This window comes from Narcine bancroftii, chromosome 3 (genome assembly GCF_036971445.1).
Source record: "Narcine bancroftii isolate sNarBan1 chromosome 3, sNarBan1.hap1, whole genome shotgun sequence".
In the NCBI taxonomy this organism is placed as follows: domain Eukaryota; kingdom Metazoa; phylum Chordata; class Chondrichthyes; order Torpediniformes; family Narcinidae; genus Narcine; species Narcine bancroftii.
In genome coordinates, this window is record NC_091471.1 from 270,709,465 (window position 1) to 270,853,643 (window position 144,179).

At 40.2% G+C, this 144,179-nt stretch overlaps 1 protein-coding gene and 1 long non-coding RNA gene across 8 annotated transcripts; one reads left to right on the forward strand and one right to left on the reverse strand.

Moving 5' to 3' along the window:
- Positions 1-1,394: 1,394 nt before the first annotated feature.
- On the forward strand, positions 1,395-29,969 carry LOC138758769 (uncharacterized). Of its 2 annotated transcripts, XR_011354422.1 has the most exons (3): positions 1,395-1,473; positions 20,617-20,653; positions 29,728-29,969. It is a non-coding gene; the product is annotated as an uncharacterized lncRNA (long non-coding RNA). The 2 variants fall into 2 exon arrangements; XR_011354423.1 differs by lacking the exon at positions 20,617-20,653 and having other exon boundaries at positions 1,413-1,473.
- On the reverse strand, positions 4,154-102,291 carry LOC138758768 (guanine nucleotide-binding protein G(q) subunit alpha-like). 6 transcript variants are annotated; one of them, XM_069928137.1, is made up of 8 exons: positions 58,434-58,675; positions 48,587-48,758; positions 45,305-45,489; positions 36,864-37,018; positions 28,753-28,881; positions 19,086-19,215; positions 18,284-18,437; positions 4,154-11,126 (listed from the first exon to the last, which is right to left on the reverse strand). In XM_069928137.1, exons 3-8 carry the CDS (start codon positions 45,449-45,451, stop codon positions 10,936-10,938), a joined length of 906 nt encoding a protein of 301 aa, XP_069784238.1. In that variant the 5' UTR covers positions 45,452-45,489; positions 48,587-48,758; positions 58,434-58,675; the 3' UTR covers positions 4,154-10,935. The 6 variants fall into 6 exon arrangements, with proteins under 6 accessions (XP_069784238.1, XP_069784235.1, XP_069784240.1 ...); XM_069928134.1 differs by lacking the exons at positions 48,587-48,758; positions 58,434-58,675 and adding an exon at positions 101,616-102,291; XM_069928139.1 differs by lacking the exons at positions 48,587-48,758; positions 58,434-58,675 and adding an exon at positions 95,885-95,908.
- Between the last annotated feature and the right edge of the window lie 41,888 nt (positions 102,292-144,179).

Sequence of the window (144,179 nt, forward strand, 5' to 3'; positions counted from 1 at the left end):
CTGACGTTGAGCACAAGGTTGTTGGTGTGTCACCATTCAAAGAGGTGATCTATCTCCTACCTGTACGCTTCCTCCTTGCCATTTGTGATTCTGACGACAACTGTGGTATCATCAACACACTTGTAGAATGCATTGGAATTGTTCCTGGCCACACAGTCATGGGTGTATAATGAGTAGAGCAGTGGGCTAAGCATGCATCCTTGGGGTGCACCTGTGTTGATGATCAGGATGATGTTTTTTCCAAATTCATACTGACTGCTGTCTTCTGATGAGAAACTCAAGGATCCAGTTGTAGAGGCCGAGTTTGTATCTTCTTGACCAGCACTGAGGGAATAATGGTGTTGAAGACCAAGGTATAGTCGATGAAGAGCAGCCGTAAATATGAATTGTTGTTTTTGAGGTGATCCAGAGCTAAGAGGAGAGCCAGCAATATTGCATCTGGGGGATATTCAATAATATGGACAGAGGGATGTTGGAATGTACATCCACAGATGTTTAAAGCTTGCAGGTTAGGTCAATATGGTTTAAAAAGCATATGGGATATTCATTTTATTAGCTGAGGCATGGTAGAATAAGGAGAATATTCTGTTCTTGACCATATGCTGGACTGCTGTGTTAAACCACCCCCCCCCCCACCCTTCTTCCCCACCACCTTCCCCACCCCTAGCTCTGTCTCTATCTCTATCTCTCTCTTCCCCCTTCCTCCTTTTGGAGCCAAAATCAATTTTTACCCCTGCTCTAATCAAATCCAATTAACACCTTTTGTTTTGGACTCCTTCCTCTCCCATTCTATCCAGACACCATCCTGGATTTTTTCTGCTTCTACCTTAAAGGAGGGTTCACACCCGAAACTTCAATAATACATCTACCTCTTTTGGAAGCTGCGAAGCTGGCTGAGTTCTTCCAGCATTTTCGTGTGTTGTTACTACAATAAAAATAGACCTTTTTATAGTAGGGAAGAGAAAGCAAATGTCAAGACATATATTCTCTGCCTTTATATCACATCACTTACCTTGTTGAAAGATCCGAGAGCGGATTCAGGAGGCGGACTGCAATCCACCTAAGGGGGTAGAGTCAGAGGTGAAGCAACTCTCTACACCACCTCCCTGAAGGCAATGCCAGTAAAAGTGGCTGAGAAGGGGTGGCCTGATGACATCATGCTGATGTCATTTGCCCGTGACCAGGAGCGGGACTTTTAAAATCCCATATGCCGTAATTTAGCTAATTAGGTTGGGCAGGAAATCTGCCCGATTCCCAAGACTCCTTGGGCAGATCTCCACCAGTGCCCTTACCTGCTCTTCGGTTGCCATTTTGGGTGTAGGCCGCTTTCTCTTCTTGGTGTATAGATGAGGTCACAGTGATGGGCGGAGCTACTGCCCCACTCACCGTGCCTCCCTCAGCTCCAGACTACTCCAGAGTCTGCTGAGTTGAAAACAATGCTAGATCCGCCTTGTAAACCTGCTCCATAAAAAGGTAAATTCAACTTTTAACTTTTCGTTGAGCCACCTTCCAGATGGCAAGTGTCTGCGGTCTTTCGTGCTTTTCTCTTTACAAGAATGCCGCCAGGGGTGGGAACTGTAGCAATGAGGAAGAATTGTATAAATTAGGGACTTTTCTTAGGAGCAGGGAAAGGAGATCAAATGGAAGAACATACAAATATGAGAGGCTGAGATAGAGTAAGGATCAAGGACATATTTTCCTTAACAGAGAGGTTTAAAAGTTTAAAGTGAGAGCATTGTTTTGTGGTGTTGGATTACAAAGAATCTTTATTCATGAAGTGTCATAGGGATCTGAGCAGTCAGGTGCATGTCCAAGAGGGAACCAACACACTGTATCTGAAGTAATACCATAGAATTTGGACCAATATTTCCAATTATTTTGTGTTCACCAATCCTTTTATAGTGTGATTGTAATCTTTTGACTTTAATGCAACATTTATCAATTCCACAAGGTCCTTCCTTCCATTCATAAACACAAGGCTATGCTATGTTGTTCAGCTTGAGCCAGTAAACTACTGAGTTAACAATTCAGAATACTTCACCACCCTGCCCCTTTCACACTGCTACCAGCAGGAAGGAGGTAAAGGAATCAGAGGACGAACACCCAGCGCCACAAGAACAGCTTCTTCTCCTCTGCCCTCAGATATCTGAATGGACAATGAGCCAGAGATGCCATCTCACTTGTTTTTACTTTATTTAATTTTAAATGTAAATTTATAGGAATATTTACACTGTGAAGCTGCTGCAAAACAACAAATTTCGTGACATGTTCATGACAATAAATTTTGATTTAATCAAATGTTTCCAAATGAAGAATGGCAAATTGTCAAACCATTGGTTTATGATGCTCAGGAAGAGTTTATCTCAATCAAAAAGGATTCCGCGAAAGTAGCACAAACTATGGTTTACAAAGGAGGTAAAGGATGATGTTAAAAACTGACTAAATGGCAAGAGCGAGCAGTAGACCAGAGAACTAGGAAGCTTTTAGCAAATGGCAGGAGCAGCGATAACTCATCACATATTCAAATGTGATGGGCAGGGTCAACTTGAAGTTTTGCTGTGTTGAATTTCTCAGCAACTTGCAAAGCGATATTTTCCATACATTGTGGAATTATGACTTTCATGGTGACAAGCAACCTTTGTGATATGCAGATCAACTGTTTTCTGTGATTGCACGTGAGAATATCATTTCTCATTTGGAGCACTTCTGGAAATTAATATATTTGTCATCTGGTCCGAAACTAATCTGTCATTTGATACCTCTTCTTTCCAATTAAGTTGTAACAGCCCAGCTTATTGCAACTACATGAGTTAATCAGGACATCTCTCAAGTGTTCCCAGCACAGGTCAATCACTAACTTACTTAGCTCTCAACCACTCCCAAATTCTGGACCAAGTTCACAACCATCACTGCACTCTCGCCACCTCACCGAACCAGATCCCTGATCATCCCCTTGCATGTCCAATCATAGGCCCATGAATCACTACCCTCCCCACAATAGCTGAAAACCATCAAATGCTTGTGTGTTAGTAGATTATTCTCTGTAATTTGCATTAAAATAAAGACAAAGTGCAAACCATAGAGGAACAAAATTTATTCCAATTTAAAACAGATTTTAGGATAAGGATATGAAAATCAAGTTTATGTTTCCATGAGGGTCAAGCTACAGAGGTCAAGTGAAACTTTTACAAAATTATGGCCGAAAAATACTGTATTAATAACCAGTAAGACCCCTTTTGGGTGAATTATACAAGATACTTCTTTATTTTTCAAAAACGATGTCCCTCCCCAAACATCAATACATGCATTAAAATGACAATTTAAAAACAGCAGTTATAGCTCTTAAATAGTTTAAAGTTTCCTTTTAACAGGACCTAATATACAAGTCCAACCTAAATTTCCACCACATTGGCACTTGGAGAGTCTGGCACTACAAAGAAGGGACTTGGCACACTTTAATTCATTATTCTACATAATTTACATTTGGTTTACTTTAAAAAATCTGTGAAAGATCAGTAATACATATTTTAGTTCAACACACCACTGCTGATGGCCGCCATGCTTTAATTTTTCTCAAAAAGTTACAAGCATAAAAATACACAACAAAATATGAAGTTTGTATATCCCACCAAATAATAAAATGTGAACATCCCAAAACCCATGACAGAAGTTACTTTGCATGAAGCCAGAACATCTACAAGAGGTATATAATATTCATTCTATACACAACCTTATTGAATCTAAAGATGGCTTTTCAGCTCAAACTGAATCCTCCCTCCCCCCCCCCCCCCCCCCTCCCCAACTGAACAAGCTTATTTTTCCACATGGAGTTTTAGTACCATAATTATTGCATGGACAAAGTTGTATGATTTACTGTGTTTAAGCAAAGGGAGACTGATATAGAATCTCCCTCTACTTTCAAACCTGTACAGCATTGGGTTTTATCTGGGAAGATACTAGCAATGGAAAGTTCAACTCTTCTCATCATCTTATTCTCCTGCTTGATGAATGAACATCTTATGTTATGGGTCTGAAACAACAAGGTTACCTTTGCCATTCAAGCTGCCAGAAAGAGTGGTTAACACTCTTTCAGCTGCCCACTTCACCAATATCTTGCCAAATTGACAAGCAATTTAACATTTCAAGTTAATGGTGTAGAGATATACAGGTACATAGAACATTTTGCTTGCTCTCAAACACCTTTTCTGAAATAGTATTCCTTAGAGCATAGAAGAATGAGGGGAGATTTGCTAGAGGTTGACAAAATTATGAGGGGAATAAAGTAAATCTGAGTGGGCTCTTTCCACTTAGATTGGGAGAGATAAATATGAGGGGACATGGCTTTAGGTTGAAAGGTTTGGGGGAGCATCTTCACTCAGAGAGTGTTGGGAGTTTGGAACGAGCTGCCAGCCACCATGGTAAATGCAAGCTCACTCTTAAGTTTTAAAAATATATTGGATAGATACATGGATGGGAGTAGTCGAGGGTTACGGAATGGGTGCAGGTCAATGGGACTAGAGAAATGATGCTTTGGCATTGATTAGAAGGGCCAAATGGGCTGTTATCTGTGCTGTAGTTTTCCATGGTTCTAGTAGAAGAATACAGCACTTCTGATTTGCATTCCTCAGTAGAGTACAACTGGCATACATGCTGGAATGCTTTTTATAATCCCATCTTGTTTATCCTTTGTAACAATGAGAAAATATACTTGGTTTAAGATGGTATCCACAGGACAAACAAAAGGCCTCAATGAAAGAATAATTAAACATGCAACTTTAATAGGACATTCTTAATCCTATCTTAAATGCCAAGGTTGCTCGATCCACATTTAATAATAATTGTTAATCAGAGACCTAAGCTCTTGTCAATGCTGGATTCCATCCAATGAGAAAGGTTGAAATATTTCATTAATACTGACATCAAATTGATAATAAAATACCAAGAAAGGCCCACAAATGAAAAATCTGATGGAAAGATATGAATGTGAGCAGAAGTAGTGAAATATCTCCATTGTTTCAGTTATGGTTTTCTATTTTTTCTCCAATACCTTATGCAAGCAAGTTTATGCTTTATTCTATCCCTCAAGGTACATTAAATGTATAGGCCAACCAAATTCAAAATTTCTTTTGATTCTGCTAGTAGAATTCCCAGACCTTCCCTTGTGAATTTCTCACATGGAAAATAGGAACACAAGCACCTCCCAGATACAGGCTACCACACTAATGTTCTGACTTAGTATCCTGAATCCCCATAATGTGGCATTTATCACTTGTACAAATATTACACTCTAGTAAAGCCACCAAGGTAACAGTAACACTTTAGTCTATTATTCAAATTTGTTATGGCATCATCATATACAATTGAATTAAACATGCAAATGAATTCATTCTCAGTGAATTTATCACTCTTGTTGGAATGGGAAAAGTGGAAATTCGGGGAACAGTATATTGGCTGGTTTTAGAAGATTTAAAAGCAAAAAAAACTGCAGAGGCTAGAATTCTGGAAAAAAGTGAGAAAATCCTCAGTCAGACAAGATGGAGAGAGAAACGGGTTTAATGTTTCAGGTCAACACATGAAAGATGTTGCTTGATCTGATGAATAGTTCTCGAATTTTCTATTCAAGAATTTCTGTTGGTTATCAAACAAATAAAATTTCTTAGCATTAATTGTTTAGAGCAGAAGAAGCAAAATTTTGTCTCTTGTGATTCAAAGATCATGCCAGTGATCTTTCATCACAGCACCAATACTAACCCAATATCCTTTCATTCCCATTCTATTGGCTTGCAGCATTTTTTTAAAAATTACATTTAAATTTAGAAATATAGCCCAGTAACAGGCCATTTCAGCCTACGAGTCCATGCCACCCAATTTACACCCCACTAATCCCCATTACATTCTGAACGGTGGGAGGAAACCTGATCCCCTGGAGAAAACCCACACACACACACGGGAAGAATGTAAACTTCTTACAGATGACGTGGGATTCGAACCCCGGTCCTGATCGCTGGTGCTATAAAGGCATTGTGCTAACTGCTAATGCCAACCATGCATTTTTGTGACAAACCTATTAATGTCCAACAAGATGGGTATAAAAACAACAAAGTAACTCAATGTGAAATTGGTGTTATAAATTGCTCCCTTTGTTTGGATCGACTTCCTTTATTATCACCCCCGCCCCTAAAAAAAGCCTACTTTGTTTTATAAATTACATCAATTAATCACCAAATTAAAACTTCCCAATTTATATTGCAGATTTTATTGTAATAATACATTTTTTGCAAATGTAATTGGCTCACAGGTGCAGTGATCTGGGTTCTTGTACTCTAATGCACATTCTCCCTGCAACAGTGAGATTTTCCTTCAGATGTTCCAGTCTCCTCCCACATCCCAAACACATGTAAGATGGTAGATTAACTGGCCATTGTAAATTCCCCTTTATGCGGAGGTGATTGGTTAAATCAGTGGAGAGTTGATAGAAATGCAAGAACATAACTACAGTGCAAATGAGTCATTAAAGATTGGTACTAACTAAATGGGCAAAGAATTGGATCCCGAAGCATTCGACTATTTTTAGAATTTATGTCTTGGTCATGAAACAGATCACAAATATGTCATTCTTTCGCAAATAGCATAAACTGTTTCCTTCACTGATTGATCCAGGGTTTGAAATTTGCAAACTTAATCACACCTGATAAATCAAGATTATGATGGCCACTCAACCCCCTATTTCTCGCTTGGATTCCAAAATATTTATGAAATGCCAAAAGAAACAGGGCAAGACAATAAAAACAATGTGGAAAAATAACCTTTACAGTTCAATACTGTGAAGCAGACAGTTAGAAAAATTAAACAGCAATTAGCTAATGCACTGTTGACAAGCAGCTTGTTTTCCTTAAGGAGTAAATTAAAATGAGATGTGACTGGAGCTTGGTCCCTTGGTTGAAATATGAGGCATTTCTCATTTTACTTTCCTATTGTATACAAGCAAATGCCAAGTACGTTGTTAAATTCTAGGTGTTAAAATTTTTTTAAAAAGCTATGACCCTCAACTTGGTAAATTGATTCACTTCCATTGAGACCAATTTTCACAAAAGTCTCTCAAAAGAATACTGTGGAATCAACATTCATCGTCCAACTTTTATGACTATGGGTTTAAATTATCAACATGAAATTATGCATTAAAAATACCTCAAAAATGCACAAGACCCAGGGCCATTAATAGATTGCTCAATATATTCAATGTAGTGTTTTTTTAATATAAACTCTTCTATTCAACGAGAAAGAACAGAGTCCTTGGAACATTTTGATGATAAACTGAATCAAAATCTTATTTACAGAGGCTGGTTGGCTTTAAAATCAAAACAAACTGTACACAAGTTGAATATTAGGAGTGGAAAAATTGAATACAGATATTTAGTTATAATTAAGTATTATAGAATTGAATTTTCACATTTGCAATCTTCATTTAGGTAATCTTGGCTTACTTGAGGAACATGTTCAAAAGTTACATGTTCTGCAAGTATCAAATCCAGCACTAATGTAAACAGACTATTAAGTCAGTTTTTTTTAAACCAAGGGATTTGAGAGAAATTAGTCTGACATCCTTATCTAAAAGATTACCAGCTATCCAAATAATAAAATTTAGTGTTACATAAAAATTACATCATTGCATAATGATGTCTCCCACTGAGCTTACAGTGTTGTATTTGACAATTGCATGCACACAAATTTCAATTCCAGAATTTTGCTGTTTTTCTCTTTTCAAGAAAATCATTCAAAATTACACCCATTCCTAAAAAGAAACAGCATGTGTTACAGACACTCAATACAAGCATTCTGGAGCTACATTCTACTGCAAATTCTAATTTTTCCAATACCGTTCAGGCTAAGGTAAATGCATACTATTGCATGACACAAAGATGTTGCCGATTTAGGAGAATTAAATAATTCCTTCTGAATGGGAAGTGGAAGCTATTACTGTACTTGGATATCATGGGGGAGGGGAAAGAGCATCCTTAATAAAGTTACAATTTTTTTTTGCAAAGTAGCAGTGAAGATGGGACAATGCAATGTGGGGACAAATCCTTGTGTGTCAATTTAGCTGAAACCAAACATGTTAAGTTTTATATTTTATTCTAAGTCAGGCTATCATCACAAGTTTTGAATCTTTATTCACCAAAACCAATTTTCCCCAAATCTCTGTGGTAACATTCCCACCATTCTACAAAGTTTGCGACATTCTGATTCCACTCCTGTATGACATACACCTTTATCATTCCATGGATTATTTTTTACAAGTTTAAATTTAAACATGAGAGGTTCTTTTTTGTCCTCGCCTTGTGCATTAAGACTGGAGTGTGCACATTTTTAGGCAAATAACTGATTTCAGGATTCATTAAGGCACTCTTTACTGCCTAAAGCAGATTCCTTCCTTTCTCTTCCACAATGTTAGAAAGTATAATTCCATGAGTATTTTATATCCAAAAGTATTCCCCAATTCACCGCTCCAGCCCACCTGATATTGTCTAGTACTGTCAACATTTCAAGGCATTTTATGTGAAAAAAAGAATTAAGGAAACCTCTTGCTGCATTAAAATGCCATTAAAATAAACAAGGAAACTTTGGCAGGGTTTTAAACAAAGTCTAATGTATACTTCTATTTATTCAATTTGCGTCTGCAAATTGAAGCCTGCTGTACTTAAAATCTTTAAATGTCCCCTAGGTGGAGATATTTGCATAAGGGGTTGTTAATCTGATGGTGTCCCTTTAATTGTCCTGACTGAACCATGGTTTACTTATTTTAAAAGTCCCTTTGGAAAGGGCATTATGTTTATACTATACTTAGCAAAAGTGCAGATTTTTTTAAAAAATCACCCAAAATAGCTCCAGTATAAATGCCAGATAATCAATTTTATTAGATCAAGCATTAGGTTTTAAAAATGGGAAAAAAATTAATGCTTGGGCTTGTAGAAATAGGACGTTGCTGCCACCAGTTTCAACACGTTACTGTCAATTAAAGATTTTAGCCTGTGCTGCTTTTACACAAAACTTAACATGGATAAACAATTGTGTATCACATTCCGCTTATATATATAAAGTTCAACGTTCACCAAATTACACTTTCGCCACATTTGAAATAATAAAACACTTATTTAACTTCGAATTATCAATCGGCACTCCATTAAAAAATACAAAAGCTATAACCTACGACTATACTTCTGAATAATCATCAATATTTGAAAAAGCATTTGATGGATAATAGTCAAACAATAAAATGAAAAGTGTTATTGCTTGTATGCCTTTGCTGCTCTAACTGATTCTAACCTAGTTGCTTTGAGTGTGAGATTTGTGTGTTCATCAATCACCTTAATGTTGAACGTAGAGTCCATTTATTGGCCAAAACTCAGAATAAATGAGAGGGCACTTCCTATGGTGACATCAAGAACAACAACTCAGAGGCTTACTTAATCTTACCGGCGATATTATCAATGACAAGGGAGCAGTGTAATGATTTGAATGCAGGAGAAATACATCCTTAACTGCATTACTAGGAATTGAAAAGCACACATACTTCTGAATATGCCACCTTCTGCCATACCAATTTAGCAATGAGATGTAGCATTTCTACCAGGACTACTGACAACCATTGATAAAGTAGTCTTGATACTGGTTTGGTGAGGTCAAAACTTTTAAATGTAAGGTACATTATAGTTATGGCACTGTGCAGCATTTCTAAAAGCCATCTTTTCACTTTTATAGAGAAATCACAAATTAAGAGCTGTGTAGTGCAACTTTCTTGGCATCTGCATTCCTACAAAACAGAAACTTTCTTTTCAAACAGACCTGATATACCCATTAAAAAAAAGATTCTGTAAAAAGTACCTGACTGCATAAAACTATACTTCTATCAAAATCTTTCAAGGTTAAAAAACCTCAACTGGCTAAACTTAGCAACTGTCAATTAGTTCAGCAAGTCATCTTAAACAAAAAACTCCATACCTGCCACTGTAGTGTACAGCAGTTTAAAAAAAAATCAAAGTTTGGCAACAGGTGAGTATCTGTAAACCAATTCATATGGAAACATTCTAATCTGAAATCAAGCATAAGTATACTGGTCCATAAATTAGATAAATACACTTATTTCTTTATTCTAGATTTGGCTTAATTTGTTTGCCAAGTAATTATTATTTCCACAACTCAGGTTTCTATGTAGTTGAGCAAATTCCCCTCCCCACCATCCCGTTTTCCCCATGATGCTTGCTCAAGCTGGTAATGCTTACTGAGCTCCCAACTTTGTAGTCCATGGCTGAAGTACAGCAAATAGCAATCTATATGTATAACATCAATAATTTATTTTAAAAAATCAAAAAAATAAATCACAGTATCAATACTTTCTCATTGATCAGGAAAAAAAACAACCCAGAAACAGTACATCAATTAAGCAAGTGATGACCTGGTTTCTGTTAGACAGAGTCTGAAACATCACCACTTCACACCACAGAGTAGATCTGTGGTCAGCCAGCAGAAGGCCAACATAACCAAAAGAGCATGAAGAGGGGGGGGTGGCATTACATTTTGATTTGGCAAGTGGAAGAACACTTACTTTTTTTGTTTGAGCAAGCATGAAAAAGGTTGTAGCTCAAGCCAACTATCTGTTATACAGCTAGTTATTAAGTGATATTTGGAAAAAAAATGGAATTGTTGCTTGGCACCAAAAAAATGCACATTAAAAATGTTGTGTTCCCCTGTCCCTCCCCATCCTGCATTGTTGAATAAAACCATTTTGTATTTTTTATTTTAAGAAGCTACAACTCTGTGGACGCACAAAGACAAGTATCCAGGATGACAATTAGCAGTTTGCAAACTTCACAGATCATAACAATTGTGATCAGTATGGTTTAAATTTTCTTTCCTTTCTTTGCTGCTTTGGTCAGGTCAGACCAAGTTGTATTCTTTCAGATTCAGTTGTAGGATTGTATCTTTGACGGCAGCAAAGACAAAACGTATGTTCTCCGTGTCTGTGGCACATGTGAAGTGAGAATAGATGATTTTATCACTCTCTGGATTCAGGTCAACAAACATCTTCAGAATGAATTCTCTAGCCGCTTGTGCATCTCTCTGTGGACCTATAAGAATAAAAACCAGTCTTTGATGTAACGTCTACAAGTTTAAGAAAAATGGTTCATATTGAAAATTATTGAACAAGCATCTGATAAATTTTATAGGTTCAGTGAATCTCAAAATGAACAAGTTTATATTAAAAACTTGAGAACTTCAATTATTCTGTTCTTATTTAAGTTTCTTCTGGGCAGATAGTTCTCCTACAAACCAGCTGCACGGCTGGAAAATGCCTCAACATCATTACGATGGTCGCAAATTACATTTTGGCACATGCAGAAGAAGATCAGAAGGAAAGTCTGAGTATTTAACATAATTCATACAGAAAGAAGTTGACCTGATCCCAACCCACCGACAGTATCAGGAAGAATCAATGAGATGCAAGCAAATTTAATTGAAGTGACTAACATTTGCATGATTAGAGAGGGGGAAAATGATCACAATATAAATAGGATATTCAACACAATATCTCACTGTTAATTTCTTCTATACTTTCTTCAGGCACCTGCCTGCATTTTGCTCATATGTTGATGAAGGGCTCAAGCCTGAAATGTTGGTTCTGCATTTTTATCTTTGCTATATAAAGTACCCTCAGTTTCTCCAGCTTTGTGATTCTACTTCTACACGTTGCGTTTTCAAGATTGTACTGAAAAGTATTATACTGAAGCATGGGGGAGATACCTCTGACCAAGGCAGCAGACCAGTGATGGGATCAGTGGCTGAAGGACACATTACGGATGTGGATGGTTGGTGACTTGTGGTCGAAGGACCCACACAGGCTGCAGACTGCTCGAGGTTGGATTTGAGAAGGTGCTGAGGGCAAGGAAGGCTCTCAAAGGGCCTCAGGCACTGAAAGGCTTCCTGATCACATTGGAGGTTTGGACCTGGAGCTCAGGCATAGGAGTCTGTGCGGCTGCAGGTGAATCCACAGGCACTCAGGGACTCTTTTTGCTTCGCTTTCTCCTACTGTTAAGGGTGCTGGGTGGAATTGCTCATGGCAATTCTTTGTTTGCCTTAATTTCGACAAAAGTTGAAGCATGGCCTATTACATTTTTAATGTATTATTATGTGACAATAAAAGGAACCTCTGACCTTTCAAAAGTAATCTCAGAAAAAAAAAGTATCTGTCATCTCTCTGACCTTTCTTCCCTACTCCATCTAATCTGCTGTAATAAACTGATTACATTTCACTCTTAGAATCATAGGGTTATACTGCACAGAAACAGACTCATCCATGCCAACCTGATTGTCTATCTGAGCTGGACCCATCTACCTGCATTTGGCCCATATGTCTCCAAACCTTTGCTAACCAAATACCTGTTTTAATGTCTTCTAAACTTCATAATTCTTCCTGCTTCTTCAATTTCTTCAGAAAACTCATTCCATTTACCCACCACCCTTCACATGAAAATGGTGTGGCTCATGTCTGTCTCTTTTATACCTTTACCCTCTTACTTTAAATGCATGCTTTTTAGTTTTGGACACCTTTACCTTCAGAGAAGGACCATTCACTTTATCAATGCTCCTCAATTTTATATTACCTCTTTAAAGTCACCCTTAGCCTCTTGCTCTGATTGGAGAATGGTCCTAGTTTACCTAGCATCCTTTGTATCTTAAGTCCTTCAGTTCCAGTAATGTCCCCGCAGTACCCTCTCCAGCTCAATAAATTCCCTCCCATAGATGGGCAACCAGAACTGCACATAGAACGTCAAATGTAGTTCTGCCAACATTCTGAACAACTGCAACTTGATGCCCAAGTATTGACGACTAAGGCAAGCAAGCCAAATGCCTTCCTCATCAAGACATCTACTCATGCTGCCGCCTTCAGGGAACTACAGTACAACTCCGATTATCTGAAATTGGATTCTACAAAATCCTCAATTATCCAAATTTTTTTTTAAAAATTTTGGATAAATGAAAATATCTGAAACAAATCAGAAATCCTCATTTATATGACATATTTTTGGAGCCGAACTTAGTTGGGACGTCAGGTTCCTGGTGCTGGCAGCAGCAGTCCTTGGGCTCCCAGCATGAATGGGGCCTCGGTAGGGAAGTGTCGGTGATTGGCCAGCATTTTCTTGGAGAATTAAACATTATTTTAATGCTTAAAAAGGCTTCACTTGAGTTTGTTGTTCTTTAAACACTGTTTCAAATGTTGCTGTTGCTACTGGGCTGTTTTTTTTTTAATGACCTGTTCTCCGAACAAACAGTTTATCCAAAATAGGTCCGGTCCCGACCATTTTGGATAATTGGGAGTTGTACTGTATGTGCATATATCCCTTGTCTCTGTTCCACAACACTCGCCAGGGCTATGCCAAGTTCTGCAGAAATTTGCCCCGATTTCAGGTTCAAGTCTATTTATCATTCGGTTGCACAAATACAACCGATCGAAAGTGTTCTCAGGTCCTCGGTGCAAAACATACAAACACACAAGCCGGCATAATGCACATACGGACAAGCAATATATATTTGGGACAAATATATATATATATTGTTTAATAAATAGTAGAGTTTCAGATAATTAATGTGAGCAGATCCTTTGATCATTTAGCACTCTCACTGCCTGAGGGAAGAAGCTGTTTCTCAGCCTGGTGATACTTGCTCTGATCCTCCTTTGTCTCTTTCCTGAAAGATGCTGTGTGAGGGTCTTCAATGATTTTACACGCTCTCTTCAAACAAGTCCCGGTAGATCATGTTGATGGGTCAGGGTTGGGTGGAGTGGGGGGGGGGGGGGGTGGGGAGGGAGACCCCAGTGATTCTCTGCCACTCTTATAGTTCTTGGATTGACCTCCAATCCATTTCTCTACAGCAACCGTACCACACTGCAATGCAGCCGGCCAGGATGCTTTCGATAGAGCTCCGTAGAAGGTTGACATGATGGTAGCCAGTAGGTGTGCCTGGTCAGTCTTCTCAGAAAGTGAAGTTGCTCCCTGGCAAATGAGAAGATGTTGTGTGTTCAGGATAGGTTATTTATTAAGTGGACTCTGAGGAACTTGGTGCCCTCCAGTCATTCCACTATCAGGTTATATGCAGTGGAGGGTGGTAATTCTTGGTCCTTCTGAAGTCCACAATCACCTCCTTCATCTTGTTCACGTTGAGACTCAGGTTGTTATTCTTGTACCATATCATGAGATTTTCCACCTTGTCTCTGCAGTGCAACTCATCGTGGTTGCTCATGAGGCTAACGGCTGTCGTGTCATCTGCAAACTTGATGACTCTGTTAGAGCTGGATCTGGTGTTGCAGTCATGCATCAGAAGCATGAATTGGAGCAGGCTGAGCTCACAGCCCTGAGATACACCAGTGCTCAGCGTGACGGTCGACATTCTGCTACATTCTTTCCATTAGGAAGTCCAGAGTCCAGTTGCAAAGAGAGGTGTTAAGTCCCAACCAAGACAGCTTCTCCACCAGCCTCTGCGGAATGATCGAATTCAAAGCTGAGCTGAAGTTGATGAACAACAGCTTGGCTCAGCTGGGTCAGGATGGAGTGGAGAGACAATGCTATAGCATCATCAGTGGAACAGATGCTTCTAAAGGGAAATTGAAATGGATCCAGTGTCTCTGGAGGTATGCTTTAATGTGTTCCATCACCAGACACTTATCGCATTTCATAATGATAGAGGTCAGTGCCATGGCGTGGTAGTCATTGAGGCTTGTTACTATTGCCCTCTTTACTACCAGGATGATGGCAGCTGTCATGAAACCTGCAGGGACGATGAACTGCTGCAGTGAGGTGATGAAGATGTTCGTAAAGACCTTCATCAGTTAATCTTCTCAGTCCTTCAATACCCATCCAGGTACGTTCTTCTCACCTTGACCATGGGTTTGCAGGGAGCATGTTTACCTGCGGGGACACAGAGTTTTCGTTGATATCAGCCTGTTCTTCTCATCAAGCCTTACAGAGAAGATATTCAGTCTGTCTGGAGAGAAAGAGTACTTGTCTTTAACTTGCAAGATTGCCCTGTGATCTGTTATGGTCTTAATCCCTTGCCACATGTCACACAGCTGTCTGTGGATCTTCTGTGTACCCATACTTTGGCATTCAAATTGCACGGGAGAATTCAGCCCTGGCTGACCTTAGTGCCATCTTGTTTCCTGTTCTGATGGCTGCATCTTAAGCTCTCAGAAATGCCCAGATCTTGACATCCAACCATGGTTTCTGTTTAGTCCTGGTTGTGATATATTTGATCTTGGTGATTTCGTCAATATACTTGCTAATGTAGCCAGATACGGAGTTCGGATACTCCTCAATGGTTACATGAGCCGTTGTAGGTGGCTTCCTCCAGTCAGTGGTTTCAAAGTAGTCCTCCAGCAATGCTGCACCCCTACCCACCCTAGAGGCACGTACTGGTCACAGTGCAAACTGGCTCAGTTCGATTTGCTAACAAACTGTCTGCCAGGGTTAACAGGATGAATGTGTGATTTGAGTAACCAGGGTGGGGGAGAGGGGCAGCCTTGTAAGCAACCAGTGACATTGGTTTACACCCAGTTCAGAGTTTTCTCTCCTCTGGTGACAAAGATGACATGCTGTTAAAACCATGGTAAGACTGTTTTGAAGCTGGCATGGTTAAGTCGCCAGCTACAATCACGCCACTGTCAAGGTGGGAATGTTTGGGCTTCGCAGATGGCACCGTAAAGCTCCTTCAACCTCATTTTCAGAAGGCAGAACGTAGACTGCGGCGATCAGCGTGGCCGAGAATCCCCTAGGCAGGTAGAATAGTCTGCAATTCCCCATCAGGAACTCTATCTCTGCCGAGCAAATGCTCTTTACAACAGAGACATTGATGCACCAGTTCATGCTGATGTAGATGCATAGTCCCCCTCTTCAAGGCTTACCAGGAGCAGCAGCATTTGTCTGCCTTGAAAGAGAGAAGGGCATCCAGCTGGATCACTGCCTGGAAAGGTGTCCTGGAGCCACATTTCTGTAATCACCAGAGCACAGCAGCCCTCCAGTTCTTTCTGGTTCAGATACTGTCTCAGGTGATCCATTTTCTTCTCCAACGATCTTACAGTTTGAAAGTCTGGTTTGATTTACTTAATTTCACGAGTGTTTCCCGATCATAGACAGTACGTAATGGGTTGTGGATTTCACCATTTAAGAAGCCGAAATAGCCACTGCAAACTCGTGCTCTGCCTTTTTTTAAATGACCCAACTCAATGAACACATCACACAGAGTCAAATTCCATTTGTCATTCCTTGGCCCATTTCCTCAGTTGATCTGGATCCTGTTGTAATCCTAGACATCTATTCGCTGTCCATCCTACCATTAATTTTAGTATTATCTGCAAAGCCATCATCCATGCTAACCGAACTGTTGTCTACATTAATGGTCATGGGTCTCTAGTCAGAAAGACATAGCTCCATTTCCACCCTCTGACACCTTCTAGCAAGCCAATTTTGAATCCAATTGGCTATCTCATTCTGGATCCTACAATCTAACCCTTTGAATTAGCTCACCACGTAGGATCTTGTCCATTGTCTTGTGAAACTATATGGACAACGTCCACCATCCTGCTCTCATCCATTCTCTTTATCAACTCTTCAAAAATCTATCAAATCACCGAGTCACAATTTCCCCACACAAAATGATATGCTGACTATCCAGAATCAGTCTTTGCCTATCCAGGTAAATCTTATCCCTCAGAATCCCCTCCAATAACATTGCTCACCAGTTTGTGGTTCCCCGGCTCGTCCTTGCAGACTTTCTTAAACAAAAAGCACATTAACCACACTAATCTTCTGCTATCTCACCTATGCATTATACTTAGTCAAATATCTCTCCCAGGGTCCCAGAAACTTCTTCCCCAGCTTCCCACTATGTCCTCAGATATTCTTGGCCAGGCCCTGAGGATGTATTCATCTTAATATGTGTTAAGACCTTTAGCTTCTCCTCTTTCATTATGTGAAAAAAACATTCTTGCAAAATATTTTAACAGAATGCCTTTTACAAAAGAACAATTATTCCATACATCAAACGTCTATCGGTAATCTCGCAGCTGAAGCCTTTGGTCTCTGCTTATTTTAAGCTTCTCTTTATTAACGTAGTTTCACAAACTAGTTAAGTATTGTTTAGCTATTTCAAAAATATTTTGAAAGGTAACATATTGTGCCAATTTCCATCCTGTAAGCTGACAAAGAAAACCAATTATAACTTGGAATTTACTTGTATCAACATAAACTTCAATGCAAACCAAGTATAGGTCAGTCACTTGAACTTAAGGAAAGGTGGTAACTGGGATATAAAAGAACGAATTTGCATCTAACCTAGAACAAAGAGATCCTATGTCATGGCAAAGCAAGTAGGAAACCAACCATCATCTGAATCTGAAGCAGGTATGGATCTGGCATCTTTTATTATTAAAGCGAATAAGCTCAGCCATTTGGACTATTGTCAAAGTGCTGCTCATTTTATTCAAGCATTAAGATGCATTGCGTCTGATTAATTCATACAACTCTGGAAACTAAATTAAGAAAATGAGCAAATCAAAAGATTATTTAATTGGGAAGTTTAAATGACAATCTGTTTCAATAGTTCTGAAATGTCTTCCAATAGCTGAATGGTCAATAATTAGAAAGCACAGGTTTTAGCAACCGGCTTTATAGAGCCAGATGTGACACAGTAAAACCATTTGCAATGAATATAGTCAAAATTTGCCAAATTCAATGAAGAGTTGGAAACAAACCAACTTTTCCTTGAAAGGGTCAGCACAAATGCGATGGGGTCAATGATGACCTTCTGTGTGCAAAAATACCCAAATGTCTTAAATAGATGTGGAGACAATTACCTGCATACTGTGCAACTAAATTGTGTCATTCTAGGTTAACTGTGTTTATTCAATTACTTCTGTTCTACAATACTGCTGTTTTCCCACAGCTACCTGTATTCATATCGTTAGGAGCTAAATGAATTCCAAATACTCCACTTCTCATGAAGGGCTTCTTCCCAATCTTTCCAAGTCCACAAGAGAAAACTCGCATCCAACAATGGACAGAGTGAGAGAACTCCACAGATCAGGCAGCATCCATGGGTAGAAATGGTCACTCAAAATTTAGGGTTGGGACCCTTTATGTAAACCACTTCAATCCTGTCAAGTTGCTCCAGCATCCTATTGTTTACTTAAGATTCCAACATCTACAGTTTTGTGTTTTACTAATACATTTCTCACCATCAAACTCTGGAAAGTAGTCAACCAAATGAGAGTACAATATTTTTTCTTCCAGAAGATCCTTTTTATTTAGGAAGAGAATGACTGAAGAGTTCTGAAACCAGGGATACGTGATTATCGTCCTAAATAGAGCTTTGCTCTCCTCCATTCGATTCTGGAAAGAAATGCAAATTCAGAAAGCTATACCAAATATTACTGACACTTTCACTACACTCTAATCAGCGTCATGTTTTATATTGTAAACTGATACTAAAATTCTTTGCAAAATATTTCAAATATTTTAAAAACAATTTTAGTAAACTGTGTTTAAAAGGCATTATGGCCATTTGGGTTATGGAATTTCACTTACAGAATTCATTGACCAAAATTTTGAGCACGAATAAAATTCACTCTTGTGGAAGTTGTGCGGGAAAATATCATAAATAAAATCAATTAAAAAAATTAATCTCAAATCGTTTTTCTTGATACATGCTCAATTGACACAGCTTCACATGACAGAAAATTGTGACAGCCCATTTTCTAGGAACACAACCCTCTTCTCCATCCACCCTCAACGGGACATTTGGGGGTTGGGAGGAGTCGCTTTTAGTATTTTTGCATCAGATCTTTTGTCTTTTATTTAAATAGGAGTTAGGAAAAGTTCCTAGAAATGAATCAACATCACCATGCATATTTTCGTACCTTATTTTACATTTTGAAAACGCTAAAGTAATTTGCAACCTATTGAAGTTTTGCTTTTCAATATTTAAGTTTGATCCTCCAACTCAACTTGCTTGAACATGGACTGTTTAAAAGTACATACCTCATTATCAGATTCTACTAGAACCTGATCATATTCACTAAGTGCCACTAAAAACATGATTGATGTCACATTTTCAAAGCAATGTATCCATTTCCTTCTTTCTGACCTCTGTCCGCCAACGTCCACCATTCTAAAAAAGAAAATACAGTGCATGAAGAAATAGGAGCAGGAGTCGGTAATTCAGCACTTGTATTTACTCTGCCATTCAACAAGATCATGACCATCTTCTACCTCCAAATAATTTTCTTTCCCTATTCTCTCATCCCTACATTTCTTTAACACCAAGTATTTATTGATAGCTGTTCTGTCTGCCCCTTATTTTGAAACTGTGACTCTTAGACCCAGTAATAGGTAAAATATCCTCCCTGTAACTAATCCCACTAAAAATGTAGCACATTTCAATGATTATCACCCCTGATTCTTCTAATCTTGAGAAGCAAAACCTACCCAATCCAAACTCTCTCAAATGACAAGCTCACTACCACTGTGATAAATCTTTTGAAAATTAATTGTTTTTCGCTTTAAAGCAAGTTTATCCTGCTTTTATGGAAAGGGAAACTAAAATCACACAAAGTATTCCAACTGTTGCAAGACAATTATTCTTATAATCAAGTCAATAGACAATAGGAGCTGGAGTAGGCCCTTCGGCCCGTCGAGCCAGCACCGCCATTTTACAGATCATGGCTGATCACTACCATCAGTATCCCCTTTCCAGCCTTATCCCCATAACCCTTAACTCCTTTGCCCACTAGAGTCTTATCCTCCAGCAATGGACACCAATATACAATTTTCCTCCTATCTGGTTGCTGTGCCCAAACTTTTGGGGGTGACTCAAATGCAAAAATACTCATGTCCATTCCCCAATCTCTCATCGTTTACCCAATGCTTGGTGTTTTTCCTTTCTTTTGCTGAAGGGAAGAACTTCAATTTTATTTGCTTTACTTAATCTGCGATGTTCGATTCCACTTGTCATCATTACCCACGTACACACGTAGTTGTAAAGTCGTATTTGATGCAATTGGAAACCCCAATGATATGGTTAAGGCCCAGGAAATAACTAATGGATGACCAGTTACAGATTCCCATTCTGAGGAGGATCAATTTATTCATTTTTTAAAATTTGTTGACCAGTTCTCAATGTGCACTTCTGGAAATTCCCTTTATTTCTCCCACTTCCCTCCCCAAGAACACTCTGTTGCTTAAAGTAACTTGTTCCTCTTTTACATCTCTAATGGAAGATTTCAGATCTACAGCATGAAGTGTTTGTCTTTCCATGTATGCTGACCGACCAGCTGTGTTTCTAATATTTTCTTTTTTATTTCAATTTACACCAGTTCCATGAGTTCGCAAGTTCACCAACTTCCTGTATGGGACCATACTTAAAATCACTTGAAAATACAAAAGCCTGGCATTCACCTGTTCCTCAAAACCTTCCCCACTAAACCCATCCTTCAAAAGATCAAACACCAAATAAATCTATGTTGACTGTTAAAAACATTTGAATCTTGAAATTACATTCTTTTATTTACAGATTAAGCATTCTTCCCATTACTGAGCTAGTTTAACAGGTTAGTAATTCTTTGTTTTCTCTTTCCTTTTCTTAAATAGCGAAGTTACATTTTTAACGTTCCAATCTGCAAGAATCATTCCAGGATCTATAAAATTATAAAAAATGAAAAACAAAGAAAAGGGCATCTTGAGAGCCATTTATTAGTTTTCAGATTCATTAACTTATCTCTTAGTATTTCTTTAGCAATAGATTTTATTTCCAGAAAAATAATTTTTAAAACCTGTATTTCAAAAGAATTTTAGTGCTTAATCATTATTGAGGCAACATTATTTGGTTCCTATGGATGACAGAAATTTGTGAAATGAACTTTCTTCACATTTCATTCATGAAATTGTCACGAATATGACAATAAAATTTAATATAGTTATAAATTTCTATGTGCAACACTGGATCCTGTAAGGTAAGAAGGATATTGCAGACAGAAATGGTACAATGCAGAGTATAAAGAAATAATAAACTTTCAAAAAAGTTGTCTTATAACAATGCAGATCAAAGGTATGAAGTCAGAAAATCAAAATTATAAAAGAATAGGCCACTGTTATTATAAAAAAACAAATTGTTTTATTGGTTCAGGATCACAGATACGAAACAAAATTATTGAAATGGAGTACCTGAGAAACTTATTTAAACTCAAAGTGGTATTGTGTTCAGAAATGTATCAAAACTATATCTACATTCAAGATGAATAATAAGAAACAAATGAAATAGGAGCAGAGTGCAGCCATTCAGTCCTTTGTGCCTGCTTCACTATTCAATGTGATCATACAATTTCAGTATCCTATTTCCTGTTTTCTCTCTGTACCCCGTGATCCTTTTACTCACAAGGGTCACATCCAACTCTCTTCTCAATAAATCCAATGAACCAGCCCAACAACTTTGGTAGAGAGCTCTTTAATTTCCCAACTCCTTATCTCAGTCCTGACAGCTTGCCCCTTATTGGAAAAGTCCAGAACAGTTTAAACATTCTTCGTGCATCTAACCTGCTAGAATTTTGTGTTCCAATGATATCCCTTCACATTTTCCTAAATTCCAGTAAGTATAAAGCTAATTGAATATAGGTAGAGCAAAAGGTAATGTTACGAGCCCAGAGGACCCCAAAACCCAGCAGCAATAGAAATTCACCAAGTTAAAAAGTTACTTAAACAAAAGTTGCTTTTAATTATCTTTAAACATGAAAATAGAATCACACTTTAACTTAACTAACCTAACTTAACACCCTTCTAATTCTAAGCGCACCTGTATGTAATGTGTGTGTAAGTTCAGAAAAGTTCTTTAATTCACAGTCCAATTTCACTTCTCACTCCTCCAAGTTCACTGGTTGCAGGCAATTCTTATACTGTGCAAAGAATTTAACATTTATGAATTTCACCAGGCTGTGGTGCATGAAAGGTAAATGGTTACCGCTCAGGAAGGTTCTTGTTGGTTTTCGGAGAGAGATTTGTTGCTCGTTGGACACCCACACTGATTCCTTCTGATTAGCCACTTCGGTGTCTTGCCAAAGAAACTTGCCCCATCAGGGTTTTCCAGATTGTGAAGTACAACGTGTTCACAAGCACTACTCAGGAGACAAAGTCTTGGAGAACAAGCTTGATTTTATTTCGGGTCTGCGGAGCTGGGTGTCTCTTAGTCCCAAGACACACCGGAGGTCCAGAATCATCACTCTTTTGTATAGTCCCGCACTCAACATCACCACACCTCCCTTTAGTCTTTTCCAATCGGAATTTCAATACCTTACAACCTTCCCCTTTTCCCTCTCATCCCTGCAGATACCACACAGTCCCACCCTCATCATACATCGCATGTTATGTTAATCAGGCAGTCTCATCATTAGGGGCGTCTAAGTTGATATTCATATCTTCATTAAGCAAGCACAATGGTTACTGTGGGGTACCCCAGGTTACCGTGCCAGTCCAAACCAGACTCCTTTCTCCTTGAGGCTTCTGATAAGAAAGTGGCCCACTCGTTCATACTGTCTATTCTCAAACTCTAATCTACATATTTCACATTCCATCACTTTTCATAGAATGGTGCTAGTTTGATCATCTCCAGCCATTTTTCACATGATAACCTCTTTCTTTCAGGTCACCAGAGTTACTTTTTGTTTCCCTTATTTGAAATGAAACATTATGCAGCCAGCAATCTCCTCTTGTATGGACCACAAGGGCTTTGACCAGGCTGAACTAAGAACTCACAACCCACCTTCAAAATGGGGCTTCTCCATAAGCTTGCCAGCTTGTCCTATTCCAGTCCCAGCTGCTGCTGCTGAACTGTAGAAATGAATTCTCTCTCTCTCTCTCCCAGAGAAAACCACATGACCCTCTTAGAACAGCCTATTGCAATCAGACAGACTGTGGCTCTGGACCTAATCTTCAAAGTTCGTTCATCTGTAGCTTTCCAAAACAATAATCCAGTATGTCCAATTAACACCTACTTGTGAAGTCCTTATAGACATTCTTCAAAGTTTTTGCAAAGGCACCCAGAGCCTGGACTGTCTGGCTTGAGCAGAGCTCTGGCATTTCAAATGAGATCTGTTTTGAAGTGTTTGTATGTGACCTGCACTAAAAATCCTGCCCCAATTTATCTCCTTTAAAACATATGTATATACAATTAAAAAAATAACAATCTGTCGCAGTACAGGCAAATGTTATATTTTTTGTTTGCAAGGTTGAAACAACCAAGACAGCTGGGATAGAACCATAGAACATTACAGCACAGCCCCTTCGGCCCTTCTAGTCTGCGCTGAACCTTTTTTGCCTCGTCCCACTGACCTGCACCCAGCCCATAGCCCTCCATACCTCTCCCATTCATGTACCTGTTCAAATTCCTCTTAAATGTTAAAATTGAGCCTGGTTTCATCACTTCAGCTGGCAGCTCATTCCACACTCCCACCACTCAGTGTGAATAAGTTCCCCCTCATGGTCCCCCTAAGCTTTTCCCCTTTCACCCTTAACCCATATCCTCTGGTTGTGTCTCACTACCCTTAGTAGAAAAAGCTTACCTATATTTACTCTGTCTAGCCCCCCTCATAATTTTAAATACCTCTATTAAATCTCCTCTCATTCTTCTATGTTCCAGGGAATAAAGTCCTAACCTGCTTAATCTTTCCCTCTAACTCAGTTCCTAAAGTCCAGACAGCATCCAAGTAAATAGTTTCTGCACTCTTTCTAACTTAATGACATTTTTTCTGTAGTTAGGTGACCAACTATGCATACTATACTCCAAATTTGGCCTCACCAATGTCTTATACAGCTTTACCATAAGATCTCAACTCCTAAACTCAATACTTTGATTTATGAAGGGCAATATGCCAAAAGCTCTCTTTACAACCCCATCCACCTGTGATGCCATTTTCAGGAAATTGTGTGTCTATATTTCAGATCCCTCAGTTCGACCGCATTCCTCAGTACCCTACCATTTGCCGTTTGTGTCCTTTATTGGTTGGTTCTCCCAAAATCCAACGCTCACACTTGTCTGCATTAAAATCCATCTGCCATTTTTCATCTGGTCCAGATCCTTCTGCAAGCTTTGAAACCCTTTTTTACTGTCCACAACACTTTGAATCTTAGTGTCATCTGCATACTTGCTGAACCAATTTATGCCATTATCAGCCAGATCATTGATATAGATGACAAACAACAATGGTCTCAGCAATGATCCCTTAGGCAACACCACTAGTCACAGGACTCCAGTATGAGAAGCAGTCATCATTACTCTCTGGCTTCTCCTGTTCACTGTTTCACCATGAATATCTAGCGTCTGAACCTTCCTGACTAACTTCCCCTGTGGGATCTTGTCAAAGGCCTTATTAAATTCCATGTATATAACATCCACAGCTTTTCCTTCATCAACTTTCCTGGAAACCTCATCAAAAAAAACCCTGTAAGATTGGTTAAACACAACCGACCACTGCAAAGCCATGTTGACTATCTCTAATGAGTCCTTGGCCATCTAAATAATTGTATACCCTATCTCTTAAAACACTTTCCAATAATTTACTTACTACAGATGAGTACCACTTATTCAAAATGCTTGGTAACAGACATTTTTTGTTCTGGATTTTGGAACAAAAAACTAAGCAGAACAGTAGCATCTGCAGAATACCTGTATCAGTGATAAAAGAATATCAACAAACAACGGCAGGCTTTTTGAGTGCCAACATGATGCCGCAAGTGGAAAATTCACATGAAATAATGTTCAGTACTTGCCAAAAAAACAATCTCTACTTACAAATGAAGACGATCACCTCCCCAAAACCTCCCCACCACTGCTGGTCCCCGACACCTCCCCACTGCAGCCGCCAGTCCCCAACACCTTTCCACTGCCGCCACCAGTCTCCACTTCTGCCCAGGAGCCAGAAGCGACGTTGATTCAGATGGCACTGCACGCGATGTTGAGAATGGAGTTGCCGTCGCCGACTCCAGCCGATGCTGAAGACTTGGACCCAGCTCCACTTGGGATCTTCCTGGCCAGAAGCAAAGATTTTGTTTACGGATGTTGAATTTTTTTTCAACTTGTGACGTCATGTTGGCACTAAAAAAAAATTGGATCTTCGAATGTCAGGTTCACTGGCCTATAATTTCCAGGGTTACTTTTGGAGCCTTTTTTAAATAATGGAACAAAGTGAGCTACCCTCCAATCCTCCGGCACCACATCTGAGCTAATTTAAATATTTCTGCCAGAGACCCTGCAATTTCTACAAGAGCTTCCCTCAAGGTTCAAAGGAATATCTCATCAGGCCCTGGGGATTTATCCAACTTTATTTGCTTTAAGACAGCAAGCCCTCTTTAATCTGTACAGGTTCCATGACCTCTATGCTGGTTTTCCTCATCTCTGTGTCCATTTCCAGAGTGAACACTGATGACAAAAAAATTAAGATCTTCCCAATCTCTTTTGGATCTGTACAAAGCCAACTACTCTGATTTCAAGGGGACCAATTTTGTCCCTTATTATCTGTTTGCTATTAATATATATGCAGATACCCTTAGGAGTTTCCTTCACATGGTCTGCTAAAGCTGTACGTCATTATGCAAATTGTATTAACTAGAATCTTTTTTTTTTGTTATTAAAATAATTAAATACCTGTTATTTTCATTGATTCATTTTGCATAAGAAATATATGCAAAAAATCAATACAAATTTAATAAATGAGTGATATGTGTAAATTACATGCCTAGAAGATGACAGCTGAAAACAATATATACTGGGTTTTTTTATTTATCACATTATACCCAGTACAATAAGAAGGGTTCTTCTTTGATCAACCTACCACTCATACATCTGATTAAAGTACAAGAACACCGCTTACAGAGCATGAGGGTTACTATGAAATAAAAGAGCAACTAGTTACAAGCAAACATTACGTGATAGCAAAGTTGTGGGGTTCATTCAGAAGCTTGATGGATGCAGAAGCAAGTCTTTAAGTCATTTGGTGCATGCTTTCACACTCAAGCCTTCTCCCTAAGGTGAGAAGAGAGTGAGACCCATCATTACCCTTGTCTCACTCTCTTCTCACCTTAGGGAGATGGGTCCTTCAGTATGCTGGCTGCCTTTCCCAAGCAGAAAATAAAGGTGGCGCTGATGGAGTGGAGGGAAGTTTGCATGGTTCTTCTCCAGCTTCTTCTGATTGTGAACAAAACAGCCCCACATGCTGTGAAGCATCGAGCAAATATGCTTTCAATAGTTGCTAAGAGACAAGGAAAACATGCTGAACTTCCCTCGTCTTCCAAGAAAGCAGAGGCGTTTGTGTACTTTCTTGGCCATCATATCAACATGCTTAGCCAATTTCAGGTATTGAAATGTTTACTTGGTGGTTTCTAGAAGGATTGGTGCCATTGTTTTCTTTTGTCCTTCAGAATTAAGGATGACTTACTTCAACTCCAGTTCGATAGATTATGAGGCAAGTGAGTGGATCCACTCTTGAGGCCATTTCAAATAACCCATCTCATTTTGACCATTCATGTGTCAGGGATTCCAATAAGATAAGTGACTGCTTGAAACGGAGTGTCCATTTTGGAAGTCTACTCTTGAGGATACAAATGACATGACTGCCCAACAGAAATGAATGAATAGAAAGAGGGTACAATAGTTGAGGTTGGCTTGAGAAAGAAAGTTGGCATTTACCTGCTTATCCTGTCTCTGGATTTGAAGAATTTTAGGGGTCAGATTTGGTGGTGGCTGTCTAATACTTTCAGTTGCCTGCTGTTGACAGACCATGCCTCAAAAGCATATAGGAGAGAAAAGATCACTATTGGAGAGTGTAGAGTTTTGCTCAGGATTTTCACTACTGATCAAGAGTTTTCTTAAAATCAGAAATAAATAGATAGCTATCAAAGTGGCAGGCTGTGAAAGTGGGTACCATAGCATTTGGTACACAAGTTCCAGTTTTTCAAAATTTATGGGGACCAAATAGCATATTTCCAAGTTTACTGACAATATTATGAAGGAGAATCTAAAAAACGTTTCAAGGGGAACATCAACAACCTCACAGCACAGCATTATGGAATGAATAAAAAAGGCAACTTATTTCTGGGCACAAAACAGTAAAATGGAATATGTTGAGAGAAATGGGTAGTTCATGTTCAAAGGAACCTAGTTTTGCTTCTGTACAGATCACCAAAGGCCGAAATCAAATGGAGCAGGAGGTCAAATGGCATTTTAGCGATTTTTATAAGTTAGCTGAAATAAAGGAACAAGGAAGTCCTACTGCAATTATAAAAATCCATGATGAGCCAGGACCTGGGATATTGCGTTTTAGTTTCAATCTCTTGACTTCTTATTATGGATCGAGTTCAGTCAAGATCAACCACACTAATTTCAGGACAGATTTGCCACACGAGGAGAGATCAATAGGACTTGGACCATTCCTTAAAGTTTTGAAGAATAATAAATTTCATTGAAACAAGTAAAATTCCACACAAAGCAGTATGATAGGTGAGATACACAAATATTTACCACAAAAAAAAATAGTATTAATATTAGCTAAGAAAAGACATGAGAGTTTGATTTACCTGTCTAATTTTCAGTTTCAAAGGAAATATCAACTAGAGAACTCAGCATTTGCCAATGGTAAGATGAAAACATATCAGCTAAGATATAGCTGGTTGAGAAACCTGCTATAACTTGGTTGATCCACGTTTTAATCCTAATGACCATTCATGTGGAGATAATTATGGGTTGCTCCATTAAAAAGAAACTTCAACAGGGAAAGACAAAAAAAAAAGATGGCCCTTGTGTGTCACATGAAGACTAAGTGGAGAATGAGTTAAGAGACTGACAAATCTTGATAGAGGGAGAGAGAGAAAATGGTGGAGATGTGAGAGTGTAGGAAATAGTGATCAAAATTTTTGGGAGGACAGAGACTGTGATGGTTGGATGGTGTGAAAATGTTAAATTTTGTAACAGTACAGAAAATTTGCAGCATATAAAATGAATATAATGGTATTTAATCGATTATGCCTTGATACTTGCGTTTCATTTTGTAAATATTTTGCATTTTTATGTTACACAAAATAAGTTAGTTAATTCTTAAATTTTGGGTTTGAACAGAAAGACAACACAAAAAAAAACCTGGTCCTTCAATTTCTTCATGTGTTATTTAAATAGTGGTTAATGGTCCTCGTATTTTGACATTAAAATAGTTTGCATATTTTCATTGCAAGGGGAGCCAAAAAAGAATGATGATTTAAGTACAATATTTTCCTGACAAGAAGCTAAATTTCAAAACCAAAACTAAAAGTCAATGAGAATTTCAAGTATTAACTGTCCTTTTAAAGAAAAATATTCTGTGCAAGTTCATTTCATCCCTTATGTTTTTTACCTGTCAGCCTACCAGTTAGACAAATGATGTCTTGGAGAGATAGACCAAAAATATCACTGAAATTCAAATGACCCATTTTTAAAAAGAAATGATTTGCCCTACTTACCCACATGACAGACATTTTCCAGCAATATTTTCAACAACTACAAATATAACCTTTACTATGAAAATTGATTTAAATTAAATTGCTGTTTATTTTTTTTATTTATATGAATTTGAACCAGCTTTACCCAAAAGTAATCCTACAATATTGAAACTACCAATATTTAGAACTCTCCTACCTGAAGATGATGCTTTGCAAATCAAAGGGATATTCAATGATCCCTGTTGTTGGGATTCGAACTCTGAGAACATCTTGTTGGGTTGGGAGATAGGAAGGATCTGATATACGATCTAAATCACTAAGGTAACTGCAAAAAGAGAGAAAAACATGAATATAAAATGCAAAAGGTTCCTCCAAAAGATGAATTCGTGAACATGCTTCCATTCAGGGCAACTTTTTTTTGCTAAGAAATATGGTGTTGATATTTACTTCCTTGTGATCTCCCCTTGATTCAGAATTTTACAAATAATATCCAGAATATTACTATTGTCACAGTACAGAAAATTTCCAGCATATAAAATGAATATAATGGTATTTAATCGATTATGCCTTGATACTTGCGTTTCATTTTGTAAATATTTTGCATTTTTATGTTACACAAAACAAGTTAGTTAATTCTTAAATTTTGGGTTTGAACAGAAAGACAACACAAAAAAAAACCTGGTCCTTCAATTTCTTCATGTGTTATTTAAATAGTGGTTAATGGTCCTCGTATTTTGACATTAAAATAGTTTGCATATTTTCATTGCAAGGGGAGCCAAAAAAAATGATGATTTAAGTACAATATTTTCCTGACAAGAAGCTAAATTTCAAAACCAAAACTAAAAGTCAATGAGAATTTCAAGTATTAACTGTCCTTTTAAAGAAAAATATTCTGTGCAAGTTCATTTCATCCCTTATGTTTTTTACCTGTCAGCCTACCAGTAAGACAAATTATGTCTTGGAGAGATAGACCGAAAATATCACTGAAATTCAAATATTGTTAATATTAATAGTCTGGATATTAATACTAACATTGTTGCTTGACTTGCATTGTTAAACAGTAGTCATATTTGTCAACTCCATCACAACTGGAAGTTGACTTGTCAGATAAATGGAGAAACCAGAAATGGAATTTTATCTAATTTTTCACCCTTTCAAATTTAAATTTCAGAAAATCCATCTCTTCCTCAGGATGTAATTCGGGGTCAAGGACAAGTTTCTTCCACTCCATTTCTGAGAAGTGTGAATTCTTTTAACATTCAATGACCATTGCAAAACAGTTGATGCAAGATTTTGAGCATGTGACATCTCAGCAAAGACAATAGGGAGCCAAGCAGGACAATTTCAAAATATTGCCTAAATCAGTTTGAATGAAAAAGGTAAAGTTCTGCATTAATAAAACTTCAGAATGGATTGGGTGCAATGGAATTCTCTAATCACACATCAAAACATTAACAAAATTTAAAAAAACTAAATTACATTGTTTCTGTAAAATGATGGTAGAATATACTGAATACCCATTCCCACACAATTTCCCATCTACATCAAGAGTTGCTTTAAATAGCCAATAATTGCGATAAATACAAATTGAGGTTTAGAAATGAAAATATGCAGGAAACAAGGCCAGTCACATCGAAGGGAATAAGGGAACTAGGGACATAATGAGTGGGAGTGTGGGGCACAGATGAGCCGAAACATCACCTATGAGTTAAATGCCGAATCATCAGAATTTCTGCATGGTCAGAACATATTACCACAAAATCCACAGATAAACTTTTAAGCACCATTTCCCAAGATTATAATTATTATCAGGATTACTCCCCACATCATGTGTTAATGAGAATAGAAACAGGAGGATAAAGACATAGTGCAGGAGGGATGGCTTCAGGTTTCTGGATCATTGGGCTCTCTTCTAGGGAAGGTGGGACGTGTTCCAACAACGATTGCATCTGAGCTGGAGGGGAACTTATATCTTTGTGGGAAGGTTTGCTCATACTGCTCTGGTTGGTTTAAAGTAGATTTGCAGGAGGAGGAAAACCAGAGTGGCATAGAAGATAGAGTGGAAGAGGGCAGAGATGATGTGAAAATTGAATGCACTTTTAGAAGTCAATGAGTTGTACATGGTGGAAATGTTCTCAGGTGCATCTATCTCAACGCAAGGAGTATTGTTGGAAAGGCAGACGAGCTGAGAGCGTGGATTGGCACATGGATTTATGACATTGTGGCCATTCGTAGGGCAGGATGAGCTGCTCAATATTCCAGGCTTCCATTCCTTTACAGGTGGTTAGGGGAGGAGTGGCATTTCTCATCAAGGAAAATTTCACAGCTGTGCTCAAACAGGACAGACCAGAGGGCTCATCCACTGCGGCTATATGGGTGGAGCTGAGGAATGAGAAAACTCATGGGGTTGTATTATAAACTGCTCGTCAGTCAATGAGAATTGGAAGAGCAAATCTGTAGAGAGATAGCAGATGGCTGCAGGAAACCCAAGGTTATGTTAGTAGGAGATTTTAACTTTCCACATATTGACTGGGATTCCCATACTGTAAAAGGGCTGGATGGCTTGGAGTTTGTCAAATGCATTCAAGAATGTTTTCTAAATCAATATAAAGAGGTACCAACTAGAGAGTGTGCAATACTGGATTTCCTATTAGGGAATGAGACAGGATGGGTGACTGAAGTATGTGCAGGTGAATATTTTGGGTTCAGTGATCATAATGTCATTAGTTTCATGTTAATTATGGAGAAAGATAGGTCTGGGCCTCAAGTTCATATTCTAAATTGGAAAGCCAATTTTGAGGAAATGAAAAAGGATTTCAAATGCATGGATTGGGAAAAGTTGTTTCCAGGCAAAGATGTGTGATGTAAGTGGAGGATCTTCAAAGGTGAAATTTTGAGAGTATAGAGCTTGTATGTCCTTGTCAGGATTAAAGGCAAAGTTAGCAAGCATAGGGAACCTTGTTTTTTGAGGGATATTGGGGATCGTTTTGAAAGAAGGTATAGGCAGTGGAGCAAATGAGGTACCTGAGGAGTATGAAAAATGCAAGGAAAACCTCAAGGAAAAAAAACAGGAAGGCTATTAGAATACATGAGGTTGCTTTGGCAGACAATGGGATGTAAAATCATAAGGGCTTCTACAGGTATATTATGAGCAAAAACATAGTTTGGTACAAAGTTGGTCCCCTTGAAGATCAGAGTAAGTTGACTTTATATAGAGCCAAGAGATGGGGGAGATCTTAAATGATTTTTTTTCCCATCAGTATTCACTCAGGAAATGGCCACAGAGCCATGGAAAGTAAGGAAAACAAGCAGTGATGTCATGGAACCTGTGCAAATTAAAAAGGAGTAACTGCTTGTTGTCTTGAAGCAAATAAGGGTGGATAAATCCCAAAGGCCTGACAAGATATTCCCTCAGAGTTTGAGAGAGGCTAATGTAGAAATTACAGGGGCTCTGGCAGAAATATTTAAAATGTCTTTAACCCCAGGTGTGGTGCTGGAGGACTGGAGGGTAGCTCAAGTTGTTCCACTGTTTAAAAAAGGCTCCAATAGTAACATGGGAAATTATAGGCCGGTGAGCCTGCATCAGCACAGATTTACCACAGCTTACAAAGAATACACTCACTTATTTCTTTCAGCATACCATGAAGTTGACTTTCTTTTATTGTTTACTCTACACAACATTGCATTGTTCAACTACCCAAACACCACAAAGCTAAACTCCTCTGATCTTCTCAATGACTGACTGCCATAAGGGTGATCCTGACACTCTCACCGTCTTCCTCCCGATGAAGGTAAGTATGCATCCACAATAGCTCCCCTCACCACCCCCCACCCCCCCACAAGCCTCTGATCCATGTAAGGAGGCAACTGATTGGAATTGTACTGCTACGTAATGGTCCAGAGGCCTATCAACCTCGTATGATAGTGCAAGAGAAGCAATGCAGAGTCCGACTGGCAAGGGTACAAATGGTCCTCCGACTCTGGTTCTGATGCAGAACATGGACCACCGATATATGTAAACCTCAACTTGTTGATGGAAACTGTGTCAGCTTTTCCATTCCTGTCGATCACAGAAATCTTCAGATGGCGTCCTAAGACCTGAAAAGGACTACCACAAACGGGCTGAAGTAGTTTGTGAACAGCATCCTGCTGACGGAAAACATGAGTAAATCATTTGGCACACATACAGCAGGTGGCGCCTACCACACAGGAGTACGTGAGAGCAATCTCTTGCTTTCCCAAAGACTATCAACATAACTAGCTGGATCACAGAGCGTTGTGCTTGGACTCAGATTCACAAACTCGCCTGGCAAGGTTAACGTAGTGCCATATACTAGCTCTGCCGCTGAACATCCAAGAGATCTACTTTAACAGCAATACAAGGAGAACCATGGGCAGACATTTGGTCCATGTAGATGCATCACCACCTGCTGTTAATGCTCCCTTCAATTGTCGATGGAAACGCTCAATGAGGCTGTTGGTTTGTGGATGGTAAGCATAATACTAGTAGTTCCCAGAAGATCATTGAGAGCTCAGAACAATGCCGACTCGAACGGAGACCCTCGATTTGTTGTAATAGTGACTGGAACACCCAAGACAGAATCCCACAATCCATGAAAGCCCTACTAGCAAGTGTCTCTGCAGAGATGTCAGTGATAGGAATGGCCTCCTGCCACCTGGTAGTCCTGTCTTCACACATGAGCAGATAGGTACATCCACAAGATGGCAGAAGTGGGCTTACCAAGTCTAGGTACACATGCTGGAAACGGGAATTTGGAACAACAAAATCCCCCAGCTTGGATTTTGTGTCTGGAGACAGAGCGCTGACACGGCAAGCAGACCCTTGCCCATAATCCAACATCCCATTTAACATGAGGCCAGGTAAAATGTTCTGTAACTAGTGTGACTGTTGCTTTTCTACCAGGATGCAATAGATTGTGAAGAGACTCAAAGATCTCCCACATCATAGCCGAGGCCTTCTTTTGGAAAAATCACAGATCAACTTTTCACCCGATTCATCCAGGATCACATCTTGAAGATAGAGACCAGAGTTGATCTGGCGATACGGGATGAGATCGGGATCAATATGAAATCAATAGCAGTAGTCTTATGTAAGGCGTCAATGTCGTGCCTGGATTGGGTGTCAGTCACTGCGTTCGCTCTTCCTCAGATGTTCATATGTCTGATTAAAATTGGATGATGAAATCCAAGTGACAAATCTCTCAGGGTGAGTAGAGATGTGTGCTTGTACTCACAGTATGCGCAAGAGTCTGTATAAATGGTGAATGGACAATCCTCCAATAAAAAGCATAAATGTCTCACTGAGACAGAAGGCCAAGAGTTCTCAACTAAACGTACTATACTTTGCCTGAGCCGATGACAGCTTGACTGAATAAAAAAGCCAGAGGTTCCAATTGCCCACGGATTCATTGTTCTAACACTGCTCCCACATCCCTGACAGATGCATCTGTGATGAGAGAGAGCAAGGCGTTGGGCTTTTGATGTTCAAAGCATCGTGGCATTCACAAGTGGAGTCTTCACATCATTGAAAGTACGCGCAGCATTGTCACTACCCATTTTAAATTGGAAGGTACTGTGAATTCACGGGGTCACCACTTGTCAAGGCACAGATTTACCACAACTTACAAACAAATAAAGAATAAACATACTTGTTTCTTTCAGCACACCATGATGTTGACTTTCTTTTATTATTCACTAGACACAACATTGCATTCTTCAACTCCCCAAACTTCACCCAGCTAAATTCCTCATTGGCTCATTGCCACACAGGTGATCCAGACACACTCACTCTCCTCCTCCCGATGAAGGTAAATACATGACCATGACAAGCCTAACATCAGTAGAAGGTGGTCTAAGAGATCAGATATATAATGATTTGAATAGCCAGAAACTGATTTGGAATAGTCAACATGACTTTGTGCGTGGCAGGTCGTGTTTAACTAATCTTGTAGAGTTTTTCAAGGATGATACCAGGAAATTTGACAAAGGAAGGAATGTGGATGCTGTCTACGTGGACTTTAGAAAAGCCTTTGATAAGGTCCCACATGAGAGGTTAGTTATAGATTCAGATGCTTGGTATTCATGGTGAAGTAGTGAATTGGATTCGATAATGGTTGGATGGGAGAAGTCAGAGAGTAGTGGTGGATGATTGCTTCTCATACTGGAGGGCTGTGACTAGATGAGTGCCTCAGGGATCAGTGCTGAGACCACTGTTTGTCATTTGTATCAATGATCTGGATGATAATGTGGTAAATTGGATCAGCAAGTTTGCAGAGAACACTTCGATTGGAGGTGTTGTGGACAGCAAAGGTGGTTTTCAGAATTTGCAGAGGGATCTGGACCAACTGGAAAAGTCAGCTGAAAAAGATGGAATTTAATGCAGACAAGTATTGCATTTTGGAAAGGCAAACCAAAAAAGGGCATAAACAGCAAATGGTAGGGCACTGAGGAGTGCAGTAAAACAAAGGGATCTGAGAATACAGATAACAATTTCCTGAAAGTGGCATCACTGGTGGATAGGGTTGTAAATTGGCCTTCATAAATCGAAGTATTGAGTATAGGAATTGTGGTATCATGCTAAAGCTGTCCAAGACATTGGTGAGGCCAAATATTGTGTGATGTTTTGGTCACCCAACTACAGGAATAAGATAGAAAGGGTGCAGAGAAGATTTACAAGGATGTTGGCCAGACTTCAGGAACTGAATCACAATGAAAGGTTAAACAGGTTAGGACTTTATTCCTTGGATCATGGAAGCATGAGGGGAGATTTGATAGAGGTATTTAAAATTATGAGGAGGGGGGGGATATACAGAGTAAATATAGATAGGCTTTTTCCAGTGAGGATAGGTGAAAGTACGTGGGTTAAGAGTGAAAGGGGGAAAGTTTAAATTTAGACATACAGCACAGTAACAGGCCATTTTGGAGCACGAGCCTGTGTTACCCAATTACACCCAATTGACCTATACTCCAGGTACGTTTCGAATTATGGAAGGAAAGTGGAACCCTTGGAGAAACCCCACACAGACACAGGGAAACTCTTTATGGACAGAACGGGATTCCATCACCGGACCCTATCATTGGTGCTAACCACTGCATCAACTGTACTGCCCCTGGGGGGCAACTTCTTCACACAGAGACTGGTGGGAGTGCAGAACCAGCTGCCAGCTGAGGTCGTGAATGCAGGCTCAATTTTTACATTTAAGATGAATTTGTATAGGTACATGGATGGGAGAGGTATGGAGGGGTATGGACTGGGTGCAAGCAAAAAATGGTTTGGCACAGACAAGAATGGCCAAATGGGCCTGCTTCTGTGCTCCAGTGTTCTATGGCTCTAAATGACAACATGTAAGTTTCAGGAGTGAAAATTAAAATGTGTTTTTTTAATGACATGATGCAGGGGACTACACACAGTTCAACTGTAATAATTACATAGTTGAATAATTACTAAAATTCATTCTCAATGTACATGCATGCATAGCTACTATTTAAATTAATCTAGCATGAAAGAAATTCCACCTGATGCCCTTTGGAAAATGAGGCAACTTCCTATACAAAACCTGAGAAAATGAATTTGAGGGCTGTGCAATTAGTGTAGTGGATAGTGCAATGCTGTTACAACGCCAGCAATCGGGTTCGGGGCTCTAATCTCGTGCTGTCTGTTGAGAGTGTGTATGCTATTTCTGTGTCCGTGTGTGTTTTTCCTTGGGGCTCCAGTTTCTTCCCACCATTCAATACCTACTGGGGATGTTGGTCAATCGAGTATAATTGGGCAGGCACAGGATCATAGACCAAAAGGGCCTATTACTGTGATGTATGTCTCAATATAATTTATTTAAAATTTAATAAATTATCTAAATTAAGTTTGGATTTTCTTGTTCTTCAACAATTAGTAACAAGTAAAAATGTAGAATGCCAATAATAGTTAACAGTTGCATTTGTCATTCTTAAGTGTTTTCTAAGATAAAATCAGATTGTATTATTTAGTTTACTTGGAATATAATGGAGTCATGTAGCATTATCCAATTATTGTTAAGTAAAAGCAAGTTTGAATTGGTGCAGATTTATAAATTTTTGATCAGTTTGGATTTCATTGTGTCAATTTCATGATGCAAATAAAACAAATTTGTTTTAAAATTTTGAGACCTAACCAAAATATTCACAAGCATATAAATTTACAATATTATACATACAGATCTCTTATCTTCAAAAACATTCACAAATTATATTATTTGACAGGCTAAATTAGGAAAACCACATACACACAAGACACACAAGCCACATACTTACTATTTAGCAGAATCTGACAATTGATATTCTCGTCTTCGGTCATAGCATTCTTGTATTCCTGGATCATTCCACAGAGTCTTTATTGCACTTACATATGGGCTACTGAATGATGCAACTTTTTCTACATCAACCTCCCGAATCAATTGTGCATTTGCCTGGAAATAAAACAAAAATATAATTTCTATTCTTGTTTTTTTTTAAAAAAAGTTCACAAAATTTTCATTTACTAAAAATACAAGCTGTTAAAGAGATTTGAAGCAACAAATTCCATGAAACATGGTAATGACAATAAACCATATTCTGATTCTGACCTTCCCAACCCTTCCCTGACTGTAAATATTACTTTTTAATTTCTTTAACTGGCAAAAGTATGTTTTGGTTGCATCAATTTAACATCAAAGGAAGGAGCGGATAAAAAGCAGAAAGAAAACCGAGTGGCAGAGGTGTAGATATTGAGAAGATAAAAATTTCTGTTTATAAGTTGCCATATGTGGATGTTGCTGGTACTCTAGTATTTATTGTGCAATGGATCTGTGTTAATGTTGAGGTTAATGTTGAGCTATATTTCATATACAAATATCTTAGTATAGAGCTAAAATATTGTATATGTAATTCTTAGTAAGTTGTGGGCTGGCCACAGGGCTACACACACCCATACAATATATTCAGAAGTGAGGTCATCTTTCAGAGTCATGATGTCTACAAGTCAGAGTATATGAAGGTCATATGGTTTCCAAGAATTGAAAATGTCTCGTTGATAATGTAATATCACATGATTTTGAGAAATATATTGGCAAAGTCAGAAATTTTGAACCAGTTGGAACCTTGTGAAAGACAGGGTTGAATTAAAGTAACCAGAATAGGTCCTGTTGTGATACTGCTAAATCAAAGAGGAATACAGAAAAAAAAGTGGATTTCGAAAGGGAGACCACTTTATGACAGCTCTTTTGAAAATAAAGAGTGCAGCCTCATTGTGGAAGAAAACTTCATAACTCTTGAGAAAATAAGTGGGAGTTGAAGATCACTAGAATGAGAGATTAAGAATCTCTTCCTGGAAAAAAGCTCAACAAAATTTGTGAGTTTGAATAGACTAAGGGCTGACTTGAATGTTAACAAATACTTCATTGTTGCTTTTAAGCAACAATTTAAAAGAACTTGATGCTTCTCATTTGCTTTGTAATTACTTTTGAACTATAATTTTAAATAAATGATATTAATCCACCTTGAAAAAAAGTTGTAAGTTTAAAAGAAACAAATTAAGAATATTGGTGTCCAAAATTCAAAATCAGAAAGCTTAGATTGAACAAAATGTCTAATTTGTAAATATCTAAAAAATACATACATTGGAAAGATTAAGTTTTGCAGATAATTGTTCAAAAGAAGCAAAGATATCTCGAATAGAATGATCCTTATAATTCTGAATGCCTAATCTAAACCATTCTTTAAAACACATGTCCATCATCGACGATTCAAAAAAATTAATTATCTACAATAGGACTCACCAGAGAAAAACTATTAAGACCCAAAAAATTTCTAAATTGGGCCATATTCTTAATCTATGTCTCATTAATGGGTTAGGGGTCAATTTAGAAAAGGAACCCAAGATTGCTGAGATTTTTTTTGGGGGGGGGGAAAGCTCATAATGCCTGAGATGAGCTGTTAACCAGAGAATACATCGACCCCCCCCCCCCCCCCACCATAGATCACGCGGATTTATCTGCTGGGCTTTGGCTGGAGGTCATTGCTATTATGGAAGGTCCATCGACAAACACAGCACGTAACAAAAATATAAAGGGAGCTTTAAGTTAAACGTGATAGAAATGGCCAAGAAAACCAACAACTGGGCTGCTGCAAGAAAATTTGATGTTCATAGAAGTTGGTAAGACATTGGAAGAAGTAAGAAGCGACTTTAAGAAATATACCAAAAAGGAAATGTTCTTTGAGAAAAGGAATCACTCATTGGTCAGAGTTGGAAATCACGTTGCAGAATGGGTACAGGAACAGAGACAAGATTGCTTCATGGCCACAAAATAAGAACATTTGCACTGCAGTGAGCCAAGTTGCACCCAGACCTCAGTGATTATTTTGAGGCAACAGTAGGCTGGTGCAATCATTTCATGAACAGTAAAAAATTTGGTATTATGTCAAAAAAAATTGCACAGAAACTACCAAAAAAATCTTGATCATAAAGTTCTAAGTTTTCATCAGTTTATTATATGGATCCAGCAGAAATACCAATTTATATTGGCAAATATAGGAAGCATGAATTTTAACATGAGAGGCAATAGGACAGTGGAATGGAAAGGTGTTAAAACTGTCAAACCAGAAATACAGGTAATCTTCAAACACAAAATTAAATTGAAAATGAAATTCCCTGCAGGTATTTTGCATATTTTCAAATAAAGGATGGATGGATGCAAATGGTGTAAAACAATGGATAGACAACGTGTGGAACAGACGGCCAGGCAAAGAACAGAATTTGCTGGTCTGGAATATGTTTCGTAGCCACTTAACTGAGAACAATAATAGTAGATTAGCACTACATAATAATTACATGATGGTTATCCCAGGTTATCCTTTTGATGTCTGCTTGAACAAGCCTTTCAAAGACCATGTGTGTGAGGAATGGAAGACATGGATGTCGAGTGCAGGCAATGTGTGCTGCATCACTTGATGTGCTGTGGAACTTCGTGCTCAAGGTATGGGACAAAGTTAATAAGGAGACTGTGCTAAAATCATTTTAAAAATGTGGTAGCTTTTGTGCCATTGATGGCGAGGAAGATGATTTATTGTGGGACACTGATGTCGAAGCTGAAACAACTTCAAATACAGACTGGGTCCCATATGATGACTGCTTAAACAGTGAGAGTATGGATGAGCTCGCTGCCATCTTTGCTTCAGATGATGATAATGAGAGGGATTTTGAAAGGTTCTAAATATGTTGTTTTCAGACAATGATAGCGATTTTGAAGCGTGTTAATTGCATTGTTGCTTTCAATAAAAATCTCAATGAAAATCTGTTGCAGTTGGATTTTTTTTAGTTTATCAACGGTCAACTTATACACCGGATCAGCGCGGATTGGATTTTGAGCTGAATTGAAGGTCTCAAAAGTAAATCTGGCGTATAAGTCACCCCTCATTTTTAACAGATTTTGTTTGGGGTTTCATGACTTGACTTATACACTAAAATATATGGTAGTTCACTTTTAGGCAAAATTATTTTAAAGCCTGAGAATGGACTAAATTGGGCAAATAAAGTTAATATATCAGGTATGGAATTCTCAAGATTTGAAATTAAAATGTAATGGTTTGAAATTTGACCACACATGCTCACACAAGTACATTTGCACATAGTGGGGTTAAGCTTAGAGTTAAGTAAGAAATGTTAGTTTTCATTAAACTATTAATGACCTATTATTTCACATTTATCATTGTCTGGTGAATTTTCCATTGCTGTTCCTTTGTAAGTACTAATAAGGTTTGTTAGTTTGTAATAATTGTCACTCCATAACTGGCCCTACACTGAGTTTTTTGCTCTGCCTTACCAGAAGGTAATAAAAAGATAAGTGTATTGTTGGTGATCCATGGTTTCTTCCCTAAATTGAACCAAATTTGTTTTAGTTTCAATACAGTAGCGACAAAGTGAGTGACTGAGGCCCTTATTTTTAATCCTGGTTTACTTAATTAGTTGAATTTAAATCGCCTGTATGTTGTGGTGAGATTTATTCTCAAGCACTTAACTAATCAGGTCTTTAGATACAAATCTGATAACCTAACTATTTTGCCATTGTTCTCTGTAGAAAGGCAAAACGGCATAGTAGTCAAATTGGTATCTCTTCAGCTAGTCTCGATACCAACCCCAGTACAGTGTGAAATTTGCATATTTATTTCCTACAAAATCAGGGTTTTCCTTCCCTTTCCCTCCCTTCAACCACCCCCTCCCCATACTCCAGTTTCTTCCCATTGCCAAAGATGTGGCAGTTGGCAGGTTCATTGGTAACTCTAAATTACCCCATGAAGGAGGAATTAAAAATCATGGGATAGTATATTAAAAATAAATGATACATTTTACCAATAGTTAAGTGACATTAGGACTTTAAACATTAAATGTGCCATCATTCCCTAATTCCCAAATGCACTGCTTTCCATAATGACCAAAACCATAAATGACATGAGACTTGAAGGAATATGCTAAACTTGGAGAGGAATTTACAGATACCTTAAAATTTAATAAAAATAAAAAGAATGATGGAAAATCATTGTTTACTTTGGAATTCTGGATTATCCTTTAACCATTCTATTGGCTTAAAGCAAATGTGTCTGGTTAGATTTTGCCAGCATATACCATCATGTAACCATCATGTAACCATATAACAATTTATGGCGTGGAAACAGGGCCATCTCGGATTTCTGCACAAACATACAAGTCCTATATTTGCTGACAGTTAGGTTTGATTTTCCAGTTCCTCCCTGATAAATTTCACTTTGAGTCCAGCAAAAAGGCTCATTTTTGAAGGAATTTCTTATCATTTACAACTGAGAATCTACATGCACATCCACACCACCCAGCACATGCTCTATCCTTGCTGCTGCCAACAGGAAAGAGGTATCAGTGCCACAAGACTCACACCACCAGTTTCAGGAACCTCCACCACCCCTCCACCATCAGACTCAACAACAAACTCAATCAGGGACTCATTTAAGGACTTTTTACTCGTGCACTTGACTGATTTTTTAAAAAAATTCTCTCCATATTGCACAGTTTACATTCATTATCTGCTTACATGTATCCTCTGTGTTCAGTTTATTTTCTCTTGCACTACTACTTAGTGGTAATTTTGCCTCGCCAAAGAAAAAGGAATCTCAGGGTTATATGTGATGCCATGTACTGTATGTACTCTAACAATAAATCTGAAATCATTGATATATTTGGCAAAAATCTCTGAACCCATTCATCTTTATGATTACAAGGAAAACTAACAGTGAGGCTAGAGATATTTTTTATGTTTTAATTTATTTTAAAATTGTTTAAACTATGTGCAAATTTTTGTTAATAATTTTTAAAATGGAATGGGTTTTGACAAGCAGATGCATTCATAATGAGATGCAAACTCACCTTTACAGATGAGGATAATGCAAGTGCTGAACAATGACATACTTTCGTGGCAAGCCCATCTCAGCATGTTTCAGGCTTATGAAATGTTTTCTTTTAAACAGAGCATGAATCTGCCTTTAACAATAGGGCAGCTAAGCACCCTAAATATTTTTATTGAAAAATATTCAGCAGTTTTTAAGCAATCAGCATGGTAATTACAGGACAATTATCTCAGCCATAGCACATGGCTGCAGAGTTCTTCAGGTGCAACCATCTTGAGCTGCTTCATCAATCAACTTCCTTTTATTAAATGGCAGGAGGTTATTGATTGCTGATCACTGTGATTAACTTCATTTTTCAACCTCTGAATAAAGCAGTCTATGCCCATATACAGCGGTTATCATCTAATTTACTCTGATTGTGAAAAGTTGCATCTAGGCTACACAAACGGCTGACAAAGAACAAAAATATAACCTATTCCTACACATTGAACAGCATTACTATTCTCAAATCCCCATTCAATATCCTGGGTTAAATCCAAGTACTGCGACTGTAAGAGTTGGGTATTGTTGGCAAGTGACTCACTGTCTTGTTGGTATTTGCAAGGCTTGTTGATAATGAAACATATCCACACACTCCAATTATGTGGATTACTGTTGCTCCAATGCACCAAGCTCTTACTTGACTGGTATTTCACACCACTTGAATGTTTGCTCTTTGTCCTTTTTTTCTGTGGCTTATTACTGATCTTTCTGGCATCACGCTTTTCCTTCTAATAAATGGACTGAGAAGGATTGGACACCAAGTGTCATCTGATAATCCTATTGTTTCAGATCCAAAACTAAAATGTTTTAAAAGTAGGAAGTAAGAGTGGGAAATAAATTCATTCATATGATTAATTTGTAACAATACAAAATTATTTTCCTTGTGTAAGAAATCTGTGGAATTCACTGCCCAAAGAAACAATAGAGGCTGCTTCAATAAATACATTGATAGATTTTTGCTCAGGAGGGGAATTAATGGTTATAGTGAAAAGACAGGTAGGTGGAACCAAGTCCTCTGCCCAATCAGCCATGATCCACATATCCTTGCCTTATTCTGAAATAATCAGAAATTATTATAGAGGACTATAAATAAACTGAAAAAAAACTAAAATAATCTACCAGAAGGCTCTTCAAACTTAAAGAGTAATTCTGACAAGAGTACACTGATATGGCAATAATAACATTTGTATTAGAGGTTGAGCAGAAAACAATGCCAGATGTATATAGTTACCATACAAGACATGCAGGAAGTATTGCAATTTAGCAAAAGTGGAATTTGAGCTTGTTCTTAACAGTAAAGTTCATGTCAAAGTGATGACAGAAAATCACTCAAAAATTGGAGCGGGAGGGGGGTCGACATATGTCTGATATACTTTCACATGTCACATCCATGTCATCATATGGGTCCCAGTCTGCATCTGAAGAGTCAGCTTCACACAATAGTCAGTGTCCCACAATAAATCATCTTCCATACCATCAACTGCACAAGAGATACTGCATTTTTTAAATGATTTTATTACAGACTCTACTTTAACTTTGTCCCATGCTTTGAGCACAAAGTCACACAGGACATCAAGTGATGCAGCACGTATCGCCCCCACCCTTTGTGAACAATTTTTCTGCATTTGACATCCACGTATTTCATTCTTCAAGCACATATGGTCTTTGAATGGCTTGATATCGTGAGGTTGCAATAGAGACGCCAAACCACCTGGGATAACCGCCATGTAAGTATTATTTAGTACTAATCTACTTTTAGTCTTAGTTAAGTGGCTATGAAACATATCCCAGACCAGCAAACTCCATTCCTCACTTAAGCCACCTGTTCCACACATTGTCTATCCATAGATTTACACTATTTTCATCCATTCTTTTTTATGAAAATGTACAAAAATACGGCTGGGAATTTTACTTTGGGTTTATGTTTGCGCTTGAAGATTACCACGAGTCTTAATTTCATCCCATTGGCCATGCACAACAACACCAACGTAAACCTACTCCTTTCATGGCCTGTAGTTCTGGCTTGTACAGTTTTCACACCTTTCCATTCCACTATTCTAAGGCCTCTCATGTCAAAATTCATGGGGGTTTCGTCCGTGTTTCCAATATTTGCCAATACAAATAGGTGTTTCTGCCAGTTCCATATAATACACTGGTGAAACTTACAACTTTATGATCAAGATCTTTTAATAGCTTTTGAGCAATATTTGTTTTGGGTCGTAATACCAGATTTTTCCTGTAAATGAAACGGTTGCACCAGCCGACTGTAGCTTCAAAATCTTTACTGCATTCTGGGTGCAACTTTGCCCACTTCAGTGCAAATTCTCTTACTTTATTTCTCATGACTATGCCTCTGTTCACGTACCCAAGCTCCAGCTCTGGCCAACAAATGATTCCTCTCAGCAATGAACATGGTCTTTTTGGTATTTTTCTTTCTCTAATCTCTTACCCACCTCTCACACATCAAATTTTCTTCCAGAGGCTCAGTGGCTGAATTTCTTAGCCATTTCCATTACTTTAAACTTAAAACTCGCTTTAAACTTTCATCATTTTGCTGAAGCCTCCTTGATAACAACCACCCTCAGCTAATGCACAACTCAGTCATCACGATTTTTGGGGGATTGACTCATATGCCTGATATATGATAAAACCATTAAAATTAGGCTGAAAATGGGGACATGACATCTGCTGGTCGACTTGTACATTGAAATATACAGAATATACAGTATTAGCTCAGTAGGATAGTCTAATGTGTGATTCACCAAAGGCTTATCATACAGTTTGTAATTAAAAACACTAAAATTGTATCATGTCTTTCTAAAAGAATACAATATAATATTATGTTTTAGTTATATCAGGCAATGGTGAGAGCATATTTCCTCTCATGGAAGAATCTAAAATAAAGGATCATAATTTGAAAATTTGGGGCTGTTAATTTCAGATAGGGATAAGAATTCCCCCCCGCCCCCATAGGATCTTTGGAACTTTTTTTCCTAAAGGGTGGTGGAAGCAGAGTCAGAAGTTTTTAAGTTAATATTAGAGGTTCTTGATAAGGATGGACAGGAATTCAAAGCTACAGTTACATTCAGGTCAGTGATGGTCTTATTAAACAGTAGAGCCAACTTAAGGGTTCAACTGGTCTCTGACACAAACAAAAGAGGCATTTTTTAAATAAAATTGGATTATTGGATAAAAACAAGTCCAAAGTTCTGATTTTTCTTTAAATGGCAAAGAATGGAACTTAGTTTTACCTGTGTGCATTATTGTAACAATAAAAGTTATTACACTCAGTTTAAAGTTACCTTGTTTTGCTCATACTTGTACTGGATTTTAAGCGTTTCCATGGCTCTGATCATCGACTGCATGGCAGTGAATATATTTTGGTAGACTAACTTTGTAAAGCCTCGTTTGTCTTCATCAGAATACCCACTTCCATGAATGATCCGCATTTGTTTGATAAATGTGCTCTTGCCACTTTCCCCAGTACCTATAAAAGAACAATTCCACAAGGTCAATGCAAGCAGGTGAAAGTTTAAATATTTAATTACGTATTTGTTATCACTTTATGAAAGTGTCACAAAGGTAACGATAATGAGTTTATTGTCATGTACATTGTACGATGTACATGTATCAAAATTCTTACATGATGCAACCGAATAGGTACTTCAAAAAAAGTATACATTAAATTAAAAGATAATAAATAGAAAATATGGATAAATGATAAATACTCAGTTACCAGAGTGCAAGAAAAAGTGGAGAAAATATGAGCATTGCATATTATAAAGCATCCAACATACGTCACCTACCGTCATGCTCTTGTAAATTGACTGCAGCTGGGCATGAAATACCATCACACCAGAAAAACACTTGACCAAATTAACTCTGTTCATCCCTCTGCAATTTGATCTTCGAATTCCTCATCAGCAGACTCCAATCAGTATGATTCAGTAACATCACACTGACCATCCACAGGGCACCCCAATGCTGCATACTTCATCCTCTACTCTACTCCCTGTGTAGCCAAGTTTGGCTCCAACTCAATCTACAAATTCACTGATGAATTGCAGATGGCTGAATTGCTGGAAATGAAGAATCAGAACGCAGGATGGAGATCGAAAATATGGTTGAATGGTGCCAGAACAATCTTGCTCTCAACTTTACCAAGAACAAAAAGCTCAGTTAATTTTAGGAAAGTGGGGCAGAGGGATCATATACCTATCCATTTTGATGGGATGGGGATTTGGGGGGGGTCAAAATCTTTAAATCACCACTCAACTGCAGTAATAAAACTTATAATTGTTTTAAAAGATTTCTTTTAATGGTTAGTTAGGCTAAAAGCACATTAAAGACAACTGAATATGTTCACTTTTAAGTAGATTTGTCAAATGTGTAAGCATGCTATCTGTTTTTGTTAGTTGTATCAAATGGTATGGTCTGGACCAACCTCCTCCCATTAGTCAGGAAGATGCAGCAACACCTGCACTTCCTAAGGAGGCTGAGGAGGGCAAGGCAAGCAGCTTCCATCTTGACAACCTTTGACAGGAGCACAATCGAGTGTGCCCTATCTGGTTACATCATTGCAAGAGGATCATCAAAATGGACGACAAGATTACTTAAGGTCCCCCTTTACACTAGATCACACATGTCAAACTCTGGCCCGCGGGCCGATATAATTATATTTGGCCCACAAGATCATTTCAAAAATGTATTAGAGGTGGCCCGCTGGCCGCCGCGCCAGTATAGCGCATGCACAGTAATACAACAAATCCCAGAATGCATTGGCGTCAGCCCGCTAATCCCCCCCACCTCCTCTGTTTACGTTGTAGGGTCTCACCGTGAACTCTGGTTTTAGGGCCTGGCTGGTGTCAGGGGAAGCCAAGGCCGCTTCCCAGTGCCCGGAACCGGAGGCCTTGGGTCTGACCTCGCCAGGAACGTTGCCCACTCCCCCTCCCTGCCGCAGGCCGACCCGCGACTCACGGTGACGGGGCTGTTGATCCGCTGAGATGCCGCCCTGCAGCGAGAGCCGATGCCCCCGCACTGGCATTGTCCAACCCGATCGCCCGCAAACCCCCGCCCTCCCGCACACAGGCCTGAGTAAGTATTATGAACTTTAATCTCAGGATAAAACGATCTTCCAATAGTTTCATGTCACAGTGATAAATATATTCCTGGTTAAAAATGGTCCTGCACCTGGATACAAGCTCATTAGGCATAAAACTTGAAAAGTGTGTAAATCAAAGGATATCTGTACCAATGGAAAAAGGGCATGGCAAATAACCCTGCTAGAGTTCATGCCCATTTGATTCTTTCAGGAATCATGTTATTCTCCCACATTCTCAATAGCCCTCAGATTTTACTATTCAACAGCACACTAGCAACATCTGACAAATCCTCTATAGAGAAATATTATTTATTGAATATTTTATTTCTCATTTGTTAATGCTTCTGGAAAGACTTTATCCAAAACTATTATTAAACATTTATTTTAATAAGAAAAAGTTTAACATTACATATGTTGAAAGAAGAGAAAACATGCAGATGTTGTTGAAAATTTTCAATAAATATTTAGTTCGGCCCTCGACTTAGTCCAAGTTTTTAATTTTGGCCCTCCGTGAATTTGAGTTTGACACCCCTGCACTAGATCATTCATCTGGAGCATTGCTTAAGTAGGGCTCAAAGAATTATTGAGAATCCTTTTGATCTAGCACACATATCTTTGACATAAGCCCCTTTTACACTTACGTCCCACTAAATAGGCCATTCAGTGTCCTGGGATAGGAATGGAGTTTTTGCTGTTCAAACTTGACCACTTTTAACTGGGACACTGCACATGTTCTCACTTCGCCTGGGGTTAGGACTGCTCTACCTTCTACCGGTGATGTCATGACGCATCAAGCAATGGTGGATCTGCCCTAAATCCTGATCAATGTATTATGATCTTGTATTTGAACAAAATTAATGATAACATAATTTTTATAATCTTTATGTACAGCACAGTATGAGGCCTTCATCTCCAGTTGTTGTGTCGATCTAAATAACCTTCATAAGGAATCGTGAAAAAATGCAAGCAATAAATAGCAATAGCGGACAATTTTTAAACAGCATGGGAAATTGGGAGTGCTATCGTGCACAAATTATACAGCGTGAGAAAGTTGGTAGTGCTACCGCATACAATTTGTACAGAGTGGGAAAGTTGGTAGCGCTATTGCACACGATTTATAAATGCTGAAGGGGGAAAAGTGATGGCGGACCTGCCCTCACAGAATGCCATGAGGCAGAGAAAGGCTTTATGCTCGGCTGCATGCATGGAGCACTCTTGGAGGGGTTTCTTTGCCAGATGGCATACTGGGAGGTCAGGTCCGCCATCGCTCCCCCCCCCTAGTCTTTATAAATTGTGCGCCATAGCGCTACCAACTTTCACACGCTTTAAAAAAATTGTCCGCTATTACTATTTATTTCCGCGCTCTCTCGCCCACTGCGACTTTGTCACAGCAAAGTTTATACCTTAATTTTAATCTTTTCTTCCTTCACATTCCTCCACTCGTGCAAAAACTTGGGTCATTTCTATCCCAGAATATACTTGCCTGATTGCAATGCCAGTGTCTGCAGACGCTGGGCATTGTCCTAGGGGTTGAGGCAGTCAATATAGACGACACTTTCCATTTTCTAGTATTTCCCAATTTCAAAACATGACATCTTCAAAGAAACGCAAGGACGATATTCCGAATTACTATCATCAATTCAACAAACCAAACTCTGTAGATGCAGATTTATGGAGCTTTAATTCATTGACAGAAATGGATAAATATTTTGCATAACTGCATCAAGATTTTCACAACAATGAATAAACAAAGCATTTGGCTATATTTAAAGACATAACGATACAAAATGATAAGACGATTAAGACGAATTCAAAGAAAAGTATTTCAAGCTTTCATGGTTCTTCGAAGAATGAAAAAACAAGCTCCAAATCTACAGATATTACATCATAGAACTATGGTAACACCACAAACAATACTTATTATTAAAGGGACAGGCACAAAATTACTTAGAAGCAAGACTGCAAGGTTTTAAACTTCACAGTCAATCCCCGGCAGGAGATGATGTCATCTGACGCCAGCATTCAGAAGATTTTCATTTCACACAAGACCCTTTTTCGGCCGAGTGGCCATTAATTCCTGGGGCCACTTGCAAGTGTGAAAGAGGATATACTGTTCTACCATCAGGAGGTGGTATAGGAGCATCAAAATCAGGACTGCCAGGCTGGGAAATAGTTTCTTCCTACAGGCTGTGAGATTGATGAATAGTATCATGTAACTGAATAAATCATTGCAAAATATTTATATATTATATATTTATGTTCACATGCTCCATACTGTTTGTGTGCACACTATGGTCTAACCTAGAAATTACCGTTTCATCTGGTTGTATATGTATAGTCAGATAATAATAAACTTGAATTGGGTCAACAGATGTTTAAATCCCATTACCAGGTTATATTTTTCTCATCAACATGCATCAGAATTTTTGACAGAAAAGATGCATTTATTTGCGGCACGGTTGGCGTAGTGGTTAGTGCAACGCCTTTACAGCACCAGCGTGGTTAGTGCAATGCCTTTACAACACCAGCGATTGGGACCGAACCTGGGTTCAAATCCCATGCTGTTTGTAAGTAGTTTGTACGTTTTCCCCATGTCTGCATGGGTTTTCTCTGAGGGCTCTGGTTTCATCCCACCCTTCAAAAATCTACTGGAGGGTAGGTTAATGGGGAATAAATTGTGAGGCATGGACTCGTAGGGCCGAATTGGCCTGTTACAGTGCTGTAGGTCCAAAACTATTTTTAATTGAAATAAATTTAAAATTCAAAACATTTTAAATATTTTAAAAGTAATTCTCATGAGTCAAATCTTTAACAAGTCTCCTTACTTTCAATAGCTAACTTTTAGTCCCAGTGAGGTTGGCTGGTAATAATTAACTTATCACATTGGTAAAAGAATACTTGGATTTGAAATCACTATTTAACTTTGTGTCAAATTTGCTTTGTAACACAGCAAATACAAGTTTGCACTATGCAATGACTTGAACAGCAAGTCATACTAGAGGAATCCATTTTTGCACCTCCAACAAAATACAACTATTTAAGTTCCAAATGTAATTTGGATGCAATTGTACATCGGCCCTTATGAAGCTGCAGGCTCTTTCATAATTATTTGGATTCTCTTTGACCCATTGTTCCAATTAATAATTTTTCTGTTTACCACATCTTAAAGATTACTTAATAAAATGTTAACAAGCTGTGAAGCAAATTGTGATCTTGATACCCTACGGAATAAATTAATAAGGTAAAATCCCCATTATCTGCTATCTAATGAGATTGCAGATGCCGGAAATGCAAATTTTCTGGTTGACTGAGGCTCACTCAACCAATGCCAACTAAAACACCTGCATGAAGAATACACTGTTTAAAAGATAAAAGACAGTGCAAAATATAAAGTGATTTTTAAAAAATTGTTGTCTTTAATTATGTAAAATTCACTTTAATCAAGAAATTTCCATGACTTACAAAATTTAAATTTAAATTCTAACTCCGGTCGCTGACCCTACTTGGACCCGGGTAAAATTCCCAGGAAGCCGGGACCTCCCAGTCCAAATTCCCTGGAATTTTCCCTCCCCAGCAATCATAGGGGTTCATGCCCCTAGCAATGACATTTACACACTGAGGCTACTCTAACCAGAATTCTCAGGATCTTGGAATTGGACTTTTATGTCATTCCCCATTGTTCATTCAAACCAACCTTCATTGATATGTGAACTGGATATGGGGTGTTTATTTCATCCTCATGCTAAAAGTGTCTTTAAAGCATTTCTTTACCCCGTTCTCAAATTGGCGTTGAATGAGATTCAGATATAGTGATCTGGTCCAAACGTTTAATGAGATGTCCCTTGGCCCCCCCCCCCCCCCCACCTTCCCTGTTCATCTTGGTGTCCTGGTCAGGCCCTCAGTGCAATCCAACACACCTCCACGCCAGTGTCCCGGTCAGGTCCTTAGTGCTATCAACTCACCTCCACCAAAATGGCAACAGCGAAATGCATACACATTGAGGGGCATTGCCTGTTCAGTGGGGTAAACCTGCGTATATCCAAAGCAGTTTCAGTGCCCCACCCACCCGCCCCCCCCCCACCCCCCATGGGGTCAATTTGCCTAGCCTTACTTATTTGAAAATTAATTTTTTTCCTCAATTGTATCAGCTGGTTGTTTGAATTTCAGTTGATTGAATTCCAGGTAATAAGGATTTTACCATACAATTTCGTCAAGATAATTTCCAAATGATCTGACTGGGCTCATTTGGTATATTGGGGTCAATGTACACATTTTGTCTGGAAAGTTAGTTTCGTTTCTGCAAAGTACTATTTTTGATTGTCTCAAGTCACTTGACTTCCAACCATCAATAGCAATTACAGGTCATTACTTATACTTTGCCTGAAATAATGTGACTGCAGTACTCCAAATTTAAGGTCAAAATATACTTCCAAATATGATTCCACATTTCAACATGGCAATGATTTGAAATCCTCATTGAACCCTCACTGAGATAGCCAAGATACTGTAATTTTACAATTTACATGCCAGGCCCATTGAAGGAGCCAACAGTGTTTTAGTTAAAATCCTGCGATCGCGGGTCTTCCCCAGGATGGCGCCATGAGAGGCTGCAGACTCCAGGGAACTGGAGGACTTGAGCAAGGCACCAGAGGACGAGAAGATCACGCACCATCTGAGAGGGAGAAGAAGAAGAGACGACCCGCGAGGACGGTACCATGGTGGCGAACCAGTAAGGGAGGCTCTGCATCTGAGGGACCAATGCATGTGGCAGGCTTCTAGCGACTCAAGGCGAGGAACCTATGGAAACTGTGGGCTGCTAGAGACTGCTGGTTGGAGACTCATGCTGGGCTCTGGACTGCTGGAGACTGGCTCAAACTGGCTGGAGGGATACCAGGTATTGGAACCGGGATGCGAAGAGGTGCCAAGGGTGAAGGAGGGTCCTTGACTGTGTTGGAAGTTCGGACCTGGAACTCAGTTTACCATTGATGTGGACTGGACTGTGTGGCTGCAGGGGCTGCTGAAGTGCTGGAAGACAATCTACAGGCACTCAGTGATTCTGGGGGGACTCTCTTTTGCTTCTCTCTCTCTCTCTCTCTCTCTAAGTCTGTAAGAGGCGATTAGGCAATTCCTACTAGTGGAAAATCTGTCTGCCTTACAGCAGGCAAAAAGAAATTTCATGTGGTATGACACATTATTATGACAATAAATTGAATCTTGAAGCTAAAGCATAATCAGTCCTGTTGTATATATTGCACATATTTCTACATTCAATATTAATTGCAATAGAAAAAAACTTTCTATCTTGAAATTTTACTGAAATTTCAGGTAATATTGTTTTCTATCAAAGCAAAATAAACTTCTTGAATATAAGCATACCCCATTCTAAGAGGCTGACACTACTCCATTTGGTGATCTAATATTAGATGCGTCAAGTGTTAATTTCAAGTCCGACACATCAGGTTTCCTTGCAATTTTATAATTATGTTGTATTTTCCATTCCAAGTAATAACCTGTCTAAGCTGGTTAATGCCTCAGTAATTGTCAACCAATGTGCTTCTAAAGGTTAGTTTTAACAGAATAGTCAAATGCTTTTGACTGATAAAAAGCAATGCAGGGATATACAAGTATAAAAACATACACAGAAAGCCTCTTAATCGATCTACCAATTAAATATACACATCTGCACAGATGGAAATAAGAATTACAATTTTAAATTAATGTTCTAGACTTATTATCTAAATCAGAACTTTTAATCTCCTTCACAGGCCCACTTCCTAAAGATACTATGTGACCCACTGAGTTTCTCCAGTACTTTTGTGCATTGCACTACAATCAGTGTTTGCACTTTCCTATTTAATGTCATGTTTTGCATCACCTTTGGTCAGAGGAAACATCAAGATCAAAAACAACAAAGCATCACAGACTGAATTACAGGGATTTGGAGGCAACCGTATAGGAAAACAGAGAAATGTTTGCAAAAGACAGTTTGGAACCTGAAGTGCCAGTTGATGAAGTAGACAAGGAGATGTGGTCAAACAATAATCATGGCTTTTATTAGCAGAAACTCATGGCTCAATAATGAAAGACTTTACCCAAGGGGAGTGTCCTTAACAGTAGAGATAATGCAAAGCCAATGTTAGTACAGCAAGGCTTGCCAAAGGGGAGACAGGCAGCTTGGCAGAACCACAGAACCAAAATAATTTTAACCTTAATTAGCTGAACAACTGAAAAGCCAATTGAGAGTAGAATGTGTGACTATGCTGTAGAGATCAACAACATTGAGCATGGATACAGTGATGCATTATCACCAGAGGTCACCACAGTTTTTCTAGTACAGGTGTCAGACACCTGAGCCCGCCCCAGTTGCTCTGCCATCTATCCCCCATCGCTTGGCCAAGTCGCGCTGCTGTTTCTCCCCATTGCCCGCCCAAGTCGTGCTGCTGTCTCTCCCCTTTGCCCGCCAGTCGTACTGTCATCTTGCCCCCCCCTTGCCTACCCAAAATCGCACTGCCATCTCTCCCTCACCTTGCCCACTCGAGTCACAATGCAGTAGTCCCCTCATCCACCAGAATTGCAATGCCGTCTCTCCCCCTTGCCTGTCTGAGTTGTGTTGCTGTCTCTCTCTCTCCCCCCCACTATACAAGCACCAGGAGAATGACCCCTTTCTCAGTTCCCCTGCGCTGGTACAGCAGTTTCAGCTGTGTGGGGGATTATGGGTAGTGACGACGGCCATTGAGCTGCCGTCGGGCCCACTAAAAGCGCCAAAAGGCGACAGGATACACAAGAGTTGAGCTAGGGCTGTGTTGGGTCACGTTTGGTGCCAAACTCCATCTTCGATGAGCAGATGTCATCTACTGAAAAAATGTACCAATTTTTGGAGGTTGCTAGTTTTCGGAATTCCGTATAAAAGGTTAGGCACCTGTCCTACCAGAGATGTTCCTAGAAATTGCAAGAAAGCTGGATGGTGAATTTGCAGGCAGCAGAATACAGGTAACAACACCTCATCGCCAATGCCCAGCTGGGAAACCCTCCAACCAACCATCCGATTGAAGCACCCCACTGGTGAAGCAGTACTCTGTTTCTATCATCAATGGTGAAGTAATGAGGCCCGTCAATGCCACTCCCCCTGTGCGTTCCAGGGAAACGCCAAGGCCGGCCATTGTTAATGGCTGAGATGACTGGCCAACTGCATAGCCTCCTCCACATCCAAGACTCCCTATCGGGCCGACATTTCTTGGTGGACAACGGAGCACAGTACAGCGTCCTCCCCCCATTTAGCCTAGAGCTTTGAAGCAGTAAGGTGGGCTGAGCTTCGAGCAGCAAACAGCTCCAACTTTCAGACGTTTGCACCCATACAATTCCCCTCGCTTTGGGAACAGACAATTCACTTGGACCGTACAACAACCATTACTGGGTGATTTCCTGAAAGCCAACTCGCTACTGGTGGACATTATGGGGTTTTCGCTGGTACATGCCCGGACATTTCAGACACTCTTGCTCAAGGACACCAAACTTACTAATCTCCATCCGCATTCGGTGAGTACTGCTGACAACAAATTCGCTCAAGACTTAGTGGAATTCCCCTCCATTACTATGCCCAATTTCAACTTGGCGGAACCAAAACACAGGGTGAGACATCAATTATTACGGAGGGTCCTCCTCTCCACACCAGAGCGTGGTGTCTCTCCCCTCACCTGAGAAACTCAACCTGGCTCGAGAAGGGTTTCAAAAGATGAAGGAACTCGGCAATGTGCAGCACTCAGGTAGCCAATGGGCCTCCCCCCTCCATATGGTACCTAAGGCAGCGGGAGGTTGGAGGCAATGCAGAGACCACTGCTACTTAAATGAGGCCACCATGCCTGACAGGTATCCCATGGCCCATTATCCAGGACTTCACCTCAAATCTGCAAGGGGCACGAATATTCTCTCGGGTGGACCTCATCAGGGGTTATCAGATCCCAGTCCATCCTGATGATAACCAAAACTGCCATCAAAACTCCCTTTGGATTGTTTGAATTCTTCCTCATGCCATTCGGGCTGAAAAATGTGGCTCAGACTTTCCAGAGGTTGATGGATGCAGTGGGCCTGGATCTGTACTGCCTTTGTCTACCTCGATTACATTTTAATAGCCAGCCACACCCGCACCGAGCACACTGCTCACTTAAGACTGTTGTTCTCCAGGCTAAGTGAATTTGGTTTAGCCATCAATCCAGCCAAGTGCCAGTTTGGCCACGAGACAATTGATTTCCTGGGCCATCGCACTGACCAACATGGGGCCATTACCCATCAAAGTGGATGCTATTCATTCTTTCCCCAAACCATCGACCACAAAGGGATTACAGGAATGGTCAATTTTTATCATCGCTTCATACCTGCAGCAGCCTGAATCATGAGCCCTCTACTTCCCCTCATGGCAGGGCCCAGTAAAGACTTTCAATAGACCACAGGAGGCAATGGAGGCTTTCCAAGCCACCAAAGACTCCCTAGCCAAAGCCACACGCCTTGTCCATCCAAGGACAGATGCTTCGACCGCCCTCACAGTAGACACCTCCAGCACAGCGGTCGGGGGTGTGCTGGAGCAACTGGTTAATGGGACAGTGGCAGCCGCTAGCCTTTTTCAATAAACATCTTAGGCCACCAGAGCTCAAGTACAATGCCTTTAATAGGTAACTGTTAGCATTATATCTGGCAATTCAGCATTTCTGTTACTTCCTGCAGGGAAGGAAGTTCAAAATTTACCCAAACCACAAACAACTTACCTTTACTTTCAGCAAGGTGTCAGACCCGTGGTCAGCCAGGCAACAGCAGCACCTGTCCTACCTATCTGAATTTTCAACAGATATTGAACATATCTCTGCCATTGCCCTATCCTGTCTGGGTATCCTAGCAGTACATGATCCCCACCTTGGGCATCGACTATTGCTCCTGGTAGATGCGTAGCAGGCAAACTCTAACGGCGTATTGGACAACACTTACCAGCCTGCAAATAGAGGACATTCAGATAGCTCCTTGTAATCGCATGCTGCTCTGCGACACCTCAACTCGTAAATCGCGCCCCGTCATTCCTGTCGCATGGAGGAGGTGATTTTTCAATTCGGTCCACAATTTGGCTCACCCTGCTATCAGGACTAAGTTAAGAATGGTGGCCAACAGGTACGTCTAGGACGGCCTCCATAAAGAGGTCACTTGGTGGGCCAAAACATGTACTCAGTGGCAGGCATCCAAGATCCAGAGCACATTAAAGCCCCTCCACAGCCCTTCGAGCAGCCATCATTTCAACCACATGCACATATGGAGACATTGTGGAGCCTCTACCTATATCCAGAAATGCACGTTATCTGTTGACCATGATCGACTGGATGACTAGATGGCTAGAGATGGTGCCGCCTACTGAAATCGCTATGGAGACATGTGCACGAGCATTACTGAACAGTTGGCTCACACATTTCAGGGTCCCCAAACAACATCTGACAGGAGACCCCAATTTACTTCTAGCCTATGGAAAGTCTTAGCAAATGCCCTGGGCACTCAACTCCACCACACGACAGCACACCACCTGCAGGCCAACGGGCTGGTGGAGAGGTTCTACCGGCACCTGAAGACAATTCTGATAGCCCAACTCACAGGACCAAACTGGGCTGACAAATTCCTGCTAGGCATCCGCACTGCCCCCAAAGAGGATCTCGAGGCATCCTCTGCCAGGTCAGTCTATGGCGTGCCCCTAATCATCCTGGGCGAATTAGTGGCGGCTTCCGAGGACTTGGGAAGCTCCTGGCGGCCACATTGTCTCGACTGCTCGAGTGCCTGGGCTCACTAGCCTCAATTAAGTCCAGAGCTCATGGGCAAGCCAACATCTTTATCCCAAAAAACTTTGCAGACTGTCACTGCATATTCACCTGACACCTCTTCAATGGCCTCATGAAGGGCCATATTGCATCGTCAAGCACAAAGGCTCCACCTGCGTATTTGGACATTGGCAGCAAGGAGACCTTCACACTTGACCGGCTGAAACCAGCCCACTTGGACATTTACCAGCCAGTTACTCCCCCAACCCCATTGTGCAAGGGGTTGGCCGCCAAAAGACAATGTCCCGATCACTGGCTCTGGGGGTTGGTTCGTGTAGCAGCCTGCTCCGCAAGCCGACACAGCAAACAGCTGTCAAATACTACAATTGGGTAGACAGCACGTCCACTGCCATAGGCTGGAGGAATAGCAGTCAAATCAACCAATCACCGCCAGCGAATCTCAGGGGGTCCAATCTGGGCAGCCAATCAGCAGCTGGCCTTGCTCAAGCCACACCCAGTGATTACATTGCCAGCTGCCTTTTAAAGGCAGAGCTGCAGCCCAACAAAGCCAAGTGTCAATCACACTCCCTTGGTATGTGAATCTTCTTTCAACCTCAAGCTATAATCCATTATACCTCAAGCTATAACCAGGATAAAAAGAATATCCACAAGATCTTCAAATGGACTTAAAGAATAACATTTCAATTTTCAAAATTAGTTTATATTCACTTAATTTACTCAGTCTACTAACCAAGACATCATGAATTAATTCAATTGGGTGGTTTCAGGTCGAAAAAAAGTTACAAAAGATGGCTTAATTTTAAATTACGAGCTAGCCCATTTAGAAGTAAAATCGGGAAGCATATAGCTTGAAGGGATTCTGGTGCAAATAAACCACAATTTAACAGAATAGTGAAATAGGCTCTCGGATCCGTTTATGTATTCCCATCAAAGCATTTCTATAATTCATAAAAGTTTTTTTTCCAAAAGTGGCAGAAATGCCTATACATGCAACTAACTCCAAGCACAGAATGAACTTAATCTGTTAAAATGATTGATTGAACCGACCTGAACTCGAAAAGCATAGGAACTCTGAGCAAAAGCACAAGATATCTAGGTTACCATTTAGGTAAAAATAAATTCAAGGTCACGTCCAATGCAGTTGAGACACTGGGAAGGACTAGAGAAAAAAATTCTTTCATCATTCAGGTTCAATCATTTAATGTAAATGAAAAGTATATTTGAGCTATTCATCTGCAATTAAGCAATTATCATCTCATCTTTAAACCATATTATTCCCTATCCTCAAATTATTTTAGAATGGTACCTTTTGCATTCAAAGGCTACTTCTTAAACACACGTTAATTAGAGAAACACAATATAGAAACAAAAATAATAACAGCCTTCCAAAAACCACATTAAGACCAGTCCCAGTTCAAGAACAGTAGTTTCCTTCCAATGGCTATCAGGCTTTTGAACACTTTTACCTCTTTTACACAGAGGATTCAAGCTGGATATTATCCACCTCTTAAGCACTTCGCCTACCTGTGTGAATGTGTCAAAGGCGGATTGGGAGGTCTGAATTTATCCAGCTTTTATCTGCCAAGGCAGGTTGTGACAGAGGCAAAGCAGGGCTGTACTACATAATCACACCTGTTTTGCTTCAGAACAGAATCTCTCTCTCTCCAGGGACTACTGTTTCACCCGCATCTTTCACAGGATGGTCAATTTCTTCAGTATGGTTTCAAAATGTCTTTCTCTCTCTCGCTATCTTCAGTTATGTTTCTCTGAAATCATATGATATGACGTCTTCAGTTTCATTTCTCCAAACCACAAATCAAGGTAAATGACCTTTTACCTTTTTTCAAATTATCACTTCTCATCCATAAAAAATCTGACCTCATCTCTGTCCAAGAGGTTAAAGTGGTTATGACTCCGTAAAGTCTGAGCAGGTGTAATTCAAGGAAAACCTCATTTAATTGCACAGCTGCCAGCATAATGCTGTATACACATCCATTGTCCTGGAATCAATTAAGGCCATCTTCAGTTCCACTGTGATCTGGTACTTCCAGACTCTGTGACTCCGAAATGAATTCTCTCTCTGAGTGCAATGGTGTCTCTGCATGTGTGACCCTGTCCACCATAACTAATTTACTGAGACATATGTGTTTGAAATACAGTTTAACATCAAATGAAAGATTAACACAAATTCGTTACAATATGTACATCGCACAAAGTATCTGATAAACTCACTATTGTTATCAATTTAGCTATGCTTCATCTTGGATTATGCTCACAAGAACGATTTGGGCTAATGAATGTTAGTAATTTTCAAATTGTAACAGTCTTGTTTGTTACTGTAATGACATGCACAGTTGTCCAACTAAGCATTCCAGAGTAACTTTGGATATGGGTAATGATGTAAGTGAATGAGATATGGCTGCCGTACTCAGATTAACCCAGATTTTGTGCTTTGTTCTTCAAACAAATGCAATGACGAAACTAAAAAAAGTAGCGTGCAAGACATGGATTACCCCACCAGAGATTCATAAAACTCAGAGACAGCATGGAAACAGGCCTTTCAGCCCATTTTGTCCATGCCATGCCAAGTGCCTACCAAAGCCAATCTAATGTGCAAGTGTTTGGCTCATTTGCCTCCATACCTTTCCGATCTGTGTACATGTTCAAATGTCTTTTAACATTGTAAAAGTTCCCTTTGTCTACCTAGTTTCTACAATTCCATTTAATAATTATCGTCTTTTTTGTTTTAAAAGAGCCACTTCCACAAACAAAAAATATCAAATAGCCATTCCCCTCCTTGGATGTTGCATGATTCATTGAGTTCCTCCAGCACTGTATTTTTTGCTCGAGATTTCAGCATTTGCAGTCTTTGGTCTCTCACTCTGACCTATCCATCTGTGACCTCCTGTACAATGATGAGGCCCACCGTAAGCCTGAAGGATAACATCTCATCTTTTATCTGGAGATGTTGCAACTATTCAGACTGGATATTAAAACCTACAACTTCAGATACCTCATGCTTTCATATCATCCATCTCATCTGATATTAGCTCAAGTCTTTCTAACATTAGCACTGTCGGAATGGCTTACTCCTGCAGTTTGCATCTATTCATGTTCTTTTTTCTGGAATTCTTGCTCTAACTGCCATTATTTCACAATTTTCTCGACTGACCAGATGACTCTTACAATTATTCCCATGGAAAAGCTGTGCTTTCTCTGTCTGGTCTACCCTCACTCATATCCATTCCTCCCCCACCATCTCTGCCATTCAAAACCAACTGGTTTTCCCCTTTGATATTCCGTCAAAGGGTTCACCAGGCAAAACATTGGATTTGTTTCCCACTTCCCCACCCACTCTCCACCCCACCGACAGACGATGCCTGAGCTGCAACATTTTCTGCCTTTCGCAAAAAAAAATAACGCTGGAGGAACTCAGCAGGTTGAACAGTGTCTGTGGTGGGGGAAGAAGAGGAGGAGGAGCTATAGGAGATTCAGGTCAAGCAGTGGTGTAAACACCCCAGTGGACCACTTCGGAACCTCTGTAATCACAAGGGTTTCTGTCTTTCAGCAGAGAGGGAGACATTGAAAACATTTAGTCAATGGAGTAGAGAGGAAATGTTGACCTGAATGTGTTTGCCAAGAATTTTGCTAGCAGGGTGCTAGAACCGGGAGACGGGGTGGAATAAGGCAAGGGAGTTCCTTGTCAAGCATGGATGCGATAGGTTGAGCAGCTGCAAACCACTCCCCCCCCCCCCCCCACCTCATCTATGTCTCATTTAGGGTAAGCATTTAGCAAGTCAGGGTGCAGGGCGAGGGGGTCTCTGTCAAAACGGGGAGCAGCCCAACCCACAGAGAGCGCTGGGTGGAAGAGGAGAAGTAGCAGCCTGCAGGAAGGCAGACAGGGGAAGCCGGGGCTGGGCCAGCTCTGTCGCCGCCAGCACATTGCCATGGGGATGAATTTTGCCGCTGTGTGTGGGTGTGGAGCGGGATTCTCAGCCCTCTCTAATGATGAACCACGACGTGCAGCCCTGCCGTCCTCATCAAGTCAACCCCGGTAGGGAGGGCCGAGCATCAGCCCCAGGGAGGGAAGGAATTGACCTGGTTTACGCTGAGCTCCTTGACTCATCCTGTACATGTGGAGTTCCAAGCATCAGTATGTGGTGTCAGCGCTGAAGGGACCACTGGTTCTGGTTAAAACTGGGGAGGGGCATGCAGATGATGAAGGGTACACTGGCCAGGTCCACAGCTGCACCGGGCCAGGGAGGAACAGGAGATGTTGAAGGCAGTCAAAGGAGAGAGCGGTGGTTCTCAAGAGCAAAAAAAAAATCATCTGGTGGGTTGAGATTTAGATCACTCCCAAAGTAGCTTGAAGCAGATGCTACAGGAAGGTGGTTAAATGAGTGAAGTAGAAAATATTCAGGGGAGTGAGTAGAGAGCAGGGAATGGGGAGGCAGGGGGAGGGGAGAGCAAGAGAGTTCAATTTTTCATTTTGCAGAGAGAGAGTTCAGAATGACAGATCATACTTTGATCACTTACTGGAACTTCAAAACAAAAATGGTATTGACATTGGAATTGGACTGCATTCCCACACTAGCGCTACAGAGATAATTAATCACATAGCCATTAACATGAAAAAGAACATTTGTCAGCACATCAACCAAAATTTCTGTTCTCATTGATGAATCGACAAGCTTGAGGATTAAGCTTGATAATTTATTTGAAATGTAAAAGTGATAAGGAAGATGACCCCATTTTCTGCTTTTAGATATAATTGAATTATCTGATCAGAAAGATGCAACTATTGCTAAGCATCGATTGAACTGATGCAACCATGGGTTAGACGACTTACTTGAAACAGAACCTTGTAGCATTTGCTAGTGATGGGGTGAGCGTCTACAACCAGTCTTGGCAGTCTTAATCACAGATTAAAACTCGCAGTACCAGAGAGAAATTCATGGAATTAATCATTTTCAATCATTTATGGACAAACTGTACTCTGTTTACAGTAAATCACCTCTAAATCAAAAGGGACTGTCTGAAGGTGCCTCTCAACTAGAACAACAAATTTGCAAAATGGGCAGTGTTCTGGGCATCAGGTGGGAAGCTAGCTCACTTCGGAGAGTTTGTCATATTATTAAATTAGGGATTATATGTTTTATTGTACCAGTTACACACTGAAATGTAGTGATAGACTATAATCTTGTTAATGTCTTAACTATCACTATTTCTGTGGAGCTCTAGAATCGATATATTTCTTATATATATATATTTATCCATCTATCTATTTATTTATTTATTATATATCAGTTACATCCAATTTGTGTACTTGCTCATTTCATGTATACGAGAGAGAGAGAGAGAGAGAGAGAGAGAGAGAGAGGCATTTTGTCAGCTCCAGCACCTAAATAAAATTAGCACTGCACCCGTGTCCTTGCATTTAGTTGCTCTGATCTGCACTTCAATTTTCACTTTCTATTTCTGATGTTCAGCATCAGGTTTGTTTGGAATTTCATGACTTATTTTGGGATCATTTATAATGTTGCAACCAATTTTAATTGTACATCTACTATTTTCATTATGTACCCGACAACCACTTTTTTGGGAGGAGTGGTTGGCCGGGGTCAAGAAGAGAAAAATTAAGACAACAAAGCAGAAAAGGTCAGGATGAGGATGAAATTACACGATGCTCATTGCACGTGTAATCAACAACACTAGACCTGGAAATAAAATGACCATTAACACCATTAACTGCACTTTTTTCTTACACTGGGAAACCACAAACGTCAGAAATGAAATTGTTGCTTACACATGTATACATTTACTTCCTATTCTTTGTACCAGTGACAAAATTACCCATTTACAAGTGCAGTGATAACAGTACCCCTTAAAACTAATTGCTTTAAACATTGTGCCTGATAGGTTATGGCAAAAGTTATGGAGGATTATCTACTGACACTGGAGGGAGTGGTGTTGAGGACTCCTGAGGAAATGAAGATCAGTGTGGATTGGTATATAGCCTAATATTCAATGACCATATGTGAAGGTGCCCAAGAGCTGATAGTCAACTTTTGCAACTTGGGGGTCAGTTCATCAAACCATCCTTCTTAGTAGGTTTGAGAACAATGTCAGTGTTACAAGTTTAAAAGGGAATAAATTTAAAAAGGGAAGGGGAAATAATAAGACAGTAACTATGAGCACAGCATTAACTACAAAAGTATCAGAGTCCAGTTGGATTCTGGAAATGGCAGAAAGTTTCCACAATCTATGATAAGGACTCGTGGCCAGAGAAACTGGCAAACATAATAGCAGTAGAAGAAGAAATCAACATCATGTTGGGCTTGGAACTCATTTAAGATCAGACATTGAAGAAATAGGGTATTCAATAACCCAGTGAGTCTGCTCTGCCATTCAGTCATGAGCTGATCCATTTTCCAACTCAACACCATTGCCTGGCCTTTTCCTAATAACGTTTGATGCCCTGACGAACCAGGAACCCATCAATCTCTGCCTTAAATACACAATGAATTGTCCTCCATGCCAGTGGAAACAAATTTTTATAGATTTACCACCTTCTAGCTAAAGAAATTCCATATCTCTATTCTAAGTAGACCATCTTCAATCCTGAAGTTGTGTCTTATTATCTTAGACTCTCCAACCATGAGAAACAACCTTTCTCATTTGCTCTATCCATGCCTTTCAACATTCCAAATGTTTCAATTAGATTCTTCCACCCCCCCCACCCCCCCACATTCTCCTGAATTCCAACAAGTTCAGGCCAAAGTCCGTCAAATATTCTTCATAAAATAACCCTTTCAATCATGGAATCATCCTTGTGAACTTCCTCTGAACCCTCTCTAACATTAACACATCCTTTCTTAAATGAGGAGCCCAAAACTGCTTACAATATGCCGTGAAGTCTCACCAGTGCTTTATAAAGCCTGAACATTATATCCCTGCTTGTATTCTATTCCTCTTGAAATTAATGCTAGAATTGCATTTTCTTTCTTCACCTCCAACTCAACCTTCAAGGGCATTCTGCATGAGGAGTCCCAGGTCCCTTTCCATTCAGGAATTGTCAATTTTCTCCCCATTGAGGAAGTCGTCTTCCCATTTATTTCTTCTGTCGAAGTGCATGACCCTACGTTTTCTGGCATTGTATTTCATTTGTCACTTCTCTGCCATTCTCCTAATCTGTCAAAATCATTCTGCATCCACCCTATTTCCTCAACACTACCTGCTACCTTAATATCATCCGCAAACGGCTACAAATCCATTAACTTCACAATCTAAATCACTGATTATACAGTCCCCTCCATATGTTTGGGACAAAGACGTTTTTTTCCTGCATTTCCCCTGTTCTCCACAGTTTTAAATGTGTAATCAAACAATTTACACATAATTCAACTGCACTTTCCAGAGTTTGTTCAAGGTTATTTGTATACATTTTGGTTTGACAATGTACAAATTACAGCTCTTTTTTTTAAACTATATAGTCCCCTCATTTCAGGGGACCACAATGTTTAGAACAGTGGTTTTCAAACTGCCCCTTAAACTCACATTCCACCTTAAGCAATCCCTATGCCTTAAGTACTCTGTGATTAGTAAGGGATTGCTTAAGGTGGTATGTGAGTGTGAAAAAAGGTTGAGAACCACTGCTCTAGACCCAAATGTTACTGAAATATTTTGCTTGAGTAAATTTGTCTTTGGTCCATTTCCTTTGGAGTGATAAAACCGTGCATATAATGAGTCAATTAGGCATGATTAAAACAGTGGTTTTCAGACTTTTTCTTTCCACCCAGATACCATCTTAAATAATCCTTTACTAATCACAGAGCACCTATGGCATAGGGATTGTTTAAAGTGGAACGTGAGATTGTGACCATTAGCAAAACTTGGTTACAGGTAGAGCAGGACTGGTAGCTCAATGTTCTGGGCGTCTGTTGTTTCAGAAGTGATGGAGGGGATTTGCTCATCAGGGAAAATATCAAAGCTGTACTCAGGCCCCTCCAGCTTCTCATCGCTTGCTCCATATTCCAAAGTCTGCAATTTTTGTGTCATCAAAACCCTAGTTTATTGCCATTCTAAATTCTTGCCTCAAATTGTTTACCTCAATGTTTGCTCCAGAATCCAGCATCTGCAAATTTTTCTTTCAATTTTATATTATAAATCACTTGAAAGAGAAAAATAACCTATTTTTCCACTGTTTAAAAGAGATAGTGTTATTTGGTTATTGCACCTTGTTTTGAGGGCAGAGGGGCTAAAAAAAAAGCTCCCGAGTGTGTATAAAAAACTGAACGAAATCAGCATTAGATTTTAAAAAAAAAACAGTATTAGAGAAATAATAGGATTAAAATGATAATATATTCCCTGTTGATGATCTGGATCCCAAGGATTTGAAACAGGTGGACATGGAGATAATGGATGTATTTTCAATTTCTATAAAAGTTCCCACAGATTGGAAAGTAGCCATAGATACCTCCCACTATTTAAGAAGAGTGAAAACTTGGATTTATAGAGCATCAAATATTAGTAGTAAGAGAAATTTGTCAAGGATAGAATGCAAGAACGTTGCACTGTATTTACTACAAACTATTCACTTACAACTCTTATAAATATGTTGTAAACTTCATTACAAATCAATGACTATTTTAAATAAGAGTTCAAAACAATTATTTTTTTTTAAATTACTTTCTCTACTTGTGATTAGCTTTGAGAAGTGATGGTAAATAAGCCACCATCTTGAATCACTACCTTCAGCTGAAGTTATTGACAATGTGGTTGGATTGGGAGTTCCTTAATTTAGACTAACAATGAAGGGCTGGCAACATTATAAAATCAGACTGATGTTCAGCTTGGACAGGAATCTACAGGTGGTTACACTCCCAAGTCTGCTGCTCCGTCTTTGTTGCCAATGACGTGGGGTTGGAAGTTGCGGTCATGCTAGGTACTAGCCTGAGTGAGTAATGCACTACTCTCTCTGCAAACACTGCATTGATGGAGAAGGAAATGAATATTCTAAATGGCTGACTGAGTGACTTTCATCTGGATAGTTGTAACAGTTGCTTGAGCAGCACTAATCTACGTGGAATATTTTATCATGCTCGCAGCTTTTTTGCTTTAGAGATAGCTTTGGGGTAAATGAGCATGCACTGCAGGATATCCAGCCTCATTCAGGCGAATTCCTGGTCAATGGCGATGAGGACATTGATGTTAGAAGACTCAGTGATAACACGACCATTGTATAAGAGAGGCAATTTTGTTGGAAATTACTACCTGACATTTTTGTGATGTGAATGTTACCTTTTCATTTATCATACTAAATCTGAACATTATCTGGGTCTTGCTACATACAGGCATACATTGTTTCAGTTGCTAAGTTACAAAACGTAATTGAACACCATGAAATCAGACCTTATGATGGAACAAAGATTATTGTTGAAATACTTATAAGTTGTCTGGTTTTGGGACAGCTACTAACTGTCCTAGGGTTGAAATAATTGACCTTCTACAATCATAACCATTTTCCTTTGTCCAAATTCATTTATCCTTCATGTTGATTTGTCTACCACCTGCCATAGGCGGAGTCTGGCACTATATTCTTCATGATTTAGTCTTTGTGGAGTTATAATTGTACAAATAAAGTCCACTACACACAGCAGCACGTGGGCACAAGTATCAGTGCTCGTGTTATACAGATCCATTTAATGAATCAGAAATAACAAAACAAATCACTGAGCAGCTGAATAATTTGACTACTGAAACTATCACACACTAATACCACTGGGCAACAAATATTTTGCTTCCTGAACACATGGGTGTACTTTATGGATTTTGGGCTGCTGATCACGAAAATTAGCTTAAAACCTTCCTATCTCGTACTTTTAAAAAAAAAAGATATAGCCTATTTTGTGATTTCTTGTCATATTTTAAGTTTACTAGAATATTGTCCACATAGCAAGCTGTTTTGATCAGCCCAAACATGCCTGGGCATGTACTCAAATGGGATGGATGTCATTTACTGTGCTGTGAATTACATTGATGTAGATTGAACACATACTGATGCACATATTCTTCAGGTAATAGTATAGTGAGGCTACTTAATAGCAATTATTGTCTTCAGGAAGATTCCATGCACCAGAAATCTCTCATCAACATCAACAGCTTCAATACATTCGGTTACATTGGTGACGAGCATATGCTTAATGAAAATTCAATAAAAATTAAGGTTTCTCCAACTTCCTGAGATGCAGAAAATCTGAAATTACCTTGTGTTCATCTTGAAGCAAAACTTTTGAAAAATCATTCCTGTCCAGTTGGTTACATGTTAAAATTGGGATGATCATACTCAGTTTCACTCTTTATTGTAAACTCCACCACAATGATTCCTGAGCACAGCCTGTTCAGACAGACTCTGTAAAGGATAGGCCAGTGAAAAATATTCAAGAGGGAAAGGCATACAATGTAAAAAGTGAACAATTCAGAGAGCCTTAGAACCAGTCTTGAGACACCTTGAGATGTCAGTTCATCAGCCCAACGCTGCCAATGGAAGCTCCCAGAGTCCCAATAACTGCCCTCATTCTGCTGGTGAATCAGTGCTTCTCACACTTTGAAAAAAATAATGAAAACAGTATGAATACATAGAACCCATGACCAAGCATTGCTCGACAGCATAATTGCTAACTAAATTGGCTGAGACCTGAGGAGCAGATGAAGCCAGTGACACACAAATTTACCTCCATAAATAAATAAACTTAGTTCACCTATCCTCACCAATCCATGTTATAAACAGATTTTACCACAGAAAAAGCAAGTCAGGTTGATCAGAGCACAGAGACCAAGTGCAATCTTGACATTGTGCACCTCTGCCAAATTGCTAAATTGCAATACCATACAAAATGAATGAGATAGAATAACCTGAGTGCCTCAGAACTGAGTATCCATGAGAATTCAGCAACCAAACTGTTTTTTAACACCACAATCTACAACCTCCTACAGCAAAAGCATGGAGCCTGACAATATCCAGTCAGTGTAGAAGTCATATGTCCAGCCAGGTTGCTCCTGCAGCTGCCACACCAACACCTAATTAATAACATTGAGATATATCTGATGAATTTTAAAAGGCACAGCTAGAAGATCCACTACCACACAAATCCAGTAACCTTGGTTCAATCAAGAACCCAGAAGCCGTCTACATGGAACACAAAATAGGAATGGGAACAGAACACTTGGTGCCACAAGCCTGCGTCATCATTCACTATGATCGTGACTGATCTGTCACAGGGTTGCAACTTCTCATCTGTGGCTGTTCCCCGTTGCCAGTTCCCCAGTCTTTCAACAATCTATCTACCCCCCTCAAAATAACTTAATCAATGTAACATTTACAAGCCACTTAAGTGTAGATGCTCTCTATCACTACATGGGTTTGCCATCACCCCATTGATCCTCAGGTCATTAGTGTACAAGCATGTGGTGAAATTTTTGGGAATGGGACAGTGGCATTTGATAGAAATGAGGGAAGAATAGAAATAGTACAAATGGGTGTTTAATGGTCAGATAGAGCAATGAGCTCTCTGAACCCTTCTCCATTAACAATGGCGTGAAGCAAGGCTGTGTTCTCGCACCAACCCTCTTTTCAATCTTCTTCAGCATGATGCTGAACCAAGCCATGAAAGACCCCAACAATGAAGACGCTGTTTACATCCGGTACCGCACGGATGGCAGTCTCTTCAATCTGAGGCGCCTGCAAGCTCACACCAAGACACAAGAGAAACTTGTCCGTGAACTACTCTTTGCAGACGATGCCGCTTTAGTTGCCCATTCAGAGCCAGCTCTTCAGCGCTTGACGTCCTGCTTTGCGGAAACTGCCAAAATGTTTGGCCTGGAAATCAGCCTGAAGAAAACTGAGGTTCTCCATCAGCCAGCTCCCCACCATGACTACCAGCCCCCCCACATCTCCATCGGGCACACAAAACTCAAAACGGTCAACCAGTTTACCTATCTCGGCTGCACCATTTCATCAGATGCAAGGATCGACAATGAGATAGACAACAGACTCGCCAAGGCAAATAGCGCCTTTGAAAGACTACACAAAAGAGTCTGGAAAAACAACCAACTGAAAAACCTCACAAAGATAAGCGTTTACAGAGCCGTTGTCATACCCACACTCCTGTTCGGCTCCGAATCATGGGTCCTCTACCGGCATCACCTACGGCTCCTAGAACGCTTCCAACAGCGTTGTCTCCGCTCCATCCTCAACATCCATTGGAGCGCTTTCATCCCTAACGTCGAAGTACTCGAGATGGCAGAGGTCGACAGCATCGAGTCCACGCTGCTGAAGATCCAGCTGCGCTGGATGGGTCACGTCTCCAGAATGGAGGACCATCGCCTTCCCAAGATCGTGTTATATGGCGAGCTCTCCACTGGCCACCGTGACAGAGGTGCACCAAAGAAAAGGTACAAGGACTGCCTAAAGAAATCTCTTGGTGCCTGCCACATTGACCACTGCCAGTGGGCTGATATCGCCTCAAACCGTGCATCTTGCGCCTCACAGTTTGGCGGGCAGCAACCTCCTTTGAAGAAGAGCGCAGAGCCCACCTCACTGACAAAAGGCAAAGGAGGAAAAACCCAACACCCAACCCCAACCAACCAATTTTCCCCTGCAACCGTGTCTGCCTGTCCCGCATCGGACTTGTCAGCCACAAACGAGCCTGCAGCTGACGTGGACTTTTACCCCCTCCATAAATCTTCGTCCACGAAGCCAAGCCAAAGAAAGAAGATTCAGCATGGATCCTTCAGCCCAACCCATCCAGACAGACCAATATGGCATTCAAGGCTATCCCATTTTCGTGCATTGGCTTCATATCCCTTTAAGCCCATTCCATCCATAAATCTGTCCATATGTTGTGCCTGCTTTGAGAGTTTCCTCTGGCAGCTCATGTCAGATATGGATGACTCTCATAGAAAAGATTCCCCATCAGATCCCTCCTATATCTTTTCCCTCACATCTTAAACCTCTGCCTCTTAGATCTACTCTTGGAAAAAGACTATGAGCAGTCACTTTATTCATTTGTGATTTTGCAAATTTCTCTAAGGACACCCTGAAGCCTCCTTAACTCCAAGGAATAAAGGCCTAGCCTTTCCAACCACTCCCTACAACTCAACCCCTCCAGTCACAGTAGCATCCTAGTGAATCTGCTCTGCAGCCCTTCCAATTTATTGATGTCTTTCCTATAACTAGATGACCAGATCTGCACACGGCACTAAGTTTGGGCTCAATATCTTGTACATCTGAATCATGAGGTCCCATCTTTCATAAGCCCCTTTTCCACTGGCACATTGTCCCAGAAATTAATGGGACAGGGTCCAGTAGAAAAAAGAAAATAGTCAGCACGCCGGCATCAAATGACATCACTTCATGCCAGCGATTGACAGCCTCTACCCCTACTCATATCCCAGTGTCACTGATGCTGGAGTGCTGATTAAACCAGTGGAAAAAGGACAGCAGAAAGACACCTGTTTCAAGTTGAAGGTAGAGCACTCCCATCCCCAGGGATGAATGTATTCAGTCGAAAATCAGTCAATGTTCCAGTTAAAAGTGGCCCAGTAGAAACGGCACAAATGACTTCCTATCCTGGGACATGCATGTCCAATTAACTGGGATGCCAGTAGAAAAGGGGCTTTAGTCTATACCTCGCCCAATGAAGGCCAGCAAACCAAACTCTTTTTACACAAACCTATCCACTCAAGTAGCATCTGTATCCCTCGATCTCTGTTTTATATTGCACTCCAAGGCCCTGCTGTTCACTGTGCAAGTCTTCTTCTGGTTTGACTTAAGTGTGAGCTGTTGCACTTTAGAATTAAATTCCATTTTCCAGTCATTGGCCCATCTACCCAACTGATCTAGATATCTTGGATATCTTTCCTACTGTCAACTACACCATTAAATTTTGAAACACTGACGAATGTACTTATTATTGTCAACTGCATTGCCATCCAAATAATTAATATAGATGAAAAACAACAGTGGACCCAGTACCAACCCCTATAGCAATACACTGGACACAGGCTCCAATCAGAAAAAAAACCCATTTCATTAGTACTCCTTCAAATCTCAGTTCTGAATCCAACTGGTCACTCACACGAAATCCCATGAGATTTGTCCTTCAAGACCAGTAAGGCAGCACAGTTAGTGCAATGCTACTGCAGCACCAGCAACCTGGGTTCAAATTCAGTGCTGTCTGTAAGGAGTTTGCATGTCCTCCCAGTCCCTGTGTGGGTTTCCTCAGGGTGATGCGGTTTCCTTTTACTCTTTAAAAAATACGGGATTGTTGGTGAATTGGGGTTGGGGGTGGGGGGGGGGTGGGGGAAAGGAGAGGTTACGGTTTCATGGGCTGTATGGATCAATTATAGGCTGAATGTCTAAATTTTTTAAATTAACACATCAAAAATCTTGCCAAGATTCACTGCCCTGCCCACATCAATCCTCCAGCATGCCTTCAATAAACTTTCAAACTGGTGAAACACATCATGCACAAATCCTTGTTGATACCTCCAATCAGTCCCTGACTATCCAAATACCAATATACCTTGTCCTTCAGAATTTCCTCTAGCAATTTTCCATCTACTGATTTCAAGCTCACTGTCCTGTAGTGGCCTGGCTTATCCTCGTTGCCCCTTTTAAATAAGGGTACAAAACTCGCCACCCACCAGCACTTTACCCAAGGCAACAGACGGTATAACTATATTAGCAAGGGCTCCACAGCATCTTCCTTTGCTTCTTGCAAGGTGCGAACACCTTGACATTAATTTCCTTCAATTGCTTGGCTTCCATCAGCTCATCCACAGTAAAAATTGATGGGAACAATTCTCTCCCTTATCATCATTTTACTCCTAAAATGCCTGTAAAATTTCTTGGGATTCCCCTTTATCCTGCATGATAGCTCCATCTCATGACCTCTTTTTGTCCACTTAATTTTCCACTTGAAAACACTCCTGCACAATATGTTCTTGAGGGATTCATTTGATCTCGTCTTGAATCTGACATAAGCCTCCTCATGCCTGATCAGAGCCTCAATGCCTTTCATATATCAGGGTTCCTTAAATTTGCCAGCATTGAACATTACCCTGAAAGGAACACACAGTGCCTGAATTCTTGCCACTTCAATTGGTTTGCATGTAGAAAGCAGAGAGTCGTAGTGGACAGAAAGTATTCTATCTGGAGGTTGATGATTAGTGTAGTTCTGCAGGGATTGGTTCTGAGGCCCCTACTCTGTAATTTTTATAAATGACCTAGATGAAAAGGTGGAAAGATGGGTCAAAAGGTTTGTGGGTTATTTGAAGATTGGATAAATTGTGGATAGTGTAGAAAGTTGTTGTAGATGACAAAAGATTACAAAAGAATATAAACAAGGTCCATAGGTGAAGGGTTGGGCGAAAAGTGGCAGATGGAGCTCAATCCAGATCAGTGTGAGGTGATGCATTTTGCAAAATTGAGTAACAGGGTTAATGGTAGATTACTTAAGAGTGTGGATGAACAGAGGGGCCTTGGGGTCCAAATCCATACAGATTGATAGTATAATTAAGGTGGCCTATAGGATGTTAGAATTCATTAATATGAGGATTGAGTTCAAGAGTTAAGAAGTCATATTGCAACTCCACAAATCTCTGATGAGATCCCTCATTTGCAAACATCTCCCAATCAACATCTGCAGGATCCTGCAAAATTGCTCCAAAATCAGCTATCACCCTATTAAGGACACTATTTGCAGACCAGGCTTATCTTTCTCTGCAACATTTTTTCAAACTAACGACAATATGAACACAGAGGAGATAAAGTGATCCCTTACTGACCAGAGGAGCCAAACATATTCTGTTTATAGCCATTTATTTGGCTGCAGGTGTCGGCTGCATCCTGGGGTCTGGAGGCTGCACGCATCCTGTTTCTTCCGGTGTGCACACCCGATTCACTTGGATGTTGGCGCATGCATGGGGGTTTTTGTGGGGTTTAAGAGTCGTTAGCCTGCGTGTCCTGGTATGGCGGGATAGAGATGAGAAAGGTGAGTAGGGCTCCGATATTTACTGTTGAATGTTATCACACAAGACAGGCGTTACCACACAAGAGAGACATTACCACAGGCCTTACTACATACGATAGTCGTTACCATATACGATAGACGTTATCACATCTCATGGATGTTACCACAGTTGCTATCACATTTTGAACAATGTCACATTAAGAGTCCTTTTGTATTCATTAATAAACAATTAAAAAGCATCAGGACTTCATGATGAATTTGCTCTAATGACATGTTTAAAGCCTACTTAGCCTCCGAATGGCTTTTTTATGGATAGTAGCTACACTGTCAGTTCAATCATTTACCCCATCTCATTCCCTAAGCGTAGCTCCAGTACTGTACCCTGAATATAACTGAGAACCTCTCTTGGACACAAGTAAATTCCTTGCCCTTTGCACTAACTATGAATGTTCCAGTCAATATTCAAGAACAGTCTCTCAGTAATACAAACTTTTTTTTTAAACAACTTTCTGCAATTTTCCTGCATATCTGCTCTTCTTCTTCCTACTGAATATTTGGGGCCTATAATACCACCCCCAAAGTGATCATTGCCTTCTTATTTCTACCCATGTAGCTTCACCAGACCATCTCCCTTATTAAAGACACAAACCTTCCCCTCCTCAACCCTCTATTGCACCCGTGTCCTAGAACAATGAGTTGTCAGTCTTGCTTTCCTCTCAGCCATATTCCTGTTATGGCTGAAATGCCCTGCAAGCCAATCCATGCTCAGAGCTAACCTGCCTTACCTCTTGCATTGAAGTAAATACAATTTAAACCACATGCCTTTCCTCTCATCTTGCCATACTGCTGCCAGTCCTGTCCAAATGCTTTCTTGAAGTAATAGGTCCCAACTCTTCATCTGCCTCATCTATGCCCAGAGACCCAGCCCCCTGTCAATTGAGTTTAAACCTACCCGAGAAGCACCAGCAAATCTCCTTGCAGAATATTGGCACCCCTTCAGTTTAGATGTAGCCCAACCCTCTTGTACAGGCCACCTCTTCTGCTAAGTGTAGACTTAATTGTATTGAAATTTCTTTTTTTTAAATGACTGCCCCTTCAGTCAACAGCAGTTGCTTTTAAGGCCAACTTTCAAATGTTGTCTATCAGTTACAGGCAGTCCCCAAAGGACAACTGGATGAATGAAGTTTCTTCAACATCCTGAAGTTGCAAAAATCAATGACAAGAACAATGCAAAACATGTAGCATCTATTCTTTGTAATGGAAGAACTCAGCAAGACCTCATCAACTGCACCTCCCAAATATTTAACACTTCAAAAGAACAAAAAAACATGGGAAAACACAATTTTCCAGTTCCATTTGTTCTGCTCAAATGTCATGTCAACTGTCCATCATCAAGAAGTACTTAGCGAATGGAAATTGGGAATATTTTCAAGGACTCACAGTAGTAGTCAAATGACAAAAAAAAATTTTAGAATTAAGGTATTAAATCACTGACAAAACAGTTCGTTGACAAAACTAGTAGGATGTGACTTGCAGTCACATAGTTCAAAGGTTCTGTCAAAACTCAAGTCTCTGGGACATACGTATAAATTGATTCGAACTCCAAATGCAATATTTTGTGAATGTAATTACTGCTTTTCTACTTAGATCTAAGTGGAAGAATCTGATTTCCTAAAATAAGAGCAGGATAAGATTGAACAGAGATGAAGAAAACATCTGAATGTATTCATCCTTTTATCTAATAGTGCACATTTTAGTTGCTCCTGGATAAATTGTTGTTGAATTAGTAGATGAAGATCAGCATTTAATCTCTCAGATTTATGAAAAATTCTGATTTGCTGTTTGTCGGTGCACAAAAATCCAAAGACAATCATGAAAATAATTTGATCCAATTCAATTTCAAATTTTTGCTCATAATAAAAATAATCTTCAACGGATGATGGAAGTCAAATACTGATGTAATCTGGGGATTATGCCAAACAAAGTTTGGAACAAAACAAAATTATTCTATCATAAATTACATTGGGAAAATCCAATCCAGGGCTCAGAAGCCAACAATGCCTAATCTTAAAACCAAAATATATCATCTTAACTTTACAGGGCTACAAAACTATTTTTTTTTAAACTTTTCTTCTTAATTGTCCCATTCCAGGACTATGCCTCAAAAAATATTTAACATCAAAAGGAATCAATAATTGCTGAAGATTAGTTTGGCTTCTTTTATTATCTCAGGCTGTTGGTCAGATCTTGGATGGCCAACAAACAAGTAAAATGACTGTTAATTGGCAACTCCCACCTCTCACCCCAATGTATTCATCTTAGGAAGGCGGCTGGAGCCCAAATTCATCTCGTCCACTTTGGTAGCAAACTTTGTGAGGTGAGCTTTGCAACTGTAATATGCTATGCAAGCAACTCCACTGTATTTTGAAGATGTAGTGTTGGTGACTGATAAAGTGAATATATAAGGTGAGAGACAAGCTAACAATGAAGCAGGCTGTTTGACCTCCCCAGAGTACTGTCAAACACCAGTTGTTGAACTAACTTAATCCTGACAGCAGAAAGTGTTCCAACATATTCCAGATATTTATCAATACTATCAAGGTTTTAAAGCATAATTGAAGGAATGACACAACATTAATAACCTGATTTGTTGTGACAGTTATCTTATTTACATGGCTGGTCCAGTTAAACATCTGGTCAACAGCACTCAGAATGTCAATAAAGGGAGACTGCAATTTTAAGACTGTTAAATGTGAAGTCATTGTCTGGTACTTCCACGATGTCAATGTTACCCTCTGCGATCCATACCAGAGCATTGTCCAAGACTTGCTGCTAGTCGGCATGGACTGTTTAGCTTGTTGCTGTTTCATTCTGTTAGGAAATCAGTAACAACATCCCAACTTTTTTGCATTATGATAAATGTATCCTCACCGACGTACTAGCTGAATATGGTTAGCTCTAGAATACTGCCATGATGAATTCTTGAAGAGATGCTATGGAGATGAATAATTGACTTCCCAAGAATCAAAAATTTTTTGTGCAATATGATTACAACCATGGGAGCATTTTTCAGATTTCAGGTTTATTGTCAGAATACATACATCACATGCAACCCTGAGATTCTTATTCCTGCGGGCAAAGCAGAATTACCCTTTATTGGCAGTGCAAAAATATCCACAAACAATGTACTCATGTAAACAAAAAAAATAAATAACTGACTATGCAATACAGAGAGAAAAAAAATCAATTAAGTGCACAAGAGCCCTGAAATGAGTCCCAGATTGAGTTTATCGTTGAGGAGTCAGATGGAGGGGTAGCAGCTGTTCCTGAATCTGATAGTGTGAATCGTATGGCACCTACATCTCTTTCCTAATAGCAGATTCTCAATTGTAAAGATAAGAAATTCCTTAGCCCTGGCACTAACTGTCAATCTACTGGTTAACGTGCCAGTGTAAATGCTTACAAATCGGCATGCAGGTGTCAGATCATCCAGGGAATGCCCCTAGGGAGGGTGTATTATCACCGATTAGTTTTGAATCAGTGCACTGGTTAACTCATCGTGAAAGGGACGGGGGTATGCAGGACATCACCGCTGGAGAATAAGTGCCCCTTTGCTCTGGGATGCCAGGCGGTGAGTGTGAAAAGGCGCTGAGAGTCAGTTAACATTGGTTCATTTTGAACCAGTTCGTTGGCTAACTGGTAAATTGGCGGTTCAATGTGAACAGGGCTAGATTGCTGCTGTTCTCCAATGCAGCATTCCCTGTACATGTTCTCAATGGTGGAGAGGGTTTTGCCTGTGATGTCCTGGGCTGTGTCCATTAGCTTTTGCAGGACTTTACACTTCGGAACTGTTGATGTCCCAATAACAGGCCATGATGCATACTTTCTACAACACATCTGTAGAAATTTTCCAGGGTTTCCGATGTCATACCAAAACTCTGCAAACTCCTGAGGAAGTCGAGGAGCTGAAGTGCTTTCTTCACGATGTCATTAATGTGTTGAGTTCAGGAAAGATCTGCCAAGACAATGATTCTCAAGAACTTAAATTTCTTCACCCTCTCCTCTTCTGATCCCCCAATGGACTGGATTGTATAAGGATCCAATTACACAGTGGGATGTTGAGGCAATATCAGTTTTGAAGGCTTGATGAAGTTAAATGCTGAACTGTAGTCAATAAAAAGCATTCTGATATATGCATCTTTGCTATCCAGGTGTTCTAGACCTTTGGGTAGAGCCAGTGAAATGCATCCGCCATAGACCTGTTGATAAAATAGGCGAATTGGATAGGATCCATGTCGCCGCTCAGACAGGAGCTGATATGCTTCAACACCAGTCTTTCAAAACAGTTCATCACTGTTAATGTGAGTGTCACTGATCAATAGTCATTTAGGTTCACTACCACACTCTTCTTGGGCATCAGTACAATTGACACCCGTTCAAAACAGGTAGTATCACATTCCTCTGGAGGAAGATGCTGAAGATATCTGAATACATTGGTAAGATGGTCAGCACAGAAGTTTAATACTCAGTCAGTCGGACTGGATGATTTCTTTGGATGTTTGGTGTTGCAGATATAGTGGTACAAGTAGCTGAATGGTTCTAGCAAGGCAACAACAAAGGTACTGAATTAAATAGTAAAATGCCAGGGTACGCTCTGTTAACAAAAAGCAAGAGGTCAAATCTAGACAATTACAACCCTGTCAAACTACTCTCAAATCTCAGTCAATTGATCAAGCCTTTGGCACCTCCATAACATAGCATTTACCAACAAGCTGTTCACCATTACTCAAATGGGCTTCTGCCAGGACCTCTTGGCTTCTAAATTAATTACTCAAAAGTCTAAATATTGTTGGAAGTGTAAATTCACATGGAACTGAAGCCAAGAACACTGTAGAATGACCTCCACCATACCTGCAGCATTTCATACATGAGGGAAATTAAAGGATAAGCACCAAATATTGCAATTCCCAGCTTGTCATTGCCAGTTAATAATTTGTTTAAAATGCAAGTTTTTTCAATCATTTGTGGTCTTCAGCATGCCCACATTAGATACATAAATTGACTGAATAATATTTGTGCAAAACAAAATAGGTCAATTTGTGAAGCTGTCCAATGCACATTGATCAGATTGGTCCAGATGTATCTGGGAATACAGATACATAATTCCCTTGAAGTGGAGTCACAGGTAGACATAATTGTAAAGAGAGTTTCTGGCATATTGGCCTTCATAAATCAAAACACTGGGTATAGGATTTGGAATCTTGTGGTAAAGTTGTGCAAGACATTGGTGAGGCCAAATTTGGAGTATTATGTGTAGTTTTGGTCACCTAACTGCAGGAAAGATATCAATAAAATTAAAAGAGTACAGAGAATATTTACCAGGATGTTGCCAGGACTTTAGGAGTTGAGTTAAAGGAAAAGAACAGATTAGAAATTTATTCCCTGGAGCATAGAAGAAGGAGGGGGAGATATGACAGAGGTATACAAAATATCAATAGAGTAGATGCAAATAAGCTTTTTTCCACTACAAACCACAGGACATTGGCTCAGAGTGAAAAGGAAGTTTAGGGGGAACTTCTTCACACAAAGAGAGTGGTGGGAATGTGGAACGAACTGCTAGCTGAAGTGGTGAATGGAAGCTCAATTTTCACATTTAATAAAAATCCAGACAGGTACATGGATGGGAGGGGAAAGGAGGGATATTAATTGGTGCAGATCAGTGGAACTAGGCAGAACTAAAGGGCTTGCTTTCTGTTCCGTAATGTTCTGTGATTCTATGTCCACGTTAAATTGTCTGAATAACATTTGTGCAAAACAAAATACAGGTACACAATCCTTCATCCGGAACTCTTGGAGGACAGAGTATTTCAAATTTCGGATTTTTCCAGATTTCGAAAAGCCCACCCGAATTGTGCTGCCATATCCACCCCCACCCCCTTCCAGTCGCCCGACCATCTCCCCCAACCGCGGTCCCTCAGCTATCACCCCCAGCCGCCTCCCCCAACCGCCGGTCCCCACTTGCCGGATTTTGGAGCTTTCTGGATTTTAGATGTCCGGATAAAGGATCGTGCACCTGTAGTGTAATTAAATTTACCTGTGAAGCTGCACATTTTTCAGACACAACTCAGGTGCACCAAGGACGTGATCAATTATCACAGACTTTCCCAAGATGTGGAGATTAACAATTCATTGATAGGCTGGTTGATTCTTAGCAATGAACATTATCACTACAGTACAGTGAAAACTTGAAAAATGTACCAATTTAATAAGCTCAAGAAATCTCTGTCATCCTCTGGATCTGAACAACTATCTCTTTCATAATTTAAAATCTTCATATCTCAAATCATATTTAAATCAAGAAAGAATGCAAAATAATGATGCTATTATTCAGCACATTGATCAGATTGGTTCTTGAGGTAAATTGTCCTCCAAAATAAGAGTAGAACAATTGTCCTCCATTTACTGGCAATTAGATGAGAGGTTCACATTGGCACTTTATCCCAGTAATTAACTGCCAATCTACCAGTTAAAGTGCCAGCGTGAATACTCGCTAATCAACACACAGGTCAGATCACCCAGAGGATGGGCCACCTCGGTAGGGTGTATCATCCCAGGGGCTATCTGATACCTGTGTGCCGATTAGCCCAGTGTGAAAGGGACATAGGCTATCCTGGGACAAATTGACGCATTGATGATGTACTTGCATTCGTGCAGGAATGGAAGGAAACAAAAGATCAAAAAAGGTATAAACATTGTATTCAATTTACTAAATCCAGTTCAATGTACTATGATCATGTATTTAAACTAAATTAATCATGCCTAATTAAAACATAATTAAGCATTATGTCGAGCAGAGTATGAGCCCTTCAGCCCATGTTGTGGTGCTGACTGAAATAAATCTACTCCAGTATCATAAAATCGAAGTAGGAATAATATACACACAATAAAACATACATGCACTATTTATAAAGGCAAGTGTGTTCCGAATTTTGGATATTTCTGGATTTCGGAAAGCCCACCTGAATTATGCTGCTGTACCCACCCCCACCCAGTCGCCCACAACCGCCGGTCCCTCGGCCGCCTTCCCCGGCCACCGGTCCCCACTTTCCAGATTTTGGAGCTTTCCGGATTTTAGCTGACCGGATAAAGGATCGTGTACCTGTAGCTGCAATAAAATACATACACGGAGAATTTATAGTGAGCACGGGGAAGTCACAATGGGGATGAAATACACGAGGATGCACACAGACACGGGTACATGCAACAATCGAGGATAGATGCATCTTTGAGAGACAGAGGGAAGGGAGAGAAAGAGTCACAGAGGACAAAGGGCGAAGCAGTGCCGGTGCGAGAGAGAGCGCGCGAGAGAGACCTAGGAGCCACTCCCCTTGGGGGATGCCTAGTGGAGAGTGTGAAAGGATACAGAAAACCAGTTAACAGTGATCAAGTGTGAACAGCAAAAACAGGTTCTTTAACCCGTTTGTTGAACAACCAATTTATCGGTTAGCCAGTGTGAAAAGGGCAAACAGACCCCAAAAGACAATAATCTTTGTTTGAAAAGTCAAGAGATATATTCAAAGGACAAGAGTCCAGTAAATTGAGCAGAAATTTCATATTAATCTCTGAAATGCTCAGGACAGAGAGTATTCAAGCCTGAGATAATACATCGGTGAATCCTTCTTTGAGATCAATTGCCATTACCTCAAACAGTAGAACAAAGTATGAGCTACTCCGATCACTTCATGTGCATTTAGTGTGAAATTTACTTAGCAATAATCTTAAACTTGGATTTAGTGAAATCCAAAAATCTTCAGACACTGTGATTGTGGTAAAAGCACGAAAACGCTGTAGGAACTCAGCAAATAACACAGCATCCATAGGAGACAAAGGTAAAAACCAATGTTTCTGGCACTAGCCCTTCAAGATATTGTACCTCATACTATACACTTTATTACAAATTCCAACTTAACTATGTTTTCTGCCATAAGAGATTAAATAGATATGCTATTTCATATTACTCAGCAAACCCCAATGATGGAACAAAAAATAACATTTCTGCCAATATTCATTTCTTCTATCCAACGTCTCTGAATAAAGGTTAAATCACGCATATTATTTTTCTTTACACACAGCATGGAAGGAGTTTGTAAATCCAACACTTATGAAATGAGATAGCACTTAACAATTAGCCTCATTCTGCCCTTTCTGCTGAAAATAGTTCCAGCTACTGGAGAGAAAATGGAAAGGAAATCTAAAGTCATTTTTCATACACAATTCAGGTGTACCAAGGACCTGATCAATTATCAAACTTTCCCAAGCTGTGGAGATCTCCTGTTGATTTTTAGCAACAAACTTATTTTCATTGCCAATACCATCACGACAGTACAGTGCAAACTTGAAAAATGTAGCAATTTAGTAAACACAAGAAGTCTTTGTCAACTGAATATGAACAACTATCTCCGACAATTTAAAAGGGTCAACGCATTAAATTATACTTAAATCAAGAAAGAATGCAAATTAATCAAATAATGGTTAAAAGTGTAAACTATAATTGCTGGTTTACCGTATTTTTACTCATATAACGCACATATTATGTGCATTTTACAAACCAGGCACCCCCTGTGTGTTATATGCGTGTGCATGCTATGTGAGAATATTTTTACATGTTGAAAGAATCCGTACAATTAATAGTGGGCGTGGGAAAACTGATCTGGCAATTTATAGCAGATGTGGGAATATAATAGTGGCATTGAAAGAACGTGCACAATTTAGAGCGGCATTGAAAAAACGTGCACAATTTAGAGCGGCATTGAAAGAACGTGCACAATTTAGAGCGGCATTGAAAGAACGTGCACAATTTAGAGCGGCATTGAAAGAACGTGCACAATTTAGAGCGGCATTGAAAGAACGTGCACAATTTAGAGCGGCATTGAAAGAACGTGCACAATTTAGAGCGGCATTGAAAGAACGTGCACAATTTATAGCGACATTGAAAGAACGTGCACAATTTAGAGCGGCATTGAAAGAACATGCACAATTTAGAGCGGCATTGAAAGAACGTGCACAATTTAGAGCGGCATTGAAAGAATGTGCACAATTTATAGCGACATTGAAAGAACGTGCACAATTTAGAGCGGCATTGAAAGAACGTGCACAATTTATAGTGGCCATGGGAAAGACACGCTGTCATTTTATAGAAAGCATGGGAAGTTACAGCAAGCATGGGTAAGTAATAGCGACATTGAAAGAGCACACACAATTTATAGTGGGTGTGGGAAATTTTGATCTTGGGAATATCTGTACTGAATGCCATGGAATTCTTAAACAGATACTGCAATGATAATTGTCCAGTCCCAACCCTGAGGGAGGAAATTAATATATTCAAGTGCTTCTGATTTTAAACAGCATTAGAATTAAAATCCTGCTTAACTCTGAAGCCTGTCTTTGAACTATTAAATTGAATCCTCCACAAAGTTTGTTAATGTTTTGCAGCAGGATATCATCTACATAACAGGCGATTGACACGTCTGGGGGAAGTTGATTGGGTGTTAATTGCAGGAGATTAACTGTGCAGATACTGGGTATGTGCTTTGTCTCATGTCCCACTTAAATACAAATTGATTTTGTCAGTCGGAAGTTAAAAATACTACATCTGCATGGTATATGCGTGTGCATGTTATACAAAAATATTTTACACAGTATGATTTTTCTGCGCATTATACATATGTTATACGAGTGAAAATATGGTAAATATTTTTAATTACAAGATGTAGACAAATGCATTTGGGCAGCACTGTGTCACTGCCTCACAATGCGAGAGACCAAGTTCAACCCTATCTTAGGTGCCATGTGACTGTGAAGATGTCCTCTAATGTCACAATCTAAAGATATGAAAGTTGGAATGGTAATTGCCCTCTGTAAACTGCGTAGGTTAGTTGCAGAATCTGAGAGTGGATTAAAATATGGGGATAATAAAAATGGGATTAATGTAGAATTAGTAAAAAGAGGATTAGAGTAAAATTCCTGGAACTCCTACAAACCAGTATTGTCGGAGCATTTTGACCAGAACGTGGTAAAAATTTAACTGGTGGCTCTCCATGGCCTTGTGAATTAGCAATAAATATTTTAATAGATGATTAATGCTCAGTGTGAAGTCATTGGATTGAAGGGCTTGACTTGATATTTATTGCTAATTCACAAGGCCATGGAGAACCACCAGTTAAACTTTTACCACTTTCTGGTGAAAATGCTCTGACAATACTGGTTTGTAGGAGTTCCAGGAATTTCCTCACAGGTAAAATGATAAAACTTTATTTGTGGAGTCATACAGCACAGAAACAGAAATTTCAATGTCTCATATCAACACCCACCAACAATTACCCATTTAACATCTATTTTTTTTATTTTTCACACTATGAACCATATTGACCAAAATACACAAACATTTCCCTCTTGAATATACACAGTGTCATTTTCTCCCCTTTTTCCCACATCCCTTCCCTCGTTCACACCCCCCCCCCCCTCATTTAACATCTAATTATCTGCACTTGCTCCAGGCCTTGGCAATTCAAGCATTCAACTGGATACTACTTAAATGCCATTAAGAGGCCCGTTTCCACCTTCCATCAGACAGTATAATTTAGATTGCAAGCACCTGGAAGAACTTTTCATCTTCTCCCCTTTACCCTTCCTTATCCTATGCATCGGAGTTTAGACAATTCCCCTACAAAGAAGTTTCCAACAAATATATTCCCCTCGAATTTTATACCCCTCCATCAATTCCACCCATCCCCCCTTTCATCCTCCAGGGTTTCAATAAAACAAACAACCCACTTAGTCTCTACCCATAATTGAAACACTCCAACCCATGCAACATTCTGGTGAATTTCCTCCGAGCAATCATACCTTTCCTTTAGTGTGCCAATCAAAACTACAACAGTGCTTCAGCGGAGATCTAACCCATGTTTTATTCAGTTGTACTATAACCTCTCTAGTCTTGTTTTCTAGAGTCTGGCTAAGAAAGGCAATTTTTCTGATTCCCTTCTCAATCATCTCACCAACCTGTGCTGTCTTCTGATCTGTTCACCAAGATTCCTCTATTCCTCAATAGTTCTATGATTGTCAATGTTTTAACCTTACTAATTCTTCAAAAATACATCATGCTATCGGGATTACATTCCATCTGCCATGTTCTGCCTATTTCATTGTCTCGTCATCCATCTACTTCATTATGATCTGTGACTTGAAAGAGGAACTTAGTTTTGCTGTCACTAGAAAAAAAAGTTGGCACTTTCAGTTTAGTGGTTTGGGAAATCTTGTTATGGTAACCCTGTCAACTTGCCAATATTTATTAAATATATCATACAAAGAAAAAATTTCCCAGCTGAGAAGGTAAAGAATGCTTAATCCAATGAATGAATGACCTGTCATTGACCAGCAGCTTTGTTGCTGCTACAATGAGACACACAAATGTAAAGGGCTGCGTTACATTCTTGATCACTTTCTAGGCCAGGATTGTTCAGCAAAACTTCAGAATCTAGAGATAAGCAACCAGCAGAATACCCCGATAATAAATCTTTTTGACTTGCCCGACTAAGTTTTTAGTTAATTCTGACCTACTGACTTCTTCAGCAATCCCTGGACATTGATGAAGAGGGATGCCTCTAAAGCCTTTAATTATCACATTAAAATTGTAATTTTAATCAGTTTTAAAGCACTGGAATGTCATCGCTGCTTTGTGCACAGTAGGATCAATTAAAATTTACTCTTGTTCCACGATGGCTGGAAATAGAATAATAATCAAACAAATATATTGAATATGTGGTCTACATTATGTTTCTTCTCCCAATAAAGATCTTGAAGCATTTAAGATCAGACATTCAGACTTCTATAAATCTCTAACTAGAATCTTATAGCCAAGATGCTCTTAAGCATCTCCGACTGACCACTTGACGTGCATATGAATGAGGCACAGATGTGTAGTGCCAAAAAAAAACCCAAAGACTGAAGAGGATGGGGATGAAAATTAAAACCAAGGAAAATACTCTCAAATTAACAGCATACTGTGTTCAACTGTGAATTAAACTATTTAACAACTTGGAAATTGTATCCTTTAAGCACTCATTGCATTGTCCTGTGACATTTTTTTCTCTATATGACTACATCAGTGAATATCAACTATATTCATTCTATCAATCCCATCTGGAGCAAGATACAATAGTTATTTATTTCATTAAGTCATTCAGGTATCAGCATAAAGAACAAAATTTAAAACGATTAATCTGAGCCCATGCTGCCCCTTATAGCACTTCATAAATTCTAATTTTGCTCAACATTTTCAAATAAATGGTGAAATTTAAATGTTTTGACAATATTCCATTTTATACTTATCTACAATTCAAAATATTCTTTATGGACTGAATGGGCTACTTGTGCTATAAAAATTTCATGTGTCAATGCAATGGCAATTAGAGCTCAAAAACTGAAGTGGTAAGATTTGTCACATTAATGAAGTTGGTTACTAAGAAATGGAACAGTTTCTGCGGTAATACCAGTGGGACAAATATTTCTCATCAGGAGGTTAATCAAGTGGCCAGAAAAACATTCCCACTGTCATTCTTCATTCAAACTTCTGAACACAAAAGTCAAAACAAAACATGGAAGGAAAAGAACTGCAAAACAAAACATGCAAAACCAAAAACAAAGCTGAAAATAATCCCAAATACAACACTGAGATCAACTTTTTGCCCATTCACCACTTTGGCCTATTTCTTTTGGCCTCTATGATTTTGTTAATATTTAAAATTTCAAAATGCCATACAATGTAATAAAAAAGGTGGCAGAGCATAGCGACATCTTGTAAGCTGCTCCCAATGGATCATCTCCTCTCACGCTATTTGCTGGATTACGTATAGGACACCTACCTGGACTGCTCGCAAATCAAACTTTCTCAGTTTATAAGATAATAAATCTCAATTTAAAAACTTGAGTATTGATCCCATTAACAGTGAATTGGAGTAAATTAGCTATTTTTTTTGTGTCGCAATGAATTACTTTCCAAGAAAATAAATCCTCAATTTAACTGTTCTACTGTCAACTTTAATATTAACATCAGACAGCAATCACCAATATCAGAATATATGGAAATGTAGAACGCATGCATTCCATTATCACAACCAGAAATAGGTTTCCCGTATACATTTCCAAATATACCTCTACAGCAACCATTCTTAACCTTTTTTCTCTGCTACGCCCCTCCCCCCGCAAAACCAGGACTCTACTCTGTGAAGCAGTCAAGTTTTGAATTTTCCCATATTTCTCTCCTATCAACTATTTAAAAAAGCAAATATATTTTTATATTAACCAAGCTGAAAAGAAAACAAGGCTTTTACTTAAATGTGCTGTGGCCACCGATGAGAATGGCTGCACCAGTGTACGAACCGCATATGTGCTATCCTCAATTTCACTGCTGCTCAAATGCAAAAGTTTAATTAATTCAGTGCAACCTTCATCAGCCTTCCTCCTTCAATCTTAAAATCCTAATACAACCTGCAACTCATATTACTCCACAAGATCTCCCACACATTATAGTTCTGTTAGATTCATTTATAATATTTTGTATTCAAATCCCCATCACATGAAAAGAATTGTAACCATTCCAGCACACCAAATCTTTCCCTAATTATTCTTAAATACATGCACTCACTATTGCCCATTCAGCACTGATGCTGGTTTCAGTGTATAAATTCTTCCTTTTAGATTTGTTTTACCCACCTCTTTCTTATACAAAAATCCTAAAATTGACTTCGGACTAATGCTTTGGTCACCGTCTCTAATTTATCAACTACTTCTAACTCGATGGTTCGTGTGTGCGATAAACAGGGTCAGTGCAAATTCGCATGTAGTATCTGATATAAATGTTATTGCCCAACTCAAAATTAATCAAATCTGAAATGTCAACAAATAAAAGCCTCTCAAAATTACAGTTTAACAACCACAATCCTTTTTTTTTTACCTTTCATGCCAAATTGAAATTTCATAACTACCAAAGAATTTTTAAAATGGGGAAAACACAGGTGTTTGACAAAAGTACACAGTGCTCCCAACTTATTGCACTATTTCTTTGCTCATTCATGAAGCAGTGAAGGCAACTACAGTAAATATATTTAAGACAAGGTTGGATAGATTTTTGCATCGTAGGGGAATTAGTAGGACATCCCTTTGCATGTCAGGATTTCCCAATCTCTCATTATATAAATTATACTTAGCATTCTTGATTTCTACCAAAGTGTATGGTATCACATTTAAGTATGTAATATTGCAACTGCCTTTCACTTGCCCATTCACTCAACTTAGAAAAAACTATTTGGTTCATCCTCCTCTGAAGGCTGAAAAACAAGAATAGAACAGTATCACCAAAACCTTAGGATTACCAACATCATTAAGACCGTACTGGTGAGTTCAGTATTCACAAAGGGACTGGTACATCATGGAAGACCTTTATTGCTCATGCTAGAAGAATTTTCATTATAATGAAAAAAATCCCCAAACTTATGTTCAACAGATATGAAAAAATCTTCTGGAGGCAGGTGTGGATGTGTCAATCACTACTGTCCACAGAAGACTTCATAAAAAGAAATACAGAGGTTACACTGCAAGATGCAAACCTTGGCAAAGGTGTTATGCTTTGGATCTTGGGCAGTTCCTTTACACCTTCACATTTTACTTTTGCCATCACTCTGATACAGGTTAATCTTGGATTTATCTGTTCACAAGACCATTTTCCAGAATTCTGAACGCTCTTTTAAATATTTCTTGGCAAACTAATCTGGCCATCCTTTCTGTGGTTAACTTGTGCTTTGTGGTCCCTTTGCTCACCAGTACACTCTTTCTTCTTAATGATGTCCCAAACAGTTGATTTTGGTAATCCTAAGGTTTGGGTAATGTCTCTTACTGTTTTACTCTCAGCCTCATAATGGCTTATTTGACTTTCATTGGGCACAACTTTGGTCCTCATGTTGAAAAATGCCAACTGCAAAGTCAAAAGGTAATCAAAAGCTTAGAAGCAAGTAAGCCTCTTATACTTGCACCAAGAAGCAATTAAACACACCCGAGTACTCACAAACACCTGTGAAGTCAAATGTCCTGAAATTTGGTGGGGTGGGGGGGGAATTATGTTTAAAAAGCGCTGCAATTTCTATATTGTCAAACCAAAATGTATACAAATAACACTGAATAAAATCTGGAAATGTGCACTTTAATTACATGTGAATTGCTTGATTACAAATTTTAAATTGTAGAGCACAGGGGCAATAAAGGAAAAAAGTTTCTTTGAAACATTATGGAGGGCACTGTATATTATGAAAAGCTGCAAGTTAAGCATTGATCCCTGGAGTACCCCAGGAGTCAATGCCTATTGCCCCAATATCCAGTCATTACAACTGTTTCCTGTCTTTAATTTTCAATCCTTGTTTTAATTCTGCACATAAGAGGCCTTTTAAAATCTAAATATATCACATTTACTGGTTTTCCATCAGAAATTCAACCAGTTACATCTTCAAAAAATATAGATTTTAGGTGTTAATTTAATTTAGAAAAACAGCACAGTAACTGGCCCTTCGGCCCATGAGCCTGCAGACCCAAATACTCCAGTGTGATCAATTAAGGTACTAACATGTACATCTTGGGAAAGTGGAAGGAAACAGGAGCACGGACATAGGGAGAACATACAAACTCCTTACAGACAATGCCAGATTTCAACCTGGGTCACTGGTGCTACAGTGGTGTTGTGATAATCGCAACTCTAATCGTTCCGCTCTTTATTTCTATTTCATAAATTCAAGTTGACGAAGCTTGTTGATATTTTCCAAGTACCCCTTTATCACAAGAATTTACAATGAATTACAATCTTAACTTTAGTAATACAAATGTCCTATTTAACCTCCACAAATTCAATTAAAGTCAAATGAATATCCTGTCAGCTTCATTGAATAATAAAAATCCAACAGAAAAAAAATTCTGGAGTCTAATCTTGTCTTCCCATACAAGTGTATCAAGTCTAGATACGTTGAGCATCTGTGGACTAAATTACATGACATCTTAGTTCATCCATGTGAATCAAATGCAAAGTTAAAAAGGTAAAAAAAAATGATTTGACACATCCACATTTTGGACCTGCATATGCAACAGCTATTTGCTTCCACAGCACAGGACAAAGTTGAACTTATGACAATTATTTCATGAAGAATGGGCTAATACCATAGCAAATTGCTTGTATCATTATACGATTCAAAATGGTCAACCAAAATTGTAAACTCAGTATATGTAAGCAATTTCAAATTCCTTTCTAATTCAAAATGAGGTCAAGTTAATTTTGTGTACCTTTAATATTCATTTTAATAGCTACTAAAAATAAGAACATTTATTTGCATTGTTAGAAAATTGCACAATTGGCAATCTTACGGTAGACTATCCATAGATAATACAACTAATGCAGTGCACAGCCTTTGTAGCAGCCCGCGCATGGAGACGAAGACTGGCCCACAAAATGGCCGACGATCACGGCAACCACACGGACATCATCGTCCCAGTTGACCTCCCGCACGGCAGGAAGATGGGGAGCTATGGTGGGAATGCCGGCCAATCCCAGGCCAGCGCTCCGATGACGCGGGGCCCTGATGTCAGTGCCTAGGGCCCATATAAGTATGATGGCCAGTGCAATAAACCAGTCTCAACTTCAAGGCTTTGGTGTGCATGTTGTTCTTCTCCACACTCGCATAGTGTGAATGCTACATTTTTAACTTTTTATACAGCAGTTTTACTAACAGTAGCTTAAAAATAATGACTTTCAGTTGATTGTAATATACTAGATGGTTGACATGACATTTTGTCAACAATATATTTTGTTTTAATACTGGTTGACCGTTTTGAGTTTTGTGTGCCCGATGGAGATGTGGGGGGGCTGGTAGTCATGGTGGGGAGCTGGCTGATGGAGGACCTCAGATTTCTTCAGGCTGACTTCCAGGCCAAACATTTTGGCAGTTTCCGCAAAGCAGGACGTCAAGCGCTGAAGAGCTGGCTCTGAATGGGCAACTAAAGCGGCATCGTCTGCAAAGAGTAGTTCACGGACAAGTTTCTCTTGTGTCTTGGTGTGAGCTTGCAGGCGCCTCAGATTGAAGAGGCTGCCATCCGTGCGGTACTGGATGTAAACAGCGTCTTCATTGTTGGGGTCTTTCATGGCTTGGTTCAGCATCATGCTGAAGAAGATTGAAAAGAGGGTTGGTGCGAGAACACAGCCTTGCTTCACGCCATTGTTAATGGAGAAGGGTTCAGAGAGCTCATTGCTATATCTGACCCGACCTTGTTGGTTTTCGTGCAGTTGGATAATCATGTTGAGGAACTTTGGGGGACATCCGATGCGCTCTAGTATTTTCCAAAGCGGTCAACCAGTTTACCTATCTCGGCTGCACCATTTCATCAGATGCAAGGATCGACAATGAGATAGACAACAGACTCGCCAAGGCAAATAGCGCCTTTGGAAGACTACACAAAAGAGTCTGGAAAAACAACCAACTGAAAAACCTCACAAAGATAAGCGTATACAGAGCCGTTGTCATACCCACACTCCTGTTCGGCTCTGAATCATGGGTCCTCTACCGGCACCACCTACGGCTCCTAGAACGCTTCCACCAGCGTTGTCTCCGCTCCATCCTCAACATCCATTGGAGCGCTTTCATCCCTAACGTCGAAGTACTCGAGATGGCAGAGGTCGACAGCATCGAGTCCACGCTGCTGAAGATCCAGCTGCGCTGGATGGGTCACGTCTCCAGAATAGAGGACCATCGCCTTCCCAAGATCGTGTTATATGGCGAGCTCTCCACTGGCCACCGTGACAGAGGTGCACCAAAGAAAAGGTACAAGGACTGCCTAAAGAAATCTCTTGGTGCCTGCCACATTGACCACCGCCAGTGGGCTGATAACGCCTCAAACCGTGCATCTTGGCGCCTCACAGCTTGGCGGGCAGCAACCTCCTTTGAAGAAGACAGCAGAGCCCACCTCACTGACAAAAGGCAAAGGAGGAAAAACCCAACACCCAACCCCAACCAACCAATTTTCCCCTGCAGCCGCTGCAACCGTGTCTGCCTGTCCCGCATCGGACTTGTCAGCCACAAACGAGCCTGCAGCTGACGTGGACTTTTACCCCCTCCATAAATCTTCGTCCGCGAAGCCAAGCCAAAGACAAAGAAGAAGACATTTTGTTTTAATAACATGGATTTTAAACAAGAATTCTATGTACCAATATGAACCTAACACATGTAAAAAATTAATATTCAGTAACATGATTCATTAACTTTGAAATAACATTGGATGGCAATGGACAATTTTGATTTTGAATATGCAATTATGCTATTCCTGATTTAGTTATAATTTTTTTTTTACAAATACCTGAATAACTGAAAATAGCTGGTTTAATCATCAACAATAATGGGAAAAATATCATCTGTCTTGAATAAAAAAATTCAACTTATTTTGATTTTTATGAAAGGATAGCAGAAAAAGGTTACCTTTAAAAAAAAAACACCAATAAACAATCAGAATTTATCGTCATAAACATGTCATGAAGTTTGTTGTTTTGCAGCACTATTAAGAGTGCAAATATTGCTGGAAATTACATTTTAAAATGGCGGCATGGTTAGTACAACACTGTGGATTTCTTCTGGGTGCTTGTTTCCTCCCAACCTTCAAAACATATGGGGGGGTTGTAGGTCAATTGGGTATGATTGGGTGGCATGGACTCAAGGCCCAGAAGGGCCTTACTGCGAAAAAAAAAAGAAAGTGAAGTAGTGTCTGTGGTTCATTGTCCATTCAGAAATCCGATGGCAGAAGGAAAAAAATCTATCCTTGTGCTGCTGGGTGTTCATTTTCAGGATTCTGTACCTCCTTCCCAATGGTTGCAGTGGGAAGAGGGCAGGGCCTGGGTGGTGATGGTCCTCGAGGATAGAGGCTACTTTCTTTGGACATTACTTTTTGTAGATGTTCTCAATGCAGTGGAGACTAATGCATGATGGCACTTGCTTCTTAAGACACCGCATCTTGAAGATGTGCTTGATGGAGGGGAGAATGATGCCCATGATGGAGCTGGCCAAGTTTACGTCTCTGTAGTTTTTTTCTTGTGCTATGCATTGGCAACTCCATACCAGACAATGTTGTAATCAGCCAGAATGATCTTTCACGATACACCTGTAGAAATATGCAAGTCTTTGGTGACATACTGAATCTCCTCAATCTCCTCACAAAGTACGATTATTGGCAGACCTTCCTTGTAATTGTATCAATGTGAAGGCCCCACGACAGATCATCGGAGATGTGACACCCAGGAACATGAAGCTCTTCACCCTTTCCATCACTGACCCCTTGAAGAGGACTGGTTCATGTTCTCCTGATGTCCCCTTCCTGAAGTCCACAATCAGTTCCTTGGTTTTGCTAATGTGAGTGTAAGGTTGTTGTGACACCACTCAACTAGTTGATCTACCTCCCTCTTTTTCACTTCTTCATTGTCGTCTATGATTCTGCCGACGACCATGGGATCATTGCCAAATTCCAGGATTAGGACTTCTCTATCTTCTACTGGTGACATCATGATGCATCAAGCAAATCCTGATCAATGTATTATGATCTTGTATTCAAACAAAATTAACCATGCCTAATTATAACATAATGAAGCTTTATGAACAGCACAGTAAGAGCCCTTCAGCCCTTGTTGTTGTGCCAACCTATATAAACCCTTATAAGGGATTGTGGGAAAGTGCTAGCAATAAATAGCAATAGGAGATCATTTTTAAATAGCGTGGAAAAGTTGGTGGCACTATAGTGCACAATTTATAAGGACCAAGGAAAAGTTGGTAGCACAATCGCACACAATATAGATATAGCAGGGGAAAATGTAATAGCGGACCTGCCCTCCCAGAATTCCATGTGGAAGAGAAAGGACTGTGTGCACGGCTGAATGGGGTTTCTCTGCACCATGACATTCTGGAAAGTCAGGTCCGCCATCTCTTTTATCCCCATGGTCTTTATAAAATTGTGCGCTATAGCACAACCAACTTTCACACACTGTTTAAAAATTGTCTGCTATTGCTATTTATTGCTTTTTATTTCCTCTCTCTCCTGCTGCAACTTTCCCTCAGCAAAGTTTATACTTTCATTTTAATCTTTCCTTCCTTCACATTCCTGCACTCACACGTAAACCTGGGGCATTTCAATCCCACAATGAACTTGCCCATTCTACACTTGCCCAATTGCAATGTCTGCATCTGCAGATGCCAGGGATTGTACTAAGGGTTGAGGCAGTTAATCCCTGGAGAGAAACTACATCATCTGAGGCTGGCTTTGAGACAATTTTCGTTTCACACCAGACATTTTAAAGGGCGATTGGCTGTTAATTCCTGGGACCACTTGCAAGTGTGAAAAGGGCTATACATTTAGAATATGATCTGACAGTCTTGCTATGTGGCATATAGTGGTCTTATTTCCTTTAAGTAAAGCATCATCCATATTAAACTCATTGATCTCGAACTAATTCATCACAAATGAAAAGTCAATGTAATACTCAAATTAATTTAATTTGTTGCAAAATTTGAATGCATGCTCAAACAAGTTGGTATTCCTTCTCAGACAGTTTCCAATATAAAGATTCTTTAATTTGGTCCTTCTCATTTTCCACCCAAAATAGTATATTACAACCATATATCAATTGCCAATTCTTCCACCCATTTAACATTGTTCCAGACAGCAAGTTGAGTTGCTCGAAAAGAAAAGCATGGAAAATTCAATTCAATATTAGGAGAGAAAATCATTCCAATGAGTCAAAGTTAACAGTTTCATTATTTGTTGGAACAAAGACACTACAAAATTGAAACAAATCTAGTAATAATCACTACCTAGAATGGCAATCATAGTTTCTAATAATTTTACACAATAACGATCTTGTACTTTGATCAATGTCTGACATGCACAAAAACATAGTAAAATGCATTTCATTATTCAAAAAAACCAGAAAAATTAATATCTAACATTGCTTGAAAATGTCTCTGAGTGAACATCAAAAACAAATTACAGCATTAAAATGTTTCAACTGATAAATTTGCTCCATAGTTACTCCAATAATATTAAGGGGATGACAAGCAACATGTCGCTTCTGACTTGTAAAACCAGCCCTGCAAGTCTCCAATTCAACTGTTGTCCTTTCCTCTACATAATTTTGGGTGGTATACTGTCACCACATAACTGCTTTCCAAAAATCTTTAATTTTACCTCATCTGTATCCATTTACACAAGTGTTCCTCTTATTTTGAGATACAACTCAATTTAATAATGCGATTATACACAAATAAATTCAAGATCGTTTTGTCATGTAATAAAACAGAAAAAGTGATATTACATGAAATGTCCTTTCGTCTCTTCTTTGGCTTGGCTTCGCGGACGAAGATTTATGGAGGGGGTAAAAAGTCCACATCAGCTGCAGGCTCGTTTGTGGCTGACAAGTCCGATGCGGGACAGGCAGACACGATTGCAGCGGTTGCAGGGGAAAATTGGTTGGTTGGGGTTGGGTGTTGGGTTTTTCCTCCTTTGCCTTTTGTCAGTGAGGTAGGCTCTGCGGTCTTCTTCAAAGGAGGTTGCTGCCCGCCAAACTGTGAGGCGCCAAGATGCACGGTTTGAGGCGTTATCAGCCCACTGGCGGTGGTCAATGTGGCAGGCACCAAGAGATTTCTTTAGGCAGTCCTTGAACCTTTTCTTGTACCTTTTCGTCTACCATCAGCAGAAATTGCCCAGCACCGATACTCATCCTGTTGACTCTGGGTTATTTACAGTTGCAGCTGATCACTCTAAGTATTCTTTCTGTCTCTGGCAGGATAATGCTTTCCTAGCATTCACAAACCAAGTAAAAATGGTCTGATAATGTTAGTTAAAGAACACAATTTTGACAGAATGGCAATTTATCCAATTGTTCTATTCCCCTGTGTCCTTACTTCCAATCTGTGAAAGTAAATTGCCAATTTCCATCTTGGCAACTATCCAATGTAACGTTTAAAATCTCCCAAGTGCATGTAATCATAAGGAAGATCCACGCATCACTCTATGATGCTGCATATTGTAATAAAGCCAGAACTGGCTCCAAATATTTGTTGATCTAAAACTACAATGAAATGGCGAAAGTAAAAAAAACTTGTCATCCAAGATATCAACCTTTTTTTTAAAAAATCTGCCTATGCTCAATGATTATTAACCAATCTTGGGTGGAGACCTCTGCTGCTATTTCTCACAGCTATGTGTACATTCCATTCAATGGTCTCCAGTACAATTTATAATACAAATTTTGCTTGCCTCCTGTATACTTGCTTAAATTAGAAATAGTTCAAACTGTTGAAAGTTTTAAGCCACATCACATTACTTCCAGTATACAAAACAGTGCACATATTTTACAAAGCAGTTGCAAAATTAAGGTTTGAAATAAATATAGATACTTTTATCCATAAAAAAATTAATGCATAACCCCAATGCATTCCAGTGTACCCCTACAAGTTCTTAAACTTCTCAGACCAGTCAAAATGATGTTATTCACAGGAAGGATTCAAGCCCAAAACGGTGATTACGTATCTTTATCTCAGCTACATAAATACTTGTAATGCTGTTTGACCTGCAGAGTTTCTCCAGCTTTGTTTTCAACCACAGTGTCAGCAGATTTTACTTTATATTTTACTTTATTCAGAGGAATACAGAGATGTATTCCCCGATAGAACCAGATTTAAATGGCCTAAGCCCACTTTACTCAAGATCTTTCACCAATTCTGTAGCATTGGTTCAAAACCTGGTCCTAGAAGTCAAGATGTCAACTGTTTTTACCAAATGATCCCAACAAAGTCAGTTAAAAGTACACTTTACCTCAAGCTGGTCATGGCCAGAATTAACACATACCTAACCAAAAGTCTGGACCCACTGCGATTCATCCATCATCACAATGGCTCCACAGCAGATGCAATTTCACTGGCTCTCCACTCAACTCTGGATCACCTGAACAACAGCAACTCACACATGTGGCTGCTCTTCACTGACTACAGCTCAGCCTTCAACACCCTTATTCCCTCAGTGCTGGTCAAGAAGTTACAAACTCTGAGCCTCTGCAACTGGATCCTCGACTTTCTCATCGGAAGACCACAATCAGTATGAATTGGAAACAATGCCTCCTCCTCACTGATTAGGAACTAAGGAAGTAGGAACTGGAGTAGGCCAAAAATGGCCCATCGAGCCTGCTCCGCCATTCAATATGATCATGGCTGATCTAATTTATGACCTAACTTCACCTACCTGCCTTCTCCCCATATCCCCTAATTCCTCTATCATGTAAAAATTTATCTAACCGAATTTTAAATATGTTTAATGAGGCAGCCTCAACCACTTCCCTGGTTCCCTGTTTCTAATTATCAACACAGGCGCACCTTAAGGATGGTGCTTAGCCCAATGCTCTATTCATTATACACCCATGATGGTGTGGCTGGGTACAATTCCAATGCTATCCATAAATTTGCCAATGACACCAGCGGAATCAACAATTGGCAATGAAGAAGTGCACAGGATAGATCAATTTGTTGAGTCATGTCATGCCACCAACTTTCCGCTCAACATTAGCAAAACCAAGGAGATAACTGTGGACTTCAGGAGCAAGTCAGAGAACACAATCCAGTTCTCATCAAGGGCTCAGTAGTGGAGAGAGTCAAGAACTTCAAATTCATGGGTGTCAACATCTCCGATGGTCTGTCCTGAAACCTCCATGTCGATACAATCATGAAGGCTTGCCAGCGACTATACTTTGTGAGGTCTTAGAGGAGATTCGGTATGCCATGAAAGACTCTTGAAAACTTCTTCAGGTATTCTCACTGGATGCATCACTGTGGTATGGAAGTACCAACTCTCAGGTGAAGAAAAAACTCCAGAGGGTTGTTGCAACATCACAGGCACCAGACTTCACTCCATCAAGGGCATCTACATGAGGTAATGTCTTTTTTTTTTTAAAAAAAACTTCCTCTATCCTCAAAGACCCCCACCACCCAGGCCATGCCCTCTTCACTCTGCTACCATCGGGAAAAAGGTACAGGAGCTTAAAGTCAAGCACTCAGAGGCACAAGGACAACTTATTCCCCTCTGTCATCAGATTCTTAAATAATCAATGAAACAAATACCTTACTTTTTCATGCACTATTTTTTAAAATTTATTGTTGTAAGATGGTTATAATATGAATGTTTGCATTATGATGTTGCCACAAAACACCAAATTTCTTGACTTGTTCATGACAATAAATTCTGAGCCATATTTCATTGTATGCATTTTCACAGCAATGTCCCAATCTATCCAGCCAAATTTATAAAGACTAGTACCAGTCTGGTATTCAATAGATTAATAAACAAATTATATCCTCAAAGTTAAAATAGCCACAGGTTTATAAAATTTGACAATCACAGCTCTTACAGAAACTGTAAAAAGTCAATAAGAAACTGTTAAGCATGGATACTAAAATGAAATGCAACAAATGGAAGGGAACTTCAACATTCTGCACCAAAGGCTGGAGGGGTGCAGGTTCCCGCTCAATTGGCTGCACACTGATCTCATTCATGCCATCAGCTGGAGGTCAAAAACAGGAAGAAAAAACTCAATACTTCCACACATCTATACACTTGTGCACATCCAATTGCATGGATGTTGCTTCCATGCCTATTCCTTTGACAATGCAAAAATAATCACAAAACCAACAAAAGAAAAAAAATTACTCTAATCGGGTATTGAATTTTATTTCAATTGGTTGTACAGATCATTTACTCCAATATTGTGATGGATAACTTGAGGTAAAGAACACATTTTCCATTTATGAAAGCACATATTTAAAAAGCTCAATTTCTACCACAAAAAATAAAAATACGGTTTGAAGCAATGAAAGACTCTGAAACCTCTTGTATGTTTCCAATCCTGTATCTAACAGGAGCCGCTAGTGTGCAGGGCCACTCTTAAATTTTCCATTCAGGTTACTTGAATTGAAAGACAACTTCACACATTTTCAAAAATTTCTCCAGACTGCTGCTTACCACTCCAGTCAGTTTCTGTCTTCACTTAGCCCTTACTGATTGGGAACACCATGAGGTTAAAGACTACAGGTTCAAAAGAAGTTGAAAGATTTTTTTGCAGCAATTGAATAAAATGCCAATATTGCTTAGAAGTACTATTTATGCTTATACACAAAAAGTGTCCTGTCCTTTTGATACTGGTATACAATACCAGTAAAGCATTAATACTATTTTTAGACATATATGGGCCCTCATCACTTCTTTATCACATTTATCAAAAATTAAACTGGGAACTATCACTGATGGAGATGTTTTATTTAAGTTACTGTTTGAACAACAGGTTTGCACAACAAAACCTGTAGTGAATGAAGTACAACTACTATCACCTACAATTACATGCAAAAACTAATCCACCTTTGACTTGTGAGAACATTTCCAACAATTCTCTACTCATTAAAATTTTGCAGTAATACTTGAGGGATATTGATAAAGGGTTATAAAGGAGATAAAGATCTACAAGCTCTAAAATGTCGTTGAACACAGATTTGAAGAACAAGTACCTTCAATAATAGTCCTACATTACATTACTTTCTGACAAACAGGCAACTTAGTCTGCAGAAAGGTCAAGCTAAAATGTTAAATATTACTCTCCGCACATGTTGCTTAAACTGAACATTTCCAGTGTTTAATTCTATAACTTGCCACTATTTACCAAAAATGTGAAACATCAATAATAGATCAACGACCTCAGCTAAAAAAAATACCTTTAACGTCAAACAAAAAAGCCTCACGTTCACATAATTAAACTGTTAAGCAGCTCTGCAGGGAATCAATTTTCCCCAATGCAATTTAGAAATGAGGGCCAAAGTTAATTACATAAAAAAATTACAAATATCCAACCACAAAGGAAAAGCAGGCACTGCTCTGGATAGTTTACAGAAAGGCCACTCCATAATTCCAGGCCTTGCCTGGGCCTGATCAAATCTTGTCGCCCGCTTCAGCAACACAAAATCTGCTCATGAACGAAGAAAAAAAACCAAACAAACCATTCAAAATAACAAGATTTAAGATTTTGCACGTCAAGTTCTCAAATGAGGCACAAATGGGAATCCCAGGGAATAAAAAGAGCAATGAAATCTAATATGAAGAAGGTGCTGGGGGGGCAGGGGGAGAGAGAATGAAGATGGGGGTAGGGGAGGGGGCTGGGGAGGGGAGGGGGCTGGGGAGGGGAGGGGGCTGGGGAGGGGAGGGGGCTGGGGAGGGGAGGGGGCTGGGGAGGGGAGGGGGCTGGGGAGGGGAGGGGGCTGGGGAGGGGAGGGGGCTGGGGAGGGGAGGGGGCTGGGGAGGGGAGGGGGCTGGGGAGGGGAGGGGGCTGGGGAGGGGAGGGGGCTGGGGAGGGGAGGGGGCTGGGGAGGGGAGGGGGCTGGGGAGGGGAGGGGGCTGGGGAGGGGAGGGGGCTGGGGAGGGGAGGGGGCTGGGGAGGGGAGGGGGCTGGGGAGGGGAGGGGGCTGGGGAGGGGAGGGGGCTGGGGAGGGGAGGGGGCTGGGGAGGGGAGGGGGCTGGGGAGGGGAGGGGGCTGGGGAGGGGAGGGGGCTGGGGAGGGGAGGGGGCTGGGGAGGGGAGGGGGCTGGGGAGGGGAGGGGGCTGGGGAGGGGAGGGGGCTGGGGAGGGGAGGGGGCTGGGGAGGGGAGGGGGCTGGGGAGGGGAGGGGGCTGGGGAGGGGAGGGGGCTGGGGAGGGGAGGGGAGGGGGCTGGGGAGGGGAGGGGAGGGGGCTGGGGAGGGGAGGGGAGGGGGCTGGGGAGGGGAGGGGAGGGGGCTGGGGAGGGGAGGGGAGGGGGCTGGGGAGGGGAGGGGAGGGGGCTGGGGAGGGGAGGGGAGGGGGCTGGGGAGGGGAGGGGAGGGGGCTGGGGAGGGGAGGGGAGGGGGCTGGGGAGGGGAGGGGAGGGGAGGGGGCTGGGGAGGGGAGGGGAGGGGGCTGGGGAGGGGAGGGGAGGGGGCTGGGGAGGGGAGGGGAGGGGGCTGGGGAGGGGAGGGGAGGGGGCTGGGGAGGGGAGGGGAGGGGGCTGGGGAGGGGAGGGGAGGGGGCTGGGGAGGGGAGGGGAGGGGGCTGGGGAGGGGAGGGGAGGGGGCTGGGGAGGGGAGGGGGCTGGGGAGGGGAGGGGATGGGGCTGGGGAGGGGAGGGGAGGGGGCTGGGGAGGGGAGGGGAGGGGGCTGGGGTGGGGAGGGGAGGGGAGGGGGCTGGGGAGGGGAGGGGGCTGGGGAGGGGAGGGGGCTGGGGAGGGGAGGGGAGGGGGCTGGGGAGGGGAGGGGAGGGGGCTGGGGAGGGGAGGGGAGGGGGCTGGGGAGGGGAGGAGAGGGGGCTGGGGAGGGGAGGGGAGGGGGCTGGGGAGGGGAGGGGAGGGGGCTGGGGAGGGGAGGGGAGGGGGCTGGGGAGGGGAGGGGAGGGGGCTGGGGAGGGGAGGGGAGGGGGCTGGGGAGGGGAGGAGAGGGGGCTGGGGAGGGGAGGGGGCTGGGGAGGGGAGGGGGCTGGGGAGGGGAGGGCTGGCTGATGGGGAGGGCTGGCTGATGGGGAGGGCTGGCTGATGGGGAGGGCTGGCTGATGGGGAGGGCAGGCTGATGGGGAGGGCAGGCTGATGGGGAGGGCAGGCTGATGGGGAGGGCAGGCTGATGGGGAGGGCAGGCTGATGGGGAGGGCAGGCTGATGGGGAGGGCAGGCTGATGGGGAGGGCAGGCTGATGGGGAGGGCAGGCTGATGGGGAGGGCAGGCTGATGGGGAGGGCAGGCTGATGGGGAGGGCAGGCTGATGGGGAGGGCAGGCTGATGGGGAGGGCAGGCTGATGGGGAGGGCAGGCTGATGGGGAGGGCAGGCTGATGGGGAGGGCAGGCTGATGGGGAGGGCAGGCTGATGGGGAGGGCAGGCTGATGGGGAGTGCAGGCTGATGGGGAGGGCAGGCTGATGGGGAGGGCAGGCTGATGGGGAGGGCAGGCTGATGGGGAGGGCAGGCTGATGGGGAGGGGAGGCTGATGGGGAGGGGAGGCTGATGGGGAGGGGAGGCTGATGGGGAGGGGAGGCTGATGGGGAGGGGAGGCTGATGGGGAGGGGAGGCTGATGGGGAGGGGAGGCTGATGGGGAGGGGAGGCTGATGGGGAGGGGAGGCTGATGGGGAGGGGAGGCTGATGGGGAGGGGAGGCTGATGGGGAGGGGAGGCTGATGGGGAGGGGAGGCTGATGGGGAGGGGAGGCTGATGGGGAGGGGAGGCTGATGGGGAGGGGAGGCTGATGGGGAGGGGAGGCTGATGGGGAGGGGAGGCTGATGGGGAGGGGAGGCTGATGGGGAGGGGAGGCTGATGGGGAGGGGAGGCTGATGGGGAGGGGAGGCTGATGGGGAGGGGAGGCTGATGGGGAGGGGAGGCTGATGGGGAGGGGAGGCTGATGGGGAGGGGAGGCTGATGGGGAGGGGAGGCTGATGGGGAGGGGAGGCTGATGGGGAGGGCTGGGAAGGGTTCTCTGTGCCCCCCGCCCCGCCCCCCCCCCGCCCCCCCCGGGCCTCCACTCACCCAGCAGCAGCAGCTTCAGCTCCCTGCGCGCATCCCGCTTGTCCCGCCGCAGCTGCCTCTCTATCTCGGCATTGATCCTCTTGGATTCCTTCGCCTCTTCACTCAGGCAGCACGCCATGATCGAGTCGAGAGTCATGAAGCCGGAGGTCTCTTAGCCGAGGAGGGGAGGGGAGGGAAGGGGGAAGGGGAAGGGGAGGGGGGCTCGGCCGGGGGGGTGGGGGGGAGAAAGGGAAAGGGGGGGCAGAAGGAAGGAATGGCTTTCTCCTCACACCAATGCCGACATGCGGGGAAGGGGAAAAGCGGCCGGAAAAATATGAAGACCAGTTGCGGGTTATTTTTTCCACATAATCCTCCTGCTCGGCTATTTTTTCCCCTTCCTCTGACGAACTGTCCCCTTATTTCGCCCCCCCCCCCGATTATTTTCGAGCGAAAACAATAATAACCCGTCCCCTGTGCCCCGCCGGACTCTCTCACGCACACATTACACACACCCCCGCTCGTACCAACTTGACGGCCGGAAACGAAGGCTCGGGGAATGTGGGTGGGGGCGGGGGAGGAGGAGGGAGGGGAGGGGGGGCGGGGGGGAAACGAATCGGCGCGCGTTCCCCTTGGTGCGTGCGCGCGCGCGTCGTCGTCCGTTTGAGCGCGACGCTGGGTGGGGTTGGAGTGGGGGCGGGCGGTCTTGTCTCTCTCTCTCCCTTTTCCCCGGAGCCGCGCACGTTGTGATTGATGTTCCGCGCCGACCAATCGGAGCCGAAGGATGGTTGACGCCGGCCAACCGTTGGGCGTGGCCATGCGCGTGCGGAGAGGTGCGTCCACTGAATCGCAGGGAGCTGCTTCAGACCCGGAGTGGCTCACACGGAGAAGGGAGCTGGTCATGGCTCGTTCCTGTTGATGCATAGCAACATTTAGACTGTTTTCGATGGGATGCCCTTTCTTTGGAGAAAGGCAGAGTTATCCAATTAATTTGAAATGTGTTTACCATGTATTTGCAATAGTCATGGGCCATAATTTGTTTGCTCTTATTGTTGTGCACTGCAGAGCTGTGATGCTAAATGCTGGAAACATTTTTAGGTCAGAGAGTGTGAGCAAATTTAAGTTCTTGGGAGTCACTTTCTCAGAGGATCTTCTTTCCTGGACCCAACACACAAAGGGCATTGTGAAGAAAGCAAACCTCAGGGGGTTTGTGGCCACATTGGAAACCATGGCAAATTTCTACAGAGGTTTGGTGGAAAGTGTGGCTGACGCGGTCTGGTGTGGGGTCGTAATGCCCCCAAGCGAAAAGCCCAGCGAAAGGTGGTGGATGAGGCCTAGGACGTTACAGGTAAAACCCTCCCCACCACGGACAATATCTAAGGGGAACACCGCTGTTGGAGAGCACCAGCACTCAGCGCATGCTCTGTTCTCGCTGCGACCATCAGGAAAGTGGTCTAGGTGCCACAAGACTTGCACCACCAAGCTCAGGAACAGCTGCTCCTCCTCCACCATCAGACTCCTGAACCACAGCACTTCCACAGAAAAGGAACAAAAATTTTTTTTTAAAGTGGGACACTTGGTGTAGTGGTTAGTACAATGTCTACATTAGAAAAAAAAACTCAAGCAGGGACTCATTTAAGGACTCTTACTTTTCCACTTTATTAACTTTTTTTCTCTCTGTATTGCACAGTCAGTTTGTTTACATTTCTTTACTTGTTTACATGTGTACGTTGAGTATAGATTTTGTACTAATAAGTGATAGTTTTACCTCACCTGCAGGAAAAGAATCGAGTTGTATGTGATGCCATGGATCCACTCTGGCAATAACTCGGAATATGTATAATTTGATAGATGACAGAATGTTAACTGCTTCATGTGTCTTAAATTGTACTGAGCTCCTCATATGTTAACTTGTTTGCTCTCACTACAGAGATGTCTAAGACTTTTTTGATAACTTTTCCATTGTTGTCTCGAACAAGTTTCAAAATAAGGAATTGGTCATTCAATAAAGGGATGAGAAGAAAGTTCTCATCCAAGAGGGTGGTTATTTAGAATATTCTATAAGGCTGTAAAGTTTAATGGCTGAAAATGTTCCAAAATGATTGATAAGATTTTTAAATACTAGGAGCATCAAGGAAAATTGTACTGAGGTAAAAAGGAGCCAAATGTTTTACTCCAGCTTCTATTCATAATTTATTTTCTGACTATATGAAAAAAAACACAATTTCTTTGCACATTTTGTAAAAAAATGTTTAAACAACACCTGTAGACTTAATGGAGAACTGAATTCCAGTCTATACAAAATAACTCAGCAAATATCAACCATAAATAGCTACTTCATAAAATTCAACCACTCTATAATGTCATTTCCTGTATTTGATACACATCTTCTCCCATTAGTGCAATATCTGCAGCTGGTGAGGAAAAAAAGGCATTATTGTTACCTGTAGTTTAGCTCTAAGGTAACTAACACTTGTGGCTTTGTAATGCAGAGTTCAAATTGTTGTCAAGAGATTAGACCATAAAGGTAATTCTCAACTTTGTGTAATACTAATTTTTGGAAATGATGGTGGATTTTTTTTCTCTGTCTGTACTTAAAAAGATTCTAAAGTATTATTTTGAACAAGGACAGCGTGACTCCAGAACAAAGGAACTGCTCACACTAACCATCTGAGTTTCTCATATTCAAGAAACTATTTATTTGTACAGATGAATTTCTTGTCCTGCATATGTATTGTTTGTCTGTATGTGTATTATGTCTGGTTGTTTGTTTCCATGTTTTGCACCAAGCACTGGAGAGCGGTGTTTCGTCAGATTGGGCATGCAATCAAATGATAATAAACTTGACAATGTCCTAACCAAAGTTCCTGTAATCAGCTCGAAAAATGTTTTTCCACTGGTGTTAGCTGTAACGTTCTATCTGAACATTGTCATCTAATATCGACGTCCCTTAATGTGGGGCCGCACACTGCTCCAGTGAACCTTGTTCATTCATGACCTCCTGTGTGAAGTTTCAATGTTCTCTTTAACTTTGTGGGTTTTCTTTGGATGCTTCAGTTTCCTTCCTCATACTAAAGACATGTGTAATGTTAGTTTAATCGATCATTTAAATTGACTTAAGTATGTTGGTGAATGGTAAAATCTGGGGGAGTTGGTGAAAACATAAGGAGAATAAAGTCTAGGTGGATGCTTGATAACTAGCGTGTTCTCAGTTGGCTAAAGGACTTTTTTCATTGCTGTGTGTCTACATCAGTGAGTTAACCATTGCTCTTTAGAAACATAGAAGATAGGAGCAGGAGTAGGTCATTCGACCCTTCGAGCCTGCTCCGCCATTCAACGAGATCATGGCTGATCTTAAAGGTCAGTACCCCGTCCCCGCCTTCTCTCCGTAACCTTTAATACCCATATCTAATTCCTTCTTGAATATATTTAATAAACCTGCCTCTACTGCCCTCTGTGGCAATGAATTTCACAGATTCACCACCCTCTGGGTAAAGAAATTCCTTCTCATCTCGGTCCTAAATGGTTTGCCTATTATCCTCAAACCATGGCCCCGGGTTCTGGATTTTCCCATCCTTGGAAACATCCCATCTGCATCCATTCTGTCCAGTCCTGCCAGAATTGTATATGTCTCTATGAGATCCCCTCTCAATCTTCTAAACTCCAGCGAGTACAATCCCAATTTGCGCAATCTTTCCTCATAAGTCATTCCTGCCTTTCCAGGTATCAGGCTGGTGAATAGCCTCTGTACTCCCTCCATTGCAAGAACATCCTTCCTTAGATAAGGTGACCAAAACTGCACACAATACTCCAGGTATGGTCTCACCAAGGCTCTGTACAGCTGCAGTAAGGTATCCTTGTTCCTATACTCAAACCCTCTTGATATGAAGGCCAACATACGATTTGCCTTTTTAACCGCCTGCTGTACCTGCATGCTCGCCTTCAGAGACTGTTGTACAAGTACCCCTAGGTCTCTCTGCACTTCCCCATCTCTTAATCTATTGCCATTCAAATAGTTATCTACCCTCCGGTTTGTATTACCAAAGTGGATAACCTCACATTTATCCACATTGTAGTGCATTTGCCATGTATCTGCCCAGTCCCTCAATTTATCCAAATCACACTGGAGCTTCCTGACCCCCTCTTCCGTGCACTCAACCCCTCCTAGCTTAGTGTCATCTGCAAATTTGGAGATATTACATCCAATCCCCTCATTCAGATCATTAATGTAAATTGTGAACAGCTGGGGTCCCAGTACAGATCCCTGTGGCACCCCACTGGTCACCGCCTGCCATTCAGAAAATGAGCCATTTATCCCAACTCTCTGTCTTCTACCTGCCAGCTAGTTCTCAATCCACATCAATACTTTGCCCCCAATCCCATGTGCCTTGATTTTGGAAGCCAGTCGTTTATGCGGGACCTTATCGAAGGCCTTTTGGAAGTCCAGGTACACCACATCCACTGGCTCTCCCCCATCTATTTTACCTGTCACCATCTCAAAGAATTCCAATAGATTTGTCAAGCATAATTTACCTTTTGTAAATCCATGTTGACTCTGTCCGATCCCTTTTCTGCTAGTCATATTCTCCGCTGTTACATCCTTAATAATGGATTCCATCATTTTGCCCACTACTGATGTAAGGGTCACCGACCTATAATTCCCCACTTTTTCTCTACCCCCCTTTTTTAAATAGTGGGGTAACATTAGCTACCCTCCAATCCATGGGTACTGATCCTGAGTCTATCGAGTTCTGGAAAATAATTCTTAAAGCATCTGCTATCTGAATGGCCACTTCCTTGAGTACCCTAGGATGTAGATTATCAGGCCCTTGGGATTTATCTGCCTTCAATCCCATCAATTTCCCCAAGACCATGTCCTTAGAGATATTGATTTCTTTCAGTTCCTCCCTTGCATTAGTCTCTGTTTCCCAACATCCTTGGGAGGTTATTTGTATCCTCTCTTGTAAAAACAGAACTAAAGTAAGAATTTATTTGGTCTGCCATTTCCTTATTCCCCATTATTTATTCCCCTGATTCCGACTTCAAAGGACCTACTCTGGATTTTACCAATCTTTTCCTCTTGACATATTTATAAAAGCTTTTGCAGTCGGTTTTTATATTTGCCGCAAGCTTACTTTCGTAATTTATTTTTGCTCTCTTGATTAATCCCTTTGTCCTCCTTTGGTGCATCTTGAACTGCTCCCAGTCTTCGGTTGTGGTACTTTTTTTGGCCAATTGATATGCTCTCTCTTTGGACCTAATGCTGTCTCTAATTTCTCTTGTTATCCACGGTTGAGTCACCTTTTTTGGTTTAATTTTATGCCAAACCAGTATAAACGATTTTTGCAATTTCTCCATTAGATCTGTGAATGCTTTCCATTGTCTATCCACAGTCAACTCCCCCATAAACACCACCCAATCAATCTTACTCAACTCCTGTCTCATCCCATCATAATTCCCTTTATTTAAATTCAGGACCTTAGTCTCGGTTTTAATTTCATCACTCTCCATGTCGAGTGAGAATTCGATCATATTGTGATCGCTCCTACCCAAAGGGCCTCTCACAACAAGATTGCTGATTAGCCCCTTATCATTGCATAATACCCAATCTAAAATGGCTTGCTCCCGAGTTGGTTCCTCGACATATTGGTCTAGATAACCGTCCCGTAAACATTCAAGGAATTCCTCCTCTGTATTTTTACCAATTTGACTAGTCCAATCTATATGCAAATTAAAGTCTCCCATGATGACAGCTGTTCCCTTATTGCACACTTTTCTAATTTCTCTTTTAATGCCTTCCCTCACTTCTACACTCCTATTTGGAGGCCTATATACCACCCCCACTAATGTTTTCCGCCCCTTGCTATTCCTCAGTTCTACCCTTATAGATTCCGCATCTTCCGAGTTGATATCCTTTGTCAATCGTGTCGGTCCCTTCTCTCACCATCAATACTACCCCACCCCCTTTTCTTTCTTGCCGATCCCTCCTAAATATTGTATACCACGGGATGTTAAGTTCCCAGGCTTGCCCACCCTGCAGCTGTTTCTGTAATCCCAATCAAATCATATTTGTTTATCTCAATTTCCACAGCTAATTCATCTACCTTGTTCCGAATGCTTCTTGCATTAAGATATAAAGCCTTCAGATTTGGTTTTTTCACCCTCCTTGCTCTTTCTGATTTTTTTACTTTCGCTGCCTAACCTTACTTTTCCTGTTTTATCTTTTCTGTCCTTTGCCCTATCATACAGATTCCCACCCCCCCCCCCCCGCCAAATTAGTTTAAACCGCACCCGACGGCTGTACCAAACCTAGCTGCCAATATATTGACCCCTTTTGGGTTTAGGTGTAACCCATCCTTCTTGTAGAGGTCATGCCTTCCCCAAAAGAGATCCCAATAATCCAAGAAGTCAAAACCCTGTCCTCAGCCACACATTCATTTGTCTTAACCTTCCATTTTTGTCCTCAGTTGCACTTGGCACAGGTAGCAAACCAGAGATCACCACCCTGGCTGTCCTATTTCTTAGTTTCTGTCCTAGCTCTCTGTAATCCTTTTTCAGTACTTCCTCCTTTTTATCTATGTCATTGGTACCCACATGTACCAAGACATCAGGCTGTTTGCCTTCCCCTTTTAGAATACCCTGGACCCGATTTGAGATATCCCGCACCCTTGCACCAGAGAAATAGTAATAACATATGGAGAAGCTGCCACATCCACTTGGGCTCTGGAATTCACTGCTGGTGATAGTAGTGGAGGGAAGTTCAATTGTCGTGTTCACAGAGCTGGAAAAGTTACTGAGGGAAAACAAAATGTAGGGGTATGGGGAGAGGAGAAGGAAATGTGGTTAGCTTGATTGCTTGTGCGGATAAATGGTACAGGATCAATGAGCTAAATGTTTTTTTTACCCTGCTACAGGCATTCTGTAATTTTAATAGACTTCTCAAAGTATTTCATTGGCTTCAAGAATGTTCTTAGAGGGATGTAGAAATTGCTTTGTTAATGATATGTCAATATTAGATGAGAGTGTTCACTTTGCTAACTTGGGCTAGTTCAGTGCTGCATATCCTTTTTGTAATACTATGCATTTGCTTACTTCAAAGCTATTATCAGTAAGGTCATTTTTGCACATGATAAATTGCAGAGGCCTCATCAGAACACATTTCTTGCATGATGATTTATTTTATTGCCATTGTCTAATAAAACTAGCCAACGAAACAAATCTGTACAGTTACAAAAGCTGCCTAACAACACTACTACACGATTGGTTGCTAGAGTTTAGACATAGGACAGTAAGTCACATTGCAATAAGATGTTAAAATGTTCGCCACTCAGTTGGAGAATGCTTCCCTTAATCTCCAAGGCCTCAATTGTACCTACTGCCATCCCAAGTCAGGTTCAACGACTCCCCATGGACCAAATGTTATAAAGGCCACTGGTGTTAGGGAGAGTATACACCGTGCAGCTTCCGGAACTCCGGTGTCAGCCGCCACGAGGCTCAGAACAAAGCATTATCCAGACCTCCATAGTCGCCACAAGGCCCAGGGTAGAGCGTCTTGAGTCCTTCAATTCCAGCACTGCTCTGCTGCTCCTGGTCACACCCGGACGCCTCACCAGTTCTGCTGCGACACCTTCAGTTCTCGTCCTTCGATTCCAGGAACCCCAGTGATGACCTGTACAAGACTGAAAGCTGCCAGACCACCACAACACAACCAACTCCACCCCTCCGCTCGGCTGCATCTCAAGTTCCATTTTCTTCAGTTGAAGAGTCCTTCACAAATCCACAGCATCTGCACGAATTGGCTCCTGTTCGGCACTCTCCCCTTCGTTGAACTAAAAGATGAGTACATCTCCAGCATCTATGGAGAAGCTTCCACATGCACTTAAGCTCTGGAATTTACTGCTGGCGATAGTCGTGGAGGCAAGTTCCATTGTAGGGTGACATGATTCCAACAAGATTAATCTTGCGTGATTAATCAGAGTCATTTTCCTTAAGTTTTCTTAACCTGCTTCAGGATTAAGTTCTCAAAAGATATTTGAAAGTATAAAGAGTTGTGGAAGGACTCGCGTCTCTGATTTCTGATGTTACATGGATCCTTTACCTCTGATTCTGAATGGTCACTGCCAAACCTTCAACAACTCATTTGGCTTACAGTTTAATTGTAATAAAGGGATAATGTTTTTGAGTCACATTTCCCTTTCAAAAGTTTGAATTTGACAGTGGTGGGTTCAGATGTACTAATTTCTCAAAATTGTATTGGGTAGCTGAGTTGATCTGTGTGTGCAATAGTTACCACTGACTATTCAGCACCCTTGATTAGTTTTGAGCTATTTTTACTTCTTCCAATAGTTCAAGTTGATGAGCTTTTTTTTTGTCTCTGTACTATCCAATTTTTGCTCATGTGCATTTTAATTTTTATAATTTCAGTGTGCAAAACAGCAGAAGGCCTTTCACTTCGTCCATTAGTAATTCGGTTTACCAAAGTGCCACTGTAGCAAAGCAATATTGGAATTTGGACTTCCCTGAGGAAATTAAAAAGCAAGAATCCTTAAATGAAACCTTGATTGAGTTTTTTTTTTAATTTAAAACTTAGACATGCAGCACACAGGCCATTTCAGCCCATGACATTTGTACTGCGTGCCTCCATAAACCAGGCATGAAGAGGCATCCTAAACACTATTTGATTCCTTGATTAAAAAAAAATGCATGGAATCTGAGAAAATTGGACATAACCCCCTTATAAATTTGCTTTAAACTTTGGAAAATCTCCAGCTCACTGCTTCAAAAAATTGGCAATAACAGTTGCCCTATTTTAGAGTGTTATCAAAAAGAAAATGACGCCAAGCCAAATGTATTGGAGCAAATGACCAAAAACTTGATAATGGGATAGCTATTAAGGAACTTCTGAGGGAGGTAATGCTTGGGAAGATTTGGGATCGTGGCAGCTGAATTCCTTAATTACTGGTAATTTTATGCAGAGCTGTATAATTAACATAACATAACATAAACATAACATAACAATTACAGCACGGAAACAGGCCATTAGGCCCTTCTAGTCTGCACCAAACCAAACACCCCTTTCCCTGCACAATACCCATAACCCTCCATCTTCTTCTCATCCATAGACCTGTCCAACCTTTTCTTAAGTAATACAATTGACTCCGCCGCCACTATTTCTCCCGGAAGCTCATTCCACATGGCTACCACTCTCTGAGTAAAGAAGTTCCCCCTCATAGTACATTAATAGTACATTCTGGCCATTATCTTCTGGATATGCTACTTCAAAGTGGAATGTGGAGAAGCTGGTTTGGCTTTCTTGTGAAATCTGACATGAAACACTTCCTGATGGAGCCAATAACAATATTTAAAAAATTTTAGTGATCTTGTTGGAAATATGCCACCTTAAACAATTAATACCTTTACATCAATAATAAAAAATCTGTGCCAAAGCAAAAATTATTTGCAAGATGAGCAGATCGTCTTCATGGTCCTACAATGCTTTTATTTTTTGATACGTTAGATATTCAGGGTCATACACAGCCAGTCCAATTAGTGAGTCATTTTCAGATATATAGGCAATTAGTACAGCAATGGAACACTTGGGATGTATACAGAACATCATTTATTCAAATAAACATATTCTTCAGTCTTTAAACCTCAAACAAAATTATATGAATCCACCTTTGTTCCAAATGTACATAATATAGACATAAAAGATGCGAGATCAAACAGTCTCATTCAAGTGAAAGCTAGTCACTGGATAATATTTTGGGCAACTTCGTGACAGGGTAGAAGATCATCTCAGTAATGATTCAGAGAATCATCAAAATGGCATAAAAATAAAACGTGCCAACAAAGTCATTCAAACGGAAAACCAAAACTGGCTTGAAGAGGGAGAGTGGCAGGATCTCTCTGTAAGAAACACATTCTTTTCCAAGCATAGCTGAATGATTTGATATCAGCAAAGTATAAAGCTTAAAAGAAATCTAAGAGCCCTGGAAGAAACACTAGTGGAGGATTGAAGCTGATGAATCTAGTATTCACATTATGGAATAATTGGTTCTGTCTAACAACAAACAGAAATTGGAGCAGGCCTATGGCCTTCAGCACAGTTATATAATAAAGCCCAATTTAAGTTTGATGAACTTCTGTCTGACACATTGCAGCCTTTCAAACTCCATATTAAACTCTACAGCTTAAGGTGAATTTCTTTCTTTGTCTTTAATCAGAACTGTCCAGTATGCCATCCACCTGCAACATTGACTTGTTTTCTTTCTTTCATTTACACAGCCTGTTCATCTGGATATATCCAACAGCCCTGCATGTTGTAACTTTTAGATTCCCATAATTTCATAGCTCTCTCTCACTCCCTCTTCTCCTATCCCCATTAACCCACTGACTGCTTGATCTTCAGAACTTATCATTACAGTGACCCTTGCCTCATACTGTCAAAGGTAAGGTCTTTGTCCTGCAAGTTAATTTTCTCTTTCTGCAGATGCTGCCTAACCTGGTGAATGTTTTCAGCATCTTCTGTGTTTAGATTTCCAACGTCTTCATTTTTTTAAAAACTCTCATGAACAACATAGAAAGTTATGTTATGGATCAGATTTAGCAAGGTATTTCTTTCTGAAGAACCATTTTTTAACCATTAAATCTTGGCACTAAGATATACATATTAATTTATTGAAAAATATCAAGACTTGAGGGCATCTACTAACTTATGCTTTGATTTTTTTAAAAATTCCCCTCTATTGAGTTTAGAGATTATTTTCACTGTAGGCTTTTTTTTAAGCAGAAGGACATTTAGTGAGAAATTTCTTTGACTGCATTTAGCTTTTCATTTCTAGGCTCAGTTTAAATTGTTATTTTGAATGTAGAAAGCTGAATATTTTTCCTGACAGTCAGAAAACCAAATGGTATGACACTTAAGAAAGAGTATAATATCAAAGCCTGGACTTTTTCTTTTGTACCTTTGTTTTATTCATCGAACAAAATTCTTCAATGTAACCCATAGATATCGTATTTTAAAACTGTTTGTCAATGTTTATTCAGATAACCTGCAAGTTTCACAACAGGAGACTGGCCAAAGTTGTGTCCAGCCCATCTTAATTTCTCCAAAACAATCAAGATTTGTTGCAAACTGTGTGCAAAAAAAAAAAAACAACTTTATATTTCCACCTATCTTTGTTTGTTTATGCCTTCAAAAACTTGGACAAAGGAATACATTTCTGGTGGAAGTTTAGTAAATACACCATCTCTATAATGTGCAGTCCAACTAAAATTCCCAACCACTTGTTTGGAAGTTGTTACCTGATGATAACCCAGCTGAAATTTTTCAGGTACAGTATTATAAAATCTCCAAATAATCATGGAACGTTTTCTGGAATCTTAGAATTAATTTAGCTACAATCTGCTTTATGACTGAGCTTTCTAATTGGGCTCAGGTTTCTTATTAGAATCCCAAGGTGGTAATGAGCAAGGGTTCATCCTCTTCATACTCTTCCTCCACTTGCTAGAGTGAGACTGGGAAATGAGAATACATGGCCAGGTCATGGAGGATGCACCAAGGCACTGCAAATTTAAAAACCTTTGGACTGAATTCGTAGAATGGACTAGGCCAGTGGTTCTCAACCATTTTATTTCCACTCACAGATCACCTTAAGTAATCTCTCACTCCAAAATCCAATCCCTCTTTCTGAATCTTCAATGCATTCAACCACTTTGCACATCATTGTTTCTAAGATCTACTGAGAGTTCTTTTCACCTTTGCTTTAGATTCCAGTTATCAGTTTATATCCTTTTATTATATTTTTCTTTCTTCTCATAGAGATTATGATTTAGTTTCCTCTAAGAAACTCATTACCATTGATTAAACAAGTATTTAACTTTTCAGCGACCCTACAATGACAGTGCAACACAGTTACAAACATTGGTGATTATGTTAAATTTTCCAATTTTGGGTTATCCAATGCCTCTGTATCCTATCCCACACCACCGGTTCATCTAGATTCTCTCTCTCTCCTTTTGAACTTTTCCATTCAATAAATCCACCTTTTATTTTGTTATTTGGCTTATCTTTCCTTTACTTGCCTCCATGTGGCTCTATCTGACCAATTTATTTTCCTTTACCTGTTTTACTACATCACACACCTGCCTCAGTCTCACCCCCACCTGTTTCCATCTATCCTTAATCACCCACATCATCTTGTTCCATCTTTCACCTACTGTACCCTGTCTTACCCCTCCCTCTCACCTCTATACTGGCTATCTTCCACACTGTCACTTTTGATGTTGAGCCTCAACTTGACCATCTATTTACCTCCACAGATATTGATGAATCCATTGAGTTCTTCCAATAATTTATTTGATCGAGGGTAATTAGGATGAATTCACCCCGGGTCAGTGATTCTTTTTTTGTATTTCGTCGCTGAAGTTACAATCACAAATTTTGCATATGGACATGTAAGTGTGTTTGTGTGCATACCAGGTATCAGTTATTGATAGAGAAGATGGATGATGATGTCCTCATCTTTGTTACTACCAGAAATTCCTTTGTCTTCTCTGTCCAAAACAGACTGTCTACATAAAAATCACTGAAAAATTATAGTCAACAGCAAAACACCTATTGACCTGCAAAATGAAATGGGATGCATTTGTGTTTTTTCCAATGGGAAATTCCATGGAGTAGTGAGCTCCATTAATCAAGGAGAAGATCAGTATATGTCACAAAACAGAATAAACCCCGTCCACAACAAAATTGAAAAGATCTTAGCCAGCTGAAAGATATAATTCAAAATCTGCTCAAACTGTTAAACTTTTTTTTAGTTATTTTTGAACAGTAAAATTGACTAAATATTCAAAACCTCAATACAATGTAGCACTTAATGCAGTAACTAAAATTAATCACTGAAGAGCGAGTGGTATCACACTTCAATATCCCAAGTGATCTTAAAGATATTTCTAGAAAGTATGTTTATTAGAGAGGGTACGCAAGCCTCTGTGCAAGGTCTTAGCTGAAAAGCATCACCTCAGAGCAGGAAGTGCCTGCAAAATAAATAACAATGGCAATGTAATTTACAATGCAAATATCAAAAGAAGCAGTGCAATGAAACATGAATCCATGTTTAATGGGGCTACATCATTAACAATTGTTTTCAGTTATTTTGATGGAGTAATGAACACAATTTTGTATTTCTTCACAGTATTGATCAACTTTATATATTTAGTTTGCCCATATTCACATCACATCTCTAAGCTCGTTGTGAGAAATATTTTGTCCATTTCATAGGCAGTTTGTCCCAGATGGCAGTGAGCAAGCATGTTTACTGGTGGCAAGATGATAGCAACGAATAATGTTATGCCATCATTGCACAGAATCACTAGGTCCATATCCTGAATGATAAATCACGCCATTGCTTTTGAAAGAATGCAATTGAAATCTGTCAACTTTAAGAAAGATTGAGTTTAAAAAAAAATCTCAGTAACCACACAAGGCCCACACATCAAAAGCAGGTGCCAAAGGAGCAACCTAAAAGCTGTCTTAATCCCTATAACCTGTCAGTATTTCTCATTCCTAAGAAAAGTAAACACTGCACAACATATATTACTGTGGCAAAGAGCCCTTTTTGTTCTGTCAATGAAGTCTTTCTCTGCTGTCCCCGATTTACTAATGTCACCTTTAGAATTCTAGTGATTGAGTGAATTGTCATAAGTACAATGTACTATGCACCAAAATTCTTAATTGCTGAAGCCAAATAGGTAATTTGTTTAAAAAAAACCTCCAGCTACCTGTAATAATAAGTTCAAACTATTCATTGTCCTGAATTTCCTTTTGGACATATTGATTTATTATGGATAACAACTTAGCATGCTGGTTTGCTCATTAATACTGTCATTGACGTAGATCTGTTAACAATTGTTTTTGAATGAAGGACATTAGCTTCAAAAATTAAAAATAATTTCAGAAATTCACAAGGAATATTTTAATATCTTAGGTGAATGAAATGTAGCATCTCCAAGTTTGGTGAGGATATAGAGATAGTTGAAAAAGTAAATTATAAAAATTGTCTGGAAGCGGACAAGACTTTGATGAGACCTCAACTGTTTCTGTTTTCTTCTTGAGGAAGGATATCCTTGTTTCAAAGCAATTCAGCAAATGTTAATTGAATTGATCCCTAAGATCAATTCAGTTTTTTTAATAGAGCAGTTTGGACCTATACTACTTTAGAGGAATGAAAGACGATCATGTACAGTTTGTGACGTATTAGATTCTTAAGGGACTTGACAACATGCATGATGAAAGGATACTTTCCTGATAGCAGAGCATAGGACAGGGAGAAAATATTTCAGGATAAATTATCTGTCTCAAAAAAAACTGAGAGGAGGAGGAATTTCTTCTCTCTGATGGTTTTCACCAAAATCGGAGTTTGAATTTTCTACCCAAGGGAGATATTAAACCATTGTATATAAAACGGAATCAAGACCACCATCATGTCATCCAGGATTTTACTGAACAGTGCACTGGGCTTGAGAAAGCATGTATTCTACTTCTGCTCCTCTTTCTTATTTTACAATTTTTTTTTAGTGGAGTTCTTCAGCAGATTTTGTGAGCAGAGCAGTTCTGTGGATGAATGTTGCTTGGTTAGATTGAAGCCCAATCCACCTATTCAGATGATCCTTGATTACTCCTTAGAAATTATCACTGACAAAATGGGTCAATGAGTCATTTAAAAAAAAATTGGGTCCTTCCTGCACAAATTTAGAGGCACAAAACCACACTCTTTAGCCAAGACTGTCCATCCTGATTATCAAGTTCTCATTTACTTGCAATTGGTCCATTATCCCCCATGTCTTGGAACACTTTCATTTTTACCTCCAAAGCAGTCACTGGATGTTGTCCAGCTCCAAAAACAAACTTCACATGATAATTCTTTTTCTTTTACTGAAATTATTATCAGTTAATATAAATTTGCTTTCCTTTCATAGTTCTTATCAATGATCTTTATCTGTGTTCTTCTGATTAATATGCTCACAAGTGGACTGTGGACCAGTTATCTGCTCCTCCCGGTACAAAGTATTTTCTGCTCTCCACTCCAGATCCTTGGTGCCTCATGACAAGCAGCAGCTGGTGTAATTTAATGTGTGCAGTCAGAATGATGCAGCCATCGTGCAGCAAATTTGAATAAAAGATGAGTAGATGTGTATCAGCATAAGGATTTTATGGAACTGTTGAAGCACAGTTTGGGTGGACATGGCCTATATCAATCCTCTGAAAAATAATCTCCTTCACAATTTAAATTATTTTTTTAAAAATGCAGAAGTTCTTGGATTAAGATGAGGCAGCAATTTTTTTTTCCAGGACTGCAATTTCTCTCTGAAGATGAATCAGTTAAAATTCTTCATTATAATTGATTATCAATGGATTTTCCTGGAATTGATCATATGTGTATATTAAATACATGGTATCTGTGATATCCCACTACTGAATAGTATTAATGGGAAGGCAGTTCCCATCTCATGAAGGAATTTAGACATACAGTACGGAAACAAGCTATTTCGGCCCATAAGTCTATGTCGCCCAATTTACAACCACTCAACCTACACCCCCCAATATGTTTCAAATGGTGGGAGGAAACTGGAGCCCCTGGGGAAAATCCATGCAGACACAGAGAGGATGTACAAACTCATTACAGCGTGGAACTCGAACCCTGGTCCCAGTTGCTACCGTTGTAAGGGTGTTGCACTATGATGGCAAAAGATGGCACTGTAATAATACATTAAATGATAACTACTGTTTATTGAAATAGGGTCTCTACAAGCTTCATGTTGTGTTTGATTATTCTGTCATGTGTAATTGCTGCATGCATCATTGTCTAACTATATTGAAGGTTGACTTTTCCACTTTGTCCTTACAATTCATTTGTCTCTTCGGACAGAATTACTATCCATCTTTCATGGCACAAGTAGAGACATTCTGAGCCCTTTGCCAGACCTGAAAAGTTGACTTTGCTTCTCTTCCCACAGATTTGCCTTTGTGGAGTGTCCTGGGCCTTGCCAGAAGGGAGCATTTAGTCCAGCATTATATCCAATGTTGAAGCAATAAGTAAATAACCCCAAACCTTGACTTGGTGAGTATTTCCAGCATTTTCTGTCTTAGAAAACCGGGATGTATTGCAATGTATAAATTAAATGGTAAACAACTTAATTATGGCTTCCTGTACAGCTATACTCTACCCTTTTGTATTATGTATGGAACCCATACCTCTTGCATGGTGCTTGCCATTAGGTTTCTAGTCTGGTTCTTGGTACATCATTAACAGGAACATTAACTCCTTAATACCGGTTTTATGATTTAAGTTAAAGGTTTGAAAGACTTAAACAATAAAGTTATGCAAAATCTTCATAAAACATTGAATTAAACACAACTGATGTTCACCATTGGGTAATTTTCATAAATATAAAAAAAACAGAATGAGAGAAGTTTAGGAAGATATGTGAATATTGTTGTTCAAACTCACAAATGATAGGATAGATAGAGAGAAATATAATTGTGATAAAAGGATCAGCAGTGAATGGGAATAAAGAAACTAAAGAACTACAAGAAAATAATTTTCTCATAGAGGAGCTGTTGTGATCTAGAAAGCACAACCTCAAAAGGTAAAGGAAAGTAGATTCATGCATAAATGTCGAAAGGGAATTGGATAACATTTTGTGAGGAAAGGTTTTCTTGAGCGATAAAGATAGAGCAGAGAAGCGTATACCTCTGAGAGAACTTTTTATAATCTGAAGACAAAAAGATGACTGCATATGCTGGAATCTGGAAACAACACTACAAGAAATCAAGCAAAATCTGTGCGAATCGATACCCTGTATCAGGACTATGTGGGAACAGAAAAGATTGCCCATATAAAGTATCACGAAAGAGGGTGGAGCAGAGGTTGTCAGATCATAGATGGAACCCAGGTGGGGAAACAACAATAGATGGAACCTGGAGGAGGTGGGAACAGGAAAGCAGAACAAAGGGAGAAGATCATTGTGACCATTGAATTTTCCATTTTGGACAGTCCACACCTCTGGTGCTCTTTTTTCCTGCACGCACTCACCAGTCAACCCTGTGTGGTTCTCTTTCTTCATCTTTCTCATTTCCTCCTGTTCATGGTTTTCTGTGCGATATAATGTTTATTATTTAACATATTAGGAGCTAATTTGCCAATTATGCGAGCCATCATTTCAGGGTTCATCATTGAAATCAGGAAGAAGTGACATGATATGTCAGCCATTATATTAAAATTTTGCTTTGCACTGATATAAAAGGAGATATAGCTTATGTCTGTAGCTTGCACAGCCGTCTATTAGGCTTGTGTTATAACCTACACTAACAGTTATTCTGACAGCAGTAAAAATTTTAAATTCATCATCTTTTTTTGGGTGCTTTCATGAATGTGTTCCTCTTCTGTAGACTTTCCAGCACTTTGCTAATCACGTTCTCACCTCCACCAAATTTTAATCACTTTGACATCAATGACCATGCTCTCAACCACTTTACCTTAAGCAATAAATTCGCTGCCTGGAACTTTCTGCTTTTACACTTCTTAAACTATAACTCTTTGATTAAGTATTTGTCACCTTCTCTCTCATTTTCATCAATTTTCATTGCTTTTTAGTGTCTCTGTCAAGTGATTTGAAATGATTCAACATAGTGAAGACATAAATCAAAAGACAAAGTATTTAGTGTTGGGATCACCTGCCCCTTCAGTTTCTTTTATCAAATTATCAAGGACTACAAACTAAGATGCAAAGTGAATTAACAATTAAAATATTTTAAATTAAATCAATCAAGAGAAAAAAAATTCAGAATGCGATGGAAGGCACTGTATGCAGTAACAAAGTTGTACAGGATATAAATGGGTTATTTGGTTCAGCACATCTATGCCAACATTTGCTTCCCACCTTCACTAACCTTCCATCGTCACCATCTCAGCACCTTTGATATATATAGGGACAATTCTCTTATATTTATGCCTGACCTGTGAAGGCAAGCATTCCAAATGCCTTCTTCAGCACTTTCAGGGAACTGTGGATTAGGACCCCTTCATCACTGTTCATCAATATTTCTTAGTGCATTAGAATTTATATCATACCTCTCTTTAACTTCGCAAAATACATAATCTCACACTTGTCACAATTAAATTCCACCAGCCAATGCTTTCTCCCTGATCTATATCGGATCGAGCCTAACAATCTTTACTATCCATAACACCAACAATATTTATGTCCTCTACAAACTTGCTAGTCATGCCTTCACATCCAAGTTCTTAATAAATTATATATCACAACACAGATCCCTGTGGTACACCACCAGTCACATATTTCCAATCAGAAAACATCTTTCTATTATTTCCCTCTGGCTTCAATTGTTGAACCCCTGCAGCAAAGTATACTAACTGGTTGCATCACAACCTAATAATGTGACCAGGTCCATCATGTTCACTGATCTTCCATTCATTGAAGACTATGTGAGGTGTTCGCTAAAGGCAGTAGCCAATGTCATTACCCCAGCTATTTTGTCTTCCTATCTTCAGGCAGAAGGTACATAAAGCTGAAATTCAATACCTCTAAGTTCTAGAACAGTTTTTTCCCTACAGGTATCAAAGCTCTTGAATATCCTCATATCACCCAAACTATAACACTGCACTAAGATCACTAAAGATACGTCTGCACTATTAACACAATACATTTTTGCATGACCAGCCAATCATGAATATTTATTATTTATTTTTGTTTCTCTTTTATATTATTTTTTTTCTCTTTTTGCAGCCTTATGCACTGTTCTTATTGTTGTTGGTGTGTTTTACTTAACTGGGAACCTGCAGTATGTCTTTCATTGTATCTGTACATTGTACTTATTTTTATGATAAACTCACATTCATTCATTCCTTAATTTTTTTTGGAGTACCCTGTCATGCAGGACCTTGTCAAATACAAGTCCATTTGCAGAATTTCTGCTGCCTTGCTTTCATCAATCTCCTTTGTTATCTTCTCAAAAAAGCCAAAACTAATTGATCCCTATCTTTCTAAATGAACACAAATCCTATCCTTGAAAAATGTCTTCATTAATTTCCCTTCAGCTGATATCGGCCTGTAATAACCTGGCTTATCCATGCCGCACATTAAACAAAGGAACAACGTTAGCTTTCCTCCAGTCTTTTGGTACTTCACCCTCAACTAACAAAGGTGCAAAAATCTTTGTCAAGATCTGCATAATATCCTCCCTTGTTTTCGACAGCATTCTAAGATAGATTTCATTCACTCCTGGGAATAAGTAGTTGGCCTCATCGGCAACAATGAGAGAAGATGGAAAATCTCAAGATATGTTGTGAGAATAACAACCTGGACAAGACAAAAGAGATGATCATGAACTTCAGAAGAACCAGGGATGACCACTCTCCACAACACATCCACAACTTTGTAGTGGAGAGTAGAGAGCACCAAATTCCCTGAAGTCCATTTAACAGGTGACCTATCCTGTACGCAGTGTCTGCACTTCCTGAGAAAACTGGTGGGCAAGGCAACTAGCCACCATCATGTCAACTCTCTACATGAGCTCTATCGAGAGTGTCCTGGCTGGCTGCATCACAGTGTGGTACAGTCGCTGCAGAGAATTGGATCAGAGGTCAATCCACAGGACCACAAGAGTAGCAGAGGATCACTGGGGACTCCTTGTCCCCATCAAAATGATCTACCAGAATTGTCTGAAGATACCAAACAAAATCATTGAGGACCCCTTCCACCATGCACACAGCATCTTTCAGTGACTCCCATCAGGAAAGAGATATGGGAGCATCAGACCTAGTACCACCAGGCTGAGGAACAGCTTCTTTCCATGGACAGTGAAATGTGGAAAGACCAAAAGAGCTGCTCGCACTAACCATCTGAGACTCTAATATTGACTAAACAATATTTATTTATTTTTAATCTATGTATATTTGCTCCTGCATATGTATTGTCTGTATTTGTGTTATGTCTTGTGTGTATGCATATTTTGCACCAAGGATCGGAGAACGCTGTTCTGTCAGGTTGTATTGGTGCAATCAGATACAACTTGAACTCCTTGTGCTCCAAGAAATCTAACACATCCATCGTCTTAATGACTACATAGTCCAGACAATTAATGGATCTGTTCCTAAATTTGCTATCCTCTGCATTTTTTTTTACCTTGCTAAATGCAGGTGTGAAATGTTCATTAAGGACCTTGCCTAAATTCCTAGCTCGTTAGATTACCTTTGATCCCTCAGATGCTCAACTCTTCCCTTAAATTCCTCTTGCTCATATACTTTCAGAATGATTAAGATTCTCGATAATCTCACCTGCCAAGGATATTTCAATACCTCTTTTAGCCCTCCCAATTTCCATCTGTAAATTTGCCTGAGGTCTGGTAAAAATTTCTGTTTAAAATACATTCTTCTGGAATTACAAACTGCAAGAGAATTCGTGCACCAACCCCTCCATGCCAGTTGTGCATACATGCAGCTTTGGAAAGTGAAAACGGAAATAAAACATTATCCAAATTCAGGATAAACACACATGCCTGCAATAAAACATTTAAACTAAAATTGCCAGGAATTGAAAAGAAAAGAAAAATTGATTATAATTGACTTTTGGTTCACTGGTCAAAAAGAACTTTAGTATGTTTACTTTCAAACAGGAGCTGGCTGATTAATGCCTTGGTGTAAAGAGCTGGCTCCAGAACCACATGACTTGCTGTAAACCGAAAGCAGTTTTTGACTCTTTTGGCTCACACCTATTCATGGAAGAATAGCTTCTTGTTTAAGTGCAAAGAAAGTTAATGGTGAATTATTTTGTCCGATAACTTTTGTGGAAAGTATCTATGTTGACCATTGACAAATACATCTGGGGAAGGAGAACTACTAACAATCCCTATTATCAGAATATGATTCTTGTTGAGGCAGCATTGAAAACATAGATAAACAGAAGAGATAACTGCGACAGACTCTGACAGATGTTTTAAATGTGAATGGGTGATGTCTGCTATGATTGTTATTAACAGCATTATTTTGCTCCATTGCAAAATTTATTTGGCTATATTTCTTTAACTGATTAAAATGGATGAAAATGTCTGGAATGCAAAACTCCACCTAGAAAGCATTCCACAGCAAGGATGGACACTAGTGATTACATTATTCTCAAAATGAACTAACTTGACAACTGTATTCGAATCCAATCAAAGCACTGTTAATAATGCAATAAACAATTTAATCCTTGTTGGGTATTTAAATATCTTTAGAGAACAGAATTTTCTCACTGACAAAATAAAATGTTTTTGTTTATTCATATAAGTGAGTCACCAAAAGAAATTTTATAGTTATTTTTCATTGACAATTAAATGCATGCAGTTCAATAAAGTTATGCTGTTCTGGCTTGATGCTTTATATTTTGTTTTGGTTCAATTAAGCTACTTCTGCAAAAAAAAGGACTTGCCAAATTAATTGCTTTTCATATCAATAACTGTTCTGCATATTTCTGCTCTGACTTTAGTGGGAGATTGTTAAAGTAATTTAGATTGCACCTATAATAAAATATTGGATGCTTCACCAGTGCATTGTCAAAAAAAAATTGATAGCATACTAATAGGGTGATAGCCAAACAGACAACTAAAGGCTCTGTGTGGGAGAAGTAAAGATAGGCTTCAGTTGAGGAGACATCTGGAGTGATTTCTGAAGCTCAAGCCTCTGACAAGGAAAGTTATGACTGGAACAATGATTACTGGTTGTTTACAACAGGGGGAAAACTTCAATGTGATCTGGAACTGGAGGAATTTGCAGTGGAAAAAGAAGGGAAAGATTTGAACACACGTATATTTTTAAAAATGATGTATTGTTGAATCAGGAGCATTGGAATTAATGGAAGTTAGTGTCACAAGTCAATGTGCTTTTCACATGACCAGAGCTTACTGAGGTATTGCTAGCATTTACAGTACACTTTTAAGTCAGTCAAAATTTCCAAATCACAAACTTGGAATTGTCTCAGAAATATTTTCATGCAATCAGACACAAGGCCATAATCCGTATAGACCTTATACAAGTATACTCTGCTTTATGAATACTTGCTTTACGCAAATTCACTTTTTACGAAGAAACCCGTGTTCGCTATCTGAAAGAAATTTGAATGGGTTTTCGCTTTTACAAAAACAGCCTTCAATAGTAATGAATGGGTCTTCGCTTTGTCATTTCAGCTTGCGAAAGGAATCATAGCAATGCTCTACTTTCATAAGGCAGAGTATACCTGTACTCAGTTATATGGATAGTGAATTAGCGTAGCCTTCAAGTGTGCCATACATTGGAACTGTTGCAAGTGATAGTGAGGGGCCACATCACGAATTCAGTGACCCCATTACAGGATACAGTGAATTGAATTATGTCATGAAAGGCCAGATCCAGAGGCTCACTCAATACCTTGGCACAGAGAAGCAAGAATGAGAATTTGTTTAAATTACAGAATTTTCAAGGGGCTTGATGGGATGAGTGGATGAGGGAGACACAAAGGGATCAGTCCCTGAAGAAGACAAAGAGAGGAAGATGTGTCTGGTGGTGAGATCATGTTGTAAGTGGCAGAAATTGTGAAGGATAATATGTTGGCCCCAATGCTAATTTCATACAGGCACTTGCGGAGCTGATGGTATGATCGATAAATAAAAGATGACCTACCCCGACGTACTACATATCTTTAACCAGGCCTGTCTCAAGAAATCCTTGCCCAACTACAACCAGCATGTAACCTGCTGTACCACATGTCTCAGCACATTCGATCACTGCTGCACCAAGATTAGGAAGTCCTACCATTCTTGCCAGAGACTGCATTTTGGCAAGTTGAATCATCTGGCTATGCTCCTTCTACTGTCATACAGACAATGCCTAAAAAGACAACTAGAAGGTGGTCGCAGGAGGTTGAAGAATGGTTGCAGGATTTCCTCAATTTTGTGGATTGGGCAGTGTTCAAGTACTCAGCTAAGAATCTGAATGATTACACAGACATAATCAAAATAACTGTGGACAAATGTATCCCCACCAAATTGTTCAGGGTTTACCCCATCCAGAAGCCCTGGATGAACAATGAAATCTAGAATCTCCTGAGAGCCAGACCACAAGCATTTAAGTCCGGAGATCCAGATCAGTACAGAAGGAGCAGATATGACCTGCGGAAAGCCATCTTCCAGGCAAAGTGGAGTTTCTGGCGAAAATGGAAACCACAAGGGATACACGAAAGCTGTGGCAGGGCATAAATGACATAACCTGCTACAAAACAAAATTCAGGGCAATAGGAGACAGCAAAGCTTCTCTCCCTGATGAACTCAATGTCTTCTACGCCCAATTTGATCACAAGACAAGGAAGAACCACCACTGCATACCCTCATGTCCCCTGATGATCCACTCCTGTCCATATTCGAGGATGATGTGTGGGCTGCCTTCAGGAGAGTGAATCCGGGAATAGCATTCAGTCTGGATGGAGTACCTGGCTGAGTATTAAAACTCTGTGCTTACCATCTTATTCACAGATATCTTCAACGTCTCTCTCCAGCAGGATGTGGTACAACCTGTTTCAAACAGGCATCAATTGTACCAAGTGTGGTAACCTCCCTATTTGGACCAGTGGCAGTCATATCAACAATTAAGTGTTTTTAATGGCTGATGTTGAAGCTTATCATCTCCTGTCTGAGCAGTGACATGGATCCCTTCCAATTCACCTATTGTAGCAACAAAATGCCATCTTACTGAGTTTACACAAAGCTCTGAAACATCTGGACATCAGGATGTTCTTTATCGATTGCAGTTTGACATTTAACACTATCATCCCCTCAAAATTGATCAGCAAACCCCAAGACCTGGGACTCAACACCCCACTGTAATCGGATCTATGATTTCCTCACCTATAGACGACAATAAATGGGGAATGGTAAGAATATCTCCACAATCTCAATCAGTACTGGAGCACCATAGGGCTACATTCTTAACTCCCTCTTCTACTCGCTTTACACTATGACTGTGTGGCTCGATACGACAATAACACCAACTTCAAATTCACTGATGGTAGTGGGTGCATAAAAAGAGGCCATGCGTCAGTATACAGGAGGGAGATTGAAAACTTGGCTGAATGGTGCTCCAACAACAACCTCATACTCGATGTCATCACAACTCGAGGAAGGGAAAACCAGATGTGTATGACTCAGTGATCGTTGAAGGATCAGAGGTGGAGAGGGTCACTGTCTTGGAGGATGTTTCCTGGAGCCAGCACACAATGGCATTGTAAAATAAAAAGCACATCAGTTCCCCTACTTCCTCAGGAGTTTGTGGAGGTTTAGTGTGAATTGGAATCCCTGGAAAATTTCTACAGATGTGTGGCGGAAAGTGTGCTGTCCAGCTGCATCCCTGTGGGATATGGGGACACCAATACCCCTGAGCATAAAGACCTGCAAAAGGTGTGGATACAGCTCAGGACATCACAGGCAACACCTTTCCCACCATGAGAACATCTACAGGGAATGCTGCAGCTGCAATAATCAAAAGGCCACACCACCCAGCATCTGCTCTGTTCTCGATGCTACCATCAGGAAAGAGGTCTAGGTGCCATAAGACTCGCACCATCAGGTTCAGGAACAGCTGCTACCCTTCCACCATCAGACTCCTCAACAACAAACTCAATCAGGGACCCAATGAAGGACTATTATACTTCATTGGTTTTTTTTTCTCCTCTCTGTCACAGTCAGTTGTTTACATTTGTTTATTTACAAGTAAACATTGTGTACAGTTTTTTTGCCCTCCCAGTAAGTGGTAATTATCCCCAGCCCACAGAACTGATATTTTATATGTACTCTGACAATAAATCTGAAATCTGGATGAAGAAGCTGGTGGGGTGGTAGGTGAGGATACAGGAATCCTGTCCTCCTTGTGTCTAGGAGCAGAGGGGGCTAGGGCAGATATGTGAGAGATGGAGGAGATGTGGCAATAGAGGGAAAGCCAGGTTGTTTGAAGAAGGAGGTTAACCAACTTGCATTCTTTAAAGGAGAATCATGCCCTAAAAGTAATGTTGTATCTTTAATGAACCAAAAGAGATAGAAATGGAAAAGTTGCAGAAATCCTCCAGTTGATTTAAGGTTGGTGCAAGATAACAAAACTGCAGTGCTAAATTATTCTGCTTTTCATAAGTAAATGTAACTGTTTCTTTCTTTGGCTTGGCTTCGCGGACGAAGATTTATGGAGGGGGTAAATGTCCACGTCAGCTGCAGGCTCGTTTGTGGCAGACAAGTCCGATGCGGGACAGGCAGACACGGTTGCAGCGGTTGCAGGGGAAAATTGGTTGGTTGGGGTTGGGTGTTGGGTTTTTCCTCCTTTGCCTTTTGTCAGTGAGGTGGGCTCTGTACTGTACAGTTCTGCTATCCTCCTTTTTAACTATAAATCCTACCTTCAGGTTTTTTTTTGTGTGTGTAGCAGCATGTACAGAGGTGTACACTAACAAAAATAACAGAATCTGAATCCCTGTGCCTTCAAACCAAGTTTAACTTCTATCAAGGACTTTAAATATATTTAAAAAAATTGGCTTTCTCATCACAAATAGGCTGATTTCCATTTTTTGCTTCTATTCATCAGACAATCTGATAAGAAATTTTAAAAATTTACCCATAAAAATACTCTAGACATACAGCACAGTAACAGGCTCTTTTGGCCCACAAGCCCATGCACCCAATTACACCTAATTAATCTGAAACCCACAGAATTAATAAAACATTCAGTATATCAAAAACATACATAAGTTGCAAATCATATCCATGATTCATATTCTGTACTATATATTTTATAGTACTTATATATATTTATATAAAAAAAGCTAATAACAAAAAGTATATTTAAAAAAAGAAAGAGAAAAAGGAAAAAAAATAATAAGGAGAAAAACTCCAAACTCCTGCCTAACAGCGTTGCCAGGTGTTATATATGATCAGTAATAAAAGAAAAATGAAAGTAGAGAAAAAATGTGAAAATGGAAGAGATACAAGTCAAATTATTTAATTACACTGAAGTGATATTATAAAGTAAGATGGTCATAAATGACCCATAACATCTGAAATCTTATATCTGAACTATTAACTGAATAAAGAATCTTTTCCATGTTTAAACAGGACATGATGTCATGCAACCACTGATCATGAGTAGGCGGAATAGCATTTAAGTAAAATCGCAAGCCTCTCGAAAAGAGAGGCAAAAGAGATAGCGTGACTCTGAACCCAATGACATATCTAGAGTATGGCAGGTGGGACAATGGAGCAAAGATGGTGGGGCGGGGGGGGGGGGGCGTGCTGCTGTCCTTGCTTTACCAGCCCAATATCCGAATCAGGCTAGCCCAATCTCACTTAACTCTTGAACATCACTCTGGGTGCTGGGCCAGCATTTCATTGGGCCACTTATTGGGGCTGCTGGGCACAGTTTTTCGGGGCAGCAGGGCTGTTCTAGCTGAAAGCAGCAGCACAGCACTCAGGCCGCAAGCGACACCCGCATCTCTTAGCTGGTCTGCTGCAACCACTCTGCCTCTGCAAGTGCCAGGGAAACGGGTGGCAGACTCCACAGAGTGAGTGAGTATGATCTTTGTAAATTTTTTTGTGACACTTGAATTAAAAGTGTGTTGGTGATGGTGTCTGCACGGTGTGTGTCTGAAAAGGGTATATGATCTGAAGATTTATTTGATTGAATTACCATTTCTCCATTCTGTATTGTATGTCTGTAATGTAGTGAGTGACCATTGAAGGGTCATGACAGTCACAGCCCTATCCAGCAGCATTACCAATCAAGGTTTTGTCCCGCCTGCACCCATTAAATGCACACCTTGCATTGGCCAATTTAAATCCCAAATACTTGGCCTTTGTAATTGGCTTGTCCTTGATGGCATTGAGCCATTGATTGTTCCCTATAAATTACCTGGGCTGGAAGCCTTGGCTCCCCCAGCCAGCCCAATTGTGTTTGGCTGACTTGCCATTTAGTCATTGACTTCCTGTAAATGACCCGGGCTGGGCCCCCAGCCCTTCAGCACTATAAAGGGCTCCATGTGCTCCAATTACCTTCTTTGCCATTGTTGGGACTCTGTCTTGGGACTATGCTGTGCTCAAGTCAAATCATCTTTTTGCCATTGGGACAATCCTGCTTCACTCATATCACTCCAGGCCTTTAATAACCTCTGGAGTAATTGTTGGTCATGGTAAGTTCTGCACATACTCAACTCTACTGTTAAAGGATTGAGAGTGTTTAATTAGTACCCCTAGTTTGGCCTAGCAAATTCCTACTAGCTAGTAGGTGTATAGAGGATATTTGTGTGTATGTGTGCCTGACTCAAGGGTGGTGTGGTAGTGGAATTGGCAGGTATCATATTTGTTTTCCTTGATTGTTGACAGGGTACCCAATTGGTGTGTGTATGCATGCTTGTATTTTTTTATTACTATGTTAAATTTCCAATCTAATCAGAGGTCAGTTCTGCCGAAGCTACTGGAGTGCCCCTCCGCCACTGACGCTGGTTCTGTTATGGGCTTTCTGTGTTGCAACGTTGTACGGTTTAATGGTTCTATGGTTAACAGTGTCGTATAGACTCTGCTCCCACACAAGTCTGAGCTGTATTCCTCCTCATCTTCATCACCCAATTCAGTAAGTAGTAAGGGCACTTAGAGGAGGTAATGGAATGGGGGACTAGACTGGTGTGTGGCTTGGGACATTCTGAGTGAGTCAGTTATCAGTAGGATGCCAGGAACACAGAAGCCACAGGCTGTACTTTCCGGCAGGAAAAATAGGATGGCAGGTAAGAAACCCAGACTTTTAATTCATTAATGCAATGTGTGTGTAATTAATGGGGACATGTCAAGCGACAGCAGCACAGTTGGTCTGTGGCGGGTTTTGTGCCCTTTTTTTAAAGGGGGCCCAATGTTAGTGACAGCTTTAGAGGGCCATTTGCCCTAGATATGCCACTGTCTGAACCAAAGACAAAGAAGAATCATTCCCTCCCATTGTACAGAAGAGGACCACCAAAGGGTTTGGTAGTAAATCAATATTAGAATTTTTTGACAAGTGTGGAAAACCTCTCTCCAGTATTTTTCTAGACTAGGACAAGTCTAGAACATCTGAATTAATGATGCTTCTGTGCTCTTACACTTGTCACCACAGGGAATCGTATCAGTAAAAATGAGACAATTTAACCTTAGACATGTGTCCTCTATGTACCACTTTAAATTGTAATAAACAGTGATGGGCACATAACAGCGAGCTATTAACCAATTTAAGAATTATGTCCCAATCCACATCCGATATGGTCAAATTTAAATCCTTTTCCCAAGCATTTTTAATTTCAGCTAACAAAGTCTGATTTAAATATAACAATTTCTTGTAAAATGCAGATAATAATCCGTTATGAGAAGACATTAAACTAAAAATCTCATCTACAAAATTTGATTCAGACTCTTTTGTGATTCAAGAAAATATCAGACTTGTAAATATCTGAAACATTGGGCAAGTTAAATTTAGCAGAAAGCTGTTCAAATTATGCAAAATATCCATCAATGAACAGATCCTTAGAATTCTGAATCCCCTCTCTATCCCATCTCTGAAAAATAGCATAATGTAAAGAAGATTAAAAAAAATGATTGGATATGATAGGGTTTGAAAAAGAGAAATTATGAAATGCAAAATGTTTGCTAAATTGTGCCAAAATTCTCATAGAATATTTAACAATTGGATTATCTATGAACTTAGTTGAAAATGGAAGTGAAGAGCCAAGAAATTTTACATTTGGATGGATTTGGGGGGAATTCTGCTCTATTGATACCCATAATAGGCAGTCAGAATGATTATGAAAACTGAACCAAAACTTAAGACTTCGTACATTGACTGCCCAATAGTAAAAATCTAAAATTAGGCAGAGCCGTTTCACCATCTCTCTTAGATCTCTGTGGAAGAACTTTATTAAGGCATATTTATCCTTCCAGATATAAGATGATATAAATCAAAAAACAATTTAGGAACAAAAATTGGAACAGATTGAAAAAGATATAAAAATGTAGGTAAAATATTCATTTTAATAGAATTTATATGGCCTACTAAAGCTTTTGATCACCTTTGGAGTCTGCATTTCCATTTTTCAACATGAGGACCAGAGTTGTGCTGATATGTCAAAGAAGCCATTATGAGGCTGATAAACCAGAATAAAGCAATAAGGAAACATCGTCCAAACTTTAGGATTACAGTTGGAACATCATTAAGAAGGAAGAGTGTACTGGTGAGCTCAGTAATCGCAAAGGGACTGGTATTTTAAGACCTCCATTGCTGATAACAGAAGAATTCTCATCATAATAAAGAAAAATCCCCAATCACCTGTCCGACAGATCAAAAACACTATTCATGAGGCAGGTGTCGATGTGTCAATGTCTACTGCCTGCTTCAGACTTCATGAATAGAAATACAGAGGCTACGTTGAAAGATGAAAACCACTAATTAGCCACAGAAACAAGATGGCTAGATTACAGTTTGCCAAGAAGTATTTAAAAGAACCTGCAGACAAGGCCCTGAAACTTGCAGGAGGTGAAGATGGCTGCAGTAGAGTGTACAACCAATCAACCACACTCAAACAGAGAATCGCGATTAATAGGCTTTAAGCTCCTTAAAGTGTCAGCACAGCTTGCATGTTACTGGCCTGATTTCAAGGTGATACTGAGGGAGGGGTTTGGGTGTAACAGCTTTTATAGGGATATTTGGGAGGGAGGAGTCGCAGGTTCAGGGGGCAGGCCAGCCCATACAGCACATCTATATAAGTAGTGGTAGCACCATATAGAGGCCTGGCAGAGGAGATAAATGTCTATGAATCACAGACTTCAAGCAGTCATTGCATGATAGGGATATACCACAAAGTATGAAACATGATTAATATATGTCCCAAATATTAAGGGTGTTCTGAAATTAGGGAACTATGCATAAAAAGTGCTAGAAAAATATATACAAATAACCAAAATATATACAAATAACCTTGCATAAAATCTGGATATGCACTTTAATCACATGATTACAAATTTAAAACTGGAGCACAGGGGCAAATAAAGGATCTTTGTATCAAACATTATGGAGGGCACTTTAATTGAGAATTTAATGGAATGCTCCCACTTCCCTGGGTGAATGCAGCTCCAAGACCACTCAATAACTCTATTTAGGATCAAGAATGTGGCTTGATTGGTGCCTGACCTACCATACTAAATTTTCATTCCCCCTCCATGTATACAGTGATGGCAGAAAATGGCATTTAAAACTTCAGAAGTAGCTCCCAGGCTCATAATCTCTCCTATCAAGAAGTACAAGGTAGCAGACCCACAGTAACATCAACATCCTGACTTGGATGTGGCTTTAATCCTGAAAATCCTGAACCAACAGCTTGCATCAGAAGTCATTAGTCCTTTAAGAAAGTGGGTCAGTCACCAAAATCTTCTTGAGAGCAATTAGGGATGAGGAGTAAATGCTGGCCTGAGAACATGCAAAAATAAAAATAAAACTTGTCAAGCTTTGAATGAAACTTTTTCCCCAAAGTTTTGGACAACCTGCAGTATTTTGCCCAATTAATAACATGGCGTAAATAAACTAATCTAAATTCACAACCTGAATTTGCCATGCATTTCCTTCAGTTCCATTTAACTTGAACAAAAGACACCAGCATAGATATTGACATTACAATTTACCTTCTGCAAGCAGATTGGTGTGTCGAAGAACTCCTTTCAATTTTTAGATATCTCCAAACAAAACCGCAGCATCTACATTCGAGCACTGTTTTAAAGCTATCAGTCATCAAAATCTTCGTCACCTCCATGAACCTTCAACCACAATTTACACATTTTTCTTGTGATGTGTTCGTAACATCTGCAGTTCAGACCACACTACTGCTTGATCAACTCCACTTAAACATAGCTCTATAATCCAACTTCTACAGATAGGGTTTAGATTTAGGGAATTTATATTAGAATGAAAATTAACTTTGCATTGAGATGATGTTTAAAGTAAATTGGGCTCTAACAGTGGTAATTTCAAAAGTAAAACTCAAAAGTCTGCAGACACCGTGGTTGAAGTAAACACATTGCTTGAAAAACTCAGCAGGCCAAACAATGTACTTTATATAGCAAAGATAAATGTTTCAGGGTTGAGCCCTTCAACAAGATATCAATCTGAAGAAAGCACACTGCTGGAGGGAAAAAGCCCACAATGGTGGAGAAACTCAGCAAGTCAAACAGCATACTTCATAGAGCAAAGATAAAGATACATAACTAATGTTTGAAACATATCGGGGGGTTATAGGTTAATTGGGTAGCATTGGCTTGTGAGCTGAAAAGGCCTGTTATTCTGCTGTATGTCTAAAATATCACTGTGGTGCAATCAATGACCACTCGTAGACACGAAGCAAGAGTCAAAGGCTTCATTGATCCGAAGCCATATGGAGTCCTGGTCTTAAAGGTAAAGGTTCCATCATTAATACTACATTTAGAATGTAACTTTAACCTTGTCTACCATAAGGAAGACTGAGTCGCCACTTTGTCAAGCATCCCTCACAGAAAAGAGGCCCCAGCGAGGACATCACTTCTCTCCCTCCCTGTCCTCTTTATTTTGACTTCTGTACTACATTACCTCAGTGTCGATAAAGAGCTTTGTCAGAAAATGTCAATCATATGTTTTCTCCCACTGATGTTGCTTTACCCACTGAGTTTCTCTGCAGACAGAACGATTAAAGTAAAAACACATTGCTGGAGAAACTCGGCAAGTCATGTAGTGTACTTTACAGAGCAGAGGAAGGGCTCAAGCAAATTTATAATTTTAAAAAATAGAAATATACAAGCAATATATTCAGAGCCTTACATGTATGTTCAATAAATTATTTAACTGTGATTCAGTGCCCTTATTGGAGCTGAAGCCAGACTTGAGGAAGGCTAATCTGTGTCTTCAACATCAGATGGCTGTGTTGCCAGCTCTTCCTTTCCAAGGCCTAGCTTCAAACTGTTATGTTTCACAGGACTGGGTGTGGTTTGAGAATGCAAGCTGGTGGGATACATGCAAGGACATGTGAGAGCCAGTGCTGACAGGAGATATGAATACATCTTGAGAGGTCAACATGTTCCCACTCAGCTATTTGAGTGAGACTCTCAGGGGACTTAGCCGACATTGTATAATCCAAGCTGTGAAGCAGATCACACAGCTGCTATTAATGCTTCCCTCGTTCCAAGACCAAGGAATCCCTCGCACACTGCTAATGTTCCTGTGTAACAACACTTTTGCTTGCAAAGCAGAAGTCTGCTCAGATGCGGCACCAGCAAATCAACAATGGATTCAGCTCAAGCTGCCTGAGTAAAGTTTATTCATGAAGCCAACATTATCTGTGATTAAACGGAAGTGGGAAGGAAATCTGTGAAACCCTGTGATGTGGTGGTTGCCGTGATGTGGTGGTTACCGTGATGAAATGTCAGAAGTTTCATACAACTTCACCAAATGAGTTTACATCCTCCAGGTTCTGAGTGAGTAGATACATAACTGTGGATGTGATTGGTCCTGACATGTTACAGAAGACTGCAATTGGGAAAACCACTGTATTTCACGTGTTATCATACATTATCAACAACTTTCCGTGTTCATCCGAGTTTTATCATCCAGAAGTGTGTGCCATTGTACTCATGCTTAGCCTCACCGGCACTTCGCTTCCAGGCCTTGCCTGAGTAAACTCACTTTCTGGGTGACTCCCTTAATTGAACTGGACTCTAAATTTACCTTGTTCATCCATGACCCCCGCCCCCCCCCCCCCCGCACCCTGATATTTCTCACTAAGATTGTACTGTATGGAGTAGATAATATATTGATATATTATCCCTGGATGTAGGAAGGGTTACCACAAATCCCAGGAGATCATTTATTTGGTTTACAGCAATAGTTCTCAACCAATGGGCCATGGCCCACTAGTGGGTAGCAGCATTTTTCCATGTGGGTCTTAAAAAATGTTAAATAAAATACTTTAAATTAGATAAAGATGTGTTTCTTACAGAGCTGCCTTTGACTTGAAAATATTGCTCAGTCATTGGCATTAGTGGGCAAGGCATTTTTGGCCAGAATCCAGATGGGTCTTAGACCGAGAAAGGTTAAGAACCGCTGAAACATTGAGACTCCACAGAATACTTGCTGTCAGACTGATTGCAAGGGTGTCCCACCTGCACCTCTGCCATCTTCTCCTCTTCTTGTTGTTCTTTCTCTTGGCAAGTTGTGACAAGTGGCAGTCCTCACTCTTGGCTTAGTGGCCTTTGATTTACATTGTGCACATGAACAGGAGTGATTGTGGCATTTAATTTTCTGATGATACTAACAATCATTGATGTGGAAAAGGGGAGAGCTTATAAATTAAGATATTCAGACTAAATAAATGGTTAAGTTTGGAAGGTGAAATTAACTCCCCATTTTAGGACCTGAAAAAGCTTAAGTAAAATAAAGAAAAAGTGGAAATTGTGAAGAATAAATGAAGTTGTACACATTATGAAATCATATCCCATGTGTACTAAATCAAAAAGACAAGGAATTTTGAACTATCGTACAGAAGTCAGGATTCAAAAATGAAGAACTGATACTATGTTGGTTCAAGAGATCCATTGATAAATGTTGTTTGGAGTATTAGATTCATTGAGAGCATCTCATAACAATAAAGATGAATTTGGCAGGGAATAGGTACAAATCATCTTAAAGCTTTCACAGTTTAGGCCATTGTGTATAAACCTAACTTGTATTCTCCTCACTTAAGGAATGTGTGGCATAGGCTATGGCTAATTCCACTGATCTTTCTCCCTTGCCACGACTACAGGTTGAAGGCAACGCCTGCTCAATCAATCCAGGAAACCAGGAGTTCTCTAAAACAATATTCTCACATATTCTGCTTTTGGAAAAAAAAGATGTCAGTGATTGTAAATGTTCCATCTCTAGTTATATCAGAATCAGAATTTATTGTCATGAACATATCTCAAAGAAGTTCCCTCAATAAAATCTCCGACTTTTATACAGATGACAATTACTTCCTGACACATGACTGATTATTACAAAAATCCTCTTTAATCAGGCTGCTTATAACATTCTTGACACATTAACTGTTACTACACCAGAGCTTTTTTCAAACAGACTTTGCTGCACATGTCACAAAGTTTTGATAAACTAAGTTGTGGTGGTACACCACCGGCCTACTGCGGGGGGCAACCTCTGTACCTGCAGGAGTATAAGGGGACAGGACAACATCTGGCCGGCTGTCAATCAGTCGGCCTGAAGGGATCAAGCCCCACCCGGTCAGGTGTCAATCACCCTCCGGGATATAAGCTCGCGCCGGCCTCCCGAGGCCTCACTCAGACTTGCTGCAGCCACATCCAGCCTGGCTCTGTGGAAGTCTTTGTGGATTAAAGCCTGTTGTACAGTCTTTATCTTTGTGTGTGTCTGATTCTGGTTAACAGTGCACCACATAAGTAAAAGTCATTTTATCATTCTAAATGATTTATAAAGTTCTTGCTATCTTCTGCCTCATACAACAGCATCTTATCTAAATGGTTAGATTGTACAGCTCTGAGTAGCAGGGAGATCTGGTATCGATGTGTATGGCTTGCAGAAAGTTCATATGCAGATTCATGTAGTAATTATGGTAATTAGCAGAATGTTATCACTTATTTGCTGGGGCTATTTAATATAAAGGTAGAGAGGTTATGCTTCAGATATTTGGCAGAGGGGAGACCACATCTGGAGTACTGTGTACTGTATTGGTTTCACTTTTCAAGTAATGTACATGCTTTGTAAGCAGATCACTCAAGGTCCACCAGACTAATGTTGAATTATCTTTTGAGCAAAGCTAACCAGTCTTTTGTCACCTTGGGTGGGATAATAACACAGGACTAAAAGTAAATCAATTGGAGACTTGAAAAGCCTCGATTGCGTTATTTTTAGTGCCCTGGTTAACTTGTATACTTGGAGAAATTAGTTTTACCAGGCCATTAACCTAAAAGATATTGACTTCATTAAAATGAAGCAATGTAAAACATGGATAGCACTGTGACACAGCTATTGAGCTCCAGCTATCCAGGTACAATCAAGACTTGTGACACTAGTTTATGTGCAATTTGAATGCTATCTATGTAGTTGCGTGGATTCCCCTGAGAATTTTGGTTTCCTCTCACATCACCACAATGTGGTGAACCATGATGAAGGGCTCAAACCCGAAGAGTTAGTTATGTATCTTTACCTTTGTTACATAAAGTACACTATTTGACCTGCTGACTTTCTCCAGCATTGTTTTTGCTTCAGTCACGGTGTCTGCCAACTTTTGTGTTTTGCATCACAAAGTGGTGGTTGGTAGGTTAATTTCTGTAAATTTCCCTCAGTGTGGCAAAGGAGAGAGAATGGGTTTGATGGGATTGCTCTGAGGGATGGCATCAAGCGACCTCCTCATGTTATAGGGAATATGAAATTATGAGGAAGGGTGAACAGGAATGTTGGTTAACCTGTGCATGGCAAGTACATGGATGGATTATTTTTACCAAGTCATTAACATTGGAATTTAGAAAATTAAAAGATGAATTGTTAAAACATTTAAGATCTTGAAGAGTCTTGGACCTGGAATGAGGGGAGTCCTATTTTTTTAAATTGAAGACCATCAATTTCTTTCTCTCAGAGGTCCATGAGTTGATGCAACTCATCCGTGAAGGGTGGAGGAGCCTTTGAATATAGTCAAGCAAAGGTAGATAGATAGATAACAGAGTGAGTGGAAGTTACTCTGGATGGATGGGAATCTATGTTGATGTTATTCTTAGATCTGCCATGGTCTCATTAAATGGCTGTGAAAATGTAAGGGGCTGAGGTTTGTATTCCTAATTTGTATGTTAAGATGTTCCTAGGATACCAGGGCTAATTCCATTGTTTTTGTTCGAAATAGTTCAGTGGAATATTATTCACCCTCCTTAAGAAGGAAATTCAGCATTGAGCTACTCCCTCTTCTGCTACAACTTTCCCATATCCTGGCACTGGGATGTCAGCCAGGTTTTTTTTTCTTTGCAAGTCCCTGGAAATATTAAAAAAAAACTACAATTCACAACAATATGAATGAAATAAAGAAAGAAGGAAAAAAGAAGCATTTTTTTCAATTTGCAAAATCATCAAATCTGTCTATCCAAGGAATTACCCAAACCATTCTTTCATTTGTGCAGATAGGAGGATACAGAAAGCTAAAAGAAAAACAATTAGAGACTTGAAATGCTTTCAATGCCCTATTTTTAGTATGTTGGTTAACCTGTGCATGGCAAGTACATGGATGGATTATTTTTACCAAGTCATTAACCTGACTTCATTACAACAAAGCAATGTAGATTCTGATGTGTTAACCAGCTCACCAAAAATAGTAGAGATTAAACTTCAAGCCCCGATGACTAAAAATCAACCAAGCAAAGGTTCTTTACAAGCCAATTTAGAAAAGTATTATTTTTCAGTGTGTTACAGGTTTCTAAATTCTGACCTTTAAGTACAGAACAGGCATATTTTTGGAAGTGACTCATTCAGTGTAGTAGTTGGTTTCTGTTACAATTTAATTTATTAGTGCATCCTGTCTAAGAATCTGGCTCTAGTTCAAACAACACTCTTTGAAGCAGCCAACTGAAAAGCCTTAAACCACAATGTAACTCCAATGGCACAGCAATTTTTTCTTCAGATATTTGTTCTATTCTGCTAACTACTTTATCTGACTTGTGTGATTAGCTGTGCTGTGAAACCTGACCCTATTGATGATTCATACTCAGGCAAAATACTTAATCAGTTTGATCATTTAAATTCATTTTCAATCAAAAATCTGTATCTGTGAAAGTGGCCAATTGTCATAAGTATTGCAACTGGTTCTTCAGTGAGAAAGAAACTCTACGATACTCATCTGATTTTTGACGATGTATTCATTTCTACAGTAAGACTGCAGATGATTTTTAACAGTCTCTGTAGAGGCAGAGCTTGCTTTTAAACAAGAACCACTTTGAAATTATCTAGAGTAATAAATACCACCCATAAGAGTGATTCCCAAAATTTAAGAACATTCTTCTTTGAAAAAACTCACATAAAATTCCCTGACCTAGAAATTTACCATAGTAAAACATTACTTTCTGTTTCTCCAGACATCTCATGTTGCCACTATGACCTCAATAATTCATTGGGCACACAGTAAATAATTACATGCCTATTTATTTGTTATTAACAGATAGATTATATGCTGTAACACTAGAAAGCATCTAATGTCAACTCGTGTTCCTGCAAATGTACCCATGATCCCACTCTGCATACATATAAAATAAAGCATGAACATAGCAGGGTACGGTGTAATGAGAGCAAAGCTCATTATTTGTGTTATCACAGCTCTAAAATGGAATATGCTGCAGCGTCAATCTGCACAGCATGCACAAATTTAACATCACTTCTGGTTTTGTTTTTCTGTTTGAAGGGAGTCACGATGAACAGTAATACGTAATCTTTCATTGACCCGTGGGTTGAACATTGTACAACACCATGTTAATAGCATTGGATGCTGCATTTTGCCTGGAAAATTCTTCCCTTCCTTGATGAATAAAGTGTCCCATGAAATATTATGACCTAGAAGCAAATCAAAAGACGAATTTTGCCTGTTTGTCCAAGTAGGATGTGATGTGAATGCCTTTGATCTAATTACAGCTCCTGGAAATGACTTCACAGCAAAATATTATAACTAATTATTGAGACTACATCTATTTTGGTGCCCAGGCATCGCCCCGTAAAGTAGTTGAAACATAAGTGCTCCCTTAGGAATATTTTCCAGTTCAAAATGCAGAACTAGTTATTAGCTGTAATTTTTTCACTCCATACTTCTAAAGTGCAAGGGCCAAGATACATTCTTATCGACTGTGTTAATTTTCTCAGAAAGTAAAACATTTATTTAGTTAACTAAGAAAAATAAATGAAAATACCAAAGTCACAAAGAACAGGAGGTGGAAATATTCCAGAAAAATATAAGAATAAAAAAGGTCACAGATTGGACTACAACAGAAAAAAATATCAGAAATTCAATGAGGAATTTCCTCAAGATCCTGTCTCTTCATACATCAAGATCATGACTGATCTGCCTCAATTCGATATTTTCCCCAACCTCCTTATCTCTTGGAGCACAGGAGACTTTTCAGATGACTTGGATTCAGAATTTAGTTGATATTGTCCTTGAAGTTGCTCCATCGTGCTTTTCTTTGGCAGAGTTGCATCAAAGAAGAGGTACAAGGACTGCCTAAAGAAATCTCTTGGTGCCTGCCACTTTGACCACCGCCAGTGGGCTGATCTCGCCTCAAACCGTGCATCTTGGTGCCTCACAGTTCGGCGGGCAGCAACCTCCTTTGAAGAAGACCGCAGAGCCCACCTCACTGACAAAAGACAAAGGAGGAAAAACCCAACACCCAACCCCAACCAACCAATTTTCCCCTGCAACCGTGTCTGCCTGTCCCACATCAGACTTGTCAGCCACAAACGAGCCTGCAGCTGACGTGGACATTACCCCTCCATAAATCTTCGTCCACGAAGCCAAGCCAAAGAAAGAAGGCAGCATTAAAGGCTGTCCTAAAAGTGCTGTGAAAGTTGCCTAAATACACAGAATTTCATTTGTGAGCTTTAACAGAACAGATAGTTGCAAATGCTGGACTATTGCAAGTCCTCTGCTTCGTGAGTATGCAGACCAGCAGGACATACCACACACAGTTAGCACTCTTCCACCTACTGAGGACTGTGGCTACCGAATGGCCAAATACTGCAATGGTAGACGTAGATGGGAGAGTGCTATCTGTGGGCCAGAGTTACCTGGATAGGGTTGTGAAGAACAGAGCTTCTGAGAGGCATGTTCCGACCATAGAACATTACAGCACAGGCCCTTCAGACCTTCTAGTCTGCACCAAATTATTTTTCTGCCTCGTCCCACTGACCTGTACCCAGTCCATATCCCTCCCATCCATGTACCTGTCCAAATTTTTAAATGTTACCACTTCAGCTGGCAGCTCATTCCACACTCCCACCACTCTCTGTGTGAAGAACCCCTCATGTTCCCCATAAATTTTTCCCATTTCACCCTCAACCCATGTCCTCTGGTTGTCTCATCTATCCTCAGTGGAAAAAGTCTACCTAAATTTACTCTATCTACACCCCTCATAAGTTTAAATACTACTATCAAATCTCCCCTCATTCTTCTCCACTCCAAGGAATAAAATCCTAACCTATTTAACCTTTCCCTGCTACTCAATTCCAGAAGTCCGGGCAACATCCTAGTAAATCTTCTCTGCACTCTTTCTATCTTATTGATATCTTTCCTGTAGTTAAATGACCAAAACTGCATACAGTAGACAAAGTTGGCCTCACCAATGTCTTATACAACTTTACCATAACATCCCAGCTCTTAATACTTTGATTTATGAAGGCCAATGTGCAAAAAACTGGCTTTACAACCCTTTCCACCTGAGATGCCACTTTCAGGGAATTATGTATCTACATTCCCAGAACCCTCTGTCCAGCACACTCCTCAGTGTCCTACCATTTACTGTTTGTCTTTTCTTCTGTGAGGGGCGCTGCACAAAGTGGCGACTCTCTCTCTGTCTTGCAGTAGACAAAAGTTAAAGAATTTCATGCATGTTACTTTCTAAATGTAAAATATTATGTGACAATAATGGAACCTTTAACTTTCTTGGTTTGTCCTTCCAAATGCAACACCTCACCATTAAGTTCCATGTTCTTTGGTCATGGGTTCCACCAAGGCGATAGCCATGCAATCTTGGTGCTACATAGCAGGGAAGTCTGTGGAAAAATATGAGCGGTCGATAGAATGCCTGACCATTAGGGAGGCCAGAATTGAAGTGAAAGTCCTATGATCATTCTGCCTCATTGTGAAGACTGAAAGAAATATGCATAAACCTTTTCTTCTCTCCTTCAGTAGAAGTATTGGATAATGTCTTAACTGTCTTCTGAGAGGCATGTTCCGACCATAGAACATTACAGCACAGAGATAGGCCCTTCAGACCTTCTAGTCTCCACCAAATTATTTTTCTGCCTTGTCCCACTGCCCTGCACCCAGTCCATATCCCTCCCATCCATGTACCTGTCCAAATTTTTAAATGTTACCACTTCAGCGAGAATCAAAGTGTGAGATGAGCAGAGTCTAGAAATAGCAGCCTGAAATAATCCCAAGGTGAGGGAACTGAGCAATTGCGATTTTGTCATGAGCAAAGCAGTCAAAGCATAGGAATGACATTTCGTTTGAGATTGGAGAAGGTCACAGGCCTCACTGTGGGCAAAGAACAGTTTGATTGCTGATTCTTCAAAAGGCACTTTGGGGAAACCTGCATAACAGGTCAACCTGTTGTTCCTGCTGCTATTGGGTCCGTGGGGCCTGCACCCAACATGGCAGCGCCTATGATCGGCAGCAGCTACGAGGGGTTACAGAATCCGGGGAAGCAGAGCACTGATGCAGGACACCAGAAAATGGTGAGCCCATCCCCATTTAAGAAGGAGAATCAGAGGAGTAACCCCATGTGATGGTGACCAGAGTGGCAGACCAGTGAGGGGTTGTGCGGGCTGTTGGTGACTCAAGGTGAGGAACCCATGCAGGCTGGTGACTCCGATCGAGGGATTTGCACCAGGCTGCAGGAGACTAGCTCATTCCTGATGCATTAAAATAAAGTATTAAAAAAAAGACTGGCTGAAGGAGTAGCAGGTATCGGAACTGGGATGCAAGAGGGTGCTGAAGGGATCTGACTGTGTCAGAGGTTTGAATCTGGAGCTCGGGTTGCCAATGGTTTTGACTGAACTCTGTATAGCTGAGGGGGTTGCGGAAGCTCTGGAGGTGAATCCATGGACACACAGTGACTGAGGGGACTCTCTTTTGCTTCTCTTTCATTGACTAGAGGCACTTCAGGCAATTTCTGCAGATGGCGAATCTATTTGTCTATACAGCGGACAAAATTTTGTGGAATACAATGAAGAGTCCAACTGAAGGGTTCTGAAACATTTCCTTCCAAAGACACTGCCTGATCTGCTGAGCTCATTTTTTTTCCCTCCAGCATCTGCGGCCTTTTGTGTTTCCAGATATGGTGATGGTTGTTAAAACCTGACGTGCATGTTCCAGCCTTAAAACTTGTCTGTGACTCCAGAGACCAAGGTAGGATATAACAGCAAAGATTACTGGGATGGGAAAGTTCATGTTTTGCCATAAACAGTCACAAAACAATTAAATGAATCAATGGAGAAATGAATGGCTGCAAAATACCTTTAAGTTAGGCATTGGCAATTTGGAATGGGACAGTATAACATATTCTTTAGCAATATTTTCTTCAATTACACATTTTAGTTCCGAAATTTCTTGAACCAGAAAAAAGTAAACTAAATCTTACATTCTATTGTTTTGCATTTGAACAAAGTACTTTTATTTCTGATGTAAAGCATTTGTGATTTTCATAGACTTTTGCTGGCTGCAGTCCTTGTTCAGTACATTGAACAGAACATGAAATAGCCCACTTCTAAAAATATTCATGGGTGAGGATGTGAACTTGAAAAGTAGAAATATTTTTAGACACCCCAAAATTACCAGCTTCACGGCAGTGTAAAAAATCTGTAGACAGCCTTCACTTTGTCTTTGTGCATTCAATGTGATGCTCTCATTCTCAACAATACCCTACATGCTTTTTGCAGCTTCACTCCAAGGATTATTACAGAAGAAAATTGTGTACTTGTGTTTAATTTCCAAAAATTGTGTGAAACCAATTTTAATTTGTACTGTTGCTAAATTCAAGTTGCGTTCAAAATGTGGATGATAACCAAAGATGATAAAAACATTACTTAAAGAAAAGACATTAGCACATCAGAAAAGTTGGGAGAATCCTTACTAGAGTAATACATGGAATGGTGGTTTGTCTGATGAGAAAAGATGGGACCAATGATACCATATAACCATTTATGGAGTAGAAACAGGCCATGTTGGCCTTTCGAGTCCGCACCAGTTCACTGATTTTGTGCGCCCTCTTCAGGCGTTGGTCCCGGTAGATCTTCATTCAATAACGATGGGCAAATTCAATGCAGGTGGAATCAGTCGTAGAAATGTTTGTGATGTTGGAGGACTAACTGTCAGGGACAAGCCATGGCTGTCAGGTCTCTGGAATAAAGCCTGGCCTTGTGGTCAAGATGAGAAGGGTGGGTGGGAAGAGGAAGGCTGTGTTGAGAGGAGATGACAGTGAGTTCAGCTTCCATCTCATTGTCGAAGAATTTTGCCTGATTATTCCCCAGGAAAAAAAATTAGTATGGCAGGATGGCAAAAAGAGAAATTATAACCCTTCTTCCCGAGTACAGACTTTGAAGGATTAAATTTTCTTCTGTTTGTAATTTAGATAAGTAAGAAAGTTCATAACTGAAATGTATAATATCTGGAAGAGTCTTGACAGAATGGGATGCAGAGAGGTTTACTCTTGTGGGTGAATCGCAAACAAAG

Bases quoted from the DNA above. Each gene is read 5' to 3' on its own strand.
- LOC138758768 (XM_069928134.1), bottom strand. From the start codon at position 101,751: ATGACTCTCGACTCGATCATGGCGTGCTGCCTGAGTGAAGAGGCGAAG. The intron at 19,216-28,752 runs GTAGGAGAGTTC...TTTCTTTTTTAG, and splicing joins TTGCAAAGCATCATCTTCAG to AATGGTGGACGTTGGCGGAC. The intron at 18,438-19,085 runs GTATGTACTTTT...ATTTCTTTCCAG, and splicing joins TAGTAGAATCTGATAATGAG to AATCGAATGGAGGAGAGCAA.